Raw genomic sequence first — 144,179 nt, 5'->3', positions numbered from 1 at the left:
TGCCACTGAACAAGGCAGTTAACCCAGTGTTCCTAGGCCGTCATTGAAAATAAGATTTCGTTCTTAACTGACTTGCCTAGTTAATTAAAGGTAGAATATAAATATATATAGCCTTATTATTTATTGTGTTACCTTTTATTTTTTGCTTTAGTTTATTTAGTAAATATTTTCTTTACTTTATTTCTTGAACTGCATTGCTGGTTAAGTAGCATTTCATGGTAAGGTCCACACCTTTTGTATTCGGTGCATGTGACAAATAAAATTTGATTTGATAATAGGCATGCAGAGGTAATTGCACGTTAGCATTCTTTGCATTCTGAGTATATGGAAGTTTCTACTTTCTTCTCTGGGACGTCGAAATCAATTCAGAATGATTTGATATTTTCCATTGCAGCATCCATTAAAAGTTAGATTAAAAGAGAGGTTGACGCAGCAAAAAATGTTGTGCCTGCTCAAGTAGGCTACGCTTTCCACTTTCTTACGGTATTTATTTAGCAAACATGATAACACATCATCAGTCCAGACAGACACAAACAAAATGTTGCAGCAGCCTAGGCTACACCTAAACATTAGAGATCTGACGATTTTCCGGTCTGATCAACAGTAAGCTACTTATAATAGCAGCCAAATACAGTTTATGCGCCCTGTCCATCTGGTCATGGTAAACAAATTGGTAACGTTGTGTATTTATAGTTAATTTGTTTGTGTCAGGAGAAAATGTGAATGTGATTAAATTTGGTTAATATTCAAACTTGGGCTGGCTAGGCTGCCTAGACCTTTTCAATCAAAAATTATTAACCCCCAGAAATCAATAGGCTAATCATAGGCTAATGTGATTAGCATGAGGTTGTAAGTAACAAAAAAAATCCCAGGACAGAAAGCATAAATTATTGTTAATCTAACTGCACTGTCCAATTTACAGTAGCTATTACATTGAAAGAATACCATGCTATTGTTTGAGGAGAGCGCACAATTATGAACTTGAAAATGTATTAATAAACCAATTAGGCACTTTTGGGCAGTCTTGATACAACATTTTGAACAGATATGCAATTGTTCATTGGATCAGTCTAAAACGTTGCACATACACTGCTGGTCAAAACGTAAACTGTGCCTGGGCTAGAATAATACATTATAGCCTTTCTCTTGCATTTCACAGATGATGGTACAAAAAAATATATTTTAACCAGATCCAATATGTTATATTGGAGTATGTTAGTTAATGTAGAGACAAACGTTTGTGCATAATTTTTTTGTCATGACGTTAATTTACGAAAATCACTACTTGCTAAAGCAAGTTATTTGACTAGCTAATATTAGCCAGCTAGCTAGTGTTAGAAGAATTAATTTGTAATTTGTGTTGTTTAATGTTTTAGGGACTCCTGAGAAAACCAGAAAACAAGGCTGTCGTCTTGTGAAACGGTGGATGTAATGAATCTAGCTAGCTAAATCATTTACTGCAAATTTAATGTACAATTGTGTAAGCTTGCCTTGCAATGCAGCTGAAGTAACATAGCTAGCTAACTATTTACTTGCTTATTGTGTAGTGGAGGATAAAAATAACAGTATGCCTATGGATGTGTTGCTAGCTACAGTATGTAGCCGATCTGTGTATGGACCCTAAAACATTAGTTTCTGAACTAATATTCATACCAATCTATGAACCTCAGCTATCATAGTTGTTGTATCAACTTCAAGTCTGAATGGCATTAATGAAGCCTATGGATAGAGTAGAATATAATAACTTTATTGTGCCAAGGATGCAAGTCCTATATACACATGTACTGTAGTTATTACCACGCATGAGATTCCCACTTTGTAGCCTGTACATTGAATATATTCACTGATCATGTACTCTTCCTTGGCAAATAAAGGTGCGGTTCAGGTATGAATCTCTGAGACATTCTTTTTCAGTCATATCAAACTCCATTATTTGAATGATGCTGTGTCTGCATGTATGTATTACAATTATACACTTCAACAGTGTTTACCACTTCTGCTCCTGGGACATCAATGATTACACATTACAACTATGCAATAGACTATAAACATGATTGATTTGTAATTGATCTTATGGATAGCCCCCTTTTTCAATTTTCGCCTAAAATGACATACCCAAATCTAACTGCCTGTAGCTCAGGCCCTGAAGCAAGGACATGCATATTCTTGGTACCATTTGAAAGGAAACACTTTGAAGTTTGTAGAATAGTAGGAGACAGTAGGAGAATATAACACAATAGATCTAGTAGAAGAAAATACTAAGAAAAAAAACAACTGTTTCTTTCTCATTTTCTTTCTACATCTTTGAAATGCAACAGAAAGGTCCCAAAATCTAGCCATCACTCTGGTTGTAATTCCAATGGTGTCCACAATAGGGCAGCAGTGTATCTGCAAAGTATCAGACTGATAAATTGAAGTATGAGCAAGCTACATGACATTTAGTGTGAAGTCACCCAGGTACATTTGGGCAAATTGTGAAGGACACATTTACATTTACATAAAAAAGTTTTGCAAGAATATCATCAAATCTGTATACTTGGACTATGATTTAGCTTTTCCAGTATTTGTAGCCATATTGTAAGTTCAACATTTACAAAACACCCAGTTTTCATAACCTCATAACTCTCTATATTCTTGCAATTTTTGTCCAAAAGGAAAAGGCTTGCTGTCGCATAAGGTTAGCAGCCAAATTCTGTGACAGATATGGGGGGTTCTCACATAAAGCCCAGCTCATTGGCTATCTAGCTAGCTTTATTTGACCCCGATTGGTGCTTATTTGACAAAGTTACAGTCAATCAAGTGAATGACCGGCAGTGTCATCGGCATGACATGGAGGCGTCGCTCTCTGAACAAATTTGGTGTCCTATAATATATTCTACACTCCTAATGATATAGTGAAGTCTGGTTACGTTCTAGGATCTCTGAGGAATAAATATGAACATAATTTGACTGGTTGAAACAACGTTTAGGGTTAGATTTTCACAGACTCCTTTCTTTGCAAATTGAACGAGTGGAAATACAAAATCGATCGTGGATGCTATATGGACCTTTTTAGGATATGAAAAATGATTTTATCTATCAAAACAACACTTCATGTTATCTCTGAGACCCTTGGGATGATAAATCAGAGAAAGATTTCAGAATGTACATACACATTTCACCATTTCATCCAACCTATCGCGGTGAAAAAAGTGTTTTGTTGTTAGGAGCGCTCCTCAAACAATAGCATGGCATTTTTTTTGCAGTAATAGCTAGTGTAAATTGGACAGTGCAGTTATATTAACAATAATTTAAGCTTTCAGCCGATATAAGACACTTATATGTACCAACATTTGTTGTTTCTCTAAAATCTGCAATTGTGATATGATTTACAACTGCCCCGTTGACGGGACGCCTATCCCTAATCATATATACAGAAAAAAAACTATGCATATCTAACTCCCTACATCTGCATTAATCTGAGGACACAGGATAGTATTTCAATGAGATACTTAATTTCAACCAGTGGAGAATATGAAACGCTTTATTGAAAGAAGTTCATTATCCAGGTGTTATAAATACATAAATGCAATATAATTATGATAATTGTAATATTATAAATACAAGTTCAATCTGTACTTCAATGCACCCATGGTGTGCATTATAGAACGAGTCAAAATTCACCCAAGGCTGAAAAATGGTTTGGCTGAACTGGAACACTAGCGTGAGCCCATAGTAAATGAATGGATTCGATTGTTCGCAGAGCCTGTTTTGACTGGAGTGATGCTTAGAATTCCACAAAAATATGTATCCTTTTTATTTTACCACTACAATCTGTTTTTCGGATGAAACTGGAAGAAAAATACTTGTGTAGAAAGTAAACATTCGCACCTTGATGGTGTCAACTGTGCTTATGTCTCCATAATGAAAAAGTAGGGGGAAAAAAAACTGACTATTTCTGGTCCAGCGAGCTCGCTGCCCAGACTTACGTAATTACAAAGAGGAGATTCTCTGGTTCCTGTGTAGTTCCTGTGTATGGTTCCTGTGTAACAGTATGGCTTCCGTCCCTCTCCTCACCCGTACCTGGACTCAAACCAGAGACCCTCTGCACACATAGACAACAGCCACACTCAATGCATCATTGCCCATTGCTCCACAAAAGCCGCAGCCCTTGCAGAGCAAGGGGAAAAATTACTTCAAAGTCTCAGTGCGAGTGACATCACTGATTGAAATGCTATTAACGCACACCCCACTAACTAGCCATTTCACACCGTTACACCTGACTTGAAAAAAATCTAAATATACACATTGCAAGATATTTGGCGAAATAGACAGACATGCCTATATTTCCCCTACAGGAAACAATGGGAAGACCGCAGACTTCCAATATTTTTTTTGTTGTTTACATTTTTTTGTTTACATTTTAACTATAAAACAACGTGAGCAGATCTCATTGCCAACAATAGCGAAGCAGGTATTGTGACATTGAACAATAAGCTGGGAATAGAACGTTCGGAAGGCGAGTTGGTGCCACGGTGCTCAATAGATCTAATAGGAGCTAGCAGGGTGAAAAATGCACTAAAATAAGGCCTTTTTTATAATTACTTCAAAACGACGGCAAGCAGCTGGGAAATATGGTAATTTTCTGAAACTGGTCTCCACGGCAGATGCAATGAACTAGTTTTTATCAGAAAATAACATTTTAAAAATGTTTCAGAGCACTCTCGTCTGAGTGTACCAGAGCGCAGAATAATTACTTTACAAGCGGACAACACCTGTTGAATATGGCCGGTGTCAGTAAATGTTGGAAAGCACATTTACAGTCACCAACACTCTGGTTATCACGCAAACTGCCTTACCAGCTCTGCTAGGGCGAGTAAAATGGTCAGAGTTGTCTCATTTGTGTCTGGAAGTAGCTAACCAACGTTAGCTTGGTTGCTTGACTGCCGTTGTAAGGCCAGAACGCTCAAATCAACCCTACTCCTCGGCCTGAACATCCAGTGTGCACCTCGAGAGCGACACGGTCTGAATTTACAAACGGACAATTTTTCTCTGAATGAAATCACCATAATATTAATCAAATTAATTAAGCCAAATTTCTGAAAATCAATCCCATTTACTATGCTATTACAAAAAAGGTTTTAAATTCTCTGGTAATGCCAATACGAAATACTATCAAATGCTTCTCAAAGATGCCCTCTGGTGGTCAAACTAGCAATAACTTGCAGTAACAGAAGAAATGGCTGCGAATTAAATGACGCGCACCAAATGCTGCAGCAGCACGCAGGGTGTGCCGCAGTATGACAGAATTTTTAAAGGAGGAACCACTGTACCTAGGTGTCTGGTTAGACTGTAAACTCTCCTACCAGACTCACATTAATTAAAGCATCTCCAATCCAAAATGAAATCTAGAATCGGCTTCTTATTTCGCAACAAAGCCTCCTTGACTCATGCTCGTAAGGATAGTAAAACGGACTATCCTACCGATCCTTGACTTCGGCGATGTCATTTACAAAATTACATTTACAAATACTCTACTCAGCAAATTGGATGTAGTCTATCACAGTGCCATCTGTTTTGTCACCAAATCCCCATATACTACCCACCACCGTGACCTGTATGCTCTCGTTGGCTGGCCCTCGCTTCATATTCGTCGCCAAACCCACTGGCTCCAGGTCATTTATAAGTCTTTGCTAGGTAAAGCCCTGCATTATCTCAGCTCACTGGTCACCATAGCAGCACCCACCCCTAGCATGCGCTCCAGCAGGTATATTTCACTAGTCATCCCCAAAGCCAACACCTGCTTTGCCCGCCTTTCCTTCCAGTTTTCTGCTGCCAATGACTGGAACGAATTGCAAAAATCACTGAAGCTGGAGACTTATATCTCCCTCACTAACTTTAAACATCATCTGTCAGAGCAGCTTACAGATCACTGTACCTGTACACAGCCCATCTGTAAATAGCACACCCAACTAACTCATCCCCATATTGTTATTTGTTGTTTAGCTCTTTTGCACCCCAGTATCTCTACTTGCACATCATCATCTGCACATCTTTCACTCCGGTGTTAATGCTAAATTGTAATTATTTCGCCACTATGGCCTATTTATTGCCTTACCTCCCTAATCTTACCACATTTGCAAACACTGTAGATATATTTTTCTATTGTGTTATTGACTGTATGTTTGCTTATCCCATGCGTAACTCTGTGTTGTTGTTTTTGTTGCACTGCTTTGCTTTATCTTGTCCAGGTCGCATTTGTTGTTCTCAACTGGCCTACCTGGTTAAATAAAGGTGAAATAAATTAAAATATATATATATATATATATATATATATATATATATATATATATATATATTTATATAAAACAGATATGTACTCTGTGGTATGTTAGTGTATTTATTGTATCACTTGAATGGCGCTTACAGAAGCTTTGCAATTAGGGCCAGGTTGTCAGGATGGCTAATGTACTGTATAAGTACACATTAATTACAGGTAAGTACCCCTCAAAATACGTTTCATTTTAACTTGCTAAAGCCTTTGTAATACGTAATAATGTCATTGTACTTATGCAGATATTACAGTGCTTTCGGAAAGTATTTAGACACCTTTAGACACCAAAAATTCTAAAATGTATTACATTGTTTTTTCCCTCATCAGTTTACACACAATACCCCATAGTGACAAAGAGAAAATAGCTTTCTTTTACTAATTTATCAAAAATAAAAAACTGAAAAATTAAATTGACATATTATTAAGACCCTTTACTCAGTACTTTGTTGAAGCACGTTTGGCAGCGATTACATCCTTATTTCTTCTTGGGTATGACGCTACAAGCTTGGCACACCTGTATTGGATGGGCTCCCGAGTGGGGCAGCATTCTAATGTACTGCATTTCAGGGCTTGAGGCATCACTACAGACACCCTGGTTTGATGCCAGGCTGTATCATAAACGGCTGTGATTGGGAGTTCCGCTGGGCAGTGCACAATTAGCACAGCGTCGTCCAGGTTTGGCCGGTGTAGGCCGTCATTGTAATTAAGAATTTGTTTTTAACTGATTTGTTGAGTTAAATAAAGGTTCAATTAAAAAATGTATAATAATAATGTAAAAAATACAATAAAATTGGGGAGTTTCTCTCCTTCTCTACTGATCCTCTCAAGCTCTGTCAAGTTTCCTCCTGACGTGACGCTTGGCATTCAGGCAAAAAAGTTCAAGCTTGGTTTTATTAGACCAGAGAATCTTGTTTCTCATGGTCTGAGTCCTTTAGGTGCCTTTCGGCAAACTCCAAGCAGGCTGTTATGTGCCTTTTACTGAGGAGTGGCTTCCGTCTGGCCACTCTACCATAAAGACCTGATTGGTGGAGTGCTGCAGAGATGGTTGTCCTTCTGGAAGTTTCTCCCATGTCCACAGAGGAACTCTGGAGCTCTGGCAGAGTGATCACCCGCGTTCTTGGTAACCTCCCTGACCAAGGCCCTTCTCCACTGATTGCTCAGTTTGGCCAGGTGGCCAGCTCTAGGAAGAGACTTGGTGGCTCCAAACTTCTTCCATTTAAGAATGATGGAGGCCACTGTGTTCTTGGGGACCTTCAATGCTGCAGACATTTTTTGTCACCCTTCCCCAGATCTATGCCTCGAAACACTATCCTGTCTCGGAGTTCTACAGACAATTCCTTTGACATCATGGCTTGGTTTTTGCTCTGACATGCACTGTCAACTGTGGGACCTTATATAGACAGGTGTGTGGCTTTCCATATGATGTTCATTCAATTGAATTTACCATAGGTGGACTCCAATCAAGTATTAGAAACATCAAGAATGATCAATGGAAACAGGATGGACCTGATCTCAATTTCGAGTCTCATAGCAAAGTGCCTGAATACTTATGAAAACAAGACCATTTTTTTATTTTTATAAATTTGAAAACATTTGTAAAACCTGTTTTCACTTTGTCATTATAGGGTATTGTGTGTAGATTGATGCATTTAAAAAATATATATATATTTTAGAATAAGGCTGTAACGTAACAAAATGTGGAAAAAGAGAAGCTTTCTGAATGTACTCTGTCATTTACTAGTGTGATTATGCTCACACTTGGATGGTTCTTTAGGAAGCCTTAAAACAAGGGCCAGGGTTGTCATGATAGGTAATATCCTATATAAGTACACATTCATTACAAGTAAGTATCACTCAAGATACACTTCATTTTAACTAGATAAATGTAATTACACTGTAATAAGGACCCCTTAAAATGAAGCATTACCCACTTTTCATTTTTTTTAAACTTCAAAAGTTTGGGGCCACAAATTTTTCGGCCATTAAAATAACATAAAATTGATCAGAAATACAGTGTAGACATAGTTAATGTTGTAAATGACTATTGTAGCTGGAAACGGCAGATTTTTAATGACATATCTACCATTAAAAAACCCTTTTGCAATTATGTTAGCACAGCTGAAAACTGTTGTCCTAATTAAATAAGAAATAAAACTGGCCTTTTTTAAACTAGTTGAGTGTCTGGAGCATCAGGATTTGTGGGTTGGATTACAGGCTCAAAATGGCCAGAAACAAAGCACTTTCTTCTGAAACTTGTCTATTCTTGTTCTGAGAAATTAAGGCTATTCCATGCGAGAAAATGGAAAGAAACTGAAGATCTGGTACTACGCTGTGTACTACTCCCTTCACAGAACAGCGCAAACTGGCTCTAACCAGAATAGAAAGAGGAGTGGGAGGCCCTGGAGCACAAATGAGATAGAGGGCAAGTACATTAGTGTCCAGTTTGAGAAACAGATGCCTCACAAGTCCTCAACTGGCAGCTTAATTAAATAGTACCCGCAAAACACCAATCTCAACATCAACAGTGAAGAGGTGACTCTGGGATGCTGGCCTTCTAGGCAGAGTTGAAAGAAAAAGCCATATCTCAGACTGGCCAATAAAAATAAAAGATTAAGATGAGCAAAAGAACACAGACACTGGACAGAGGAACTCTGCCTATAAGGCCAGCATCCCGGAGTCGCCTCTTCACCGCTGATGTTGAGACTGGTGTTTTGCGGGCCTAATGTGTCTTTACCTAACAATGAATGGGCGATATAAACCAAATAGAAACTGATAATTGTGCACAACTTCAAAATTTAATTTCAATTAAAAGAATGATGATGATGAAGCAGGTGATTGAATTTAGAACAATAGTGTAAGAATTGCTATTCCTCTGTCCTGCACGCATACTCGAAAAAATAAACATATTTTTTGTTTCTATTTGGTCAGAAGAATATGTAACTACACTGTAGCATATTACCTACTAAAACTGTTCTTACACTAAGGTTTTTATTCTAAGAGAAATGAAAACGTTCAAATATATTCCATGATATTCTTAAGATATATGTGTTGACTGAATATAAGCAAGTGATGCAAAATAATCAAGTTGATGGCACAGTCATATAGCCTCGGCACCTACATAGAGCTGAGTGACTCACTCATACATGGCTTTGGATCAAAATAAATAAGTACCAACATTCTTTCTGATAGTCTTTAATAAAGAAATGTTTTGGTTATCCTGACCTGGATGCCATGTATTATTGTCTCTAAAAGAGAGAGAGAGAGAGAGAAAGGATCGAAACACACACAGTAACGCATGGAATATAGCAATAAGAATGTCCGTTTAAGTGTAGACCACTTCCTATTACTGAGTTTGAAGAATTGTGTGTGCTCAATTGTTTGTGACATTGTGGCATTTAAAGCATATTGAAAATTGAAGCAATAGGGCTTGAAGCAATAGTCTACCTGCATGTGGTCAACTACTTCAGCACCGTTTCGCGCTGCTCTGAGACAAGAATGTGGACTGGTTTTGATAAATCAATGACATTTTTATTTTGACTGAATCTCCATTTAAGTATTGGTTAGCGTACAATTAGGCTGTGTAAATAATACTATTTAGGTTTTGCTATACTGAGGTAGAGTATCTCATGATAATCTGTAGACCACAATATTTACCAAGGGAGTTTTCATCTATACTTTTCGCAGCTGTCTATTTACCACCACAAACCGACGCTGGCACCAAGACTGCACACAACGAGCTGTTTAAGGCCATAAGCAAACAAGAAAGAGACGGCGCTCCTAGTGGCAGGGAAACAAATCCGTTTTACCTCATTTCTACCAGCATCTTAAAATCTGCAAACAGATGGAAAAAAACTCTAGACCACCTTACCTCCACACACAGACACACATACAAAGCTCTCCGTCTCCCTCCTTTTGGCAAATCTGACCATAACTCTATCCTCCTGATTCCTGCTTACAAGCAAAAACTAAAGCAGGAAGTACCAGCGACTCACTCAATAAGGAAGTGGTGAGATGACGCAGATAGTAAGCTAGAGGACTGTTTTGCTAGCACAGACCGGAATATATTCTGCGATTCTTCAATGGCATTGAGGAGTAAACCACATCAGTCAGTGGCTTCATCAATAAGTGCATCGATGACGTTGTCCCCCACAGTGAACGTACGTATAAACGCCAACAGGAAGCCATGGATTACAGGAAACATCCGCACTGAGCTAAAGGGTAGATCTGCAGCACTCCAGACTGCCCTTTCCCACTTGGACAAAAGGGACACCTACATGAGAATGCTATTCATTGACTAGAGCTCAGTGTTCCACACCATAGTGCCCTCAAAGCTCATCACTTAGCTAAAGACCTGGGACTAAACACCTCCCACTGCAACTGGATCCTGGACTTCCTGACGGGCCACCCACAGGTAGTAAGGGTAGGTAACAACACATTGCCACACAGATCCTCAACACGGGAGCCCTCAAGGGTGCATGCTCAGTCCCCTCCTGTACTTCCTGTTCACCCATGACTGCATGGCCAAGCATGACTTCAACACCATCACTAAGTTTTCCGACGACACAACAGTGGTAGGCCTGATAACCAAATACGATGAGACAGCCCATAGGGAGGAGGTTAGAGACCTAGCAGTGTGGGTTCAGGACAACAACCTCTCCCTCAACATGTTCAGGACAAAGGAGATGATTGTGGACTACAGGAAAAGGAGGACTGACCACGCCCCCATTCTCATCGACGGGACTGTAGTGGAGCAGGTTGAGAGCTTCAAGTTCCTTGGTATCCACATCAAATTATCATGGTCCAAACACACCAAGACATTGGTGAAAAGGGCACTGGGAGCCGCTACCTGACCAAAACCCCGGATAAACCTCCGGTAGTAGTTGGCAAACCCTAAGAACCGCTGCACCTCTTTTAACGTGGTGGGAGTCGGCCAATTACGCACGGCTGAAATGCGGTCTCTCTCCATCTCCACCCCTGAGGTGGAAATGCTATACCCTAGGAAGGAGACAGACTGCTGGAAGAACAGGCATTTCTCAGCCTTGACGTACAGGTCATGCTCCAATAGGCGACCAAGCACCCTGCGCACCAGGGACACATGCTCGGCACGTGTAGCGGAGTATATCAGAATGTTATCAATATACACCACTACACCCTGCCCATGCAGGTCCCTGAACATCTTGCCTACAAAGGCTTGGAAGACTGATGGCGCATTCATCAACGCGTACGGCATGACGAGGTACTCATAGTGCCCTGAGGTGGTACTGAAAGCCGTCTTCCACTCATCTCCCTCCCGGATACGCACCAGATTGTATGCACCCCTGAGATCCAGTTTAGTGAAGAAGCGCGCCCCATGCATTGACTCAGTCGCTGTGGCTATGAGCGGTGGCGGGGAACTATACCTCACAGTGATCTGGTACAGACCCCGATAGTCAATACACGGGCGCAGACCTCCCTCCTTCTTCTTCAGAAAAAAGAAACTCGAGGAGGCGGGAGAAGTGGAGGACCGAATGTACCCCTGATGCAGGGATTCGGAAACATATGTTTCCATAGCCTCCGTCTCCGCCTGTGAGAGGGGATACAAGTGACTCCTGGGAAGTGCAGTGTCTACCAGGAGATGTATCGCACAATCGTCCCGTCGATGGGGTGATAATTGATTCACCTTCTTTTTTGGAGAAGGCGAGAGCCAAATCGGCATATTCAGGGGGAATGCGCACGGTGGAGACCTGGTCTGGACTTTCGACCGTAGTAGCACTGACAGAAACCGCCAAACACCTCCCCGAGCCCTCTGTGGCCAAGAAACAGTGGGGTCATGACAAGCTAACCAGGGTAGCCTAGCACCACGGGAAACGCAGGAGAGTCAATAAGGAAGAGACTAATTCTCTTCCTTATTGCCCAGAGGAGCAGTGGCCTCCCTAATCAATCCTGACCCTAATGGTCGACTATCTGAGGCGTATACGGGGAAGGGCACAGCCACGGGAACAATGGGGATCCCTAAACTATGGGCGAATAATCTATCTATAAAATTCCCAGCCGAGCCTGAATCGACGAGCGCCTTATGCTGGGAATGCGGGGAAAACTCAGGAAAATTGACATACAAAAACATATGTGCAACAGAGGGCTCTGAGTGAGAATGGTGCCGGCTCACCTGGGGTGGCGCCAGAGCGCCCTGCCTGCTGCCTCGATACCCAGAGGAACCAACCCGGCACCGACTGACAGTGTGACCTCTGCGGCCATTGATGATGCATGAGCTGGAACCCCCTCCGGTCTCCCTGCGCACCACCCCTCCAAGCTCCATGGGTATTGGAGAGGGGTTTTGGGGGGATGGAACCAACAGACCCCGATCTGAACGTCCGCGGGTAGCCAGCAGGTTATCCAGCCGGATGGACAGGTCCACCAGCTGGTAGAATGTGAGGGTGGTATCTCTGCAGGCCAACTCCCGATGGGAGTTCACCCGCCACTCTACCCTCGGGCGGGTGGTCGAAGACTGCCCGGAAGCGGCGGGTGAACTCCTCAAACTGGTCCAACGCCGCATCTCCCTCTCTCCACACGGCGTTGGCCCACTCCAGGGCTTTCCCGGTGAGGCACGAGACGAGAGCGGACACCCTCTCACGGCCCGAAGGAGCTGGGTGGACGGTTGCCAGGTATAAGTCCAGCTGCAACAGGAACCCCTGGCAGTTTGCAGCCGTCCCATCGTATTCCTGGGGAAGGGAGAGACGAATCCTACTGGGACCAGGAGAAGGAGGGGCGCGTAGTGGAGACCCTGGTTGTGCTGGTGGAGGCGCTGGGAGAACTACCTGTCTCTCCCAGCGGTTAATTCTGTAGGGGGTGCGTACTGGCGGCAGAGAAGTCAGGCGCAGGAGAGCAAAAACTGATTTACAACGGCGCAGTTTAATAAATAAAACCACTGTTAACAGAACAATACATCAATGGGTAACAAAACCCGTCACACACCAGCATAACGTGCACATGCACTACAATAAACAATTCCGGACAAGGTCATGGGGGGGAACAGAGGGTTAAATACACAACATGCAATGATGGAATTGAAACTAGGTGTGTTTGAAGACAAGACAAAAGAAATGGAAAATGAAAAGTGGATCGATGATGGCTAGAAGACCGACTGGCCGAACACCACCCAAACAAGGAGAGGAACCAACTTCGGCAGAAGTCATTACACCGTAAACTACTTTCTGTAATTAGCTTGCCATTAACTTGTAAATAATGATCGTGTCGTGAGTTTATTTACCTGTAATAATTGATAAAAATTTGCTAAAGTTAAATCGTTGTCAGCTATGATATGGTCATTAATTTTACTGGCTAGCCAGTTAAAACTTCTTACAGCTCTTTAAGGATAGGGGGCAGTATTGACAATTTCGGAAAAAATATGTGCCCATATTAAACTGCCTCCTACTCAAACTCAGAAGCTAGGATGTGCATATTATTAGTAGATTTGGATAGAAAACACTCTGACGTTTCTAAAACTGTTTGAATGATGTCTGTGAGTATAACAGAACTCATATGGCAAGCAAAAACCTGAGAGACCAGGAAGTGGAAATCTGGATGCATGGACGCTCTTCAAGTCATTTCCTATTGAACACACAGTGACGTAGTAATAATTGTGCACTTCCTATGGCTTCCACTAGATGTCAAAGGTCTTTAAAAAGTTGTTTGAGGCGTCTATGATGAACAGAGACCGAATGAGAAGGCTGGGAAGTTGTAGACCCAGGGAAGGACATCACTTCATTGGAGCGCATTCTCAAGGGAGGAACCTCTGTTCCAAAACGTTTTTTAAGACACAGGAACCGTCCGGTTGAAATATTACTGAATCTTCACGTTCTAAAGGCCCTAAAGATTGATGTTTTACAACGTTTGACATGTTTGAACGAACATAAATACAACTTTTTTTTACTTTTTGTCGTGACATTGTCCGTGCGCTTCCTACATTTGGAGTAGCTGAACGGAACGCGCGAACAACAAGGAGTTATTTGGACATAATCGAACAAAACAACATTTATTGTGCACCTGGGATACCTGGAAGTGCCTTCTGATGAAGATCAAAGGTAAGGGAATATTTCTAATGCAATTTATGATTTTAGATGACTCCAAAATGGCGGCTATCTGTATTGCCTTGTGTATTTTTCTGAGCTCAGTACTCAGATTATTGCAAAGAGTGCTTTCCTCGTGAAGCTTTTTTGAAATCTTTCACAGCGTTAGCATAAAGGAGATGTTCGTCTATAATTCTTTGAATGACAGTTTAATATTTTATCAAAGTTTATGACAAGTATTTTTGTAAATTGTGGTGCTGATCCACCAGCAGTATTTGAGGGAAAATATTTTCTGAACGTCACGCGCCAATGTAAAATGCTGTTTTTATATATAGATATGAACTTTATCGAACACAAAAATGCATGTATTGTGTAACATGATGTCCTAGGAGTGTCATCTGATGAAGATCATCAAAGGTTAGTGCTGCATTTAGCTGTGTTTTGGGTATTTGTGATGCATGTAGTTGCTTTGAAAATGGCTGTGTGGTTATTTGTGTCGATGTACTCTCCTAACATAATCTAATGTTGTCACAGGTATCTTCGTCTTCTGACGATAATGCGAAATCGTCATCGGAAAAGGTAGACCAATACGCAGCAGGTGTGCTGTTGTTCATTTTGAACATTTAATTAAACCAACACGAATACAAAAACAACAAACAAGAAAACGAACGATAAACTGACAGTCTGCAAAGCATAGGCTCAACACAGAACATCCAAAGACAATCTCCCACAATTAGACAAACAAACACACCCAACTAATATAGGACTTCCAATCAAAGGCAACACCACACAGCTGCCTTCAATTGGAAGTCCACCCCAATTAACCAAACATAGACATACAACTAACTAGATAACACATAGAAATACATACACAGACCATAAACCAAAAACCCGGAAACACTAAATCAAACACCCTATTTTCCAAAACACCACCCCGAACCACATAAAACAAATACCCTCTGCCACGTCCTGGCCAAACTACAATACCAATTAACCTTATACTGGCCAGGACGTGACAAATGTTTTGCTTTCGCTGTAAAGCCTTTGTGAAATCGGACAACGTGGTATCTATAAATGGTGTAAAATAGTCCTATGTTTGAGAAATAGAAATTATTAGATTTGTGATTTTGAATATGGCACTCTGATTTTTCACTGGCTATTGTCAAACTCGGTGTCGTAAGAGGTTGTTGTGTTGTTGTTTGTGTCGCACTGCTATGCTTTATCTTGGCCAGGTCGCAGTTGTAAATTAGAACTTGTTCTCAACTGGCTTACCTGGTTAAATAAAGGTGAAATAAATAAAAAAATAAGGTAATGAACCAAAACATTGTTTAGAACGTTGCTTTTAGTTTCTTCGTTTGCTACATTGACATATACTAAATACATTTTGAAACTGATGGGTTTATTGTTGTTAAAATACACCAGTCAAGCTATTATGGAGCACCAGGCTGCGGATGTCATGCAGCCTGTTATTTTTGTGTTAATACTTTTTTATAACGACAACAACAAGTTTGATGTCGGATGACAATAGAATGTTCATGATGTCAATGCCTCAACTGTCTACAGACATGTCGATAAAGGTAATACAAACCAGCCTTTAGTCTTGAAATCTTTGGTTGTTTAGCACAGCACTTACTCAAATGACTGATGATTGGCTGAGAATACATTTATGATAAATTGATTGTGGGGGCCATCTTGTTAGACTTCAGTGCAGCTTTTGACATCATCGATCATAGTCTGCTGCTGGAAAAACATATGTGTTATGGCTTTACACCCCCTGCTATAATGTGGATAAAGAGTTACTTGTCTAACAGAACACAGAGGGTGTTCTTTAATGGAAGCCTCTCAAACATAATCCAGATAGAATCAGGAATTCCCCTGGGTAGCTTTTTAGGCCCCTTGTTTTTTTCAATTTTTACTAACAACATGCCAGTGTGACTGAGTAAAGCCAGTGTGTCTAAGTATGCGGTTGATTCAACGCTATACACGTCAGCTACTACAGAGACTGAAATGACTGCAACACCTAACAGAGAGTTGCAGTAACTTTCAGAGTGGGTGGCAAGGAATAAGTTAGCCCTAAATATTTCAAAAACTAAAGGCATAGTATTTGGGACAAAACATTCACTAAAACCTAAACCTCAACTAAATCTTGTAATAAATAATGTGGTCTTTGAACGGAATCAGGGTTTCCCGGTCAGAATATTATCGCTTTTTTACGAGAAAAATCGCATAAAAATTGATTTTAACCTGTTGGGGGTAGGGGGCAGTATTTACACGGCCGGATAAAAAACGTACCCGATTTAATCTGGTTATTACTACTGCCCAGAAACTAGAATATGCATATAATTATTGGCTTTGGATAGAAAACACCCCAAAGTTTCTAAAACTGTTTGAATGGTGTCTGTGAGTATAACAGAACTCATATGGCAGGCAAAAACCTGAGAAGATTCTGTACAGGAAGTGCCCTCTCTGACCATTCCTTGAGCTTCTTGACTCTGTTTATTGAAGACTGGGGATCTTTTCTGTAACGTGACACTTCCTACGGCTCCCATAGGCTCTCAGAAGGCGGGAAAAAGCTGAATGATGTAATTCCAGCCACTGGCTGAAAAACATTAGCGCTTTTGGTAAGTGCTCTATTAGAGGACAATGGGCTGAGGCGCGTGCACGAGTCGACCCCATGTTTTATTTTCTTTCGTCTTTGAACCTAAACACGCTTTCCCGGTCGGAATATTATCGCTTTTTTACGAGAAAAATGGCATAAAAATAGATTTTAAACAGCAGTTGACATGCTTTGAAGTACGGCAATGGAATATTTAGAATTTTTTTGTCACGAAATGCGTCGTGCGCGTCACCCTTCTTTACCATTCGGATAGTGTCTTGAACGCACGAACAAAACAGAGGATATTTGGATATAACTATGGATTATTTTGAACCAAACCAACATTTGTTATTGAAGTCCTGGGAGTGCATTCTGACGAAGACAGCAAAGGTAATACAATTTTTCTTATAGTAAATCTGATTTTGGTGAGTGCTAAACTTGGTGGGTGTCTAAATAGCTAGCCCTGTGATGCCGGGCTATCTACTGAGAATATTGCAAAATGTGCTTTCACCGAAAAGCTATTTTAAAATCGGACATAGCGAGTGCATAGAGGAGTTCTGTATCAATAATTCTTAAAATAATTGTTATATTTTTTGTGAACGTTTATCGTGAGTAATTTAGTAAATTCACCGGAAATGTTCGGTGGGAATGCTAGTTCTGAACGTCACATGCTAATGTAAAAAGCTGGTTTTTGATATAAATATGAACTTGATTGAACAAAACATGCATGTATTGTATAACATAATGTCCTAGGGGTGTCATCCGATGAAGATCATCAAAGGTTAGTGCTGCATTTAGCTGTGGTTTGGGTTTATGTGACATTATATGCTAGCTTGAAAAAATGGGTGTCTGATTATTTCTGGCTGGGTACTCTGCTGACATAATCTAATGTTTTGCTTTCGTTGTAAAGCCTTTTTGAAATCGGACAGTGTGGTTAGATTAACGAGAGTCTTGTCTTTAAAATGCTGTAAAATAGTCATATGTTTGGAAAATTGAAGTAATAGCATTTCTAAGGTATTTGAATAACGCGCCACGGGATTCCACTGGCTGTTGAGTAGGTGGGACGATTTCGTCCCACATACCATTGAGAGGTTAAAGTTTATTCCCGGAATCATCTGTCTCCTGCACCTGAATCCACCTCTCCTGATTCCTCAAGCCACCCATTGTGACAGAATCCCGCACCCGTTATGGAGTCAGCAGGAGCTTCATCGCCAGCCCCGTCTATGGAAGAGTGGTTTGACCAACACTCCGCCCTCCTCCACCGTCAGGGTACTGCCATGGACCAGTTGCTGGCACGCCTAGAGAAATGGGACAGAAGCGCTTCCGGCCCCACTGACCAGCCGGTTCAACAGCAGGCACCCCAACCAGCATCTACAGCACCCAGTGACAGCGGGGTTAAACTCTCCCCTCCCAGGGAGTACGATGGGATGGCCGCTGGGTGTAAGGGGTTCCTACTCCAGCTGGAGTTATATCTGGTGACCGTCCGTCCTCCTCCCTCGGGAGAGGAGATTGTCAGCGTCCTCGTCTCGTGTCTCATGGGTAGAGGCCTGGTATGGGCCAACGCCGTTTGGGACAGTCCGGACTCAGCCAGGGACGACTACCCGGAGTTCACCCGTCGCTTCCGGGCAGTGTTCGACTATCCCCGGAGGGGAGAGCGGCGGGGGAGCGGCTGTTCCACCTGATACAGGAGACGAGGAGCGCGCAGGACTTTGCTCTTGAGTTCCGGACCCTGGCCGCTGGAGCGGGGTTGGAATGAGAGGGCCCTTATAGATCACTACAGGTGTATTTTCAGGGAGGACGTCCGCCGGGAGTAAGCATGTAGGGACACAACAGTTTCCCTGGACCAGCTGATTGACTTGTCGATCCGTTTGGACAATCTGCTGGCCGCTCGTGGGCATCCGAACCTGGCCCTGCTCATTCCACCTCCCAGCCCTCCTGCTCCAACGCCTATGGAGATAGGGGGGGCTGCAGCCAGGAAGACTGGAGGGGGTGCCCTCTCCTGTACCGCCTGTGGTCGCAGAGGACACACTGTGGACCGGTGCTGGAGGAGCTCACCCGGGAGTCTAGATGGCAGGCAGAGCACTTCTTTGACACCTCAGGTGAGTCAGCACCAGCCTCACCCAGACCCCCTTGTCAGTCACGTATATGCATTAGTGTCCTTTCCCACTTTTCCCCTCACTCCCGGATTACGGCGCTAGTCGATTCAGGTGCGGCCGGGAGTTTTATGGACCGTGGGGTCGCCACTAAGTTAGGGATTCCCTTGGTTCAGCTGAACCAACCCTTCCCCGTGCACGCCTTAGATAGTCGACCACTAGGGTCCGGTCTGATCAGGGAGGTTACCGTGCCACTGGTAATGTTAATGCGGGGGGGTCATGTGGAGAGTATAAGTCTCTTCCTCATTGATTCCCCGGCGTTTCCAGTGGTACTAGGGATCCCCTGGCTAGCCACTCACAACCCTAAGATTTCGTGGAGACAGAGGGCTCTTAAGGGGTGGTCAAGGGAATGCTTGGGCAGATGCGTAGGGGTTTCCGTCGGTGCGACTACAGTGGAGAGTCCAGACCAAGTCTCTACCGTGCACATTCCCTCAGAGTATGCTGATTTGGCTATTGCCTTCAGTAAAATGAAGGCGACCCAATTACCACCTCATCGACGAGGAGACTGTGCGATAGACCTTCAGGTAGGCGCTGCACTTCCCCGTAGTCACGTGTATCCCTTGTCTCAGGAGGAGACAGTGGCTATGGAGACATACGTCACTGAATCCTTGAGGCAGGGATACATTCGGTCATCTAACTCACCAGTCTCCTCGAGCTTCTTCTTTGTGAAGAAGAAGGAGGGGGGTCTGCGCCCATGCATTGACTATAGAGGTGTCAATGCTATTACGGTGGGTTTCAGTTACCCGCTACCTCTCATCGCCTCGGCGATAGAGTCATTTCATGGGGCGCGCTTCTTCACGAAGTTAGATCTCAGGAGTGCATACAATCTGGTGCGTGTCCGAGGGGAGGATGAGTGGAAAACTGCATTTAGTACCACATCTGGCCATTATGAGTACCTCGTCATGCCGTATGGGATAAAGAATGCTCCCGCCATCTTTCAATCCTTTGTGAACGAGGTTCTCCGGGACCTGCTCGGTCAGGGTGTGGTGGTGTACATCGATGATATTCTGATCTACTCCGCTACAAGCGCCGAGCATGTGGCTCTGGTGCATAAAGTGCTTGAACGACTGGTGGAGCATGACCTATACGTCAAGGCTGAGAAATGTTCTCCAAACCAGCCGTCTCTTTCCTGGGATATCGCATTTCCACATCCGTGGTGGAGATGGAATGTGACCGCATTTCAGCCGTGCGTAATTGGCCGACTCCCACCCCGGTGAATGAGGTGCAGCGATTCTTGGGGTTTGCCAACTACTATCGGAGGTTTATCCGGGGCTTTGGGCAGGTGGCGGCTCCCATCACCTCACTGATGAAGGGGGGCCCGGTGCGGCTTCTAAAGCCATGACATAATTTTCTGGAATTTTCCAAACTGTTTAAATGCACAGTCAACTTAGTGTATGTAAACTTCTGACCCACTGGAATTGTGATACAGTGAATTATATCTGTCTGTAAACAATTGTTGGAAACATTAGTTGTGTCATGCACAAAGTAGATGTCCTAACCGACTTACCAAAAATATAGTTTGTTAAATAGGAAATCTGTGGAGTGGTTGAAAAACAAATTTTAATGACTCCAACATAAGTGTATGTAAGCTTCCAACTTTAACTGTGGCTCACTTGGAGTATATCACTATAGGGGGCAGTATTTTCACGGCCGGATAAAAAACGTAACCGATTTAATCTGGTTACTACTCCTGCCCAGAAACTAGAATATGCATATAATTAGTAGATTTGGATAGGAAACACTCTAACGTTTCTAAAACTGTTTGAATGGTGTCTGTAAGTATAACAGAACTCATATGGCAGGCAAAAACCTGAGAAAAATACAAGCAGGAAATGAAAATCTTGTGGCTGTACTATTTTCAAGTCATTGCCAATGGAACACACAGTGACAAAGGATTAATTTTGCACTTCCTAAGGCTTCCACTAGATGTCAACAGTCTTTAGAAAGTTGTTTGAGGCGTCTATGATGAACAGAGACCGAATGAGAAGGCTGGGAATTTGGTCACCCAGGGAATGACATCACTTCATTGGCACACGTTCATGAGGGAGGAACCTCTGTTCCAAAACATTTTTCAAGACACAGGAATGGTCCGGTTGAAATGTTACTGAAGTTTCACGTTAAAATGGCCATAAAGATTGATGCTATACAATGTTTGAACGAACGTAAATAGATTTTTTTTTACTTTTCGTTGTGACACTTTCCTCGCGGGTCCTACATTTTGAGTAGCCTACTGAACGCGCTAACAACATGGAGTTATTTGGACATAAATTATGAACTTTATCGAACAAAACAACATTTGTTGTGGACTTGGGATACCTGGAAGTGCCTTCTGATGAAGATTATTAAAGGTAAGTGAATATTTCTAATGTTATTTATGCATTTAGATGACTCCAAAATGGCGGCTATCTGTATTGCTTAGTGTATTTTTCTGAGCGCAGTACTCAGATTATTGCAAAGTGTGCTTTCCCAGTAAAGTTATTTTGAAATCTGTCAATGCGGTTGCATTCAGGAGATTTTAATCTATAATTCTTTGAATTAACAGTTTAATATTTTATCAACGTCTATCATGAGTATTTTTGTAAATTCACCGGAAGTTTTGGGGGAGATACATTTTCTGAACGTCACACGCCGATGTAAAATGCTGTTTTTGGATATAAATATGAACTCAATAGAACAAAAAATGCATGTATTGTCTAACATAATGTCCTAGGAGTGTCATCTGATGAAGATTGTCAAAGGTTAGTGCATAATTTTAGCTGGTTTTCTGCTTTTGGTGACGCCTGTCCTTGCATTGAAAATGGCTGTGTAATTTTTTGTCTATGTACTCTCCTAACATAATCTAATTTCATGCTTTCGCCGTAAAGCCTCTTTGAAATCGGACAATGTGGTTGGATTAAAGACAAGACTCTCGTTAATCTAACCACACTGTCCGATTTCAAAAAGGCTTTACAACGAAAGCAAAACATTAGATTATGTCAGCAGAGTACCCAGCCAGAAATAATCAGACACCCATTTTTCAAGCTAGCATATAATGTCACATAAACCCAAACCACAGCTAAATGCAGCACTAACCCTTGATGATCTTCATCAGATGACAACCCTAGGACATTATGTTATACAATGCATGCATGTTTTGTTCAATCAAGTTCATATTTATATCAAAAACCAGCTTTTTACATTAGCATGTGACTAGCATGTGACTAGCATTCCCACCGAACACTGCCGGTGAATTTACTAAATTACTCACGATAAACGTTCACAAAAAACATAACAATTATTTTAAGAATTATAGATACCGAACTCCTCTATGCACTCGATATGTCCGATTTTAAAATAGCTTTTCGGTGAAAGCACATTTTGCAATATTCTCAGTAGATAGCCCGGCATCACAGGGCTAGCTATTTAGACACCCAGCAAGTTTAGCACTCACCAAAGTCAGATTTACTATAAGAAACATGTTATTACGTTTGCTGTTCTTCGTCAGAATGCACTCCCAGGACTTCTACTTCAATAACAAATGTTGGTTTGGTCCCAAATAATCCATTGTTATATCCAAATAGCGGCGTTTTGTTCGTGCGTTCAAGACACTATCCGAAAGGGTAAATAAGGGTGACGAGCATGGCGCATTTCGTGACAAAAAAAATCGAAATATTCCATTACCGTACTTCGAAGCATGTCAACCGCTGTTTAAAATAAATTTTTATGCCATTTTTCTCGTAAAAAAGCGATAATATTCCGACCGGGAATCTGCGTTTAGGTAAAAAGAGGAAAGAAAATAAAGCACGGGGTCGACTCGTACACGCGCCTAAGCCCATAGTACTCTGATCGGCCACTTGCCAAACCCGATAATGTGTTTCAGCCAGAGGCTGCCTCGATATCATTCAGCTTTTTCCCGGGCTCTGAGAGCCTTTGGGAGCCGTAGGAAGTGTCACGTTATAGCAAAGATCCTCAGTCTTCAATAAAAAGAGCCAAGATGAGCAACAACTTGTCAGACAGGCCACTTCCTGCATGGAATTTTCTCAGGTTTTGGCCTGCCATATGAGTTCTGTTATACTCACAGACACCATTCAAACAGTTTTAGAAACTTTAGGGTGTTTTCTATCGAAAGCCAGTAATTATATGCATATTCTAGTTACTGGGCAGGAGTAGTAACCAGATTAAATCGGGTACGTTTTTTATCCGGCTGTGTCAATACTGCCCCCTAGCCCTAACAGGTTAACAAAATGTTCTTTAAAATGACCTACATAAAGGTTATGTGGGTTATAGCTTGGAGCGAACGTGGAGCCCATCGATGTTCCATTCGTTTGGAGGTAGTATTCATCATCAAACCTGGAATAATTATATGTCAAAACATACTCAGCCAACTCTAGAATAAAGTTTGTTGGTGGTTTTTCGTTATTATCTCTGTCTCTCAAATAGTCAGCTAGGGCTGCCACATATCCTTATAACGAAGGCAAGCACCCCACACTAAATACACAAAATGTTCAGTTGTGTACCTGTACCAAAACCTTTCCTGCGTACCCCTTTACAAAAATATCTGCTAAGCCCTTCGCTATTATTCATAGATTTTGAGGGTACTAAGTTGGACTAAATTGTACATCAATTGTATTAAATAAAACCCCAATAAACTTGGGTTTTTATTGATACCATACAGATTTGCACACTGTGAGAAAAACAGGTGTGTTACAAGGCAATTTTTTTATACTAAAAAACTTCCTAAAAAAATATTACTGTCTTTATAAGTACGCCCTGGAGCACCTCCAGTAGTAAATCATGAGAACAGGGACATTTAAAATGTTTGATGCCAAATAGGACACTAAAATGAAGAAATTACAAATAAATACATAATAAATAATTGAAGTTATTGTTGAGTGTTGCCTAATCAAAACATGGAAACAAAAGTGATTATAGTAGCAATTACCAATGAGTGTACATGTCCACACACATGAATATCTCAGTTAAAAGTAGTCTTTATAATATAGCTGATGTCCAAACTGAGTCCAATTCTTTCTGTCATTGCCTTTTGATTGTTTTTATATGAGCAAGAATAGGGAGCCAGTGACACAGTGTAACGCCCTGGCCATAGAGAGTTTTTTTTTGTTATCTATTTTGGTTAGGCCAGGGTGTTACATGGGTGGGCGTTCTATGTTCATTTTTCTATGTTGGTTTGTTTCTTTGGTTGGCCATGTGTGGCTCCCAATCAGGAACAGCTGTAGTTCGTTGTTGCTGATTGGGAGTCATACATAGGCAGCTTGTTTTTCCTTTGGGGTTTGTGGGTGATTGTTTTCTGTTGAGAGTTTTTCCTGACAGGACTGTTTTGCTGTCGTCTTTGGTTTATTTTTGTATAGTGTTCTCCTTTTTTCATTAAATATCTAAGATGAACACACATCCTCCACTGCACCTTGGTCTCATTACAACGACACCCGTTACAGAATCACCCACCAAGAAACGGACCAAGCAGCAGAGGAAGGAGAAGCACCAGGAGAGGGGCAGTATGGACTCGTGGAGATGGGAGGAATTATTGGACGGTAAAGGACCATGGGCTCAAGCTGGGGAGTATCGCCGCCCGCAGTAGAAGATCGAGGCGGCGATAGCTGAGAGGCGCTGGTATGAGGCAATGGAGCGCAACAGGCACGAGAGGCAGCCCCAAAAAATGTTTTGGGGGGGCACACGGGGAGTGTGGCAGAGTCAGGTTGGAGACCTGAGCCAACTCCCCGTGCTTACAGGAGGCAGCGCAGTACTGGTCAGGCACCGTGTTATGCGGTAAAGTGCACGGTGTCCCCAGTATGCGTTGATAGCCCAGAGTGCTTTTTTTTCATTAAATATCTAAGATGAACACACATCCTCCGCTGCACCTTGGTCTCATTACGACGACACCCGTTACACACAGTGCAAGTTCTAGAATAAAGACCACTGTGTTCAGACTACTTTAATTTCAGTTCATTCTCATATTTGTTTCCAGGACAAGATTAAGACTGTTATCCAGAGGTTAAACTGAAACAGAACACTGTGTGGAAGGCTTCACCGGGATCACCTGAAGATATATTGTGTTGTTTCCACCCGCATAGTTAAAGTAGATTATCCGAGATTCTGAAAACTTTTAAGAGTCAGCATTAAAGGGACATTTCACTTTTAGATAACATTTGAATGTTTCTTGACCTCAAAAGTAGACAAGTAGACTAGTGTTGAGATACAGTATTTCCACATCCCATCAGTTGTGCAGATCTGATGATACAGTTCCTAGTGAAAGTCTACACACCCCTTGCACAGTCTTCATATTTTGTTACCTTAAAAATGTAATCTAAAAAGAATAACATGTAATTTTTACCTATCCATCTACACAACCTTGTCAACATTTTCAAAGTGAAAGAAAATTAGAAAATGTCTTGAATGAATATGCCTTGATTGCTTATGTTTTTATGCAGTAAAGACCTGGTGGATGCACCTTTGGCAGCCATTATAGCTGTGAATCATTTTGATTAAGGTTTGATTAAGCTGTATCCCATCCCATTGGATGTTGTGATAACAATATAGTAGCTATATCTAGAAGGGCCCAAGCTCCAAAATCTGGGTCTAAAAGAGATCATGCAAAAGATTTTCTGTGACTCTTAAATGAATGATGTTAAAAATATTTGATGGTCTGATGTCATTAATAAAGAGCAACCAGACCCTGCACTTGATGAATTTATGAAATTGCTTCTTCCAATTATTGATACACATGCATCTGTTAAGAAACTGACTGTTAGGGCTCTATGGATTGATGAGGAATTGAAAAAATGTATGATTGAAAGAGATGGGGCAAAAAGAGTGGCTAATAAGTCTGGCTTCACATCTGACTGACTGACTTACTGCAAATTGAGAAATGATGAGACGAAACAACAAAAAGACAAATAAACTGTATTATTAAGCCAAGATCAATGATATAAAGGATGATGTAAAAAATACTTTGGAGTTTTTTAAATTAAACTATGGGCAGAAAGACAATTCAACTCCATCTTTCATCAAATCAGATTGTTTATTAATCACAAAACCATTTAATCTTGTCAATTATTTGAATGGCAAAGTGGGCAAATTTAGACAGGAAATGTCAACAATGAGCAGTGAGCCATCGTATTCATGCAAAAAAATTATTATTATACTTCTCCAGCAATGTGAGCATGACAAAGGAGCTGATCGTGGACTACAGGAAAAGGCGGGCCGAACACGCACCCATTCACATCGACGGGGCTGTAGTGGAGCGTGTCGAGAGCTTCAAGTTCCATGGTGTCCACATCACCAACAAACTATCACGGTCCAAACACATCAAGACAAGTGCTGAAGAGGGCACAACAATGTCTATTCCCCCCCAGGAGACTGAGAAGATTTGGCATGGGTTCTCAGATCCTCAAAAAGTTCTACAGCTGCACCATTGAGAGCATCCTGACTGGTTCCATCACTGCCTGGTATGGGCCAAAAAATTGTGAAAGACTCCAGCCACCCAAGTTATAGACTGTTCTCTCTGCTACCGCACGGCAAGCGGTACCGGAGCACCAAGTCTAGGTCCAAAGGTTCCTTAACAGCTTCTACCCCAAAGCCATAACACTGCTGAACAATTAATAAAATGTCTACCCAGACTATTTGCGTTGAGCCCCCGCTGTTTATTATCTATGAAAAGTCACTTTACCCCTCCCTACATGTACACTAGCGTTCAAAAGTTTGAGGTCAGTTAGAAATGTCCATGTTTTTGGAACAAAATAACATTTTTTTTCCATTAAAATAACATTAAATTGATCAGAAATACAGTGTAGACATTGTTAATGTTGTAAATGACTACTGTAGCTGGAAATTGTGATTTTTATTGGAATATCTACATAGGCGTACAGAGGCCCATTATCAGCAACCATCACTCCTGTGTTCCGAAGTCCATTTTTGGTTCCAACCGCTGTGTCTTTGTGAGACGTAGTGTGGGTGAACGGATGATCTCCACATGTGTATTTCCTACCATAAAGCATGGAGGAGGAGGTGTTATGGTGTGGGGGTGCTTTGCCGGTGACACTGTCTAATTTATTTAGAATTCAAGGCACACAACTAGCATGGCAACAACAGCATTCTGCAGCAATACGCCATCCCATCTGGTGTGACTATCATTTGTTTTTCAACAGGACACTGACCCAACACACCTGTTTAACCTCTCTGGGGTAGGGGGCAGTATTTTGAAGTTTGGATGAAAAACTTGCCCAAAGTAAACTGCCTGTTATTCAGGCCCAGAAGGTAGGATATGCATATGCATGTTAGTATTGGATAGCAAACACTCTAAAGTTTCCAAAACTGTTAAAATAATGTCTGTGAGTATAACAGAACTGATATGGCAGGTGAAAACCTGAGGAAAATCCATCCAGGAAGTGGGATTCTTTTGATGTGGGTGGTTTTCAATTGAAAACCTATAGAGATTCTAATGTGTTAGGACCCAGATTGCAGTTCCTATGGCTTCCACTAGATGTCAACAGTCTTTAGACATTGTTTCAGGCTTGTTTTCTGAAAAATGAAGAAGAATGAGACCTTTCTGTATCTGGACTGTAGAATCAAACAGAGCTGGTTTGAGCGGGTGACCGAGTGCGCATCCTTTGTTGTTTTTCCTTTCTATTGAAGACGCTATTGTCCGTTTGAAAGATTATCGATTATTTAGACAATTGACAACCTGAGGATTAATTATAAACATCGTTTGACATGTTTCGACGAACTTTACCGGTACTATTAGGATGTAATCGTCTGCATGTTTTGACCGCCATTGAGCCAGTGGATTACTGATCAAAACCTGCCAACAAAACAGAGTTTTTGGGATATAAAGAGGGACTTTATTGAACAAAACGAACGTTTATTTTGTAGCTGGGACTCTTGTGACTGCAACCAGAAGATGATCTTCAAAGGTAAGTGATTCATTTTATCGCTATTTCTGACTTTCGTGACTCCTCTACTTGGTTGGAAAATGTTTGTATTCTTTTTCTGTCCTCAGATAATCACATGGTATGCTTTCGCCGCAAAGCCTTTTTAAAATCTGACAAAGCGGCTGGATTAACAAGAAGTTAATCTTTAAACCGATGTATAACACTTGTATTTTTATGAATGTTTACTATTACTATTTCTGTATTTTGAATTTGGCGCTCTGCAATTTCACCGGATGTTGGCCAGGTGGGACGCTAGCGTACCACCTACCCCAAAGGTTTAAGGGCTATTTTACCAAGAAGGAGAGTGATGGAGTGCTGCATCAGATGACCTGGCCTCCACAATCCCCCAACCGCAACCAAACTGAGATGGTTTGGGATGAGTTGGACCGCAGAGTGAAGGAAAAGCAGCCAACAACTGCTCAGCATATGTGGGAACTCATATGCTGGTTGAGAGAATGCCAAGAGTGTGCTAAGCTGTCATCAAGGCAAAGGGTGTCTATTTGAAGAACATCAAATATAAATATATTTTGATTTGTTTAAACACTTTTTTGGGTACTACATGATTCCATATTATTTAATAGTTTTGATGTCTTCACTATTATTCTACAATGTAAAAAATAGTACAAATAAAGAAAAACCCGTAGGTGTTCTAAAAGTTTTGACCGGTACTGTATGGGACCAATAAACATTTGATTTGACACACTGATCCAATAAAAATGTCATTCTGCAACATGTTTTGCTTTAAATGTGACTTGCCCAATCAGATAATACAGATCTTCTTCTGACAGCTAGCTTGATTGACAGCTAACTATGCAGATGTGTTCTGCAGGCAAGTCAGTAAAGAACAAATTCTTATTTACAATGACAGCCCACACCAGCCAAACCCGTACGACACTGGGCCTATTGTGCACCGCCCTATGGGACTCCCAATCACAGCCAATTGTGATACAGCCTGAATTCGAACCAAGGTGTCTGTAGTGACATATCTAGCACTGAGACGCAGTGCCTTAGACCACTGCGCCACTAGGGAGCCCATGTAGGCTAGCTGTCAGAGTAAAATCATGGACAAGTTTTTAAAAAGTGCAGGTCCCTCTTCATCTACTGCTGCTTCCAATGTCAACACCAAGGCAGACAACCCGGTCCCTTTCAAGAAGATAAAATATGACCCGAACTTCATCAAATATGGTTTCACATATATTATAGAAGACAGTCAGGGTGAGTGTAAACTGCAGTGGGTCCTATGCAACGAGCTGTTATCTAATGAGAGCATGAAACCCTCCAAAATGAAAAGGCTTCTGGGCTCCAAGCATCCAAGCCACAAAGATACGACAGCTGACTAAAAATAAAATATGGCAGGGGGGTGGAGCATCACAAGATTAATGCCATGTTTAGCCATTGTTCTCTCTCTTACGTCTGGTCTTCATAAGACATGGCCACGGTTGTTTTGTACGGGTATCCTTCATTTATTTGTCTTGGGCTATAGCCAAACAGTAGCCTGTGTGGAGTTGGGTTAATAAATCGTGAATTTGTAAACTCCCTCCTCTGTCTGGACAATTGTCCCTTTATGATCTAGTCAGGTCATTACATTGGTGTCAGAAGTAGCGGCCCCTGGATAGCCCTCCTGTTCCCTCGGAGCCGGAGTATGCCTGGAGACACCAGGACCACCTGGAGACAGTCCACAACTTCGCCAGAGAGCAGCTGGTGAATGCAGATGTGAGGCCGAAGAGGAACTATGACGTGCAACACCCGGGGAAGGCACTTGTGGCTGGTGAGCTGGACTGGGTCTACAGCCCCCTGAGAAAGAAAGTTCCTTTTTAGTGCTGATATGCCAACCACCACCACCACCACTGCAGAGGCTGTCTTTAACACAATGGATATGTACCTAGTGGAACTGGCATAAGATGGGTGCATCGGTGTGACCACTGATGGGTTAGCACTCTGGGGTAATAAAGCAGATCCTGGAGAGAGCACCGAGTGTGACGTGTGAACCATTGCTTTCTACATAGGGAGGCTTTGGCAGCATAGGACATCGTGCCTGAGCTCAACGCCCCTCTCCAGAATGTGATCAAGCATGTCAACTATATCAAAAAGAGTTCCACGAAAAGCAGGTGTTTTGCTCAGTTTGTCAATGCAAGGCGAGGGGACACAATCGATTTGACCCGAGGGACAAAGCGGATGCCTTCAAGATCAACCTTACCGTTTGGGCAAATCATGTTTCTAACAGGAGGATTTACATGTTTCCCAATACTGATTTTGAGATTCAGAATCTGATCAACATAGCGCAACTGTTACATCTGCCCCTGCCACGCCCTCTAGTTCTCATGTGTCTCCCTAACCTGCTGCCACTCCCCCAGGGCTCTTTCCCGCTCTCTGTGTGGGTGTATCTGATTGTGTGAGTGAAGACAGGTGTGCTGGAGTCAGAGCAGATCCCCACCAGCTGCAAACTGTTCCATAATCAAGACCTCTACAAATACTCAACCCTGCCTCTTCCACGCTGCCAGATCATAGCCTCTGCTCAGTCTGTCTGCATTTCAAGCCGTTTGTTCCTGCATAGACCTAGTTATCCTGTGGTGCCTGTTTTCCCTAGCCTGACGCTGCTTTCTCTCCACTACAGTTACGTCCTCTCCGACTCTGGTCCCTGTTTCCAGTCCATCGTCTCATCAGTCCTGCTTCCCAGCCCTGGACCCCCGCTCTACTGCTTCCTTGGATTCTGCTTACCATGCCCCTACTCCCCTTGCTCCGGCCACAGCCTCAGTTCCCTGCTACCCGTCCGAGCTACCCCTGGCCTGCACCACATCTCCCCCTGCTTTGGTTACCTTATCCCTGTCTCCTCGTCTGAGTCTGCACTTGGGTTCACCTGCTCTCCACCCCACGTAACAGCAACATAGCGCACACACTGAAAAAAAAAGTTCAACAGCATCTTGTCAAGCTGCAGGGAAAGTTTTGTGACTACTTCCCGGAGGAGAATAGGAGACTAGACAACTGGACATGGGACCCTTTTGAGTAGAGATGGGAAGCATCGTGTTGCCAAGCAACGAAAAGGATCTGCTGGTGGAGCTGTCATTTGATCGCGGACTGAGCATGCACTTCCCGGAAATGGCACCGCCACAGTTCTGGTGCAGTGTAATGGGATAGTATCATGCTCTCACCTGTCATGAATCATGCTACCTTTCAGCACTTCCTATCTGTGTGAAAGTGGCTTCTCTGCTATGGCATGCTGAAAACTAAAAGCAGAAACAAACTGGACAGCCAGCATGACCTCCGAGATGCCCTGTCAACCATCACCCCAGACTTCAGTGAACTTATCAAACTAAAGAAACCCCCCCCACCCAGCTTTCCTACTGATAGGCCACACACGCGCATGTGCACACACAATAAATAAACAGGTTAATGAGTTATTGTTTACTATGCTAATTGTTATTGTTATGAAGCTATTCACATGGTAATTCATGCTTAAGAATTCCTAATGATAGAAAAACAACTATTTTAAACACTGGTATGTGTTACTGTTCATTAACATTATTGGGCTGGTTTTGATGTCATGTTCTGAGTCTGATAATTTATTGCACCCCACTCCTGAACTGGTCACCTAACTTAATGGCTTATTCTCTTGAATTGATAAATGTTTTCGCAATTAATATGACTACGTAATGACTCTTTAATACCATAATTGATACCACAAGTGAAGCCTGCCCAAGAAGGCAGCTGCAATACGACATTGTAAAATGTAATCAACAGTCCATAATATTGGGTCGCGACGTAATTGTCATTGTCAAATTTGGGTGCCCAGGCAAAACCAGTTGAGAACCACTGTTGTAGACGATTCTGTGCTTCCAACAGTTTGGGGAAGTCCCATACCTGTTTCAGCATGATAATGCCCCTGTGCACAAAACGAGGTCAATACAGAAATGGTTTGTCGAGATCGGGGTGGAAGAACTTGACTGGACTGCACGAGCCCTAACCTCAACCCCATTGAAAACCTTTGGGATGAATTGGAACGCAGATTGCGAGCCAGGCCTAATCACCAAACATCAGTGCCTGACATCACAAATTCTCTTGTGGCTGAATGGAAGCAAGTCCCCGCAGCAATGTTCCAGCATCTAGTGGAAAGCCTTCCCAGAAGAGTGTAGGCTGTTATAGCAGCAAAGCGGGGACCAACTTCGACCAATGTTCGAAGATCAGTTGTCCACATCAAACAAGCACAGTCATTTTTTATTTGTTGTTTATAATCTTCTCCACAAGCTTTTTCCGCATGTCAGCGGACATGTGCTGAATTATTTCCCCACACACGGTCTTCTGTATAGCAGCCGCCCTATATCTTTGCTGCAGGAGGGACTGGTGCACTTCACAAAATAGATGCCATCATGAGAAAGGAAAATTATGTGGATATATTGAAGCAACATCTCAAGACATCAGTGAGGAAGTTGAAGCTTGGTTGCAAATGGGTCTTCCAAATGGACATTGACCCCAAGCATACTTCCAAAGTTGTGGCAAAATGGCTTAAGGACAACAAAGTCAAGGTATTGGAGTGGCCATCACAAAGCCCTGACCTCAATCCTATAGAAAATATGTGGGCAGAACTGAAAAAGCTTGTGCAAGCAAAGAGGCCTACAAACCTGACTCGGTTACACCAGCTCTGTCAGAAGAAATGGGCCAAGATTCACCCAACTTATTGTGAGAAGCTTGTGGGAAGCTACACGAAACGTTTGACCCAAGTTAAACAATTTAAAGGCAACAATGCTACCAATACTAATTGAGTGTATGTAAACTTCTGACCCACTGGGAATGTGATGAAAGAAATAAAAGCTGAAATAAATCATTCTCTCTACTATTATTCTGACATTTCACATTCATAAAAAAAGTGGTGATTCTTATTGATCTGAAACAGGGATTTTTTTACTAGGATTAAATGTCAGGATTTACATTTACATTTTAGTCATTTAGCAGACGCTCTTATCCAGAGCAACTTACAGTATTGAATGCATACATTTCATACATTATTATTATTTATTTTTTCTTCTGTGCTGGCCCTCCGTGGGAAACGAACCCACAACCCTGGCGTTGCAAACACCATGCTCTACCAACTGAGCTACAGGGAAGGCTTGTATGCACATTTACAGTAGTGAATGCATACATTTCATGTGTTGTTTTTTTTTGTACTGGCCCCCCGTGGGAATCGAACCCACAACCCTGGCGTTGCACACAGCATGCTCTACCAACTGAGCCACAGGGAAGACTGAGATTTGAGATTTGTGAGAGACTGAGTTTAAATATATTTGGCTAAGGTGTATGTAAACTTCCGACCACAACGGTGTGTGTGTGTGTGTGTGTGTGTATGGGAGGCAGGCATATACCTTTCACTGAGCTGGGTAATGACAAACTGACAGGGGAGAGACAATTGTAATTTAATTATCTTACTGTTCTTTTGGGGTTTGCAGGTGCACTATCCTTCTGACCCTATGCAGCCAGTTCCCATCAGTTTGAGAAGATCAGGGAGTTTTGCGACAGAGGCTATGGACATTTCACTGTAAGGTCTACACCTGTTGTATTTGGAGCATGTGACTAATAATTTAATTTGATCACATGCTCTGCACCAAAGTCAAGGGCAGGACAGAAACAGGCTCCCCGAATGTAGATTCCTTTGTTCATGCGTGGTTCTGACGGACCAGTCATCAGCACTATTTGCAGTGCATCTATTCAAATGACTCTCTCCTAACACTCACGCCATACGTTGCTGCTACTATTTATTTTTTTATCCTGCTGCTCAGCCACTTTACCCCGGATTGTATGCATAACTACCTCATCTATCACTGACATTGCTATTGTTCTTGTACATACTGTGTATTTTATTTACATTGACACTATTTCTGATATTGTAAGTAACCATTTGGCTGTACCATTTACACGACCCATCCACTTAGCAACATTTTGAAATGTAAAATGAATATTGATATGTGTGGTCGTAACATGATTTTGTGACATACCGCAACAATATCATGTGACCGTATCAAGTGACTACTATTATATATATATATATATATATATATATACACATACACTGCTCAAAAAATAAAGGGAACACTTAAACAACACAATGTAACTCCAAGTCAATCCCACTTCTGTGAAATCAAACTGTCTACTTAGGAAGCAACACTGATTGACAATAAATTTCACATGCTGTTGTGCAAATGGAATAGACAACAGGTGGAAATTATAGGCAATTAGCAAGACACCCCCAATAAAGGAGTGGTTCTGCAGGTGGGGACCACAGACCACTTCTCAGTTCCTATGCTTCCTGGCTGATGTTTTGGTCACTTTTACATTTACATTTAAGTCATTTAGCAGACGCTCTTATCCAGAGCGACTTACAAAATGGTGCATTCACCTTATCATATCCAGTGGAACAACCACTTTACAATAGTGCATCTAAATCTTTTAAGGGGGGGTTAGAAGGATTACTTTATCCTATCCTAGGTATTCCTTAAAGAGGTGGGGTTTCAGGTGTCTCCGGAAGGTGGTGATTGACTCCGCTGTCCTGGCGTCGTGAGGGAGCTTGTTCCACCATTGGGGTGCCAGAGCAGCGAACAGTTTTGACTGGGCTGAGCGGGAACTGTGCTTCCTCAGAGGTAGGGGGGCCAGCAGGCCAGTGGTGGATGAACGCAGTGCCCTTGTTTGGGTGTAGGGCCTGATCAGAGCCTGAAGGTATGGAGGTGCCGTTCCCTTCACAGCTCCGTAGGCAATCACCATGGTCTTGTAGCGGATGCGAGCTTCAACTGGAAGCCAGTGGAGAGAGCGGAGGAGCGAGGTGACGTGAGAGAACTTGGGAAGGTTGAACACCAGACGGGCTGCGGCGTTCTTTTGAATGCTGGCGGTGCTTTCACTCTAGTGGTAGCATGAGACGGAGTCTACAACCCACACAAGTGGCTCAGGTAGTGCAGCTCATCCAGGATGGCACATCAATGCGAGCTGTGGCAAGAAGGTTTGCTGTGTCTGTCAGCGTAGTGTCCAGAGCATGGAGGCGCTACCAGGAGACAGGGCAGTACATCAGGAGACGTGGAGGAGGCCGTAGGAGGGCAACAACCCAGCAGCAGGACCGCTACCTCCGCCTTTGTGCAAGGAGGAGCAGGAGAAGCACTGCCAGAGCCCTGCAAAATGACCTCCAGCAGGCCACAAATGTGCATGTGTCTGCTCAAATGGTCAGAAACAGACTCCATGAGGGTGGTATGAGGGCCCGACGTCCACAGGTGGGGGTTGTGCTTACAGCCCAACACCGTGCAGGACGTTTGACATTTGCCAGAGAACACCAAGATTGGCAAATTCGCCACTGGCGCCCTGTGCTCTTCACAGATGAAAGCAGGTTCACACTGAGCACGTGACAGACGTGACAGAGTCTAGAGACGCCGTGGAGAACGTTCTGCTGCCTGCAACATCCTCCAGCATGACCGGTTTGGCGGTGGGTCAGTCATGGTGTGGGGTGGCATTTCTTTGGGGTGCCGCACAGCCCTCCATGTCCTCGCAAGAGGTAGCCTGACTGCCATTAGGTACCGAGATGAGATCCTCAGACCCCTTGTGAGACCATATGCTGGTGCGGTTGGCCCTGGGTTCCTCCTAATGCAAGACAATGCTAGACATCATGTGGCTGGAGTGTGTCAGCAGTTCCTGCAAGAGGAAGGCATTGATGCTATGGACTGGCCCGCCCGTTCCCCAGACCTGAATCCAATTGAGCACATCTGGGACATCATGTCTTGCTCCATCCACCAACGCCACGTTGCACCACAGACTGTCCAGGAGTTGCCGGATGCTTTAGTCCAGGTCTGGGAGGAGATCCCTCAGGAGACCATCCGCCACCTCATCAGGAGCATGCCCAGGCATTGTAGGGAGGTCATACAGGCACGTGGAGGCCACACTCACTACTGAGCCTCACTTTGACTTGTTTTAAGGAGATTACATCAAAGTTGGATCAGCCTGTAGTGTGGTTTTGCACTTTAATTTTGAGTGTGACTCCAAATCCAGACCTCCATGGGTTGATAAATTGGATTTCCATTGATTATTTTTTTGTGATTTTGTTGTCAGCACATTCAACTATGTAAAGAAAAAAGTATTTAATAAGATTATTTCTTTCATTCAGATCTAGGATGTGTTGTTTAAGTGTTCCCTTTATTTTTTGAGCAGTATATATAATATATATATATTTGTGAGCGCATGCATCTGTTTATGTACTGTACATGTACACCTCACTCAGGTTGCATGGCAATAACTTATGTATGGAATACTATGTACTATCAGTGCATGTGTGTAATAGTATAAAGTATGGTGTGAAGGCATTTGGGCAGTGGTGTAAAGTACTGTAAAATACTAAGCAAAAAATACTTTGTATTTTAAAGTATCTGTACATTACTTTAATATTTATATTTTTGGCATCTTTTAATTCACTACACTCCAAAAGAAAATAATGTACTTTTTACTCCATTTTCCTGACACCAAAAGTACTTGTTACATTTTGACAGCAATTGTCTAATTCACACACTTATCAATGGAACATATCTGGTCATCCCTACTGCATTTGATCTGGCAGACTAAGTAAACACAAATGCTTTGTTTGTAAATTATGTTGGAGTGTGCCCCTGGCTATCCATCAATAAAAAAATTACAATTGTGCCGTCTGGTTTAATATAAGGAATTTTTAAATTATTTATACTTAAGTACATTTTAGCAAATTCCATTTACATTTGATACTTAAGTATTTTTAATACCAAATACTTTTACTCAATGTAACGGCCGTCGTTTAAATGAGACCAAGGTGCAGTGGAGGATGTGTTCATCTTACAAGATTTTAATAACCGAATGAACACTATACAAAAAGAACCAAAAAACGACCAGCAACAGTTCTGTCAGGAACAAACTAAACAGAAAACATTCACCCACAAACCCCAAAGGAAAAACAGGCTGCCTATGTATGACTCTCAATCTGCAACAACGATCTACAGCTGTTCCTGATTGAGAGCCATACACGGCCGAAAAAACTTAACACACCAACATAGAAAAAGAAACCTAGAACGCCCACCCATGTCACACCCTGGCCGAACCAAAAATAGAGAACAAAAAACCCTCTCTATGGCCAGGGCGTTACACTCAAGTAATATTTTACTGGGTGACTTTTACTTCAGTCATTTTCTATTAAGGTATCTTTACCTTTACTAAAGTATAACAATGTAGTACTTTTTCCACCACTGGAAGTGGCTGGGGGTTCTAGCATTTTGACCCATCAATTTAGACAAGTGTGTCTGGGTAAACGTCATCTAATATTTATTTAAAAAAAATATCTGGACACTTTCTGTTTACCTGGAATTGTTCCTTATTGTAGGCTACTACCACTTTTAGTCTTAATCTTTACTACACTACTCACTGTTTAGCAGATGACCTCACATGTGAATCCTTAAACCCTGAGACTATCGATCCCTACAGAATAAGAGCAAATTTTAGATACGAATTACTAGTCTGCAGCTAGAAATGATCTTAACCTGAGATGTGCAGACCGACATGGTATCCATTCTAACCACGAAAGACTGATCTTCAGGGAAGCGGAGACGCTGATGAACTGACTCTCCGCAGATGGACCGGATTCCAACAGAAATTATGACTACATACTGGGCGTAAATGTATATTAATTGCAATTATTCTCAAATGAGTGAGCATTCATATGCAAAGGATTAGCATTTAAATTAATATAATTATTGTAGTACTGTGTGTAGTGATCCCTCTGGTCTTTTCCACCTGTTCTGCAAAGGATTAGCATTTAAATTAATATAATTATTGTAGTACTGTGTGTAGTGATCCCTCTGGTCTTTTCCACCTGTTCTCAGTCCACACCCACTTGGAATTGGATAAGTATCGGCCCATCTGAATCCTTAAAGAGATGGGTGGGGCTAAGGCTTAAGAGGGTGTGAACAATGCTCAATGGGTGTAGACAAAGGAGAGCTCTCCAGTAGGTACCAAAACATTCAAATGCACTTTTCTCAAAAGTAAGTTTACCAACTTTCAAAGCAGAATTACTTTCCCATTGTTCCTCAAATGCAGTATATTATATTACATTTTGTAGCTCTGAGTCTCTACTTTTTATCAACGTAATTTTTTTTCTCTCAAATTTTGCGACATAAGACCAAATCCAGGTGACGAGCCACATTTGATTAATTGTTCAGAAGTCATATGGCTTGGGGGTAAAAGCTGTTAAGGAGCCTTTTGGTCCTGGACAAGACGCTCCGGTACCACTTGGACTTGGATGACTGGAGTCTTTGACCATTTTTTGGGGGGGTCTTTTGCTGATACCGCCTAGTATATAAGTCCTGGATGGCAGGAAGCTTGGCCAAAGTGATGTACTGGGCCATACCCATTACCCTCTGTAGGAACTTATGGTCGGATGCCGAGAAGTTACCATACCAGGCGGTGATGAAACCGATCAGGATGCTCTCTGGTGCAACTGTAAAACTTTTTAAGGATCTGGGGACCCATGCCAAATCTTTTCAGTCTCCTGAGGGGGAAAGGCATTGTCGTTTGCTGTTGATGTGTATGCCAAGGAACTTGAAACTCCCGACCCGCTCCACTACAGCCCTGTCGATTTGCATGGGGCATGTTCAGCCCTCCTTTTCCTGTAGTCAGTTATCATCTCCTTTGTCTTGCTCACCTTGAGGGAGAGGTTGTTGTCCTGGCACCATACTGTCCTGACCTCCTCTCTATAGACTGTCTCATCGTTGTTGGTGATCAGGCCTACCACCGTTGTGTCATCAGCAACCTTTATGATGGTGTTGGAGTCGTGCTTGGCCACGCAGTCATGGATGAGCAGGGAATACAGGAGGGGACTAAGCAAGCACCAAGGAGGGGCCCCCGTGTTGTAGATCAGCATGGCAGATGTGTTGTTGACTACCCTTACCACCTGGGGGTGGCCCATCAGGAAGTCCAGCATACAGTTGCAGAGGGAGATGTTTAGTCCCAGGGTTCTTAGCTTAGAGATGAGCTTTGAGGGCACTATGGTGTTGAACGCTGAGCTTTAGTCAATGAAATGCATTCTAAGATAGGTGTTCCTTTTTGTCCAGGTGGGTTTAAGATTTCCGGGATGATGGTGTTGATGTGAGCCATGACCAGCCTTTCAAAACACTTCATGGCTACCGACATGTGCTACTGGGCTGTAGTCATTTCGGCAGGTTACCTTCGCATTCTTGGGTACAGGGACTATGGTGGTCTGCTTGAAACATGTAGGTATTACAGACTCGTTCAGGGAGAGGTTGAAAATGTCACTGAAGACACGTACCAGTTGACCCACACATACTCTTGAGTCCACGTCTAGGTAATCCATCTGGCCCCGCAACCTTGTGAATGTTGCCCTGTTTAAAGGTCTTGCTCACATTGGCTACAGAGAGCGTCATCCGGAACAGCTGGTGCTCTCATTGCATGCTTCAGTGTTGCTTGCCTCGAAGCGAGTATAAAAGGAATTTAGCCCATCTGTAACGGGTGTCGCTGGGTAGAGAGGACCAAGGCGCAGCGGGTTGCATGTTCATCGTTATATTTTATTAACTAAATGTGAACACAGAAAAACAAGAAAACAAAGAACGACAGACCGACAGTTTCACAGGCTAATACTCACAGCAGTGCGAAATACAACTACCCACAAACTACAAACAAAACACATACCTATATATAGGACTCTCAATCAGAAGCAACTAAAAACACCTGCCTCCAATTGAGAGTCCAACACCCAATTACCTAGACATAGAAATACAAAGAACTAGAATGAACCTAGAAATACAAAACATAGAACATCAACCAAAACCCGGAAAACATAAATAAAACACCCCTCTACAATACACATAACCCCCGAACCACATGAAACAAATACCCTCTGCCACGTCCTGACCAACCTACAAATACAAATAACCCCTATACTGGTCAGGACGTGACACCATCTGCTGGGCTCGCGTCACTGGGCAGCTCGCAGCTAGGTTTCCTTTGTTGTCCATAATAGTTTGCAAGCCATGCCACATCCAACGAGCATCGGAGCAGGTGTAGTAGGATTCAATATTCGTGCTGTATTGACACTTTGCTTGTTTGATGGTTCGTCTGCGGGCATAGCGGGGTTCTTATGAGCGTCCTGATTAGTGTCCTGCTCCTTGAAAGCGGCAGCACGTTGGGGTATGTGCGTACGGTCACTGTAGTGACGTTGTCAATGCACTTATTGATGAAGTCGGTGACTGATGTGGAGTACTCCTCAGTGCCATTGGATGAATATTCCAGTCTGTGCTAGCAAACAGTCCTGTAGTATACGCTTCATCTGACCACACATTGAGCAAGTCACCGGTACTTCCTGCTTTAGTTTTTGCTTCTAAGAAAGAATCAGGAGGATAGAACTATGGTCAGATTTGACAAATGGAGAGCTTTGTGTAACTCTCTGTATGTGGAGAAAAGGTGGTCTAGAAATGTGGTAAAATGTATTGAAGTTTGCCTGCATTAAAGTCCCCGGCCACTAGGAGTGGCGCTTCTGGATGAGCATTTTTCTTGTTTGCTTAAGGCCTTATACAGCTCGTTGAGTGCGGTCTTAGTGCCAGCATCGGTTTATGTTAGTAAATATACGGCTATGAAAAATATAGATAAACTCTCTTGGTAGATATTGTGGTCTACAGCTTATTATGAGGTACTCTAAATCAGGCAAGCAATACCTCAAGACTTCTTTAATATTAGACGTTGTGCACCAGCTGTTATTGACAAATAGACACACCCCCACCCCTCGTCTTACCGAATTTAGCTGTTCTGTCCTGCCTATGCATGGAAAACCCAGCCAACTGTGTATCATCTGCCGTTGTTTAGCCACAACTCGATGAAACGTAAGATATTACAGTTTTTAATATCCTGTTGTTAGGATAGTATCGAACGGAGCTCATCCAGTTTATCCTCCAGTGATTGCACATTGGCCGAAAGAGCGGATAGTAGAGGTAGGTTACCCACTCGCAGACAAATTCTCACAAGGTACCCTTATCAGCGGCCCTTGTCTTTTCTTCATGTGAATGACAGGGATTTGGACATTGTCCGGGAGCAACATTATATCCTTCGAGTCAGACTCATAAAAATAAAATCTTTGTCCAGTTCGAGGTGAGTAATCGCTGTTCTGATATCCAGAAGCTATTTCGGTCATAAGAGACGGTAGTAGCAACATTATGTACAAAATAAGTTACGAACACATAAAATAGCACAGTTGGTTAGGAGCCTGCCATCCCCTCTGGCACAATTATAATCCCTGTCACTGAACACCACACATTGGCTGCTACTGTCGGCTGAATGATAGAACAGCTATTTCCATGTCAAAATGTTAAGGGATGCAATTTCTCCATTGTTTTTGATGATAGGCCACTGTGGTAGGCCTAGATTACGATCAAGTAGCCACAGTAGCCTACTTGGCCGCTGTTAAAATCTGTAACTTAAAGCAGGTACAGCCTCAGTGTTCACAGTAAATGCACGCTGGAAGTTGCACCGAATTTTCACAATGTTCAAGTTTGAGCTCAGCAGTCCTGACATTTGCTCAGTGCCGAAAAAGATTAGAAGGAACATTGAGCATGTCTCAATACCAACTACTGAGAAGTGCGTAGGAAAGCCGTAATATAGGAAAAGTGTGCATTTCCTAAATTGGAATTAGCACCCAAGACACTTAATAGTCATATTTTGTCACATTTAACAAGAACTTGTTCTTGTGCCTCTGTAATAACACTGTAATTACTTTTGGTGCAACATTTTATTAGCATGTTACATAGTACTTTGGTAATTGCTTTTTAGTTGTATAGAAATTAGTTTCGTAACTACTGTACACAAGGAATAGTGACTGTTCCTTATCCCACTTGTGTAATAACTCCATTATTATGCAATAATAAAGGCATTTCTATACTCCTGTGTTTGAACACTGCTTTTGTACTAATCAGTGACTACATATGTTTAAGAACTTGATGTCAAGTGTTACTGTATTATCTTACGTCTCACTCATTATGAAAATGTATTTCTATATAATTTTAAAACTGCATAAGTGTTCTATTCTAATGTTGAGATGAGTCCGTGTCCCTAACGAACTGTTGCCTAGATCTAGCTAAATGCCTGAAAGTGACAGTTCACTCAAATGATGTAACGCATAATGTAAAGAATTTTGAAAAATAAATGTACAACAGTAAAACAAAATCTATGGGCTCTATTCAATCCGTATCGCAGAAGTTCAGCGTTACTGTCACGTCCTGACCATAGAGAGCTCTTATTTTCTATGGTAGTGTAGGTCAGGGCGAAATTGGGGGGTTTATCTAGTTTATTTATTTCTATGTTGTGTTCTAGTTGCTTTTTTCTATGTTGGGGTTTTTGTATGATTCCCAAATTGTTGTTTCTAATTGGGGATCATATTTCAGTAGTTGTTTTTCCCACCTGTGTTTGTGGGATCTTATTTTGAGTTAGTGCATGTTGCACCTCTGTCGTCACGGTTTGTTGTTTTGTTTATAGTTTATTGTATGTCTTGCATAGTTTCACATATTAATAAAGATGTGGAACGATACTCACGCTGCGCCTTGGTCTCTTTCTACAAACGAACGTGACAGTTACAGAGTGATTGAAGTTTAAATGCAATATTTCCGCGTTAGCAGATACTGCATTCACGGTAAATTCAGCCGGCTCAATGTCGGCTCAAATGGAAATTACCTTTACATTTATATCGTGCAATCTGTAGCGCGTCAGCGATACAGATTGAATAGTTCCCTAAATTGATTTACATTTCCAGTTTTACTTTCCATTAATTTAATATAAAATATTTGGCCAAACTGGTGTGCGTGGCCAAAGAGCTCTATTTTCATGTCATCCTACAAATGTAAATGTCACGAGTTTGCTAAATAGCATTGGCACTTGGTTTGGAATTGGTGCTATGGACAGATTACATTAAAATGGAGCTCTTTGGCCAAGCACACCAGTGGTTGGTTTGGCGTAGAATGAAGGTTGCATACGCATAAAAGAAACCCCATACAGTACATACTGTACAATGTGGTGGGGGATCTTTGATGTTATTATGCTTCCACTGGTCCTGGGGCCCTTGTTAAGGTCAACATTATCGTGAACTTTACACAGTAGCAAGGCATTTTAGCCTAAAACCTGGTTTCCCCTGCCAGGAGGCTGAAACTTCAGGAAGATATGCCCAATCACTAATCAAAATCCACAAAGAATCGGTTAATTGACAAGAAAATCAACATTTTGCAATGGCCATCTGTCTTCAGACTCAAACCCCAATACAACCTGTGTTTTGATTTAAAGAGTGCAGTGCATGAGCACAGACGAAGGATATACAGGATCTGGAAAGATTTTGTATGGAGATGGTCGACAATTCCTCCCAATCTCATAAAACATTTTAGATAAAGGATCAGTGTCATTATCCTCACAAGAGGAGGGTGCTAGTGTATTGAAAACAGCGGTGCAAATGTTGACCCCTATATTTTGTATTTATTTTATTACTTGTGCAACAAAATCTCTCTCTGAGGAATTTTATCAAGGGTGCCAATAATTATGGACCAGTCTATATACACTGAGTTTACAAACCATTAGTAACACCTTCCTAATATTGAGTTGCACCCACTTTTGCCATCAGAACAGCCTCAATGAATCTGGGCATGGACTCCACAAGGTGTCGGAAGTGCACCACAGGGATGCTGGCCCATGTTGACTACAATGGTTCGCTCAGTTGTATCAAGTTGTCTGGATGTCCTTTGGGTGGTGGACCATTCTTGATACACACAGGAAACCCATCAGCGTTGCAGTTCTTGACACACTCAAACCGGTGCCTACTACCATACCCCGTTCTTGCCCATTCACTCTCTGAATGACACACATACAAAATCCATGTCTCAAGGCTTAAAAATCATTTTTTGACTTGTCTCTGCACCTTCATATACACTGACTGAAGTGGATTTAGCAAGTGACATCAATAGGGAATCATAGCTTTCACTGGACTGACCTGGTCAGTCTTTGTCATGGAAAGAGCATTTGTTTCTAAAGTTATGTGCAGTCACTGTATACAGTACCAGTCAAAAGTTTGGACACCTACTCATTCAAGGGTTTTTCTGTATTTTTACTATTTTCTATATTGTAGAATAATATTGAAGACATCAACTATGGAATCATGTAGTAACCAAAAAAAAGTGTTAACCTGTTATGGCTAGGGGGCAGTATTGTCACAGCCGGATAAAAAAACGTACCCGATTTAATCTGATTATTACTCCTGCCCAGAAACTAGAATATGCATATAATTATTAGCTTTGGATAGAAAACACTCCAAAGTTTCTAAAACTGTTTGAATGGTGTCTGTGAGTATAACAGAACTCATTTGGCAGGCCAAAACCTGAGAAGATTCTTTACAGGAAGTACCCTGTCTGACCATTTCTTGGCCTTGTTGATTATCTCTATCCATTACAGGGGATCTCTGCTGTTACGTGACTCTTCCTACGGCTCCCATGGGCTCTCATAAGGCGACAAAAAGCTGAATCATGGCTTAAAAGGCTCTGGCTGAAAAAAAGTCGCGCGTTTGGATAGTGGCTGGTCACAGTACTATGAAACTCAGTCTCGTGCACGAGGGGATCCCATGCTTTTATTTTCCCTATCTTTGTACGTATACACGCTTTCCCGGTCGGAATATTGTCGCTTTCTTACGAGAAAAATTGCATAAAAATTGATTTTAAACAGCGATTGACATGCTTCGAAGTACGGTAATGGAATATTTAGAATTGTTTTGTCACGAAATGCGTCGTGCGCGTGACCCTTATTTGCACTTCGGATAGTGTCTTGAACACACGAACAAAACGCAGTTATTTGGATATAACTATGGATTATTTTGAACCAAACCAACATTTGTTATTGAAGTAGCAGTCCTGGGAGTGCATTCTGACGAAGAACACCAAAGGTAATCAAACTTTTCTAATAGTAAATCGGAGTTTGGTCAGGGCTAAACTTGGTGGGTGTCTAAATAGCTAGCCGTGATGGCTGGGCTATCTACTCAGAATATTGCAAAATGTGCTTTCACCGAAAAGCTATTTTAAAATCGGACACCTCGATTGCACAAAGGAGTTCTGTATCTAAAATTCTTAAAATAATTGTTATGTTTTTTGTGAACGTTTATCGTGAGTAATTTAGTAAATTCACCGGAAGTGTTCGGTGGGAATGCTAGTTCTGAACGTCACATGCTAATGTAAAAAAGCTGGTTTTTGATATAAATATGAACTTGATTGAACAAAACATGCATGTATTGTATAACTTAACCTGTTATGGCTAGGGGGCAGTATTTTCACGGCTGGATAAAAAACGTACCCGATTTAATCTGATTATTACTCCTGCCCAGAAACTAGAATATGCATATAATTATTAGCTTTGGATAGAAAACACTCCAAAGTTTCTAAAACTGTTTGAATGGTGTCTGTGAGTATAACAGAACGCAAATGGCAGGTCAAAACCTGAGAAGATTCTGTACAGGAAGTACCCTGTCTGACCATTTCTTGGCCTTCTTTGCCATCTCTATCCATTACAAAGGATCTCTGCTGTTACGTGACACTTCCTACGGCTGCCATAGGCTCTCAAAAGGCGGCAAAAAGCTGAATCGTGGCTTTGCAGGCTCTGGCTGAAAAAAAGTAGCGCGTTTGGGTAGTGGCTGGTTACAGTACTGTGAGACTCAGGCTCGTGCCCGCGTCGACCGAAAGCTTTGTTTTCTTTCCTCTGTTTACCTAAACGGAGATTCCCGGTCGTAATATTATCGCTTTTTTACGAGAAAAATGGCATAAAAATGGATTTTAAACAGCGGTTGACATGCTTCGAAGTACGGTAATGGAATATTTAGAATTTTTTTGTCACGATTTGCGCCATGCTCGTAACCCTGATTGTACCATTTCGGATAGTGTCTGGAACGCACAAACAAAACGCCGCTATTTGGATATAACGATGGATTATTTTGGACCAAACCAACATTTGTTATTGAAGTAGCAGTCCTGGGAGTGCATTCTGACGAATACAACAAAGGTAATCAAACTTTTGTAATAGTAAATCTGACTTTGGTCAGGGCTAAACTTGGTCGGTGTCTAAATGGCTAGCCGTGATGGCTGGGCTATCTACTGAGAATATTGCAAAATGTGCTTTCACCGAAAAGCTATTTTAAAATCGGAAACCTCGATTGCATAATTCTTAAAATAATTGTTAGATTTTTTGTGAACGTTTATCGTGAGTAATTTAGTAAATTGTTAGTAAATTCCCCGGAAGTTTGCGGGGGGTATGCTAGTTCTGAACGTCACATGCTAATGTAAAAAGCAGTTTTTTGATATAAATATGAACTTGATTGAACAAAACATGCATGTATTGTATAACATAATGTCCTAGGTGTGTCATCTGATGAAGATCATCAAAGGTTAGTGCTGCATTTAGCTGTCTTCTGGGTTTATGTGACATTATATGCTAGCTTGAAAAATGGGTGTCTGATTATTTCTGGCTGGGTAGTCTGCTGACATAATCTAATGTTTTGCTTTCGTTGTAAAGCCTTTTTGAAATCGGACAGTGTGGTTAGATTAACCTGTTAGGGCTAGGCGGCAGCATTGACACGGCTGGATAAAAAACATACCCGATTTAATCTGGTTACCACTCCTACTCAGTAACTAGAATATGCATATACTTATTACATATGGATAGAAAACACCCTACATTTTCTAAAACTGTTTGAATGGTGTCTGTGAGTATAACAGAACTCAAATGGCAGGTCAAAACCTGAGAGATTCCTTTACAGGAAGTGGCCTGTCTGACCATTTGTTGAACTTCTTTTCCATCTCTATCATTTACTAAGGATCTCTGCTCTAACGTGACACTTCCCACGTCTTCCATAGGCTCTCAGAGCCCGGGAAAAAACAGAATGTCGTCATTCCAGCCCCAGGCTGAAACACATTATCGCCTTTCTCAAGTGGCCCATCAAGAGACACTAGCTTATGCGCATGACCCCGACCGCCCCGCCTTTGGGATTTTTTTCCTCTGTTTGCCGAAAAGGAGATTCCCTGTCGGAATATTATCGCTTTTCTACGAGAAAAATGTCGTAAAAATTGATTTTAAACAGCGGTTGACATGCTTCGACGTACGGTAATGGAATACTTAGAATTTTATTGTCACGAATTGCGCCAAGCGCGTGACACTTCTTTACTATTTCGGATAGTGTCTGGAACGCATCGAACAAAACGCCGCTATTCGGATATAACGATGGATTATTTTGGACCAAACCAACATTTGTTATTGAAGTAGCTGTCCTGGGTGTGTATTCTGACGAAGACAACAAAAGGTAATGACATTTTTATAATAGTAAATATGATTATGGTGAGTGCTAAACTTGCCGGGTGTCTAAATAGCGAGCCCGTGATGCCTGGGCTATGTACTTAGAATATTGCAAAATGTGCTTTCACCAAAAAGCTATTTTAAAATCGGACATATCGAGTGCATAGAGGAGGTCTGTATCTATAATTCTTAAAATAATTGTTATGCTTTTTGTGAACGTTTATCGTGAGTAATTTAGTCAAATGTTAGCGAATTCCCCGTAAGTTTGCGGGGGTATGCTAGTTCTGAACGTCACATGCTAATGTAAAAAGCTGGTTTTTGATATAAATATGAACTTGATTGAACAAAACATGCATGTATTGTATAACATAATGTCCTAGGGTTGTCATCTGATGAAGATCATCAAAGGTGAGTGCTGCATTTAGCTGTCTTCTGGGTTTTGGTGACATTATATGCTGGCTTGAAAAATGGGTGTCTGATTATTTCTGGCTTGGTACTCTGCTGACATAATCTAATGTTTTGCTTTCGTTGTAAAGCCTTTTTGAAATCGGACAGTGTGGTTAGATTAACGAGAGTCTTATCTTTAAATGGCTGTAAAATAGTCATATGTTTGAGAAATTGAAGTAATAGGATTTTTAAGGTTTTGAAAATCGCGCCACAAGATAGCCGTGGCTGTTACGTAGGTGGGACGAATTCGTCCCGCCTAGCCTAGAGAGGTTAACGAGAGACTTGTCTTTAAAATGCTGTAAAATAGTCATATGTTTGAGGAATTGAAGTAATAGCATTTCTAAGGTATTTGAAAAACGCGCCACGGGATTCAACTGGCTGTTGCGTAGGTGGGACGAATTCGTCCCGCCTAGCCCAGAGAGGTTAAAATTTTACATGAAAAACAATTATCTCATTTGGAAGGCTAAAATCACATTTCATCTTCTCACAAATTTGTTCATCTTAAATCATATAAGTTTACAACATTTAACCTGTTAGGGCTAGGGGGCAGTATTGACACGGCTGGATAAAAAACATACCCGATTTAATCTGGTTACCACTCCTACCCAGTAACTAGAATATGCATATACTTATTACATATGGATAGAAAACACCCTAAAGTTTCTAAAACTGTTTGAATGGTGTCTGTGAGTATAACAGAACTCAAATGGCAGGACAAAACCTGAGAGATTCCTTTACAGGAAGTGGCCTGTCTGACCATTTCTTGAACTTCTTTTCCATCTCTATCTTTTACTAAGGATCTCTGCTCTAACGTGACACTTCCCACGTCGTCCATAGGCGCTCAGAGCCCGGGAAAAAACAGAATGTCGTCATTCCAGCCCCAGGCTGAAACACATTATCGCCTTTCTCAAGTGGCCGATCAAGGGACTCTGGGCTTATGCGCGTGACCCGACCGCCCCCGCCTTTGTGATTTTTTTCCTCTGTTTGCCGAAAAGGAGATTCCCTGTCGGAATATTATCGCTTTTCTACGAGAAAAATGGCGTAAAAATTGATTTTAAACAGCGGTTGACATGCTTCGAAGTACGGTAATGGAATATTTAGAATTTTATTGTCACGAATTGCGCCATGCGCGCGACACTTCTTTACCATTTCGGATAGTGTCTGGAACGCACAAACAAAACGCCGCTATTCGGATATAACGATGGATTATTTTGGACCAAACCAACATTTGTTATTGAAGTAGCAGTCCTGGGTGTGCATTCTGACGAAGACAACAAAAGGTAATCAAACTTTTATAATAGTAAATATGATTATGGTGAGTGCTAAACTTGCCGGGTGTCTAAATAGCGAGCCCGTGATGCCTGGGCTCTGTACTTAGAATATAGCAAAATGTGCTTTCACCAAAAAGCTATTTTAAAATCGGACATATCGAGTGCATAGAGGAGGTCTGTATCTATAATTCTTAACCTGTTAGGGCTAGGGGGCAGCATTGACACGGCTGGATAAAAAACATACCCGATTTAATCTGGTTACCACTCCTACTCAGTAACTAGAATATGCATATACTTATTACATATGGATAGAAAACACCCTAAATTTTCTAAAACTGTTTGAATGGTGTCTGTGAGTATAACAGAACTCAAATGGCAGGTCAAAACCTGAGAGATTCCTTTACAGGAAGTGGCCTGTCTGACCATTTCTGGAACTTCTTTGCCATCTCTATCATTTACTAAGGATCTCTGCTCTAACGTGACACTTCCCACGTCGTCCATAGGCTCTCATAGCCCGGGAAAAAGAGAATGTCGTCATTCCAGCCCCAGGCTGAAACACATTATCGCCTTTCTCAAGTGGCCCATCAAGAGACACTAGCTTATGGGCGTGACCCCGACCGCCCCGCCTTTGGGATTTTTTTCCTCTGTTTGCCGAAAAGGAGATTCCCTGTCGGAATTTTACCGCTTTTCTACGAGAAAAATGACGTAAAAATTGATTTTAAACAGCGGTTGACATGCTTCGACGTACGGCAATTGAATACTTTGAATTTTATTGTCAGGAATTGCGCCAAGCGCGACACTTCTTTACTATTTCGGATAGTGTCTGGAACGCACGAACAAAACGCCGCTATTCGGATATAACGATGGATTATTTTGGACCAAACCAACATTTGTTATTGAAGTAGACGTCCTGGGTGTGCATTCTGACGAAGACAACAAAAGGTAATGACATTTTTATAATAGTAAATATGATTATGGTGAGTGCTAAACTTGCCGGATGTCTAAATAGCGAGCCCGTGATGCCTGGGCTATATACTTAGAATATTGCAAAATGTGCTTTCACCAAAAAGCTATTTTAAAATCGGACATATCGAGTGCATAGAGGAGGTCTGTATCTATAATTCTTAAAATAATTGTTATGCTTTTTGTGAACGTTTATCGTGAGTAATTTAGTAAAATGTTAGCGAATTCCCCGTAAGTTTGCGGGGGGTATGCTAGTTCTGAACGTCACATGCTAATGTAAAAAGCTGGTTTTTGATATAAATATGAACTTGATTGAACAAAACATGCATGTATTGTATAACATAATGTCCTAGGGTTGTCATCTGATGAAGATCATCAAAGGTGAGTGCTGCATTTAGCTGTCTTCTGGGTTTTGGTGACATTATATGCTGGCTTGAAAAATGGGTGTCTGATTATTTCTGGCTTGGTACTCTGCTGACATAATCTAATGTTTTGCTTTCGTTGTAAAGCCTTTTTGAAATCGGACAGTGTGGTTAGATTAACGAGAGTCTTATCTTTAAATGGCTGTAAAATAGTCATATGTTTGAGAAATTGAAGTAATAGGATTTTTAAGGTTTTGAAAATCGCGCCACAAGCTAGCCGTGGCTGTTACGTAGGTGGGACGAATTCGTCCCGCCTGCCTAGAGAGGTTAACGAGAGACTTGTCTTTAAAATGCTGTAAAATAGTCATATGTTTGAGGAATTGAAGTAATAGCATTTCTAAGGTATTTGAAAAACGCGCCACGGGATTCAACTGGCTGTTGCGTAGGTGGGACGAATTCGTCCCGCCTAGCCCAGAGAGGTTAAAATTTTACATGAAAAACAATTATCTCATTTGGAAGGCTAAAATCACATTTCATCTTCTCACAAATTTGTTCATCTTAAATCATATAAGTTTACAACATTTAACCTGTTAGGGCTAGGGGGCAGTATTGACACGGCTGGATAAAAAACATACCCGATTTAATCTGGTTACCACTCCTACCCAGTAACTAGAATATGCATATACTTATTACATATGGATAGAAAACACCCTAAAGTTTCTAAAACTGTTTGAATGGTGTCTGTGAGTATAACAGAACTCAAATGGCAGGACAAAACCTGAGAGATTCCTTTACAGGAAGTGGCCTGTCTGACCATTTCTTGAACTTCTTTTCCATCTCTATCTTTTACTAAGGATCTCTGCTCTAACGTGACACTTCCCACGTCGTCCATAGGCGCTCAGAGCCCGGGAAAAAACAGAATGTCGTCATTCCAGCCCCAGGCTGAAACACATTATCGCCTTTCTCAAGTGGCCGATCAAGGGACTCTGGGCTTATGCGCGTGACCCGACCGCCCCCGCCTTTGTGATTTTTTTCCTCTGTTTGCCGAAAAGGAGATTCCCTGTCGGAATATTATCGCTTTTCTACGAGAAAAATGGCGTAAAAATTGATTTTAAACAGCGGTTGACATGCTTCGAAGTACGGTAATGGAATATTTAGAATTTTATTGTCACGAATTGCGCCATGCGCGCGACACTTCTTTACCATTTCGGATAGTGTCTGGAACGCACAAACAAAACGCCGCTATTCGGATATAACGATGGATTATTTTGGACCAAACCAACATTTGTTATTGAAGTAGCAGTCCTGGGTGTGCATTCTGACGAAGACAACAAAAGGTAATCAAACTTTTATAATAGTAAATATGATTATGGTGAGTGCTAAACTTGCCGGGTGTCTAAATAGCGAGCCCGTGATGCCTGGGCTCTGTACTTAGAATATAGCAAAATGTGCTTTCACCAAAAAGCTATTTTAAAATCGGACATATCGAGTGCATAGAGGAGGTCTGTATCTATAATTCTTAACCTGTTAGGGCTAGGGGGCAGCATTGACACGGCTGGATAAAAAACATACCCGATTTAATCTGGTTACCACTCCTACTCAGTAACTAGAATATGCATATACTTATTACATATGGATAGAAAACACCCTAAATTTTCTAAAACTGTTTGAATGGTGTCTGTGAGTATAACAGAACTCAAATGGCAGGTCAAAACCTGAGAGATTCCTTTACAGGAAGTGGCCTGTCTGACCATTTCTGGAACTTCTTTGCCATCTCTATCATTTACTAAGGATCTCTGCTCTAACGTGACACTTCCCACGTCGTCCATAGGCTCTCATAGCCCGGGAAAAAGAGAATGTCGTCATTCCAGCCCCAGGCTGAAACACATTATCGCCTTTCTCAAGTGGCCCATCAAGAGACACTAGCTTATGCGCGTGACCCCGACCGCCCCCGCCTTTGGGATTTTTTTCCTCTGTTTGCCGAAAAGGAGATTCCCTGTCGGAATTTTACCGCTTTTCTACGAGAAAAATGACGTAAAAATTGATTTTAAACAGCGGTTGACATGCTTCGACGTACGGCAATTGAATACTTTGAATTTTATTGTCAGGAATTGCGCCAAGCGCGCGACACTTCTTTACTATTTCGGATAGTGTCTGGAACGCATCGAACAAAACGCCGCTATTCGGATATAACGATGGATTATTTTGGACCAAACCAACATTTGTTATTGAAGTAGACGTCCTGGGTGTGCATTCTGACGAAGACAACAAAAGGTAATGACATTTTTATAATAGTAAATATGATTATGGTGAGTGCTAAACTTGCCGGATGTCTAAATAGCGAGCCCGTGATGCCTGGGCTATATACTTAGAATATTGCAAAATGTGCTTTCACCAAAAAGCTATTTTAAGAATCGGACATATCGAGTGCATAGAGAGGTCTGTATCTATAATTCTTAAAATAATTGTTATGCTTTTTGTGAACGTTTATCGTGGTAATTTAGTAAAATGTTAGCGAATTCCCCGTAAGTTTGCGGGGGTATTCTAGTTCTGAACGTCACATGCTAATGTAAAAGCTGGTTTTTGATATAAATATGAACTTGATTGAACAAAACATGCATGTATTGTATAACATAATGTCCTAGGGTTGTCATCTGATGAAGATCATCAAAGGTGAGCGCTGCATTTAGCTGTCTTCTGGGTTTTGGTGACATTATATGCTGGCTTGAAAAATGGGTGTCTGATTATTTCTGGCTTGGTACTCTGCTGACATAATCTAATGTTTTGCTTTCGTTGTAAAGCCTTTTTGAAATCGGACAGTGTGGTTAGATTAACGAGAGTCTTGTCTTTAAATAGCTGTAAAATAGTCATATGTTTGAGAAATTGAAGTAATAGGATTTTTAAGGTTTTGAAAATCGCGCCACAGGCTGCAAGTGGCTGTTACGTAGGTGGGACGCAAGCGTCCCACCTAGCCCATAGAGGTTAAATGTAAATCTGATAACTGGGACGCACACATTTGTAGAGTTACCGTTATTTGGTTATACAGTCCTTAATTATATCACAAAACACCAACTGATTTGACATGATTATTGTTTAGTGCCCCACCAACCATTTCCCACATTATTTGTGTTAGGAATACTGTGTCATTATCCATTTTGGGATGTTGTAGTTTTGGCAGGAAGAATCTCCTTTTAACGAAAGGGTTCTTTACCCTCAAGCCTGCATGCCAAATGAGAGACAGTTCCTGCAAGGTATTTATGACCATCATAAAACTGGCCAACTTCTTCCCTCTCCCCCTCTGTGGGAGAGAGAGGGTGCTGTAGAGCTGACCCACTGTAACCTGATCCTTCGGATCCTCACAGGAGAGTCATGACATTTCAGTATGAACAAATCACCTTTACGTACAGTTATTCATCAAAAAAATTCTGCGCTTTTTCAATCTCACTCACACACTGCTGGGGAGATGTTTTAACCTATTATCATCACATTTACATTTCTGTTTATATTGTAATTATTTTAGAAATGCATAACAATGTAGACATCCAACAGATTACCTAACACTTTTTTTGTATTTTTTGCCTTTTCTAAAGACAAGCTCAGTGTCATCGGGAACATCATGCGCATCGTCTTGTTCGTGTCTCTCACTTTGGTTGTCATGGGGTTGTGTGGGCGTTGGGTTATGAAAGATAAAGGTATGGTACCAATCTTCCTACTCCAGCCAAAATAATCTAAACAAACAGAGGACAATATCCATGTTTTACATTTCCTTTTATGTTTTGTTATGAAATCGTTGTTGGGAGACTTTGGACCAATCCCAAATGGATAGCTAAACCTTTTGGGATTATTTGATCGCTATAAGCAAAATGAAAAAACGTCCACCTAGCCTTTCCGAGGGCAAGGTGGAGTTGTTATCATATTGATTGCACCTGTCAAATCCTCTCAGATCTCCACAAGTGTATAGCGTGTAGGGTCTAGTGGTCCACTTGGGCCCCTTATGTTACTGAATGTCACCGAATGTCACCCCTGTGACCTGCAGGAAAATGCTGTCCTGTGTGGATCCCAGCACCAGAGGGCAGTATAATGCAGTGTTCCAATGAAGAATCCCCACAGGCTGGCTCGTCTAATGTGGAGATGACCACTATGGCTGCAGCAGCAGGGGCTGACTCCCCAGAAGACTCCTGTGAAGAAGATTATGATGACTGTGTGTGATGCTGATCTGAGAAATACTATACAATAATACTATAAGGCTAATATTGTGTCGCTTCCACCAGTATAGTTTAACTGTAGATTAAGCACTCCTTGGGCATTTCACTTTTAGATGAAAGTTTCATTTTTCCAGACCACAAAAGGAGACTGGTAGACTATTTTTGAGATATGTCAACAAACCCATCAATTGTGTAGATCCAGCTATAGGCCTCAATCACCAATGAATTGGAAAGATAAGCAACATCTAAATACCTAGGTTAATTTGGTGCTTATCTTTTCCATTTTTTGGGGGGGGGTTGAGGAATATAGCTGGATCTACACAACCAACGGTCTGGGAATAGGATACACTGTCCCTTAACACTAGTTACCCTCTTGCAATCTATTGACTTTGATAAATATCTTCATTCTACATGGAGCTGTATTTCCATATTAATACTGTCAACAGGACATCAGTTCGCTCATTCAGGTCTAAGGTCAAGTGTATGAAACTGACCAGGGGGTCCCTGCTTATATGTGCCTGCTTTACTCATGTGCTTTTATTAATTTTAAAGAAGTTTATCTAGATACATTGCCAGTTAAAATCATATTGTTAAAGTGATGCAGCAGAGTTTTTGTATAATTTCAGCTAGTAGTTTTGAAAGTAGTGCTCACGAGCCAAAACGGGTTGACGGAAATTATACACAATTGTGTACAACGTCAACCATTTCGTATGATGTGTTACATCCCAGATTTTTTGTTGTTGTTGTAAATCCTGCAATTTGTATATATTATGTATTTGTAAGTGCTTAACCTCTTGACGTTACCCTAGGATAGGGGGCGCCACAGCGCATTTTGGAAAAAATTCGTGCCCATTTCAACGGCCTACTAATCAGACTCAGAAGCTAGGATATGCATATAATTAATACCTGTGGATAGAAAACACCCTAAAGTTTCTAAAACTGTTTGAATGGTGTCTGTGAGTATAACAGAACTCATATGGCAGTCAAAACCCCGAGACCGATTGAAACAGGAAGTGGAATTCTGAATTGTGGACTCAACTTCACGTCGTTGCCTATTATTCACACCGTGAACTATCGTTATTTGAGCACTTCCTATTGCTTCCACAAGATGTCGCCAGTCTTTACAAAGTGTTTTGAGCCTTCTACTGTCGAAACTCAGTCAATGAGACGCGTTGGAAATTGGTCACAGCGGGAGGGCCATCACCATTATGACGCCGGCGGCCCTGTCTACCCCCACCTTTGGAAACGTTTTGAAACACATTGAAATCGTCCCCCTCGAATCTTATTGGCTCTCTTGTTGAAACAGGCCCTGAAGATTTATGTTATACAACGTTTGACATGTTTGAACGAACCTAAATGGGAAAAAATAGCTTTTTTCCGACACGGCTGTCCCGCAGCCGGCAGAGCTTTTGGATACTGCCTTGAGACGCGCTAACAACAGCATGCTAATGGAACATAAAGGATGGACTTTTTCGACCGAAAATACATCTGTTGTGGACCTGGGATTCCTGGAAGTGCTTTCTGATGAAGACAACTAAAGGTAAGGGATTATTGACAATATTATACAACATTAGATGTGATCTGCGATTGTTCCAAGATGGCGCCGAGCTGTATTTACTAGGTCATTTTCTGAGTATCGCATCCCCTTTTATCGCTAAGTGTGATTACCCAGTAAAGTTATTTTTAAATCTGGTATGACAGGTGCTTTCAAGAGATATTCATCTATAAATCTTAGAATGACAATATTACATTTTAAACATGTTTTTGAATATTAATTCAGTAAAATGTAGCACTGTTTCATCGGATGCTTTTGACGGGAAAATAGTTAGTCAACGTCAGACGCCGATGTAAAATGCTGTTTTCATATATAAATATGAACTTTATTGAACAAAAGAATGCATGCATTGTGTAACATGATGTCCTAGGTGTGTCATCTGATGAAGTTTGTAAAAGGTTAGTGCTGCATTTAGCTGTTTTTTGGTTATTTGTGATGCAAGTGGTTGGTCGGAAAATGGCCATGTTGCTGCTTTTTACGATGGACTCCTCTAACATAATCTAATGATTTGCTTTTCCTGTAAAACTTTTTTGAAATCGGACGACGTGGGTCGATTCAGGAGAGGTGTATCTATAAAACGAAAATATTTTTATTTATTTTTATTTATTTTTATTTTTCAAATTATTAAATTTTGTTATGCTAATGGCGATATGATTTTTCGCTGGATTTTGATCCCGCTGACGGGATGAGACGCTGAAGAGGTTGATCCCGTTCAATCACTTTAATGAATAACAAGGCAACAGTAAAGATGTCATCCCCAACGAATGATGCAGCGCCTCCCCTTTCGTCAATTAGTGACAACAATTCAAGCTCAAATGGGACAGGAGATATGCTTGTTCAAAGTTTGGAATTACTAACGTACGAACGGACTAAGACAGAGCCATGGTCTCCCCTCCGATTTCTTTGTGGGGGAGAATAAAGTGCCAATTACACGCAAGCGAAGAGCAAGACCGATGTGTGAGTTAAATCTACTCCCTTTTAACTTTTAGTATTTGTCCAAATTTGAACCTACTAGGTAAGACAGAACCTACTAGAGAAGATACCAACTAGGGAAGAAAGAGAATAAGCAAATAGCCTAATACACAAACTCTGAACCTCTATCTATTGAAGGGGAAATCTGGGATTGGTACATCAATTTGGGAATTTGACCAGGGTGAACGCTTTGTTGTTGTTTGAATCGCAGACTGCCCCTTTAATTCTGTGCTAATTTTCAAACATTAATAGGTAGCTCTTTATTCATAAAATTATGATTATTCAATTACATCAGAGGGATTCAATCACTTTTGCTCAGACATCAGGCTGCTTTTGCCTCCAGCAGAGAATACGTACTCAGATAGAAAGGATCAAAGAAGATGACATATCCCTTCATCCAAATAATAGATGGATGAAAGACCTAATGATGAAGGTAAATTCTTAGCATAAGGGTGCACTCTCCTGTGCTCATGCATCACACACATGCAGGCGCACACACACACAGATGCATGTCTGTGCACACACACTGCTGTGATTTTACAAGGCTTCTCCGTCAGACTCCCACTCAGATTGGTCCTAAAAATGATCCAATTAAATGGCTTTCTCCTTTCATCACTGTCACTCACCATCATTACCCATGATGCTTAGCTCCCTCTCTGATTGGTCACTGACTCAACACAAAGTAGTACACAATAGGACAGGCAGCGGAGTCTGTACATTCCAAATGGCACCCTATTCCCTAGTCTAGTGCACTACTTTTGACCAGAGCCGTATAGGCCCTGGTCACAAGTAGTGCAATAAATATCCATAAATCAATCAAATGTATTTATAAAGCCTTTTTTACATCAGCAAATGTCAAAGTGCTTATACAGAAACACAGTCTAAAACACCAAACAGCAAGCAATGCAGATGTAGAAGCATAGTGGCTAGGAAAAACTCCCTAGAAATGCAGGAACATAGAGAGGAACAAGGCTTTAATGGCTGGCCAGTCCTCTTCTGTCTGTGCTGGGTGGAGATTACAAGAGTACATGGCCATTAAGGTCTGATTGTTCTTCAAGATGTTCAAACATTCATAGATGACCAGCAGGTCAAACAATAATCACAGTGGTTGTAGAGGGTGCAGTAGGTCAGCACCTCAGGAGTAAATGTCAGTTGGCTTTTCATAGCCGAGCATTCAGAGGTCGAGACAGCAGGTGCGGTAGAGAGAGAGAGAGGGAGAGAGAGAGATGGTCGAAAACAGCAGGGCCAGGGCAAGGTAGTATGTCCTGTGAACTGGTCAGGGTTCTTAGCCCCCCGGCACATAGACTATTGCAGCACAGATACTGGAGGCTGAGACAGGGGGGGTCAGGGATAGTGTGGCCCTGTCCGAGACAGCAAGGGTGCTTCGTCAGTCAAGTGCCTTGCTGTTCACCTTCACACCCCTGGGCCAGACTACACTCAATCATAGGACCCACTGAAGAGATGAGTCTTCAGGAAAGACTTAAAAGTCGAGACTGAGTCTACGTCTCTCACATGGATAGGCAGACCATTCCATAAAAATAGAGATAAATAGGAGAAAGCCATGCCTCCAGCTGTTTGCCTACAAAGTCTAGGGAGAATAGCGAGGCCTACGTCTTCTGACCATAGCGTATGTGTAGGTACAGTATGTACGGCAGGACCAAATCAGAGAACAAAGTTGGAGCAAGTCCATGTGTGTCACAATTGTCGTAGTGATGAGACCAAAATGCAGCAGGGAAGTGTATACTCATCTTCTTTATTGACAGGAAAATAAGGAAAAACCAAACAAACACGTATACAAAAATAACAACACGATGAACGACGAACAACAGTCTTGAAGGCAACACAGCAATCCAAGAACAATCTCCCACAAACACTAAACCAAACACATACCCATATATAGGACTCTCAATCAGAGGCAACTAGAAAACACCTGCCTCCAATTGAGAGTCCAACCCCAATAAACTAGACATAGAAATACAAAAGACTAGAGCCCACATAGAAATACAAACATAGAACATAACCCCAAAAACCCAGAACTAACTAAACAAACACCCTACTAAATAAATCACCACCCCGAACCACATAAACAAAATACCCTCTGCCACATCCTGACCAAAATACAATAACAAATAACCCTTATACTGGTCAGGACGTGACAATGTGATGCTTTATAGGTTAGCAAAAAAACATTGAAATCAGCCCTTGCCTCAACTGGAAGCCAGTGTAGAGAGGCTAGCACTGGAGTAATATGCTAGATTTTTGAGGTTCTAGTCAATATTCTAGCAGCCAAATTTAGTGTATTTATTGCTTTATCCGGGTAGCCGGAGAGTAGAGCATTGCGGTAGACTAATCTTAAAGTGAAAAGGCATGGATTAGTTTTTCTACATCATTTTTGGACAAAACATTTTAGATTTTTTGCATTGTTATGAAAATGGAAAAAAGCTGCCCTAGAAATATTCTTGATACTGTATGTTCATCTAAAGAGAGATCAGGGTCCAGAAAAATGCCGAGGTCCTTCCCTGTGTAATTTGCGATGACTGTACAACCATCAAGATTAATTGTCAGATTGTTTCTTGTGACCTAGAACTAGCATCTCTGTTTTGTTGAAATTTAAAAGTGAAAAATGTGCCTCCATCCACATCATTATGTCTGAAACACAGGCTTCCAGGGTAGGTAATTTTGGGGCATCACCATGTTTCATCTAAATGTACATCTGTTTGTTGTCCACATAGCAGTGAAAGTTGACATTGTGTTTCCTCTTTACCAAGAGGTAAAATATATAGTGAAAACAATAGTGGTCCTAAAACGGAACATTGAGGAACACGAACTTACCATTAATTTGTCAGAGAACAAACCATCCCCAAATGGGGTCAAAATCGGAATTGATGGTGTCAGAAATGGTGCTAAAGTCTAAGAGCACAAGGACAGACGCAGAGCCTTGGTCTGACACCATTAACCTGTTTGGGATAGGGGGCAGTATTTTCACAGCCGGATAAAAAACGTATCCGATATAATCTGGTTACTACTCCTGCCCAGAAACTAGAATATGCATAAAATTAGTAGATTTGGATAGAAAACACACAGTTTCTATAACTGTTTGAATGGTGTCTGTGAGTATAACAGAACTCATATGGCAGGCCAAAATCTGAGAAGATTCCATACAGGAAGCGCCCTGTCTGACAATATGTTGTCCTTCTATTGCATCTCTATCAAAAATACAGCATCTGTCCTGTAACGTGACATTTTCTAAGGCTTCCATTGGCTCTCAGAAGGCGCCAGAAAGTGTCATGGGGTGTCTGCAGTCTCTGGGCGAAGAACAGCAGGAGAATTTGTGAGTGGTCAGGCTGGGAACAGTGACACTGGAGATGCGCATCCACGAGACTACTCCATTTTTTTCTTTCAGCCTTTGAATGAATACAACGTCGCCCAGTTGGAATATTATTGCTATTTTACACGAAAAATAGCATAACATTTGATTTTAAACAGCGTTTGACATGCTTTGAAGTACGGTAATGGAATATTTAGAATTTTTTTGTCACGAAATGCGCTCGCGCATCACCCTTCGGATAGTGACCAAACGGAGCAATTTCAATATAACTATGGATTATTTGGAACCAAAACAACATTTGTTGTTGAAGTAGAAGTCCTGGGAGTGCATTCTGACGAAGAACAGCAAAGGTAATCCCATTTTTTATAGTAATTCTGAGTTTGGTGAGGGCCAAACTTGGTGGGTGTCAAATTAGCTAGCCATGATGGCCGGGCTATGTACTCAGAATATTGCAAAATGTGCTTTTGCCGAAAATCTATTTTAAAATCTGACACCACGATTGCATAAAGGAGATCTGTATCTATAATTCTTCAAATAATTGTTATGTTTTTTGTGAACGTTTATCATGAGTAATTTAGTAAATTCACCAGAAGTTTGCAGTGGTTATGCTAGTTCTGAACATCACATGCTAATGTAAAAAGCTGGTTTTTGATATAAATATGAACTTGATTGAACAAAATGCATGTATTGTATAACATAATGTCCTAGGAGTGTCATCTGATGAAGATCATCAAAGGTTAGTGCTGCATTTAGCTGTGGTTTTGGTTTTTGTGACATATATGCTTGCTTTGAAAATGGCTGTGTGATTATTTTTGGCAGAGTACTCTCCTGACATAATCTAATGTTTTGCTTTCGCTGTAAAGCCTTTTTGAAATCGGACAATGTGGTTAGATTAACGAGAGTCTTGTCTTTAAAATGGTGTAAAATAGTCATATGTTTGAGAAATTGAAGTTATAGCATTTCTGAGGTATTTGTATTTCGCGCCACGCTCTACCATTGGATATTGGTGAGGCGTTCCGCTAGCGGAACATCTAGAACGTCTGTCCCTAAAAAGTTAAAAGGTAATTTAGCACCTTCACGGATGTAGTCTCAGTATTTTGATGGTGTCTAACACCAGACTGGAGTGTTTGTATAGATTATTTGTCTTCAGGAAGACAGTGAGTTGCTACACAACAGCTTTTTTTTTAATTGAGAGGAATGGGAGATTCGATATAGGCCGGTAGTTTTTTTACATTTCAGGAGAGGCTTTATTACTGCCAATTTTAGTGAGCACAGGAAATAGCTCTTTCAGTAGTTTTGTTGGAATATGGTTGTCACGTCCTGACCAGTAAAGGGGTCATTTGTCATTGTAGTATGGTCAGGGCGTGGCAGGGGATGTTGTTTCTGTGTGTTTTGGGGTTTGTTTGTTTCCAGGGGATATATTCTAGTTTTCTTTTTCTATGTTCATTTTCTATGTGTGGCCGAGTATGGTTTCCAATCAGAGGCAGGTGTCTTTCGTTGCCTCTGATTGGAAGCCTTACTTAGGCAGCCTGTTTTTTCCTTTGGGTTTGTGAGTGGTTGCTTTCTGTATAGTCTGTGAACCTTACAGAACTGTTGATTGTCGGTTTGTTATTTTTGTTTAAGTGTTCACTCTCTTTAATAAATATACGAGGATGAGCACTATGCCCGCTGCGTTTTGGTCCCCTTTCATCGACGCTTGTGACAATGGTCTAGTATGCAGTTGGGCAGTTTAGAGGTACAGGGTTAAAAAACTTGAGTGTCTCTATTGATCCTAGGTCCTGGTAGTTCTGTGCAGACTCAGGACAACTGAGTTTTGGAGAAATACAAATATTCAAAGAGTCCATCATTTTATTTCTAATGATCATTATCTTTTTGTCAAAGTAGTTCATGAATTCATCACTGCTGAAGCGAAAGCCATCCTCACTTGGAGAATGTCGTTTTTTTTTATTTCTTTTTTTTGCTTTGCAACAGTATAAAATCAACATTTTTGATTGTTTTTAATTCTCCTCAATCAGGTTGGAAAAGTAGGCTGATTCAGCAGCAGTAAGGGCTCTTCGATATTGTACGGTACTGTCTTTCCAAACTAGTCAGAAGACTTCCAGTATGCTGGAACACCATTTTTGTTCCAATTTTCTGGAAGCTTGCTTCAGGGTTCTGGTATTTTCTGTATACCAGGGAGCTAAAGTTTTTGTTTTGTTTTTTGCAGTTCGACTGCATCAAGGTTATTATGCAAGGTTAAGTTTAGATCCTCGGTTAGGTAGTACATATTTTTGTACTCCAATGTCCTTGGATAGGTGGAGTGAGTCTGGAAGGGCATCTAGGAAACTTTGGGTTGTCTGAGATCCAGGGTATGATTGTGGCAATAAGTAGGTCCGGAGACAGGTTGGACAAAACCCAGTCGATAATGGCTCCAAAAGCCTTTTGGAGTGGGTCTATGGACTTTTCCATGTGAATATTGAAGTCACCAAAAAGTTGGATATTATCTGCCATGACTACGAGGTCCAATAGGAATTCAAGGAACTCAGTAAGGAACGCTGTATATGGCCTAGGAGGCCTGTAAACAGAAGCAATAAAAAGTGATTGAGCAGGCTGTATAGACGTTATGACTAGATGCTCAAAAGACAAAAACGCAGTCATTTGCTGTCATAAATGTTAGCAACACCTCCATCTTTGCGGGATGCGAGGGAGATATGGTCACTAGTAAACCAGGAAAAGAGGCTTCATTTAACCTTTCTAGGGTCGGCGGGACGAAATCGTCCCACCTACGTAACAGCCAGTGGAATCCTGTGGCGCGTTATTCAAATACCTTAGAAATGCTATTACTTCAATTTCTCAAACATATGACTATTTTACACCATTTTAAAGACAAGACTCTCGTTAATCTAACCACACTGTCCGATTTCAAAAAGGCTTTACAACGAAAGCAAAACATTAGATTATGTCAGCAGAGTACCCAGACAGAAATAATCAGACACCCATTTTTCAAGCTAGCATATAATGTCACATAAACCCAGAAGACAGCTAAATGCAGCACTAACCTTTGATGATCTTCATCAGATGACAACCCTAGGACATTATGTTATACAATACATGCATGTTTTGTTCAATCAAGTTCATATTTATATCAAAAACCAGCTTTTTACATTAGCATGTGACGTTCAGAACTAGCAAACTTCAGGTGAATTTACAAAAAAATTTACTAAATTACTCACGATAAACGTTCACAAAAAGCATAACAATTATTTTAAGAATTATAGATACAGAACTCCTCTATGCACTCGATATGTCCGATTTTAAAATAGCTTTTCGGTGAAAGCACATTTTGCAATATTCTCAGTAGATAGCCCGGCACACAGGGTAGCTATTTAGACACCCAGCAAGTTTAGCACTCACCAAAGTCAGATTTACTATAAGAAAAATATTATTACCTTTGGTTTTCTTCGTCAGAATGCACTCCCAGGACTTCTACTTCAATAAGAAATGTTGGTTTGGTTCAAAATAATCCATAGTTATATCCAAATAGCGGCGTTTTGTTCGTGCGTTCAAGACACTATCCGAATGGTAAAGAAGGGTCACGAGCACGACGCATTTCGTGACAAAAAAATTCTAAATATTCCATTATCGTACTTCGAAGCATGTCAACCGCTGTTTAAAATAAATTTTTATGCCATTTTTCTTGTAAAAAAGCGATAATATTCTGACCGGGAATCTGCGTTTAGGTAAAAAGACGAAAGAAAATAAAGCATGGGGTCGACTCGTGCACGCGCCTAAGCCCATTGTCCACTGATCGGCCACTTGCCAAAAGCGCAAATGTGTTTCAGCCTGGGGCTGCCTCGATATCATTCAGCTTTTTCCCGGGCTCTGAGAGCCTATGGGAGCCGTAGGAAGTGTCACGTTACAGCAAAGATCCTCAGTCTTCAATAAACAGAGACAAGAAGCTCAAGGAATGGTCAGAGATGGCACTTCCTGTAAGGAATCTTCTCAGGTTTTTGCCTGCCATATGAGTTCTGTTATACTCACAGACACCATTCAAACAGTTTTAGAAACTTTAGGGTGTTTTCTATCCAAAGCCAATAATTATATGCATATTCTAGTTTCTGGGCAGATTAAATCGGGTACGTTTTTTATCCGGCCGTGTAAATACTGCCCCCTACCCCCAACAGGTTAACACAGTAAATTGATCAGGCTATGATCAGTGATTAGTTCATTGACTCTGACTGTCTTGGAAGTGAGGGATCTAACATTAAGTGGTCCTCTTTTGAGATGTGAGATATTATCAAAATCTCTTTCAATAATGACAGGAATGGAGGTCTTTATTCCAGTGACGGGTAGAGAAGAGAACCGAGAAGATCAGGTTCTGACTCCAACTCATTGCTTAGAGGGGACAACTGGTTGAACGTTTTTATTGGCTGAATGAACGTCACCAGTTAAGCATGCCTACAGCATTTCTTTCCAGAAGCCATGAGAAAATTGTTCATCTGTGGGGACTGTGGAGGGGTTTTAACACCAATACCTGTATTTACTTGTGACACAGAAACTTTACCATCCTTTCCTAGACTTAAATTGCACTTGCCTAATGATTTCGTCTTAAACCAAGCTTGCAACTCGGCTCTCCTCGCCATAAGGCAATAGTTCTCCTGTATATTAAGAGTACAGCGACTGCAATGAGAAGGCATAATGTTACTTAGCTTTTTTTTTCGGCCAGGGAGATCCCACAGATCTATGTCCAAAAGCGTCCGGGGTGAAAAAGTTTCATGAAAAATGCTGTGTGAGGACAAAACTAAGAACTTGGTAGACTTGTTAAATACAGAGTTTTATCAAATAGTTATTAAGAGTAAAAAGTGAAAAAGTTTGGCAGGTTGCGAAGTAGCAATAAACAGTGTAGCGGTACGGAGACAACGCAGAAGTGTGTTGCATCACCAGCCACCAGTCAATAGGGAATAAGGTGGCATTTGGGATACATCCACTGACACATTAGGCTTTCTTCTTTGGATACATGCAGAAGGAAATTAGGAATCCTCTTGATGTCAAGGAGAAGATAATAGGATGAAAGTATGTTTGAGTCATTGCCTTTCTTCTAGGGGATTGTGGATTGTATGCTTTCACACTGTAGTCTGTCAGTGATCTCCAAGGCATTTGTAGTCAATCACCAAACACTTCTGTAAAACCAACAATGATAAAGCCTTGCTTTTCTTTTTTTCTTTGTTTAGCACTTTTGGCGGTAGGTGCACTTGATTCAGCAGCCCATCGCCAGGAAAGCAATGTGTTCCCATTTTGAATCATTTCATGTGTCTGAAGGTAGAACTCTGCATACCCAGCAGGCCCAGAGAGCAAATGAAGTGCACCGATAGGCCTACCGCTGGCCAATCACCGTGTCTGCACAGCTTAGAAAGAAGCCTCGATACTGTAAGATTTCAAAACGTTTAAAATCATGACTAGAGAGATAATCAATGAATACAGCAAATAGCTTCTGTTTATATAAGTAAGTTAATGTTTAGGTTGTTATTCAGCACTGTCAACACTTTTATAAGCCATAAAATGCGCGTTCTCCCTCACGCTAGAACCAGCACTGCAGCTGCAATGAATGAGTATAGAAAAGTGCTTTGATTATTTGTGGCTTGTGTCTTTTTAATATCAAGGAATATTTCCCTGTCTCTGTTTATAGGAGGAACAATATGAATTGGTGCATGAGGCAGAATTAACGCAGTGCAACTTCAATTTCACCTTTTCTCAGCGGAGGGAGGGAGAGCAGAGGGACGGGGAGGTGGATGAGAGGCAGCCTCACTGCTGTCCCTCCCTCCCTCCCTCCCTCTATTGCTCACTCAGTGTGATCATATACCGACAATTTTGAAAGATCATTTTGCAGGGCAATTTAATCATAGACAATATGCTTTAAAAAAAATCGTAATGGTAGAATCTCGACTTGCTTTTGGACTCAAAAAGTGATCTTGACTCAGAAAAGGTTGGTGACCACTGGGCTAAAGTGTTGTAACTTCCACTGGGAGGCAGTATCAAGCTACATTATATAAGTAACTGCATGGCCCCTCATCCCAAACACCCCTCTCCAACGCGTGTTTATATGGTGACACAGAGAGAGAGGGGAGAGAGAGCGAGAGAGAGATATCCCTCAGTATAAAAACACACACCCTCTCTCTATATGCCAGAAAATCTCTCAGGTCTCCACGCAACAGTAATGCCAGTGTGCTCTCGGTGACTCTACTCACGGATCTGCATCTTTCTGCAGACTGTCAGTGGATTGACATATATGACAGCTCGCCTACAGAACACAGGAGTAAATTGGAAATAATCCTGTGGACCAGATTTGCTACCATGGGCATTTTTGTGATGCACTTCGCAACTTTATAATTCTTTCATAGAGATAAAACTGATAAGGATGAAAAGTTATTTATTTGATTAATTTTAATAGTTTGAAGAACAGAGAAAAAAAACATGGCTTTACAAACTTCGAATGACACTTCTTTGTCAACATTCCTTGACTGTCTGCCACGCCTGCAGAGCAAATCATCCATGAATGCATCTGGAAATATGAGCAAGGAAGTTACCAATACCACCTGTACCAATGCGTCTGTCATCACAAAACCTCCATCCACACGACAAAAAGGTAATACTGGAAGATTCCTAAAGATTCTCTATAACTATCTCTGTTGTTTTGAGGTTCTTGAATAATTTCCTATCATTAAATTAATTACATGAGATTAATTCCTCCATTAAATGATATGATGGGTTGCGAAGAAAATTATTTTCTATATTTGGCATTGTTTGTCACAGCAGCAGGTTGTTCCCACCACATTGAACAATAGGGTAACTTGGGGGAAAATGTCCACCTTATTAAGGGAAATGTATATTTTCTGACAGAAAAAAAGTAAAGTTTGGTAAGATTTAGATATGCGCATGCTGGCTATCCTTAGGCAAACACATTTTGAAGGGAAATAAGTGGGCAGATTTTTTTTGTTGTAAAATGACCCCTGAAGCTTTGTGTGTTAAAATTCATTTTAGTTTGTCATTTTTGAGTAATTGTTTCTTAAAAACCAATAAATAAATCACATTTTGGAACAAAATGACATTGCACATGTAAAGGACATCACATGCTGCTTGCTTAGAGAATACTACTTCCTCCCGATTTGGCCCATACCTGGTGCAAACTCTGCCTTGCTGGCACAGGTGACACCTTCCTGAAGGGTCTTACCAGTCAATGCCACACAAAAGCTAGTTATTCGGTGATGCAAGTGGGGACACTTTAGATAAAACAGATTAAATCTTTAGTTGAACAAGACTAGTGGCATCCAGGGAAAGTGTTGAAAATAAAATTGGTGACCACTCATTCAGTGTGCACGTAAGGTAATGGTTCTTTATCAAGGCACAAAAAAAGTTAATATACAGTACCAGCTAAAAGGTTTGGACACACCTACACATTCAAGTGTTTTTCTTTATTTTTACTATTTTCTACATTGTAGAATGATAATGAATACATCAAAACTATTAAATAACACATATGGAATCATGTAGTAACCAAAAGTGTTATATAAAAATATATTTACATTTTGGAGATTATTCAAAGTAGCCACCCTTTGCCTTGATGACAGCTTTGCACACTCTTGGCATTCTCTCAACCAGCTTCCCCTGGAATGCTTTTCCAACAGTCTTGAAGTTCCCACATATTCTGAGCTCTTGGTGGCTGCTTTTCCTTCACTCTGCCGTCCAACTCATCCCAAACCATCCCAGTAGGGTTGAGGTTGGTTGATTGTGGAGGCCAGGTCATCTGATGTAGCACTCCATCACTCTTGGTCAAAGAGCCTTACACAGCCTGGAGGTGTGTTGGGTAATTGTCCTGTTGAAAATCAAATTATAGTCCCTCTAAGCGCAAACCAGATGGGATGACGTATCGCTACAGAATGCTGTGGTAGCCATGCTGGTTAAGTGTGCCTTGAATTCTAAATAAATCGTAGACAGTGTCACCAGCAAAGCACCACTACACTATCACACCTCCTCCTCCATGCTTCAAGGTGGGAATCACACATGCAGAGATCATTCGTTCACCTACTCTGCGTCTCACAAAAACACACGGTCGGAACCAAAAATCTCAAATTTGGACTTTCCGCTGGTCTAATGCCCATTGGTCGTGTTTCTTGGCCCAAGCAAGTCTCTTCATCTTATTGGTGTCCTATAGTAGTTGTTTCTTTGCAGTAATTCAACCATGAAGGTCTGATTCACGGACTCTCTGAACAATTGATGTTGAGATGTGTCCATTACTTGAAGTCTGTGAAGCGTTTGGGCTGCAATTTCTGAGGCTGGTAACTCTAATGAACTTATCCTCTTCAGCGGTGGTAACTCTGGGTCTTCCTTTCCTGTGGCGGTCCTCATGAGAGCCAGTTTCATCATAGCGCTTGATGGTTTTTGCAACCGCAATTGAAATTCTTGGAAATTTTCCGCATTGACTGACCTTCATGTCTTAAAGTAATGATGGACTGTCGTTTCTTTTTGCTTATTTGAGCTGTTCTTACCATAATATGGACTTGGTCTTTTACCAAATAGGACTATCTTCTGTATACAAATAGGGCTATCGTCTGCCTGTCACAACTGGCTTAAACGCATTAAGAAGGAAAGAAATTCCACAAATTAACTTTTAACAAGGCACACCTGTTTATTTGAAATGCATTTCAGATGACTACCTCATGAATTTGGTTGAGAGAATGCAAAGAGTGTGCAAAGCTGTCATCAAGGCAAAGGGTGGCTACTTTGGAGAATCTCAAACTGTTTTCGCGTCACCTGGCTGGAGTGATTTCTATTGATACCCCAACCGCATCGATCTCAACACATTCAAATTATATTATTCAATTAAATGTGATATCCTTCAATTTTATATTTGGTAATATTTCATTTAAATTAGGCATCTTTAATTCATATTCAAGCTTATTATGATCTACAAGAATAAAAAACAAGCAGTTGTTATATGCTCGACTCTCTTTGAGTGACAATAAGAACAAATCCGTTTTTGCCGCTGCTTGTCACGCACCACTGAACATTACAATAGTTGAGAAACACCTCACGGCTGGCTGTGTCTGGTGCATACCTAGTAGACTAGGGGTCTATTATCAGACTGAAACAGACCTTGTGGTTTCAGGCTATTCGCTGTTCTCTCATAATTTCTTACTATAGTAGAGGAGGAAATTAAATCAAAGTCCTCTAAATAATTCTATATATTTCACACTCCACTGGTGCATCACTTTTATGGCCCAAAATGCTGAAATTGCATTTTCCACAGAGCATCACTATTAAAGTTAATATATTTTGAACTTAACTATCACCAGACAAAGTTGTGTAATTAATTAAATATGGAAAAAATGTAAAACTTGTGGAGATACCTTTCCTCAAACTAGGAGAGGTATGGACCAAAATTATGGGGAAAAGGTATAGAACTGCACCCATAGATATGACATAAGCCCCCCTTACATACAAGCATATGCACACATGCACACACATGCACGCAGACAAGCACACACACACACACATACAGCCCTGACATACCTTTCTTATAATGTAGACTTCATCTGCAGACTCCATGGCTAAAAGGTTTTTAGCTGACTCGGCTGTCTCGTAGACAGAACAATTTATGGCCTGACAGTAGCTGTGTCACGGCTGTCTGAAGAATGGGACCAAGGCGCAGCGTGTGTATCGTTCCACATTTTATTATAACTGTGAAACTATGCAAGACATACAAATAAACTAATAAACAAAACAACAAACCGTGACGAAGAGGTGCAACATACACTTACTCAAAATAATCTCCCACAAAACCTCGTGGGAAAAACAACAACTTAAATATGATCTCCAATTAGAGACAATGATGACCAGCTGCCTCTAATTGGAGATCATCCCCCTCAAAAAACATAGAAATACATAAAGTAGACAAAACCCCCAACATAGAAAAAAGAAACTAGAACCAACATAGACATAAATAAACTAGACAAAACCCCCTGTCATGCCCTGACCTACTCTACCATAGTACCCCCCCCAAAGGTGCGGACTCCGAACGCACAACCTAAACAACAACAAAAAAACAGGGAGTGTTAGGGTGGGTGTCTAATGTCGGTGGGGACTCTGGTGCAGGACAAAGAACCTTCACATCCCGCGGATCCTCCTGCATCGGAGGCGGTTCTGGTGCAGGACGAAGAAGCTGGCACCACCCTTCCTGGCTGAACGCTCACTCTAGCCTGCCTCGTGATGCCATCTATTTTGTGAACTGCACCAGTCCCTCCTGCAGCAAAGCACCCCCACAACATGATGCTGCCACCCCCGTGCTTCACGGTTGGGATGGTGTTCTTCGGCTTGCAAGCTTCCCTCTTTTTCCTCCAAACATAACAATGGTCATTATGGCCAAATAGTTATATTTTTGTTTCATCAGAAGAGAGGACATTTCTCCAAAAAGTACAATCTTTGTCCCCATGTGCAGTTGCAAACTGTAGTCTGGCTTTTTTATGGTGGTTTTGGAGCAGTGGCTTCTTCCTTGATGAGCAGCCTTTCAGATTATGTCATTATGTCACGTTTGTCGTAAGAAGGAGCGGACCAAGTGCATTGTGATTATCGTTCCACATTTTTATTGAACTGTGAAACTATGAAGTACATACACAATAAACTGAATGAACAAAAACAACAAACCGTGATGCAGAGTTGAAATATACACTACTCAAAAACAATCTCCCACAAACCAAGATGGAAAAAACAACTACTTAAGTATGATCTCCAGTTAGAGACAACGAGGACCAGCTGCCTCTAATTGGAGATCATCCCAAACAAAACCCAACATAGAAATACAAAACTAGAACATAACAACATAGAAAAACTCAACTAGAAAACCCCACTGTCTTGCCCTGACCTCCTCTACCATAGAAAACAACAGATTTCTATGGTCAGGACGTGACAGTACCCCCCACCCCAAAGGTGCGTACTCCTAACGCACCAACACAAAAAAAACCAAAGGGAGGGTTAGGGAGGGTGACAAATGTCTATGGCGGCTCTGGTGCAGTACACAGAACCTTCTCATCGCACGGATCCTTCAGCAGAGGAGGCGGCTCCGGTTCAGGGCGTAACCCCCGCTCCGGCCGCTGATCCGCCGCTTTTGTGTCACCGGAACGTGGATGATCATCACCGGAGGTTCTGGACTGCCGACCGCCGCTGGAGGTTCTGGGCTGGAGGCTCTGGACTGCAGACCGCCGCTGGAGGTTCTGGACTGCCGACCGCCGCTGGAGGCTCTAGACTGCAGACCGCCGCTGGAGACTCTGGACTGCAAACCGCCGCTGGAGACTCTGGACTGCAAACCGCCGCTGGAGACTCTGGACTGCAAACCGCCGCTGGAGACTCTGGACTGCAAACCGCCGCTGGAGACTCTGGACTGCAGACCACCGCTGGAGGTTCTGGACTGCCGACCGCCGCTGGAGGCTCTAGACTGCAGACCGCCCCTGGAGGCTCTGGACTGCAGATCGCCGCTGGAGACTCTGGACTGCAAACCGCCGCTGGAGACTCTGGACTGCAAACCGCCGCTGGAGACTCTGGACTGCAAACCGCCGCTGGAGACTCTGGACTGCAAACCGCCGCTGGAGACTCTGGACTGCAAACCGCCGCTGGAGACTCTGGACTGCAAACCGCCACTGGAGGTTCTGGACTGCCGACCGCCGCTGGAGGCTCTAGACTGCAGACCGCCCCTGGAGGCTCTGGACTGCAGATCGCCGCTGGAGACTCTGGACTGCAAACCGCCGCTGGAGACTCTGGACTGCAAACCGCCGCTGGAGACTCTGGACTGCAAACCGCCGCTGGAGACTCTGGACTGCAAACCGCCGCTGGAGACTCTGGACTGCAGACCACCGCTGGAAGCTCTGGACTTGGAACTGTCGCCGGAAGCTCTGGACTGGGAACTGTTGCCGGAAGTTCTGGACTGGGAATGCGCACTGGAGGCACAGTGCGCAGAGCTGGCGCAGGATATCCTGGACCGAGAAGGCAAACTGGAGACCAGGAGCGCTGAGCTGGCACCACCCTTCCTGGCTGAATGCTCAACCTAGCTCGACAAATGTGCGGGCACAGATCGCACCGGGCTGTGAATGCGCACTGGCGACACAGCTTTCTATGGTCAGGACATAACACATTATAAGACTCGTTTTACTGTGGATATAGATACTTTTGTACCTGTTTTCTCCAGCATCTTGGTCCTTTGCTGTTGTTCTGGGATTAATATGCACTTTTCGCACCACAGTACGTTCATCTCTAGGAGACAGAACACGTCTCCTTCCAGAGCGGTATGATGGCTGCGTGGTCCCATGGTGTTTATACTTGCGTACTATTGTTTGTACAGATGAACGTGGTACCTTCAGGCGTTTGGAAATTGCTCCCAAGGATGAACCAGACTTGTGGAGGTCTACAATTTTTTTCTGAGGTCTTCACTGATTTCTTTTGATTTTCTCATTATGTCAAGCAAAGAGGCACTGAGTTTGAAGGTAGGTCTTGAAATACATCCACAGGTACACCTCCAATTGACTAAAATGATCAATTAGTCTATCAGAAGCTTCTCAAGCCATGACATAATTTTCTGGAATTTTCCAAGCTATCAACTTAGTGTATGTAAACTTTTGACCCACTGGAATTGTGATACAGTGACTTATAAGTGAAGTAATCTGTCTGTAAACAATTGTTGGAAAAATTACTTGTGTCATGCACAAAGTAGATGTCCTAACCGACTTTCCAAAACGGTAGTTTGTTAGCAATACATTTGTGGAGTGGTTGAAAAACAAGTTGTATTGACTCCAACATAAGTCTATGTAAACGTCCAACTTTAACTGTAAAACTGATGTTTTAATATGTGATCATTATCATCTGTCTCTCTCTCTCTCTCTCTCTCTCAGAGATGGACTCGGTGCGCATCCTGCTCTACTCTCTCATCTTCCTGCTCAGTGTCTTTGGCAACCTTCTGATCATTGTGGTCCTGACGGTCAACAAGCGCATGCGCACGGTCACCAACTCTTTCTTGCTGTCGCTGGCAGTCAGTGACCTGATGATGGCTGTCTTCTGCATGCCCTTCACGCTCATCCCCAACATGCTGGAGGACTTCATCTTCGGAGCCGCCATGTGTAAAACGGTCACCTACTTCATGGGTAAGATTGTGGCCACATTCCAGACCGTCTGCAAAGCAGTCGAACTGCACAAATTCACCAATTATCTAATACCATGTTGTCGTGTCTGGACTATCATTAAGTGTGAAGACGTGTTTATATCAAATCCGTACTATAGGTTTATTACGTGATTGAACTAATCATATAAACATTAATTAACTAGGAAGTCGGGGCACAACGGAAAATGTTGAGAATTACAGAGTTATAATTTCCCGAATAGAAATCTTCAGATATTTTAATATCTGATCAATTACAGTCTTCTACTAATGAAATATTATTACCTCATCAGTTCCCATTACTGAATGTCGCAAACCCTTGGATATCTGCACGAACCCTAGCCTAAATTATAAATCTGCTAAAAAAATGCTTAATTATTTATTTACTAATTAACTAATAATCACAAAAATACATCCGTAACAAACGAAGAGTAGATATTGGTTACTACACAATATATTGATACGTCCCTAGTGGGCTAAACCGGTATGGCGGCTTGGTAGACAATAGAAAGGGGTGGGGACAGATAAAAGAGCGGGAAAGACTAAATGGATTCACTACACACAGTTGTTAATTATATTCATTGAAATGCTAATCCTTTGCACATGAACGGCCGCTCATTCTGAAAGAAATTGCAATGTACATATTTACGCTTGTATGTCTTGTTGTCACTCTCTGATGAAATCGCTGGTCCGTCTGCTGAAGAGTCAATCGACAGAAAGTCTTGGGTTGTGTTCATAATGGATACGTCAGGCATACCATGTTCTTAGAATAGATGTTTCGGCAGATGTCAGTATTCTCGTCCTAGGTTTATATAATTTCTAGCTACAGACTAGTAATTCTACGTTTAGGATTTGCTCTTATTTTGTAGTGATTGATAGTCTCAGAGTTTAACCATTTCTAGCCGTGTAGCCAACACCGCACACGGTCTGGTTTTCTGGACTTGTAGTTTTAACCTGTTAGGGCTAGGGGGCAGCATTTGCACGTCTGGATAAAAAAAATGTACCCGATTTAATCTGGTTACTAATCCTACCCAGTAACTAGAATATGCATATACTTATTATATATGGATAGAAAACACTCTAAAGTTTCTAAAACTGTTTGAATGGTGTCTGTGAGTATAACAGAACTCATTTGGCAGGCAAAACCCTGAGACATTTTCTGACAGGAAGTGGATACCTGATGTGTTGTATTGACTTTAAACCTATCCCATTGAAAAACACAGGGGCTGAGGAATATTTTGGCACTTCCTATTGCTTCCACTAGATGTCACCAGCCTTTACAAAGTGTTTTGAGTCTTCTGGAGGGAGATCTGACCGAACAAGAGCCATGGAACGATGATGTCCCATTAGACACCTGGCGCGCGAGTTCATGTTGGGTACCCTCGTTCCATTACGTTATAAAAGAGTATGCATTCGTCCACCTTGAATATTATTCATGTTCTGGTTAAAAAAGGCCCTAATGATTTATGCTATACAACGTTTGACATGTTTGAACGAACGGAAATATATTTCTTCCCCTCGTTCATGACGAGAAGTCCGGCTGGCTTAGATCATGTGCTAACGAGACGGAGATTTTTGGACATAAATGATGAGCTTTTTTGAACAAAACTACATTCGTTATGGACCTGTGATACCTGGAAGTGACATCTGATGAAGAGAATCAAAGGTAATGGATTATTTACATAGTATTTTCGATTTTAGATCTCCCCAACATGACGTCTAGTCTGTATCGCAACGCCGTATTTTTCTGGGCGCAGTGCTCAGATTATTGCAAAGTGTGATTTCCCAGTAAGGTTATTTTTAAATCTGGCAAGTTGATTGCGTTCAAGAGATGTAAATCTATAATTCTTTAAATGACAATATAATATTTTACCAATGTTTTCTAATTTTAATTATTTAATTTGTGACGCTGACTTGACTGCCGGTTATTGGAGGGAAACGATTTCCTCAACATCAATGCCATAGTAAAACGCTGTTTTTGGATATAAATATGAACTTGATAGAACTAAAAATGCATGCATTGTCTAACATAATGTCCTAGGAGTGTCATCTGATGGAGATTGTAAAAGGTTAGTGCATCATTTTAGCTGGTTTTATGGTTTTGGTGACCCTGTCTTTGACTTGACAAAACATTACACACAACTCTTGTAAATGTACTGTCCTAACATACTCTAAATTTATGCTTTCGCCGTAAAACCTTTTTGAAATCGTAAAACGTGGTTAGATTAAGGAGATGTTTATCTTTCAAAGGGTGTAAAATAGTTGTATGTTTGAAAAATTTGAATTTTGACATTTATTTGGATTCAAATTTGCCGCTCTTGAAATGCACCTGCTGTTGATGGAGTGCACCACGGGTGGCACGCAAGCGTCCCACCTAGCCCATAGAGGTTAAACCATTTGTCAGCCATGTAGCCACCGCTGCACGCGGACTGGTCTAATGTAAGTTTCGTCAGGAGTGGGTTTTATACACTTCTGAGAAAAGGGCGGTCCATGACGCCGATGTAATGTCTGGGCTCACGGGGGTGTGGCCACTGACTAGTTAAAACTTTATAGCTAAACAAGTATCTCATTTTGAAGGCCAACATGACATTACATCTTCTCACAAAAGGTTTAATATTCAATGATATATTTTAAACATTCAAGGTAGGTAACTAAAAACTGAGAAATGTTCACTTCCAAATCTACCGTTATTCTGTGCTACTGTCCTTCCTGATGTCACAAAATAAACAACTTCAACAGGATTGTTCTTTAAATACCCACGGACCATTCCCACATTCTCAAAAAGATAAATATTGTTTAATCCTCCAATTGTGTGGATTAGGAGTTTATTTCCCATCTCTTTCTACATGACCAGGGGGAGAGAGTCTCTGCCAGAAATGTATGATCTGTCATAAAGTCATAAAACTTGTGGTGGGAGAGAGAGAGTGAGAGGGGAGGGGCACGATATGCTGAGGTCAGGGTGGACACAACCCATCATGCCAGAGCCAGTTGGACTGTCATACGTCTGCAGGAGTGTGATTTACTGATGAGCTGGCCATTCATCAGGCTGGGCCCAATGGACCTCAATACATCCCTGAGTCAGAGAGAGAGAGAGAAAAAGAGGAGAGAGGGGGTAAGAGAGAGAGTGAGAGGGAGAGAGAGTGAGAGAGAAGGGGAGAGGGGCAGACAGAGAATGAAGGAGCGAGAGAGAGAGAGAGAGAATGCGAGAGAGCGAGAGAGAGACTTTTGACTTTTTGTCTTTCTTTAATGAAACGTTCTCATTTCATTAAAACCTGACCACCCCCCTTAAAATAAAACACCAAAATATATCCTGTACTGAAGTACTGCATACATGTACCATACTCACCTTGCCCAATGATGAAGACAGCCCGTTTCCTGCTTGGTGGTTGGTGACGCAACAGTGACTGTAACTGTAACTCATTTCCATTTCTATTTTCTGCATTTTTGGGGGGTATTGTTTCCACTTATGGTCTCATAATTGGTCAATGAATAGACGTTTTTAGAGCTGGGATGCTTGGAGGAAAACATACACAGTGGCATGTTACATCAGCATAGCATCTAGCAGTCGCTAGGCCCCGCAGTTGTGGCTGAACAATTTGTTTGTGTGTTTACCTCTGCCTGTATACACGCTGGATGATTCAGAATCCATTGAAGAGCTTGAATTATTCATTGACGAGAGATACTTACGAACTCTTAGAAACATGTCGCTGGCTTCGGAGGATTCAAGCATTGTTAACCTCTTAGGGCTAGGGGGCAGTATTTACACCGCCGGATAAAAAACGTACCCGATTTAATCTGGTTACTACTCCTACCCAGTAACTAGAATATGCATATACTTATTAGATATGGATAGAAAACACCCTAAAGTTTTTAAAACTGTTTGAATGGTGTCTGTGAGTATAACATAACTCATATGGCAGGCAAAAACCTGAGAGATTCCTTTACAGGAAGTGGCCTGTCTGACCATTTATTGGCTTTCTTTGACATCTCTTTCCAAAACAAAGGATCTCTGCGGTAACGTGACACTTCCCACGGCTCCAATAGGCTCTCAGAGCCCGGGAAAAATCTGAATGTCGTCATTCCAGCCCCAGGCTGAAACACATTATCGCCTTTCTCAAGTGGCCGATCAGGGGACAGTGGGCTTAGGCGCGTGCACTGGTCACCCCCGTCTTTGTGTTTTTTCCTCTGTTTACCGAAACGCAGATTCCCGGTTGGAATATTATCGCTTTTTTACGAGATAAATTGCATAAAAATTGATTTTAAACAGCGGTTGACATGCTTCGAAGTACGGTAATGGAATATTTAGAATTTTTTTGTCACGAATTGCGCCATGCTCGTAACCCTGATTTACCATTTCGGATAGTGTCTAGAATGCACGAACAAAACGCCGCTATTTGGATATAACGATGGATTATTTGGGACCAAACCAACATTTGTTATTGAAGTAGAAGTCCTGGGAGTGCATTCTGACGAAGAACACCAAAGGTAATAACATTTTTGTTATAGTAAATCTGATTTTGGTGAAGGCTAAACTTGCTGGGTGTCTAAATAGCCATCCCTTGATGGCTGGGCTATGTACTTAGAATATTGCAAAATGTGCTTTCACCAAAAAGCTATTTTAAAATCGGACATATCGAGTGCATAGAGGAGTTCTGTATCTATAATTCTTAAAATAATTGTTATGCTTTTTGTGAACGTTTATCGTGAGTAATTTAGTAAATTGTTAGTAAATTCCCCGGAAGTTTGTTCTGCTAGTTCTGAACGTCACATGCTAATGTAAAAAGCTGTTTTTTGATATAAATATGAACTTGATTGAACAAAACATGCATGTATTGTATAACCTAATGTCCTAGGGTTGTCATCTGATGAAGATCATCAAAGGTTAGTGCTACATTTAGCTGTGGTTTGGGTTTATGTGACATTATATGCTAGCTTGAAAAATGGGTGTCTGATTATTTCTGGCTGGGTACTCTGCTGACATAATCTAATGTTTTGCTTTCGTTGTAAAGCCTTTTTGAAATCGGACAGTGTGGTTAGATTAACGAGAGTCTTATCTTTAAAATGGTGTAAAATAGTCATATTTTTTGAAAAATTGAAGTAATATTTCAACCAGACAATAGTGTCTTCAATAGAAAGGAAAAACAACAAATGGCGCACAATCGGTCACACACTAAAAACAGCACTGGTTCATGCTAGAGTCCACTGAAAGAATGGTCTCATTCTTCCTCATTTTTCAGAATACAAGCTTGAAACAATGTCTAAAGACTGTTGACATCTAGTGGAAGCCATAGGATCTGCAATTTGGGTCCTATCCAAATACATACTGTATAGGCATTCAATATAAAAGTACACACATCAAAAATATCCCACTTCCTGGATGGATTTTCCTCAGGTCTTTGGCCATATCAGTTCTGTTATACTCACAGACATTATTTTAACAGTTTTGGAAACTTTAGAGTGCTTTCTATCCAATACTACCATGCATATGCATATCCTAGCTTCTGGGCCTGAGTAACAGGCAGTTTACATTGGTCACCTCATTCATCCAAAATTCAAAATACTGCCCCCTACCCAAGAGAGGTTTACATCTGGCACATAATAACGACACAAATTATAATCAAAACTAACATAATAACTTCTCATCACAGGGAGGCCACTTTAATTACTATGTTATCTCCTGTTTCGCTGGTTGTACTTTGCCATATGATGCCTTGTGACCCTGCTCTACCCAACATGTTACTAACGTGGCGATGTTTGGCATATGAGTTTCTTCCATCTTTTTACGCCAATAACAAATTCACTACATATTGTATCAACACAGAACACTCACATTTACACCATTTAGTGATCGTTTCAAATGTGGCATGATACAAAGTGAGACTATTCGTAAACATCATTCTTGCTCTCGTTCATACATACTGCCAATTTGAATATGTTACCTAATCCACTGATGATTCCCATAAGGAATATTCAACCCCAAAATCTGCCAAGGAGCAGGGTTGATCCAAGCTCTCTGACCTCACAAAGGCAGTCAAGCACCCAAGCTAACTGGCTAAAGTTGGCTAGCTTGCTAGCTACTTCCAGACATAAACAAGAAAACACATCCTCACTCTGACCATTCTACTCACCCTAGCAGAGCTGGTTAGGCTTTTTCCATGTTATTCAAAGCGTTGGTGACTAACTGCGCTGCGCTGCTGGCAAGAATTGAATTGCGTTATTTTCCCTAACGTTTACTGTCACCGGCCATATGAGAAGTGGAAGGCTCTGGTAAAGGAAGCAAAACTGTCACTGACAGGCTGTTGCTCTGAAGACCTACTAGAAGACCTCTTAAACAAGATCAGCCATACCTCTACAGAGCTAAACCTTGTTTATGTAAATTTGCGTCAAATTGACATTCCCGACAACAATATACGCCGCAGAGTTGATACGTGTGAAGAAGTTACAATGTCTATTATCAAGACTGTAAGGTGTCATCTAAAGGCCAGGGAAGAAGGTCAAAGTAACCAGATAGAGCTGCACTGGAAGGAAAGCAATTCCTTGTGCATGTCTGAACTCTCACATAAGTCAAGTCTCAACTATCAGCCATCAAGCATTTCCTCCCAGTCTCAAAGCAACTCGAAGGTCAACTCCAGACACTCAAGCGTGTCATCTGTCAAGAGACAAGAGGCTGCGGCGGAAGTTGCTGCTAACCAAGCAGCTTTAGAAGTAATGGTTGAGCAAGAACGCCAACTAGAAGAGCTTCAGAGACTCGAAGATGAAGATAAGAAGAGGACAGCGGAGCAAGAAGCTGAGGCTGTGAAACGCAGCTTAGAAGAAGCTAGGCTGCGAGTCAAGTTAGAGGTAGAAAATGCTGCCAGACGAAGGACGCTAGAAGACAAGTGTAGAGAGTTAGAGCGCCTAGAAGTGCTCAAGAAACTAAATACTGCCAAGGCGAGGATGCAAGTGTATGAGCAAGATGAAAACTCAGAGAGTAGTTCTCTCTTCTCATCCTCTAACTGCAAATCTGTGAAAGAAGTCATGCACAGAAGTGGCTCATCTCACAGTCTCTCACCACAACATGTTGTGACAAGCACACAACATGAAGATAGCACCAAGACCATGTTCAGGTTACTAGCGGAATCAATCAGTGAAAGCCGCCTCCCCATACCAGAACCAGTAACATTCAATGGAGAACCACTCTCGTTCACTGACTGGAAGGTCTCTTTTCAGACTCTGATAGACAGGAAGAACATACCAGCAACTGAGAAGATATATTACTTAAGAAAATATGTCGGTGGGCCTGCCAAGAAAGCCATCGAAAGTTACTTTATGTTAGGAACAGAGTCAGCCTACCATGCTGCGTGGACCATTCTTGAAGAAAGGTACGGAAACAAATTCCTTATCGCCAAGTCCTTCAGAGATAAGCTCAATGCATGGCCTAAGATAGGATCCAAGGACAGTCTTGAACTTAGAGACCTTGTAGATTTTCTTCGCAGCTGTGAGGCTGCTATGTCTCAGAATAAGGGCCTGGAGGTGCTTAATGACTGTAATGAAAAAGATCCTCGCTAAACTTCCAGATTGGCTAACTTCAAAATGGAATAGAAAGGTCATAGACATCTTAGAAGAAACTGAGACCTTTCCCAGCTTCAGTCAGTTTGTGAAGTTTCTCACTAGAGAAGCCAAGATCGCTTGCAATCCTGTAACATCCCTTCACGCTTTGAAACCAAGCGAAGATGGAAAACCTAAGACGCCAAGGATTCAAAGCCCTGGAGCAAGGGTATTGGCAACTAACTCTGATGAGAAAGATACTGTCACTAGTTGTGTCTTCTGTGAGAAGTCAGGTCATAGTCTCCACAAATGTTGGAAGTTCATGGATAAGCCCACCGCAGAGCGACAGAAGTTTGTTCAAGAGAATAAATTGTGCTTCGGCTGTTTAAGGCCTGGGCATCGTTCAAAAGATTGTGATAACAGGAACACCTGTGACACGTGTCAGAGGAGGCATCCATCCTGCCTGCACGAAGATCGTACTAAAGAAAGGTCAAGGGATAGGAAGACAGAGCCCCCACAAGATAAGGGGACAAGTGCGTCAAGTGAGGCCATATCTAACAGAGTCGTAAGGGACATTAACAACACTCACACCTCCACAATCATTCCAGTATGGGTGTCAACCACAAGCGAGCCCGATCGTGAAGTTCTCGTGTATGCACTTCTTGACACCCAGAGCGACACCACCTTTATCCTTGAAGAGACAACAAAAGCTCTCAATACAAGGAAGGAGCCAGTACACCTGAAACTCTCTACAATGGCTTCAAGGAATACCATCGTGCCCAGCCAGAAGCTGTCTGGTTTGCAGGTTAGAGGGTTTTACTTAGAGAAGAAAATCCCTCTGCCAACGACCTACTCGAGAGAGTTTATTCCTGCAAACAGAGATCATATTCCTACTCCAGAGACGGCAAGAGCATGGTCTCATCTTGAACACATTGCAGAGGAGATTGCTCCTCAACCGAGCTGTGATGTCGGTCTCTAAATTGGCTACAACTGCTCCCAGGCTCTCCTTCCAAGAGAAATTGTGTCTGGTAAGGGAAATCAGCCTTTTGCTCAGAGAACAGACCTTGGCTGGAGCATAGTCGGCTATGGAAACCCATGTATTGACTATGGCGACGCTATTGGAGTGAGTCATCAGGTGATCGTTAGACAGGTGATGCCAAGTCTTCAATCTTCTTCCAACCTCACAAATCAAGTACACTATGTTTGTAGAACACGCGTAAGAGAGGTAATCACAGCACTGGACGTTATCAAGACGCTTGAATCCGACTTCAATGAGAGAGCTACAGAAGAGGACCTCATATCTCAAGAGGATATCCGGTTCCTGACAAAAATGAAAGCGGGCATCAAACGCAAGGACAATGGACATTACGAGATGCCGCTGCCATTTAAGGAAGAAAGACCCAACCTGCCGAACAATAAAACATGTGCAGTTCACCGCCTCAAGTGCCTGGAAAGGAGGCTAAGGAGAGACAAGCAGTACTACAAGGACTACACAGCATTTATGGAAGAGACCATAGCTTGTGGAGATGCTGAGAAGGTCTCCAAGGAAGAAATTAACAAACATCCAGCATGGTACATCCCACATCATGGGGTTTATCACCCACAAAAGCCTGGGAAGATACGAGTCGTCTTTGACTGCTCAGCTAAGTTTCGAGAGACGTCCTTGAATGACCATCTCCTCACCGGTCCAGAGTTGACAAACACATTGCTGGGTGTCCTTTGTCGTTTTCGTAAGGGTCCAGTTGCAATCATGTGTGATGTAGAGCGCATGTTCCACCAGTTTCATGTGAAAGCAGAAGACCAAGATTATCTGTGGTTCCTTTGGTGGGAGAACGGAAATCTAGAGTCTCAACCCTCAGTGTATCGTATGAAGGTCCACTTGTTCGGCGCAGCTTCATCTTCTGGTTGTGCCAACTATGGTCTCAAACATCTCGCTGCCGAAGGACGAGGAAGCTTCAGCGAGAAGTCTATCCAGTTCATAGAAAGGAACTTTTATGTTGATGATGGGTTGACGAGCGTATCGTCTGAAGCTGAAGCGGCCCAGCTGGTGAAAGAAGCAAGAGAGCTTTGCAGCATCGGCAAACTTCGGTTGCACAAGTTTATCTCTAACAGCAAGGAAGTTATAGCCACAATTCCCAAGGAAGAATGTGCTGAGGGTGCCAAAGACATGGATATGGCTCTGGGTGAACCACACATGGAGCGGGCGCTTGGTGTACTGTGGTGTGTCGCATCAGACGAGTTCCAGTTTAGGGTAGTTGTCAAGGAACGCCCACTCACAAGAAGAGGAGTGTTGTCTACAGTAGCCTCTGTATATGATCCGCTTGGGTTTGTGGCACCCTTTGTCCTGGCAGGGAAGCAGATCTTACAGCAGATGTGTCGTGACAAGATCGACTGGGATGACCCCATTCCAGATGACCTACGTTTCCAGTGGGAATTCTGGCTCCAAGGTCTACAAAACTTGTCGGAAGTAAGGATCCAACGAGGCTACTTGCCATCAAGTTTCAAGGAAGTGCAGAGTTATGAGCTCCATCACTTATCCGACGCTAGTACCTCAGGTTATGGAGAGTGCTCATATCTCAGAACAATCAGCACAGCAGGAGAAGTTCATTGCTCCCTAGTTATGGGAAAGTCAAGAGTCGCCCCTTCCAAGATTACGACCATACCACGACTGGAACTTTCAGCAGCGGTGGTAGCTGTTCGAACAAGTGACATGCTCAAAAGGAACCTAGAGATACAAGGTCTACAGGAATACTTCTGGACAGACTCGAAGGTAGTTCTTGGCTACATCAACAATGAAGCCAGAAGATTCCATGTCTTTGTAGCTAACCGTATCCAACGCATTAAGCAAAGCACAGATCCCGAACAATGGAGATATGTGACCTCTGAAGAGAATCCTGCGGATCATGCTTCCAGAGGTCTCACATCAGAACAGCTCATGGCTTCCAACTGGTTCACAGGTCCAGACTTTCTTTGGCAAGAAGAACGTCCCAAAGGACAAGTCAAGGGGGGAGAGTTCTCAGACAATGACCCAGAGCTGCAGAAATCCCTGGTCCATGATACCCAGGCAAAGGAAGAAAGACCGTTACTAGATCACCTTCACAAGTTCTCAGACTGGGCAAGAGTGGTAAAAGCTATGCCAGGCTCAAACGACATGTCAAGGAAGCCATAGGCTTAAAATTGAGGTCCAGTGAAGCTACAAGCATAGAACAAAGGAGAGAGACAGAGCTCACCATTATAAGGATGGTTCAAGAAGCAGCCTTCTCCCATGAGATACACAACCTTAGGCACCAGAAAGACATCAAGACCAAAGATAAAGCAAGCAAGTTGCATAAATTGAGTCCATTCCTGGATGAGAGAGGTAAACGCATCACCAAACCCACCTATCTGGAGAGGCCCATCCATAAGACAGTCACCCTCCTGGAAGCCGATCAAAAAACCCTGCAGACCCCTTTCACAGAAATCACAGGTGATTGGTGGGAGTGTAACTGACAGTTAATCTGTAAGTCTATGTCGTTGTTTTTTTGTTTGAATTGTTTACGTGTTCGCTATGCGGAGGAAATGATAAGACAGGTGGAACTACGTGGCTAATAACTGTTGTAACGGGGATCATTATCGTAGCAACACATCTTTGGGGGTGAAGGCTTTCCCGCGCGATGTTAGCTAAGTTTTCATGTTACCGGGTCTAGTTCGTAAAGGTTGATATGTGTATGTTAGGATGAAGTGTGAATTCATGCCAGGAATAATAAGTGTGAAGTTTGATTTCCTCCCTTCTGTAATAAGCAGCCAATGAGGTATTTTTTCCTTTATTTGTGTGTTCAATCTGATACTGTTATAGCTCCGGCTAAACTGTTTATGTATGTAATTACTTCAGAGTTATACCAAGCTAATAAGTCACTCATAAGACAAGAAGGTGTAAGAGTGTGCTTAAACTGTATTTTCATTTACTTTATAGTTGTCATGGAAGGTGATAATTCTGACTAAACTACAGAATAAAGCCGCCAGTTAAAATCAAGGAACGGTTGTGCTCGTGGTTACTGGAGGGAGTTACAGTCTTAACATTCTGTATACTCCCCTTGTCCTAAGGGTAAAAGATGACCCGCCTTCACTAAACCCCTAAAATAAAGCAGCTTAATTCCATTTTAAACCCCAAATCTATTTTGCATGAAGAAAGAACATGTCATTCATCACAAACTTTGTGAATATCTGGGTTTTCCCTCCTCACAATGCAGAAAGACAGCATTCAATCAGTGGACACCACTAGTTTTTATTACAACACACCTGTCATAATTGTTCATTATTATTATTATTATTGCTAAAGGTACTACATAGGTGTAAACGTTATTTTTTGCAAGAGATAGCACTTGTATAGCATAGGAAAGTAGCAGAAATGTGCAAAGTAGTTTTGAATGCATTTTATTGAAGGGAAACAATAAGTCTTGAACTTTTTTGGCAAGATAGTGATATATTCTTATACTGTACAATGAGGAATTCAACTACAAAATACTAGTCTTCTCCCACTTTTAACCATTGCCCCCACCTTCAAGGTGTACAAACAACAACAATAAATAAGAATAAAATAAGATAAATGTTACAAAACAAAAACGTGAAGAATTCAAATCAATCAACTCTAATTAGCACATGTAGGACAGTATTCAAGCGTGTGTGCATGGACTTTGCAGATGTATTTCTCACATGTGCAAAACATAGTATTTGTTTTACAGTCCTTCTTTGGGGAGCAGAATTGGCATCTCCTCCTCTTGCCCGCCCCAGCTGCAGCCTAGGGTGGATCAAGACAAGTTTAATTGAGCCCCTGAAAAGCTTTCACTAGCGCTGCAGAGGCTGCAGGCACTCCTTTCTTTGAATGTGTGGGGTTACAAGTGCCTTTCCCAGCTGCCCCAGGAACACCCTCCTCTTGTTCCGCTTATCAGGCATCCAGGTAGGGTTGATCTTGTTCCATATCACGAAGGCATTGTATGAGGACACATCAATGATGTTATGGAAGATGACCAGGGGTTAGCAGGCAGTCATCCTCCTGCAGCTGTAAGTTCCAATCACCTTGTCCAGGTTGTCCACGCCTCCTTTGTCGTGGTTGTAGTCCAGGATGATGGCTGGGTTCCTGTCCTCACGATCACTGATCTCAGCCGTTTTGTGCAATGTGCTCAGGAGGACCACATTCTTGTTCCTCTTTGGGAGGTAAGAAACTAAAGTGGTGGTGGAGGTGAATGCAAACTTTGATGAGAAGGCCTCTCTCCCCCTTGTTGCGAGGAGTGGAGGGGTAAGCACAGGCTTGTTCTTTCTAACTGTGACAAATATGGTGATCTTCCTCTTCAGGAGCTGCTGGCTGAGTTCAATCAGTAGCACACAATCTCAATTTCTCATTGTGTGTGTGTGTGTGTGTGTCTTTGTGGTTTTTGTGGTGTATAAATGATTTTATAACTGCAGGGTCAAAAATGACTCTAAGACAATCTTTGTACCCTGGTGATGTACAGCTTTCATGGTAATATGAAAAAAGGCGATGTTTCACTTTTTCTAATGTTGGGTCACTCTAGGAAAAGTCATCAAATTTCAAGTTGAAAATATATGATTTAGGGGGCTTTCTCTGCTGTTAAACATAGTGGCGTACAGTTGAAGTCGGAAGTTTACATACACTTAGGTTGGACTCATTAAACCTCATTTTTAAACCACTCCACAAATTTCTTGTTAACAAACTATTGTTTTGGCAAGTCGGTTAGGACATCTACTTTGTGAATGACATAAGTAATTTTTCCAACAATTGTTTACAGACAGATTATTTCACTTATAATTCACTGTATCACTATTCCAGTGGGTCAGACATTTACATACACTAAGATGACTGTGCCTTTAAACAGCTTGGAAAATTCCATAAAATGATGTCATGCTTTAGAAGCTTCTGATGGATGGATTTCAAAGCCTACCTTCAAACTCAGTGCCTCTTTGCTTGACATCATGGGAAAATCAAAAGAAATCCACCAAGACCTCAGAAAAACTAATTGTAGACCTCCACAAGTGTGGTTCATCCAGGTTCATCCAAATTGTAGACCTCCACAAGTGTGGTTCATGTCTGACGGTAGCACGCAAGTATAAACACCATGGGACCACGCAGCCGTCATACCGCTCAGGAAAGAGACGCATTCTGTCTCCTAGAGATGAACATACTTTGGTGCGAAAAGTTCAAATCAGTCCCAGAACAACAGCAAAGGACCTTGTGAAGATGCTGGAGGAAACAGGTACAAAGTATCTATATCCACAGTAAAACGAGTCCTATATCGACATAATCTGAAAGGCCGCTCAGCAATGAAGAAGCACCTGCTCCAAAACCGCCATAAAAAAGCCAGACTACGGTTTGCAACTGCACATGGGGACAAAGACCATACTTTTTGGAGAAATGTTATCTGGTCTGATGAAAACAAATTGAACTGTTTGGCCATAATGACCATCATTATGTTTGGAGGAAAAACGGGGACGCTTGCAAGCTGAAGAACACCATCCCAACCGTGAAGCACGGGGGTGGCAGCATCGTGTTGTGGGGTGCTTTGCTGCAGGAGGGACTGGTGCACTTCACAAAATAGATGGCATCATGAGAAAGGAAAATTATGTGGATATTTGAAGCAACATCTCAAGACATCAGTCAGGAAGTTAAAGCTTGGTCGTAAATGGGTCTTCCAAATGAACAATGACCCCAAGCACACTTCCAAAGTTGTGGCAAAATGGCTTAAGGACAACAAAGTCAGGATATTGGAGTGGCCATCACAAAGCCCTGACCTCAATCCTATAAGAAAATTTGTGGGCAGAACTTAAAAAGTGTGTGTGCGAGCAGTTACAACATCTTTGTCAGTTACAACAGCTCTGTCAGGAGGAATGGGCCAAATTCACCCAACCTATTGTGGGAAGCTTGTTGAAGGCTACGTGAAACGTTTGACCCAAGTTAAACAATTTAAAGGTAATGCTACCAAATACTAATTGAGTGTATGTAAACTTCTGACCCACTGGGAATGTGATGAAAGAAATAAAAGCTGAAATAAAACATTCTCTCTACTATAATTCTGACATTTCACATTCTTAACCTGTTGGGTCTAGGGGGCAGCATTTGCACGTCTGGATAAAAAAAATTTACCCGATTTAATCTGGTTACTAATCCTACCCAGTAACTAGAATATGCATATACTTATTATATATGGATAGAAAACACTCTAAAGTTTCCAAAACTGTTTGAATGGTGTCTGTGAGTATAACAGAACTCATTTGGCAGGCAAAACCCTGAGACATTTTCTGACAGGAAGTGGATACCTGATGTGTTGTATTGACTTTAAACCTATCCCATTGAAAAACACAGGGGTTTAGGAATATTTTGGCACTTCCTATTGCTTCCACTAGATGTCACCAGCCTTTACAAAGTGTTTTGAGTCTTCTGGAGGGAGATCTGACCGAACAAGAGCCATGGAACGATAATGTCCCATTAGACACCTGGCGCGCGAGTTCATGTTGGGTACCCTCGTTCCAATACGTTATAAAAGAGTATGCATTCGTCCACCTTGAATATTATTCATGTTCTGGTTAAAAAAGGCCCTAATGATTTATGCTATACAACGTTTGACATGTTTGAACGAACGTAAATATATTTTTTCCCCTCGTTCATGACGAGAAGTCCGGCTGGCTTACATCATGTGCTAACGAGACGGAGATTTTTGGACATAAATGATGAGCTTTTTTGAACAAAACTACATTCGTTATGGACCTGTGATACCTGGAAGTGACATCTGATGAAGAGAATCAAAGGTAATGGATTATTTACATAGTATTTTCGATTTTAGATCTCCCCAACATGACGTCTAGTCTGTATCGCAACGCGTATTTTTCTGGGCGCAGTGCTCAGATTATTGCAAAGTGTGATTTCCCAGTAAGGTTATTTTTAAATCTGGCAAGTTGATTGCGTTCAAGAGATGTAAATCTATAATTATTTAAATGACAATATAATATTTTACCAATGTTTTCTAATTTTAATTATTTAATTTGTTACGCTGACTTGACTGCCGGTTATTGGAGGGAAACGATTTCCTCAACATCAATGCCATAGTAAAACGCTGTTTTTGGATATAAATATGAACTTGATAGAACTAAAAATGCATGCATTGTCTAACATAATGTCCTAGGAGTGTCATCTGATGGAGATTGTAAAAGGTTAGTGCATCATTTTAGCTGGTTTTATGGTTTTGGTGACCCTGTCTTTGACTTGACAAAACATTACACACAACTCTTGTAAATGTACTGTCCTAACATACTCTAAATTTATGCTTTCGCCGTAAAACCTTTTTGAAATCGTAAAACGTGGTTAGATTAAGGAGATGTTTATCTTTCAAATGGTGTAAAATAGTTGTATTTTTGAAAAATTTGAATTTTGACATTTATTTGGATTCAAATTTGCCGCTCTTGAAATGCACCTGCTGTTGATGGAGTGCACCACGGGTGGCACGCTAGCGTCCCACCTAGCCCCAAGAGGTTAAAATAGGTGGTGATCCTAACTTACCCAAGATAAGGAATTTTTACTTGGATAAAATGTCAGGAACTGTGACAAACTGAGTTTAAATGTATTTAGCTAAGGTGTATGTAAACATCCACCTTCAACTGTATGTTAATTTCTCTACCGTAAGCCGCCTCCAATGTCATTTTAGAGAATTTGTGACTAGTTTCATGAAACTAGCCGTATGTCGCACGTCACTACTTCACAGGAGAGCCATTTGAACGTAAACCTTTTTGAGCAAGATGCATTTTCTTGCAGAAATATCTTCTGGAACATGTGAACTTTTATGTGCCGTAATAACAAACTTGAATGCCATCTGTAATACGAATACAATTGTTAAATTACGTGCCTAGTTGGTTAAGCCACAGAAAGAGACAGCAACTTTCCCACTAGCCATGATTGGCTGAGATAATGAGTGGGCTGGACATGTCAAGAGATGAGTTCAGATTGGTCTGCCACACTTCTGTCTATTTGAGCTGGTCAGTATGTGTAGCCAATCCTGTCTAACTCGGCTTTTAAAAAATATATATCACATAGTAGAACTGCATAAGTGTTGCTCTACACTTTCTGGAGGACCGAGTTTTGAAATCAGTGGAATTAGAGTACTGTATGATAGCTAAGGAGTTGGATAAAACACCTGTCCCCGGATTACATCTTCAAACTAAGGGCAACCATGGTATCCGTGACAGACAGGGTAAGCATCCAGCCATGTATATGGGTAAGATAGTCTAGCTAGCTAAATGTTCATATATTACACGTTTCTAATTTTGTCAGAAAGTTGTTTTCATTTCAAGTTAATGTATACGTTAGCTCGCTAGCTAAAGTTATGTGTATGAGGTGTGTAGTAATATTATTCGTATCTCAGAGCATTTGCTTGGCTAGGTATAGCCTAATGTTAGCAAGCAAACGTTGAACCTGGTTGGTTAGCTACCTGCAGATTCATGCAGGGTTGTAAAGTCAGAGTTGGGATTATGGTTCATTTTTTAGCTAGCTAGCTACATGTCGTAACAAAAGACTACACTATGCATGATGTCACTGTGACAGCTGTCGATAGACGTAGCTGGTAAATTCGCTCTGGCCATGTATTCCTATTTCCGAGCACTCTCATCTGAGTGTGCCAGAGCACAGAATAACAGACACATTTATGAACACTCAACACCCGTTGAATATGGCGTCGGTAAACATTGGCAAAAAAGTGTAAATTGTTGCCAGCAGCACAGTGTCAGTAAACGTTCACAAAAAAGCATCCACTGTTGCCAGCAGGACAATTGCAGTCACCAACGCTCTGGATAACATAAAAACTGCCTAACCAGCTCTGCTAGGGTGAGTAAAATAGTCAGAGTGAGCTGTTCTCTCATTTGTGTCTGGAAGTAGCTAGCCAACGTTAGCCAGTTAGATTTGGTGCTTGACTGTTGTTGTTAGGACAGAACGCTCGGATCAACCCTTAAAGAGATGGGTGTGGCTAAAGCTTAAGAGGGTGTGGACAATGCGGAATGGGTGTAGACAAAGAAGTGCTTTCCAGTAGGTACCAAAACATTCAAAGGCTATTTTCTCAAAAGTGAGGTTACAAGTTTATCAACTTCCAAAGCAGAATACCTTTCCCATTGTTCCTCAACTGTAGAGTATTATATACAATTTTGTATATATTTTGTGTGGGCAAGCGGTTTGCTGATTGTGAACAGAGTGCCCAATGGTGGTGGTGGGGTTATGTCATGGGCAGGCATAAACTACGGACAGCGAACATGATTGCATTTTATCAATTGGCAATTTGAATGCACAAAAATACCGCAACGATATTCTGAGGCCCATTGTGAGGCATTGTTTTTTAACCTCTATGGGCTAGGTGGGACGCTAGCGTGCCACCCGTGGTGCACTCCATCAACAGCAGGTGCATTTCAAGAGCGGCAAATTTGAATCCAAATAAATGTCAAAATTCAAATTTTTCAAACATACAACTATTTTACACCCTTTGAAAGATAAACATCTCCTTAATCTAACCACGTTTTACGATTTCAAAAAGGTTTTACGGCGAAAGCATAAATTTAGAGTATGTTAGGACAGTACATTTACAAGAGTTGTGTGTAATGTTTTGTCAAGTCAAAGACAGGGTCACCAAAACCATAAAACCAGCTAAAATGATGCACTAACCTTTTACAATCTCCATCAGATGACACTCCTAGGACATTATGTTAGACAATGCATGCATTTTTAGTTCTATCAAGTTCATATTTATATCCAAAAACAGCGTTTTACTATGGCATTGATGTTGAGGAAATCGTTTCCCTCCAATAACCGGCAGTCAAGTCAGCGTCACAAATTAAATAATTAAAATTAGAAAACATTGGTAAAATATTATATTGTCATTTAAAGAATTATAGATTTACATCTCTTGAACGCAATCAACTTGCCAGATTTAAAAATAACCTTACTGGGAAATCACACTTTGCAATAATCTGAGCACTGCGCCCAGAAAAATACGCGTTGCGATACAGACTAGACGTCATGTTGGGGAGATCTAAAATCGAAAATACTATGTAAATAATCCATTACCTTTGATTCTCTTCATCAGATGTCACTTCCAGGTATCACAGGTCCATAACGAATGTAGTTTTGTTCAAAAAAGCTCATCATTTATGTCCAAAAATCTCCGTCTTGTTAGCACATGATCTAAGCCAGCCGTACTTCTCGTCATGAACGAGGGGAAAAAATATATTTACGTTCGTTCAAACATGTCAAACGTTGTATAGCATAAATAATTAGGGCTTTTTTTAACCAGAACATGAATAATATTCAAGGTGGACGAATGCATACTCTTTTATAACGTATTGGAACGAGGGTACCCAACATGAACTCGCGCGCCAGGTGTCTAATGGGACATCATCGTTCCATGGCTCTTGTTCGGTCAGATCTCCCTCCAGAAGACTCAAAACACTTTGTAAAGGCTGGTGACATCTAGTGGAAGCAATAGGAAGTGCCAAAATATTCCTCAGCCCCTGTGTTTTTCAATGGGATAGGTTTAAAGGTAATACAACACATCAGGTATCCACTTCCTGTCAGAAAATGTCTCAGGGTTTTGCCTGCCAAATGAGTTCTGTTATACTCACAGACACCATTCAAACAGTTTTAGAAACTTTAGAGTGTTTTCTATCCATATATAATAAGTATATGCATATTCTAGTTACTGGGTAGGATTAGTAACCAGATTAAATCGGGTACATTTTTTTATCCAGACGTGCAAATGCTGCCCCCTAGCCCTATTAAGGTATCTGTAACCAACAGATGCCTATCTGTATTCCCAGTCATGTGAAATCTATAGATTTGGGCCTAATGAATTTATTTAAACTGACTGATTTCCACATATGAACTGTAATTGAGTAAAATTGTTGAAATTGTTGCATGTTCCATTTATATTTTTATTCAGTATATATTTATCCTATATATCCCTGCCTTGTTTCGGTCTGAAATGATCAAGAATAACTGTTTGTTTGATTGTAGACCGTCTAATCCCCATTCCCTCTGACTCTGATTCTGTAGCCTATCATATTAGTTCAGAATTTAGCAAAAATCTCCATTAATCTTTCATCCTGTAAACTCATTGCTTTACCCTGGTTATTTCTAAATAAATCTTCTTTGTTTTATAAAATATCTACAGTCCCGAAGAATGCATTGCCTTGTCATTTTAAGAACTTAATTGCTTTCAGAATAATCCATTAACCGTAGTTATAATTGTAACTATTTTATAGTTTCTTGCTGACTTAGAGCAAGTGGTGCCCCGTTAATGATTTCATAGTAATAAGTGTACACCCTTGCTTAGATTCTGGTGGCTCGCCTCCTAAATTGCTGCTGTGATCTCCTGCCGTCTAAAAAGCTGCTGTGTGCATGAAAGTACTCTCATTTACATTCACATTTATGTCATTTAGCAGACGCTCTTATCCAGAGCGACTTACAAATTGGTGCATTCACCTTATGATATCCAGTGGAACAACCACTTTACAATAGTACATCTATATCTTTTTTGGGGGGGAGGGTAGGGGGGAGGGTTAGAAGGATTACTTAATCCTATCCCAGGTATTCCTTAAAGAGGTGGGGTTTCAGGTGTCTCCGGAAGGTGGTGATTGACTCCGCTATCCTGGCGTCGTGAGGGAGCTTGTTCCACCATTGGGGTGCAAGAGCAGCGAATAGTTTTGACTGGGCTGAGCGGGAACTGTGCTTCCACAGAGGTAGGGAGGCGAGCAGGCCAGAGGTGGATGAACGCAGTGCCCTTCTTTGGGTGTAGGGACTGATCAGAGCCTGAAGGTAAGGAGGTGTTGTTCCCCTCATAGCTCCGTAGGCAAGCACCGTGGTCTTGTAGCAGATGCGAGCTTCAACTGGAAGCCAGTGGAGTGTGCGGAGGAGCGGGGTGACGTGAGAGAACTTGGGAAGGTTGAACACCAGACGGGCTGCGGCGTTCTGCATGAGTTGAAGGGGTTTAATGGCACAGGCAGGGAGCCCCGCCAACAGCGAGTTGCAGTAATCCAGACAGGAGATGACAAGTGCCTGGATTAGGACCTGTGCCGCTTCCTGTGTGAGGCAGCGTCGTACTCTGCGAATGTTGTAGAGCATGAACCTACAGGATCGGGTCACCGCCTTGATGTTAGCGGAGAACGACAGGGTGTTGTCCAGGGTCACGCCAAGGCTCTTAGCACTCTGGGAGGAGGACACAATGGAGTTGTCAACCGTGATGGCGAGATCATGGAACGGGCAGTCCATCCCCGGGAGGAAGAGCAGCTCCATCTTGCCGAGGTTCAGCTTGAGGTGGTGATCCGTCATCCACACTGATATGTCTGCCAGACATGCAGAGATGCGATTCGCCACCTGGTTATCAGAAGGGTGAAAGGAGAAGATTAATTGTGTGTCGTCTGCATAGCAGTGATAGGAGAGCCCATGTGAGGATATGACAGAGCCAAGTGAGTTGGTGTATAGCGAGAATAGGAGAGGGCCTAGAACTGAGCCCTGGGGGACACCAGTGGTGAGAGCACGTGGTGCGGAGACGGATTCTCGAAACGCCACCAGGTAGGAGTGACCTGTCAGGTAAGACGCGATCCAAGAGTGAGCCGCGCCGGAGATGCCCAACTCGGCGAGGGTGGAGAGGAGGATCTGATGGTTCACAGTATAAAAGGCAGGAGATAGGTCTAGAAGAATGAGAGCAGAGGAGAGAGAGTTAGCTTTTGCAGTGCGGAGAGCCTCCGTGACACAGAGAAGAGCAGTCTCAGTTGAATGACCAGTCTTGAAACCTGACTGATTTGGATCAAGAATGTCATTCTGAGAGAGATAGCAAGAGAGCTGGCCAAGGGCGGCACGCTCAAGAGTTTTGGAGAGAAAAGAAAGAAGGGATACTGGTCTGTAGTTGTTGACATCGGAGGGATCGAGTGTAGGTTTTTTGAGAAGGGGTGCAACTCACGCTCCCTTGAAGACCCGAAGGGATGTAGCCAGCGGTCAAGGATGAGTTGATGAGCGAGGTGAGGTAAGGGAGAAGATCTTCGGAAATGGTCTGGAGAAGAGAGGAGGGGATAGGGTCAAGCGGGCAGGTTGTTGGGCGGCCGGCCGTCACAAGTCGCAAGATTTCATCTGGAGAGAGGGGAGAAAGAGGTCAAAGCATAGGGTAGGGCAATGTGAGCAGGACCAGCGGTGTCGTTTGACTTAACAAACGAGGATCGGATGTCGTCAACCTTCTTTTCAAAATGGTTGACAAAGTAATCTGCAGAGAGGGAGGAGGGGGGTGAGGGGGAGGAGGATTCAGGAGGGAGGAGAAGGTGGCAAAGAGCTTCCTAGGGTTAGAGGCAGATGCTTGGAATTTAGAGTGGTAGAAAGTGGCTTTAGCAGCAGAAACAGAGGAAGAAAATGTGGAGGGGGGAAGTGAAAAGATTCCAGGTCCGCAGGGAGGCTAGTTTTCCTCCATTTCCGCTCGGCTGCCCGGAGCCCTGTTCTGTGAGCTCACAATGAGTCGTCAAGCCACGGAGCAGGAGGGGAGGACCGAGCCGGCCGGCCCGGGAGGATAGGGGACATAGAGAGTCAAAGGATGCAGAAAGGGAGGAGAGGAGGGTTGAGGAGGCAGAATCAGGAGATTGGTTGGAGAAGGATTGAGCAGAGGGAAGAGATGATGAGATGGAAGAGGAGAGAGTAGCAGGAGAGAGAGAGTGAAGATTGTGATGGCGCAATACCATCTGAGTACGGAGAAAAAAATTAAAAAAAATAATGAAATGTATGCATTCACTACTCTAAGTCGCTCTGGATAAGAGTGTCTGCTAAATGACTTAACCTCTCTGGGCTAGGCGGGACGAATTCGTCCCACCTACGTAACAGCCAGTTGAATCCTGTGGCGCGATTTTCAAAACCTTTGAAATGCTTTTACTTCAATTTCTCAAACATATGACTATTTTACAGCTATTTAAAGACAAGACTCTCGTTAATCTAACCACACTGTCCGATTTCAAAAAGGCTTTACAACGAAAGCAAAACATTAGATTATGTCAGCAGAGTACCAAGCCAGAAATAATCAGACACCCATTTTTCAAGTTGGCATATAATGTCACAAAAACCCAGAAGACAGCTAAATGCAGCACTAACCTTTGATGATCTTCATCAGATGACAACCCTAGGACATTATGTTATACAATACATGCATGTTTTGTTCAATCAAGTTCATATTTATATCAAAAACCAGCTTTTTACATTAGCATGTGACGTTCAGAACTAGCATACCCCCCCGCAAACTTCCGGGGAATTCGCTAACAATTTACTAAATTACTCACGATAAACATTCACAAAAAGCATAACAATTATTTTAAGAATTATAGATACAGAACTCCTCTATGCACTCGATATGTCCGATTTTAAAATAACTTTTCGGATGAAGCACATTTTGCAATATTCTAAGTACATAGCCCGGCATCACAGGGCTAGCTATTTAGACACCCAGCAAGTTTAGCATTCACCATAATCAGATTTACTATAAGAAAAATGGTCTTACCTTTCCTGTTCTTCGTCAGAATGCACTCTACTTCAATAACAAATGTTGGTTTGGTCCCAAATAATCCATCGTTATATCCGAATAGCGGCGTTTTGTTCGTGCGTTCTAGAAACTATCCGAAATGGTAAATAACGGTCGCTCGCATGGCGCATTTCGTGACAAAAAAATTCTAAATATTCCTTTACCGTACTTCGAAGCATGTCAACCGCTGTTTAAAATCAATTTTTATGCCATTTTTCTCGTAGAAAAGTGATAATATTCCGACCGGGAATCTCCTTTTCGGCAAACAGAGGAAAAAATCACAAAGACGGGGGCGGCTAGGTCACGCGCCTAAGCCCACAGTCCCTTGATCGGCCACTTGAGAAAGGCGATAATGTGTTTCAGCCTGGGGCTGGGATGACGACATTCTGTTTTTTCCCGGGCTCTGAGCGCCCATGGACGACGTAGGAAGTGTCACGTTAGAGCAGAAATCCTTTGTAAAAGATAGAGTTGGCAAAGAAGTTCCAGAAATGGTCAGACAGGCCACTTCCTGTAAAGGAATCTCTCAGGTTTTGACCTGCCATTTGAGTTCTGTTATACTCACAGACACCATTCAAAACAGTTTTAGAAACTTTAGGGTGTTTTCTATCCATATATAATAAGTATATGCATATTCTAGTTAGTGGGTAGGATTAGTAACCAGATTAAATCGGGTACGTTTTTTATCCAGCCGTGAAAATACTGCCCCCTAGCCCCAACAGGTTAACCTCTTGACGGTCGCCTAGGATAGGGGGTGCCACAGCGCATTTTGAAAAAAATGTGTGCACATTTTAAACGGCCTACTACTCAAACTCGGAAGCTAGGATATGCATATAATTAATACTTGTGGATAGAAAACACCCTAACGTTTCTAAAACTGTTTGAATGGTGTCTGTGAGTATAACAGAACTCATATGGCAGTCAAAACTATTGCACTATTGTAAAGTGGTTGTTCCACTGGATATCATAAGGTGAATGCAGCATTTTGTAAGTCGCTCTGGATAAGAGCGTCTGCTAAATGACTTAAATGTAAATGTAAATGTAAAACCCAGAGACAGATCGAAACAGGAAGTGGAATTTTGAATTGCGGACTCAACTTCATCACGTTGCCTATTAATCACGGTGAGAGGGTGAGATCAAAAGAGGAGAGGAGTGGTGTTGATGATTAGTTATTTGAGAAGGAGACCAAGTCAAGACGTTGGACCGGGTGGATTCAGTTTATAGTAAGGCAGTTTATTATGAGACAAAGATATTTGGCAAAGCGTGCACGGACTCCTTCGTTTAGCTCATAGGGAACTAGCAGAAGAGAGCCCCGAAACATACTGTACATCCAATTTATACAATGAAATAACAGTGTGTTGACGTTGAGTCTAGTAGGTCCGCTCTCCTGACTGGTCGATGAGTGGAGGGACGGTCCACTCTCCAGGTGGTGTCGACTTCCCATTGGCCCTTGGCAGTGTCCTTTGTCCTCGGAGTCCAACACACCTAAGTGTGTGTGTGTGTGTGTGTGTGTGTGTGTGTATTTCTGGTAATTCGTGTCTGGGTGCTTGCGATATTCATGGAATGTTGTTCTTTACACCAGTGGTCAGTTCGTGTGGCTAGGGTGCTTTCATGTCTTGACATTTTTGTGTGAGTGCTTAGTCCGCCATCAGTCTCTGGGTGTGGTCGTGATTGGTATCAGTTGGTTGCTCAATATGTCTCTGGAGTTTTGTTGTGTGCTGTTGTGAAACATGTTGTGCAAATGCCCTCCTTATATATCATTAGATAAAACGTTAGATTATCTTTATTACAGTGGAAAGAAGGAGGCAGAGAGAAATGAGTCAAAGGTAGACGTAGGGAGGTTAAAGTCACCCAGAACTGTGAGGGGTGAGCCATCCTCAGGAAAGGAACTTATCAAGGTGTCAAGCTCATTGATGAACTCTCCAAGGGAACCTGGAGGGCAATAAATGATAAGGATGTTAAGTTGAATGGGCTAGTGACTGTGACAGCATGGAATTCAAAGGAGGAGATAGACAGATGGGTCAGGGGAGAAAGAGAGAATGTCCACTTGGGAGAGATGAGGATTCCAGTGCCACCACCCTGCTGACCAGATGCTCTCGGGGTATGCGAGAACACGTGGTCAGACGAGGAGAGAGCAGTAGGAGTAGCAGTGTTTTCTGTGGTAATCCATGTTTCCGTCAGCGCCAAGAAGTCGCGGGACTGGAGGGTAGCATTGGCTGAGATGAACTCTGCCTTGTTGGCCGCAGACCGGCAGTTCCAGAGGCTGCCGGAGACCTGGAACTCCACGTGGGTCGTGTGCGCTGGGACCACCAGGTTAGAGTGGCAGCGGCTATGCGGTGTGAAGCGTTTGTGTGGCCTGTGCAGAGAGGAGAGAACAGGGATAGACAGACACATAGTTGTCAGGCTACAGGAGAGGCTACGGTAATGCAAAGGAGATTGGAATGAAAATTAACTAAACAACTGGGGAAGCGAGAGAGCAGGGCATCCCTCACTAACCATTCACTGAAACACTCAGATATAACTTTTCCAACTTCCACTTAGAAATTATAATTGATGTAAACAACAGTGGTTCAATGTTTCCAGGAAAAGGCTCAAACTTAGTTTATTCAGCTAGATAACTTGGTACAGTATTCTTCCGTGAAACCCACCCAGTACACCGTGTCCTATGACGCCGTAGCTAACTAGCATGCTAGCTTCCAATAACACACAGTTAGCACCAATACTTGGTTACAACAAACTACCAATGGATCATTCGTGTCCGTGTCTAGTTCCTTTCATAACGCAGAAGTAATTAAACGTTGGCTAGCTAACACAAAGTCAGTCCTACTAGCTACACAAGTGGACTACACAACTCGAAAGTTCAGAAAGTTAAGCAAAAATCTTATTGACTAAAGATGATACAGTACTGCTAGCTGGTAGAGTTGGCTAGCTAGCAGTGGCTGCATTTACCTTTATCTTTTATCTTTGATACAAAGACAACTATGTAGCTAGCTAACATTACACTAATCAAATCGTTCCGTTGTAATGTATTTAGTTTCTACAGTACTGCTAGTTGGTAAAGTTGGCTAGCTAGCAGTGGCTGTGGTGTTGTGGTGTTGACGCTGTTTGGAAAACGGCGCAAACGAACGAATACAGCTGGCTTGCTAACCTTGTTAGTTTCTCAAAGCTACACCTACACCTTTAGCTACACCTTTATCCTTGATGCAAAGACAACTATGTAGCTAGCTAGCTAACATTACACTAATCAAATCGTTCCGTTGTAATGTAATGTAATGAAATGTAATATTACCCGTGGAGCGAAGTACAGCACGACTACTCACTCCAGGATCTGGTCCAGGATACTCTCCTCCCTATCCCCTGTAATTCATAGGCCATTGCAATTCTATTGTATTGGAATGGCAACCTCTGTATTTGGGCATAATATACACTGCTCAAAAAAATAAAGGGAACACTTAAACAACACAATGTAACTCCAAGTCAATCACACTTCTGTGAAATCAAACTGTCCACTTAGGAAGCAACACTGATTGACAATACATTTCACATGCTGTTGTGCAAATGGAATAGACAACAGGTGGAAATTATAGGCAATTAGCAAGACACCCCCAATAAAGGAGTGGTTCTGCAGGTGGTGACCACAGACCACTTCTCAGTTCCTATGCTTCCTGGCTGATGTTTTGGTCACTTTTGAATGCTGGCGGTGCTTTTACTCTAGTGGTAGCATGAGACGGAGTCTACAACCCACACAAGTGGTTCAGGTAGTGCAGCTCATCCAGGATGGCACATCAATGCGAGCTGTGGCAAGAAGGTTTGCTGTGTCTGTCAGCGTAGTGTCCAGAGCATGGAGGCGCTACCAGCAGACAGGCCAGTACATCAGGAGACGTGTAGGAGGAGGCCGTAGGCTGGCAACAACTCAGCAGCAGGACCGCTACCTCTGCCTTTGTGCAAGGAGGAGCAGGAGGAGCACTGCCAGAGCCCTGCAAAATGACCTCCAGCAGGCCACAAATGTGCATGTGTCTGCTCAAATGGTCAGAAACAGACTTCATGAGGGTGGTATGAGGGCCCAACGTCCACAGGTGGGGGTTGTGCTTACAGCCCAACACCGTGCAGGACGTTTGGCATTTGCCAGAGAACACCAAGATTGGCAAATTCGCCACTGGCGCCCTGTGCTCTTCACAGATGAAAGCAGGTTCACACTGAGCACATGTGACAGACGTGACAGAGTCTGGAGACGCCGTGGAGAACGTTCTGCTGCCTGCAACATCCTCCAGCATGACCGGTTTGGCAGTGGGTCAGTCATGGTGTGGGGTGGCATTTCTTTGGGGGGGCCGCACAGCCCTCCATGTGCTTGCCAGAGGTAGCCTGACTGCCATTAGGTACCGAGATGAGATCCTCAGACCCCTTGTGAGACCATATGCTGGTGCGGTTGGCCCTGGGTTCCTCCTAATGCAAGACAATGCTAGACTTCATGTGGCTGGAGTGGGTCAGCAGTTCCTGCAAGAGGAAGGCATTGATGCTATGGACTGGCCCACCCGTTCCCCAGACCTGAATCCAATTGAGCACATCTGGGACATCATGTCTCGCTCCATCCACCAACGCCACGTTGCACCACAGACTGTCCAGGAGTTGGCGGATGCTTTAGTCCAGGTCTGGGAGGAGATCCCTCAGGAGACCATCCGACACCTCATCAGGAGCATGCCCAGGCATTGTAGGGAGGTCATACAGGCACGTGGAGACCACACACACTACTGAGCCTCATTTTTACTTGTTTTAAGGACATTACATCAAAGTTGGATCAGCCTGTAGTGTGGTTTTCCACTTTAATTTTGAGTGTGACTCCAAATCCAGACCTCCATGGGTTGATAAATTGGATTTCCATTGATTATTTTTGTGTCATTTTGTTGTCAGCACATTCAACTATGTAAAGAAAAAAGTATTTAATAAGATTATTTCTTTCATTCAGATCTAGGATGTGTTGTTTAAGTGTTCCCTTTATTTTTTTGAGCAGTATATAATTGTCACATTACGAGCCTTGTTGGTAAACCACCGAAAAAACTAGCAACCTTCCCACCAGCCATGATTGGCTGAGATAATGAGTGGGCTGGACATGCCGAGAAAGGAGTTTGGATCGGTCTGCAAATAGAAGGCTTCTGTCTATTTGAGGTCAGTCTGTGTTGGTAATCCTGTCGATTACCAACACAGTTGGTTAATGTAGCTGCATAGGTGTTGCATAAGTGTTGCTCTCCACTTTCTGGAAGATCGAGTTTTGAAATCAGTGGAATTAGAGTATGATGGCTAAAGAGATGGCAAACCACCTATTTCCGGATTATGTCTTCAAACTAAGGCCATTTCTGACATGGATCCGTGACAGGGAGATGTGTCCAGCATGCATGATGATGTATACAGGTAAAACAGTCTAGCGTCAGCTAGCTACATGCTACATTTTCAGACATTACATGTTTCTAATTTTGACAGAAAGTAGTTTCATTTCAAGCTAAAGTGTACTGTTAGCTAGCTAACATTAGCTGGTTGGCTCATTAGCTAACACTACGTGTATTATGTTATTATGAATTTTTGTTTAACTAGCTAACGTTAGCTGGCTGGCTCGTGATGTGTAAATATTGCACGTTGTTTACCTAGCTAGGTTCATTGTTTACCTAGCTAGCTCGCTACATGTCTTAAGCTAATGTGTACTGTTAGCTAGCGTCAGCTGGCGTGCTCCCTAGCTAATGTTAGGTGGCTAGCTCGTTAGCTAACGTGACGTGATGTGTGTGATCTTACATGTTATGTATCTAGCTAGGTTCATTGTTTACCTAGGTACCTAGCTACATGTTTTAAGCTAAAGTGTACAACACTCGTTGAATATGGCCGGCGTCAGTAAACGTTGGCAAAAAAACATAATGAAATTGTTGACAGCAGGGCTGGTTAGGCTGTTTTCATGTTATCCAGAGATAAGCAAATCATCGGCCAGATTGTCACGTGTGCGCTCTGAACGCTCCGAGAATGAAACGAGATGGGTGGGGCTAAAGCTTAAGAGGGTGTGAACAATGCTGAATGGGTTTAGACAAAGAAGAGCTCTCTCACTGAAATACTAAAATGCCATTTTCTCAAAAGTGAGTTTACAGGTTTTAAACTTTCAAAGCAGAATTACTTTTCCATTGTTCCTCAAATCCATGTATGATATACCGTTTTGTAGCTCTTTACCTTTATCAAATGTAAAAAGAAATTCAAATTTTGCTACATAAGACTGAATCCAGGTGGTGAGTCACATTTACATAAGTATTCAGACCCTTCACTCAGTACTTTATTGAAGCACCTTTGGCAGCGATTACATCCTTGAGTCTTCTTGGGTTTGAAGCTACAAGCTTGGCACACCTGTATTTGGAGAGTTTTCCCCATTCTTCTCTGCAGATCCTCTCACACTCTGTCAGGTTGGATGGGGAATGTCGCTAAACATTTTCAGGTCTCTCCAGAGATGTTAGATCGGGTTCATGTCCGGGCTCTGGTTGGGCCACTCAAGGACATTCAGAGATTTGTCCCGAAGCCACTCCTCCATTGTCCTGTTGGAAGGTGAACCTTCGTCCCAGTCTGAGGTCCTAAGTACTTTGGAGCAGGTTTTTATCAAGGATCTCTCTGTACTTTTCTCCGTTCATCTTTCCCTCAATCCTGACTAGAGTCTCCCAGAGTGACCATCGGTTCTTGGTCACCTGCCTGACCAAGGCCCTTCTCCCCCTATTGCTCAGTAGTTTTTTTTTACCCCGTTTTCTCCCCAATTTCATAGTATCTAATTGGTAGTTACAGCCTTGTCTCATCACTGCAACACCCGTATGGACTAGGGTGAGGCGAAGGTCGAGAGCTGTGCGTCCTCTGAAACACAACCCAACCAAGCCACACTGCTTCTCGACACAATGCCCACTTAACCCGGAAGCCAGCCACACCAATGTGTCGAAGGAAACACTGTACACCTGGTGACCGTGTCAGCGTGCACTGCGCCCGGTCAGCCACAGGAGTCGCTAGTGCGCGATGGGACAAAGACATCCCTGCCGCCCAAACCTTCCCGTAACCAGGACAACTCTGGGCCAATTGTGCACCGCCCCATGGGTCTCCCGGTCATGGCCAACTGCGACAGAGCCTGCACTCGAACCCAGAATCTCTAGTGGCACAAATAGCACTGTGATGCAGCCCACTGCGCCACTCAGGAGGCCCACCAATTGCTCAGTCTTGGTGGTATAGTGGTGTCCTCATTCATCTGTGTAGCCAATATCAGGTTGACAGTCACAGTAAGCACACACGTACAACACATAAAAGCAACAGTTCACCCATCATCAATACTTGAATTGAAAATAAACAATCGGCAATGTTATTAACTAAAAATGTACAATTATTTTGTTTAAAACTAACAGTGAAATACAACTTAGTGTCAAGGATATCCTTGGTAGCAGGAAAGGGGCAGAGTCAAGTGCAGGAGACTTGAGGTCCACAGATGTTTATTAAACACCGTATAAATAAGGTAGCCACAAGGCAGGGTGCGCAAAACATACGACAGGAGAACAGCTCCAAAATTCAAATTGCACGGGGCGCAGCCCGGCAATCTCAGTGTCTGATCCAAAAGTATGCTGCGTAGTAAAAGCAGCGCAAAATACCAACTGCCACTCATACATGACATGAAATAATCCCGCACGAATTCCCAAACAAAAAAGACAAACTAAATACCCCCCCACTAATGACTAACAAGGAACAGGTGCTGACCTAGACAGACAAAACCAAAAGACACAGAAACATAGATCGGTGGCAGCTAGTAGGCCGGCGACGACGACCACCGAGCACCGCCCGACCGGGGAGGGGTGCCACCTTCTGTGGACTCTGTGACACTTAGACTCATCATCTGGCTTCAAAACGTCCAACACTCGTGGTAGTTCAATTGTAAATGTTGTCTGGAGCTGTATTCCATCTAGTCACAAAGGCGATTTCTGTCTATTAAAACTTCTTATGGATCAAATCCCGTTAGCGGGATGGATTTGACAACATCTTGTGAAATGGCAGAGCGCCAAATTCAAATTAAATTATTACAAATATTTAACTTTCATACAATCACAAGTGCAATACACCAAAATAAAGCTTAACTTCTTGTTAATCCAGCCACTGTGTCAGATTTCAAAAAGGCTTTACGGCGAAAGCAAACCATGCTATTGTCTGAGGACAGCACCCCATCAAACAAACACATGACAATCATATTTCAACCCACCAGGCGCGACACAAAACTCAGAAATAACGATATAATTCATGCCTTACCTTTGAAGATCTTCTTCTGTTGGCACTCCAATATGTCCCATAAACATCACAATGGTCCTTTTGTTCGATTAATTCCGTCATTATATCCCCAAAATGTCTATTTATTTGACACGTTTGATTCAGAAAAACACTGGTTCCAACTCGCCCAACATGACTACAAATGATCTAATAAGTTACCTGTAATCTTGGTCCAAACATTTCAAACAACTTTCCTAATCCAACTTTAGGTATTTTAAAACGTAAATAATCGATAAAATTTAAGACGGGATAAACTGTGTTCAATAGCAGATAAAATCAAATTGGAGCGAGCTTCAGGTCGTGCGCCCCAAACAAAAAAGTACACTTGGCTCTACTCTCAGAAAGGAAAGGGCTACTTTTTCATTACTCAAAGGAAAAACATCAACCAATATCTAAAGACTGTTGACATCTAGTGGAAGCCATAGGAACTGCAAGCATATTTCTATTAAAACGGGCTTGCCATAGAAACCTAATGGAAAACAGATTGACCTCAAAAAATAATTTCCCTGGATGGATTGTGCTCGGGGTTTCACCTGCCAAAACAGTTCTGTTATACTCACCGACATTATTCAAACAGTTTTAGAAACTTCAGAGTGTTTTCTACCCACATCTACTAATAATGTGCATATCCTAGCTTCTGGACCTGAGTAGCAGGCAGTTTACTTTGGGCACGCTTTTCATCCAGACGTGAAAATACTGCCGCCTATCCCAGAGAGGTTAATCTTTCGTGTTTATAAAGTTTGTAATGTGCAAAAGTGCAATGAAATTCTACTACTATTGTTAACTAAATGTTTCATATATTTGATGAAGATTTTGTAATGTTTATTGACCGAGTTGGAAAACGTGCTGAGATTGTGCCAGTGCTTTGCTACCTAGCTACATTAGTGAATGATGGGGAAATGCTAGCTTGCTTTACCACCACCCTGTGTTAGTACATTTTAACATACTTATTGCTTTGAGTCTGAAATGGGGAATTGAATTTGAATGGTTTGAATATGAATCTTTGTCAAATCCATTAAATAAAAGTTAAACTGAAAAATGTTCTCCTGTCTCCTTATTTCTGTTGGTCAGCCTATTGTCTGCAAAGGTTGTTACATTGTAAATGCAAAGTAATTTAAATTTCACTTAAATTGCTTGCTCCTGTGTAAGTACATTTTAAATACATGTATATCATTGTAACAACATTGTAATTACAGAATTGGTGGTTAAAGATTATTACATTGTAAGAACATTTTACTAGAAGGGTTAAGCCTAATGTTCTTCTGTCTCCTAATTTCTGCTAGTTAGCCTATTGTCTCTAAAGGTTGTTACTTTGTAACTACATTTTACATATAAAGGTTATACCCTACCCTGATTGAGAACCAAAACATAGAAAATAAAGAACATAGAAAAAGGAACATAGAATGCCCACCCTAGTCACACCCTGGCCTACCCAAAATAGAGAATAAAAAACCTCTCTATGGCCAGGGCGTGACAGTACCCCCCCCCCAAAGGTGCGGACTCCGGCCTCAAAATCTGAACCTATAGGGGAGGTTCTGGGTGGGCTTTTCTCTGTGGTGGTGGCTCCGGTGAGGGACGCAGACCCCGCTCCACCTCTGGCACGGCCCACTTAGGTGGCGCCTCTGGAGCGGGGACCCTCGCCGCCGACCCAGGACTGGGCACCGACTCTGGCAGCTCCGGACTGGAGGGCGACTCTGGCGGCTCCGGACTGGAGGGTGACTCTGGCGGCTCCGGACTGGAGGGCGACTCTGGCGGCTCCGGACTGGAGGGCGACTCTGGCAGCTCCGGACTGTAGGCCGTCTCTGTCGGCTCCGGACTGTAGGCCGTCTCTGTCGGCTCCGGACTGTAAACTGTCGCCGGAAGCTCTGGACGGGGAACTGTCGCCAGAAGCTCTGGACGGGGGACTGTTGCCGGAAGCTCTGGATGGGGGACTGTCGCCGGAACCTCTGGACGGGGGACTGTCGCCAGAACCTCTGGACGGGGGACTGTCGCCGGAAGCTCTGGATGGGGGACTGTCGCCGGAAGCTCTGGACGGGGAATGCGCACTGGAGGCCTGATGCGTGGGGCTGGCTTTGGAGGCGCCAGACTAGTGACACGCACCACAGGGCTAGTGCGAGGAGCAGGAACAGGACGTACTGGACTGGGCAGGCGCACTGGAGGCCTGATGCGTGGGACTGGCTTTGGAGGCGCCAGACTAGTAACACGCACCACAGCCTTCCCTGTAGCTCAGTTGGTAGAGCATGGTGTTTGCAACGCCAGGGTTGTGGGTTCGATTCCCACGGGGGGCCAGCACAGAAAAAAATGTATGAAATTGTATGAAATGTATGCATTCACTACTGTAAGTCACTCTGGATAAGAGCGTCTGCTAAATGACTAAAATGTAAAAATGTAAATGTAGTGCGAGGAGCAGGAACAGGACTCACCAGGCTGGGGAGACATGCAGGAGGCCTGGCTCTGGGAGCAGGCACAGGACTCCCCAGGCTGGGGAGACCTACTGGAGGCCTGGTCTGTGGAGGAGCCACAGGATAGACCGGGCTGTGGGGGAGCACTGGTGATCTGGTGCGTAGGCTTGACACTACTCTTCCAGGCTCAATGCCCACTTTCGCCCGGCACGGGCGCAGCGCAGCCATAGGACGAACTGAGCCTTCCCAGCACCCCGGAGACACAGTACGCAGAGCCGGCGCAGGATACCCTGGGCCGAAACGTCACACTGGAGACCAGACGCGCTGCGCTGGCACAATCCGCCCTGGCTGGATGCCCACTCTCGCCTGGCACTTGCGGGGGAATGGCATATAGCGCTCCGGGCTATGAGCATGTACTGGAGACACCTTGCCCTTCCCCGCATAACACGGTGCCTGACCAGTACCACGCTGCTTCCGGTAAGCACGGGGAGTTGGCTCAGGTCTATCGTCTGACTCCGCCAATCTCCCCGTGTGCCCCCCCCAATTGGGGGCTGCCTCCTCACCTCCTGAAATGGAGGATATAATGCCTCATACCTTCGTCGTTCCCTCTTAGCTTCCTCCAGCTCCTCCTTCGGGAGCTGGTACTCCCCAGCCTGGCTCCATGGACCCTTACAATCAAGGATCTCCTCCCATGTCCATGACTCCAAATAGCTCTCCTTCTGCTCCTTCCTCTGCTGCTTGGTCCTTCTTTGGTGGGAGATTCTGTCACGTCGGTTGAAAGGAGAGGACCAAGGTGCAGTGTGGTGAGCGTACATATTATTTTTATTAGAAAAGACGCCCCCGAACAAAACAATAAACACTACCCAACAAACCGTGAAGCTAAAGGCTAATTGCCATAAACAAAGTCAACCTCCCACAACACAAGGAGGGAAAAGGGCTACCTAAGTATGGTTCCCAATCAGAGACAACGATAGACAGCTGTCCCTGATTGAGAACCATACCCGGCCAAAACATAGAAAATAAACAACATAGAAAAAGGAACATAGAATGCCCACACTAGTCACACCCTGGCCTACCCAAAATAGAGAATAAAAAAACATCTCTATGGCCAGGGTGTGACATCCTGTCCCCGCAGGAGGCCTTTTGCCTTTTAGTAGGCCATCATTGTAAATAAAAATGTGTTCCTCTATGGGCTAGGTGGGACGTCCCACCTACTCAACAGCCAGTTGAATCCTGTGGCGCATTATTCAAATCCTTAGATATTACTATTACTTCAATTTTTCAAAAATATGACTATTTTACACCATTTTAAAGATAAGACTCACTTTAATCTAACCACACTGTCCAATTTCAAAAAGGCTTTACAACGAAAGCAAAACATTAGATTATGTCAGCAGAGTACCGAGCCAGAAATAATCAGACACCCATTTTTCAAGCTAGCATATAATGTCACATAAACCCAAACCACAGCTAAATGTAGCACTAACCTTTGATGATCTTCATCAGATGACAACCCTAGGACATTATGTTATACAATACATGCATGTTTTGTTCAATCAAGTTCATATTTATAACAAAAACCAGCTTTTACATTAGCATGTGACTAGCATTCCCACCGAACACTGCCGGTGAATTTATTAAATTACTCACGATAAACGTTCACAAAAAGCATAGCAATTATTTTAAGAATTATAGATACAGAACTCCTCTATGCACTCGATATGTCCGATTTTAAAATAGCTTTTCGGTGAAAGCACATTTTGCAATATTCTGAGTAGATAGCCCGGCATCACAGGGCTAGCTATTTAGACACCCAGCAGGTTTAGCACTCATCAAAGTCAGATTTACTATAAGAAAAATGTTATTACCTTTGTCGTCTTCGTCAGAATGCACTCCCAGGACTTCTACTTCAATAACAAATGTTGGTTTGGTCCAAAATAATCCATCGTTATATCCAAACAGCGGCGTTTTGTTCGTGCGTTCTAGACACTATCCTAAAGGCTAAATAAGGGTGACGAGCATGGCGCAATTCGTGACAAAAGAATTCTAAATATTCCATTACCGTACTTCGAAGCATGTCAACCGCTGTTTAAAATCAATTTTTATGCCATTTTTCTCATAAAAAAGCGATAATATTCCGACCGGGAATCTGCGTTTAGATAAACAGACAAAGGAAAACAAAGCATTCAGTCGAAGCGGGCACGCGCCTAAGCCCATAGTACTCTGAGTGGCCACTTGCCAAAAGCGATAAAGTGTTTCAGCCAGAGCCTGCCTCGATATCGTTCAACGTTTTCCCGGGCTCTGAGACCCTATGGAAGACGTAGGAAGTGTCACGTTATTGCACAGATCCTGAGTCTTCAATAAAAAGAGCCAAGATGAAACACTACTTCTCAGACAGGCCACTTCCCTTAAACTTTAGGGTGTTTTCTATCCAAAGCCAATAATTATATGCATATTCTAGTTACTGGGCAGGAGTAGTAACCAGATTAAATCGGGTACGTTTTTTATCCAGCCGTGTCAATACTGCCCCCTAGCCCTAACAGGTTAATAACTGACTTACCTAGTTTAATAAAGGTTAATAAATAAAAAATAAAAACATTCAGACGTGTAAATGAATTCCCTGTAAGAGATTAAAGCGATACTATTGTACTGTATGCTGACTTAAAATGTAATTTGAGCACAGAGCACATAGCTTTACAATCTTCACTTCAGAGGGATAGAGTAGAATTCTATAATCTTAGCATGGAGCCCACGTTGCATATAGTGCTTAGGAAAATATACTGCCGAGTGCTCACTATAAAGCTGGGGTTTCCAAATCTCAAGAGGGTCAAATTGTCTTTCTGTGTGTGTTATTGTCTGTCTGTCTGTCTGTCTGTCTGTCTGTCTGTCTGTCTGTCTGTCTGTCTGTCTGTCTGTCTGTCTGTCTGTCTGTCTGTCTGTCTGTCTGTCTGTCTGTCTGTCCATGCCAAAAAAAACAATAAACAGGTAGTCTATGAAACGAATGCCTCTGTGGATGCAGCCTTCTGCTGATCAGAGAAATGTAGTGCGAAAACAAAGCATTTCTGTGATTGTGAAATAGAGTATGAGTTGTCATTACTCTCGCTCCTGGGTGAGAATCAAAGATAGCCCCCCCCTCTCCCACCAGAGAGGAAGAGGGGTAGTGAAGCCGGTTGTATGACTTTAACGACCGGTTGTAAACTTTCTCTCTCTGGACCTGCAGTATGGAGAAGTCAAAAATTGAGAAAGACTCTTGTTAAAAACTTTAGCATCAAAAGATTGGACATTGGAACATTAGTTTTGAAATCCAAACTTTTGGGAAGGTTGGTGGAGATCCAAACAATAATCATGTCAGATAATGTATTATTTAGTGATATCATTAAAGACGTTATAATGGAAACATTGTAACTTTATGTCACGACTTCCGCCGAAGTCGTCTCCTCTCCTTGTTCGGGCGGCATTCGGCGGTCGACGTCACCGGCTTTCTAGCCATCGCTGCTCCATTTTTCCATTGTTCCATTTGTTTTGTCTTGTTCCCTGCACACCTGGTTTTCATTCCCTAATCACACTGCATGTATTTATTCCTCTGTTCCCCTCCATGTCTTTGTGTGAAATTATACTTGTTACGTGTTTCGTGTGTACGCGCCAGGCTGGGTTTTTCCCGTTATTTCCGTGGTAGTTTCACGAAGTTTGTTTATTGTAACATTTACTAATTTTTTGAGACTGTTTCGCGCCTTGCACTTTTCCTTTGGCTGGAGGTTTTGACGCAGTGGTGTCCGTCTGTTTTATTGCCTCTGCCCAAGTAAAGTGTGCACTTGTTCACAACTCTCTGCTCTCCTGCACCTGACTTCTGCACCAGTAGCGCTCACCGTGACACTTTAAGAGCTTTCACAATGTATATGTCAGAGTTACATCTAAATGTTGTAAAACATATATGATTCAATAAAAAACTATTTGTGAGAAGATTACGTTTGATTTTAGCCTTCTAAATTAGATCATTGTTTTTCATGTAAAGTTTTACCCAGTCAGTAATCACGCTGACGTGAGCACAGACATTATGCCAAAAAGATCGCATGCCCCTTTTGCCAGAGTACTTTCTAAGGACTTCTAACAAAATTTACATCAGACCAGTACATTGCCGGGTTGCCTGTGGCGTGTAAAATGGTCGGGAGCTGAACCCTGAATAATCAACCATTGAAACAAAGCAAGCGGACGGTGTTCAGTTGAACGTCACGAATGGCTAGACTCTACCAGACCAGTATACGTGCAGTGCGAGCTGAATACGTGGAAATGGTTTAAAACTACAAAACTAGAAAATGGTTAGAAACCCTTAAACTTTCAACAGAGAAGAAAAGGACATGCACCGCTTGCAGCTCTAATTTAAAGTAGTCTAGAACTCTGACCAAAAACATGAGGAAGATCTCAGCAAACGACCATTGGAATGTCTGATGTATCCATTCTAACGAACACTCAGAGACAAAGAAGCCTACAACTAAGGACATTGTGACCTCTGGTGGACAACCAGAGACTTACACAACCAGAGACTTCAGTCGAACTACTCCCCATATAGACAGACCGGGTGATATCAACAGAGAGACGACCAAGACATACAATCGTAAATATATACATTGCAATTGTTTTGAATGAGCGGCCGTTCATGTGCAAAGTATTCATTCTCATGAGCATAGCGTCCACATGTATGCACCAGCCCACTCACTTAGTCTCTCCCGCTCTCTTTATCTTGCCCTTCCCTTTCATTATGTAACAAGCCCTCATACCGGGTTAGTCCACTAGGGCCTTTTCATTGCATTATGTTACTAATCAACCTATAATCTATCCTGTGTGTGTGTGTTTATGTAATTCTGTATGATTATTTAGTTAGTAAGTAAATAAATAATTAAGCCAATTTGTGTATCGCTGAATGATCATTTAGACTAGAGTTCACGCAGATTTGAAGTCAACAACGTTTAGAATGAGACTGATATAAGGTAATAATTCATGGATGACTGGTATGACAATGGTATATTCTGATATATTCTTGAGTTAATTCGGGAAACGATAACTCATTAACCCCTGTGCGGCCTCGGGACGGACATCCAGCGAAAAATCATATCGCCATTAGCATAAGAAAATTTAATAATTCAAAAAATATATATATATCAAATTGTATCGTTTTATAGATACACCTCTCCCGAATCGAACCACGTTGTCCGATTTCAAAAAGGCTTTACAGCAAAAGCAAAATATTAGATTATGTTAGAGGAGTATATCGTAAAAGTAGCCACATAGCCATTTTCCGACCAACCACATGCATCACAAATAACTAAAAAACAGCTAAATGCAGCACTAACCTTTGACAATCTTCATCAGATGACACACCTAGGACATCATGTTACACAATACATGCATTCTTTTGTTCGATAAAGTTCATATTTATATATAAAAACAGCATTTTACATCGGTGCGTAACGTTGACTAACTATTTTCCCTCAAATGCATCCGATGAAACAGAGCTACAATTTACTAAATTACTATTTGAAAACATTTTTAAAATGTAATATTGTCATTCTAAGATTTATAGATGAATATCTCTTGAAAGCACCTGTAATGCCAGATTTAAAATTAACTTTACTGGGTAATCATACTTTGCGATGAAAGGGGATGCGATACTCTGAAAAATAGGCTAACGTTACAGGTCAGCGCCATCTTGGAACAATCGCATATCACATCTAGTCTTGTATACTATTGTCAATAATCCCTTACCTTTGGTTGTCTTCATCAGAAAGCACTTCCAGGAATCCCAGGTCCACAACAAATGTATTTTTGTTCGAAAAAAATACTCCTTTATGTTCCAAGAGCTTGTTCTTGTTAGCGCGTCTGAAGGCTGCTCCAAAACTTCCGTCGGCCACGGGACAGCCATTTCGAGAAAATGCATTTTTTCCCCATTTAGGTTCGTTCAAACATGTCAAACGTTGTATAACATAAATCTTCAGGGCGTTTTTCAACAAGAGAACCAATAAGATCCGAGGGGGACGATTGCATTGTGTTTCAAAACGTTTTGAAAGGGGAGGGTAACCAGGGGCGTCGGCGTCATAATGGTGATGGCCCTCTCCGTGTGACCACGTTCCACTGCGTCTCATTCATTCAGTTTTCACAGTAGGAGTCTCAAATCACTTTGTAAAGACTGGGGACATCTAGTGGAAGCAATAGGAAGTGCTCAATGAACCATAGCTCACGGTGTGATTAATAGGCAACGTGATGAAGTTGAGTTCGCAATTCAGAATTCCACTTCCTGTTTCGATCTGTCTCGGGGTTTTGACTGCCATGTGAGTTCTGTTATACTCACAGACACCATTCAAACAGTTTTAGAAACTTTAGGGTGTTTTCTATCCACAAGTATTAATTATATGCATATCCTAGCTTCTGAGTTTGAGTAGGAGGCCGTTTAAAATGGGCACGAATTTTTTTCAAAAATCACTTTAGCGCCCCCTATCCTAGGGGAACGCCAAGAGGTTAAACAAACTTTTTCCGTAGTGCCCCAAGTTACAATTGAGTTAATTGTTACATCATTCATTTAATCACGTAATTATTAAACATAGTTCATTGATTTGATAAAATAGATGTCATCACATTAATGATAGTCACGTCACGACAGAGTGCTAATGGTGGGTCTGGTGTTGAAGTTGTGGATCTTTCTAAGGAGGGAGGATTAGTGGGTGGAATATATTAGAGGGAGTCTCAGGTGGTGGGTAATGGCTGCCGGTTTAGTGCAGGTACAGTATGCCTTTATTAATGCTATTTATCTTCACTGCTGACTCCTTGTCTGACTGCAGACCGATTGAGCGCACTCCCTCAGTGCAGCTTCATACATATTCATGTAGGCAAACACAGTTTGGGTTGAAGATTTTCACTAAAGGTTTTTCACTCAAGTTTGAAACCAATTACAAGGGTGTCCTTGGGTATTATAATGCACTTTACAGATCTAACATTGAGCAGGACAAAACGAAAATGGTGTGATTCCATAAGTTCTTCATGTCTTTACTTAATGATAAGCTAAAGAGGCTTCACCATTTGTCTTCACTTTTTTGGTGGCATACTGGCATCTCTCTGATGTCAAGCCTGCTCAAATATATAGGTGTGTATCACTATCAGACCTGGTAATATAGTATTTGTTTTCATTCAAATATGTTTTCTGCTTAATTGAACTTGCCTTGCTCAATAGAGACAATGGAATTGTCCCAAAAGTTTAAACCCCGTACATCTGGCACTCCAGACAGAAAGAAAATAAAACAAGTACTATTTGAACCCAGGTCTGATCACTGTTGATACTGTCATTTTAATCTCTCTCTTATTGACCTCTCCGCCTTCCATGCGTTCCCATAGGGCTCTCCGTCAGCATCTCCACCTTCAGCCTGGTTGCCATAGCGACTGAGAGGTACAGCGCCATCTGCAACCCACTGAAGTCGCGGGCGTGGCAGACTCGTTCCCACGCCTACCGTGTCATTGCTGCCATCTGGGTGTTGTCGTTGGTCATGATGTTGCCCTATCCAGTGTTCAGCCACCTCAAGTCCTTCCCCAAACCCGACCGAACTACGGGGCACATGTGCCGCCTGGAATGGCCAAGCGGTGGGGTGGAACAGACGTGGTGAGTGAGTTTCTGACTGGAGACCTCTAGTGCAGTGGTCAGAACGGGCTTCTGACCGGTCCCTTAGATAATTTCCTGACACTAATTGTCAGTTCTTGTGTGGTAGTTTCAAAGTAAGCAGGCATCAAAGGAACATAGATTGCCAGTCCCTTGTACAAAAAAGTATCTTGGGTTTGTTTGGTTTGTTTTTATGTTTGATTGCTTTTATTGAATAGATTTGTTTCAAAATAAATGTTTTCTCATCAGGGAAGCAATCAAGCATTTTATGCTATTTTCAATATATTTCCACTGACATTACATTTGCCCAAAAGTAAAGTCTTCCCTTTTCCACCTGCAAGACTAAACTGAATTGTCATAGCCAGACATTTAGGAGCACCACAGCAACATCTAAGGCAAAGCAATTATATTTTAGGACAGATGAGTTCGCATTGACTCAGGGCTAGGGAAGCAGTTTTAGAAGGTAATTCCACTCTAAAGATCAGCAGTTTATTAAACAATGGTCTAAGATTAGTAATATAGCTAGAATAAAGTTCCACTGCCCGAGTTTCTGCATCTGCAGTTCAAGCCCAGGCTTTTTCTGTAGAAACTGTTGCTGTTAAGTTTGGGCACAGAGGACTATTAATCAATTTGCCCATAAACAAACAGAGAGGCTGTGGAGCAGAGCAATTAAAGGAAAATTGACATTCTCCAGGGGTTCTCCCCGGCCTAATACAGCTCTCTCGTCTCCAGACCATACTTATATTTTACACAAAATAAGCTCTCTCTCTGCAGACCTTACTACTTTGATTGTAAACTCAGCAAAAAAAAGAAACGTCCCTTTTTCAGGACCCTGTCTTTCAAAGATAATTAGTAAAAATCCAAATAACTTCCCAGATCTTCATTGTAAAGGGTTTAAACACTGTTTCCCATGCTTGTTTAATGAACCATAAATAATTAATGAACATGCACCTGTGGAACGGTCGTTAAGACACTAACAGCTTACAAACGATAGGCAATTAAGGTCACAGTTATGAAATCTTAGGACACTAAAGAGGCCTTTCTACTGACTCTGAAAAACACAAAAAAAGATGCCCAGGGTCCCTGCTCATCTGTGTGAATGTGCCTTAGGCATGCTGAAAGGAGGCAGATGTGGCCAGGGCAATAAATTGCAATGTCCGTACTGTGAGACGCCTAAGACAGCGCTACAGGGAGACAAGACGGACAACTGATCGTCCTCGCAGTGGCAGACCACATGTAACAACAGCTGCACAGGATCGGTACATCCGATGTGGGACAGGTACAGGATGGCAACAACTGCCCGAGTTACACCAGGAACGCACAATCCCTCCATCAGTGCTCAGACTGTCCGCAATAGGCTGAGAGAGGCTGGAGGGCTTGTAGGCCTGTTGTAAGGCAGGTCCTCACCAGACATCACCGGCAACATTGTCGCCTGTGGGCACAAACCCACTGTCGCTGGACCAGACAGGACTGGCAAAAAGTGCTCTTCACTGACGAATCGCAGTTTTGTCTCACCATTGGTGATGGTCGGATTCGCGTTTATCATCGAAGGAATGAGCGTTACACTGAGGCCTGTACTCTGGAGCGGGATCGATTTGGAGGTGGAGGGTCTGTCAGGGTCTGGGGCTGTGTGTCATAGCATCATCGGACTGAGCTTGTTGTCATTGCAGGCAATCTCAACACTGTGCGTTACAGGGAAGACATCCTCCTCCCTCATGTTGTTCCCGTCCTGCAGGCTCATCCTGACATGACCCTCCAGCATGACAATGCCACCAGCCATACTGCTCATTTTGGGCGTGATTTCCTGCAAGACAGGAATGTCAGTGTTCTTCCATGGCCAGCGAAGAGCCCGGATCGCAATCCCATTGAGCACGTCTGGGACCTGTTGGATCGGAGAGTGAGGGCTAGGTCAATTACAGCCAGAAATGTCTGGGAACTTGAAGGTGCCTTGGTGGAAGAGTGGGGTAACATTTCACAGCAAGAACTGGCAAATCTGGTGCAGTCCACGAGGAGGAGATGCACTCCAGTCCCTAATGCAGCTGGTGGCCACACCAGATACTGACTTACTTTTGATTTTGACTCCCCCTTTGTTCAGGGACACATTATTCAATTTCTGTTAGTCACATGTCTGTGGAACTTGTTTAGTTTATGTCTCAGTTGTTGAATGCTGTTACGTTCATACAACTATTTACACATGTTAAGTTTGCTGAAAATAAACGCAGTTGACAGTGAGAGGACGTTTCTTTTTTTTCTGAGTTTAGTTGTTCACTGATTGCGGCCTGTCAAAACCTCCCACCCCATCCCCATGCTATACTTATTTTTCTTTTACACTACAACCGCAAGAGTCCTTTGGGGATATACAGTGTATTTGGAAAGTATTCAGACCTCTTGACCTTTTCCACATTTTGATACATTACAACCTTATTCTAAAATGTATTAAATAGTTTTTCTTCCCCTCATCAAGCTACACAATACCCCATAATAACAAAGCACTGTATGAAAGCAAAACCCACATTTTTTCAAATGTATAAATAAATAAAAAACATAACTAATTTACATAAGTTTTCAGACCCTTTACTCAGTACTTTGTTGAAGCCTTTGGCAGCGATTTCAGCCTCGTCTTTTGGGTATGATGCTACAAATTTTGCACACCTGTATGAGGAGTTTCTCCCATTCTTCTCTGGAGATCCTGTTGGATGGGGAGAGTCGCTACGCAGCTATTTTCAGTTCTCTCCAGAGAATGTTCGATCGGGTTCAAGTCCGGGCTCTGGTTGGGCCACTCAAGGACATGCCAAGACTTGTCCCGAAGCCACTTCTTCTGTCTTGGCTGTATGCTTAGGGTCCTTGTCCTGTTGGAAGGCAAACCGTCACCCCAGTCTGAGGTCCTAAGCACTCTGGAGCCGATTTTATCAAGGATCTCTCTGTACTTTGCTCTTTTCATCTTTCCCTCGATCCTGACTAGTCTCCCAATCCCTGCCAATGAAAAACATCCCCACAGCATGATGCTGCCACCACCATGCTTCACCATAGGGATGGTGCCAGGTTTCCTTCAGATGTGGCATTCAGGCAAAAGAGTTGGTTTCATCAGCCCAGAGAATCTTGTTTCTCATGGTCTGAGAGTCCTTTAGGTGCCTTTTGGCAAACTCCAAGCGGGCTGTCATGTGCCTTTTACTGAGGAGTGGCTTCCATCTAGCCACTCTACCATAAAGCCTCATTGGTGGAGTGCTGCGAAGATAGTTATCCTTCTGGATGGTTCTCCCATCTCCACAGAGGAACTCTGGAGATGTGTCAGAGTGACCATCGGGTTCTTGGTCACCTCCCTGACCAAGGCCCTACTCCCCGTTTCTTCAATTTGGCCAGGTGGCCAAACTTTTTAAATTTCTTGGTGGTTCCAAACTTCTTCCATTTCAGAATGATGGAGGCCACTGAGTTCTTGGGGATCTTCAATGCTGCAGAAATGTTTTGGTATCATTCTCCAGATCTGTGCCTCGACACAATCCTGTCTCGGGGCTCTACGGGCAATTCCTTTGACCTCATAGCTTGGTTTTTGCTCTAACATAAACTGTCAACTGTGGGACCTTATATAGACAGGTGTGTGCCTTTCCAAATCATGTCCAGTCAATTTAATTTACCACAGGTGGACTCTACTCAAGTTGTAGAAACATCTTAAGGATGATGAATGGAAACAGGATGCATCTGAGCTCAATTTTGAGTCTCTGAATACTTTTTTTATATACATTTGCAAAATCTTCAAAACCTTTTTTCTCTTTGTCATTGTGGATTATTGTGTGTAGATTGATGAGTTTTTTGTTGTTGTTATTTAATCCATTTTAAAATAAGGCTGTAACCTAACAAAATGTAGAAAAAGGGAAGGGGTCTGAATACTTTCCGAATGCACCGTATCTCTTAACAGTGGCAGGTACACTCATTTTTATCAGATTTATATTATAATGTGTATTGATATTCAAAAATGTATAAAAGCAGCGGTGACAGTAGATGTTATCAACAAGCACACAAAATATAATACCTATCATTTTTGAGTTACTACAATATACTTCAGAAAAGATGCTATTGAAACACAACTTGTGACCTTAGTACTTTTGGTGACCTCTTTGAGGCTGAGCATCTTGGTGTAATGGCTAAGGTGTTGGACTGACAGTCACAGGGACTGTTTGAGTCCATTACGGGCTACTCCCCAAATTGGCTATTAAATCAGTGTGTAATTATGATTATGCTTACTAATGATGCCAGCCATGAAGAATCCTCAAATAATGTGAAACAGAAATATTAGTGTAGCACCTGTTCCTCGCTCCCTTCCATGTTCCTCTCTGATGATAGAGAATCAGGATCAAAGACTAAACAAAAGACAAACCGAAACCTCTAACCTCCATTTACTTCCTCTCTGTATGTACCTCCTTCCTGTCACCTTTTGTCCCCCCCACCCCTGATATGTGACCCACTATCAAACAGAGTACTGATGAAAAGCTTTGAGTATCAGAGGCTGCATTAATGAATGAATGAGAGCCTAACCTGCTGCAAAGGCTGATGGGAGATGAAAAAGGAACCATCCATGGAGGATGTTCAGAGGAAAACACCCACGCACCCATTCGAATTTCACACAACACAAAATAAGGGCTTCCTCTCTACTAATTCTCAAAGTGTGTGGAAGGAACAATAGTGGATTTGTACTTTTTTTGTATACGGCCAAGTTGATAGCATCCGGATGATGTAAAGATAATTGGTAAAATGTTAATGACCACCATAGAAATATTATACAATTGTAGGACCACAATGATCAAAGTCACTTTTTTCTGTTCCTGTCTGGCTTCCTGTCCTTCTTTCCCTCCGTCTTTCTCTCCCTCTTTTTTCCCTCCCTCTTTCTCTATGTTTCCCTCTCTCTTTCTCTCCTTTTTTCTCAGGTACATGCTGTTGCTTTTAATCTTGTTCTTCATCCCTGGGGTGGTGATGATCGTTGCCTATGGACTCATCTCCAGAGAGCTATGCCGGGGGATGAAGTTTGAGCTGGACCAAAACAGAGAGCGCAGTGGTGAGACTCCTACACCACATGTATCTCCTGCCGTGGATTTGATTGAACATGTCATTTGTTTCATACAAATGGAAAGTTACATAAGTGAAGTTGAGGTTTTGGGTTAGGGATTGGGGTTTTGAAATAGGGTTGTGCTGGGTAGAAGCAATGAGGGCAAGGACTAGGATTAGTGTTTTTAAAACAGGAAATTATAAGGCTGGGGCCAGGGTAAGGGTTTTGCATTCATACAGTAACAATTTTTTCATAAGGCCTATTTGTTTGTGAATGCATGTTCCCCACAATGCAGGCTTATGTCATCAACTCTTTGCTCATGCTATTATTAGTCATGTACTCTGTATTCAACCTACACACATACACTCACCTACACACTTACACCCAATTTAGACCCACTTACACACTTCCATGTACATTCCACAGCACTGAAGAACGGCGTAAACACCACCGTGACCACCAGCAACAACAACACAGACGATGATGGCTGCTACATCCAGATCCCGAAAAAGCCACCGTCCATGGAGCTGTCCACCCTCACCACCTCTACTCCGGCCCCTCCCAAACCCAGAGTGTCCGCTGAGCACCCTCGAAGCAATACCTCGGAGGCTAAACTCTTGGCCAAGAAGCGCGTGATCCGCATGCTCATCGTCACTGCCGTCCTCTTCTTCCTCTGCTGGATGCCCCTGTACACGGCCAACACGTGGAAGGCTTTCCACATCAGCTCAGCCCACCGGCTCCTCTCGGGGGCACCCATCTCGTTCATCCACCTGTTGAGCTACACATCGGCGTGCGTTAACCCCGTTATCTATTGTTTTATGAATACACGCTTCCGCAAGGCATTGCTCACCACCTTTGCCCACTGCCGTCCGCCCTGCTATCGGCGCCGCCGGGGGAGGCGGGACGGCAGGGATGATGAGATGACAGTGACAGGGACTATTGGTCGTTCGTCCATGTCCAAGATCAGCTATACCACAGTGAGCACCGCGGGGACCTACTGATTATTTGTGAAGGGGGCTAGGGGTACAGTGTCCACATTAGGACAGCCTCAGTCTCAGCAGGACTTCTTCCTAATATGGACCCTGTATAGGGTGAACACAGGGGGCTGTAGCATTGGGTACACAGGTAGTTGTGACCAAGGATGGCAACCGACAGAATGCTTGTGCATTTCTTTGCTTGTTTGCTACTATCTGATTAGCTGCAGGTGTTTATGCTCTTTGTGGAATACTATATTGACTGTCAAGTGTCTGTGGTCTACAGTGGGCATCATAAATATTCAACCCCCTTGGATTTCTTCATATTTTATTGTGATACATACTGGGATTAAAATTGATTTAATTGACATTTTTGCCTACGATCTACACAAAACACTCTGTAATGTCAAAGTGGAAGAACATGTCTAACATTTTTTACAGATTAATGAAAATAAAAAAAGGATTCACCCCCCTGAGTCAATAGATGTTATAAACACCTTTGGCAGTGATTACAGCTATGAGTAATCTTGGGTAAGTCTCTAAGAGCTTTGTACACCGGGATTGTACAATATTTTCCCATTATTCTTTTCAGAATTCTTCAAGCTCTGTTAAGGTTTTGGGGACCATGACTAGACAGCAATTTAAAGTTTTCCCATATATTTTCAAGCAGATTTAAATCAAAATTGTAACTTTGCCACTCAGGGACATTCACTGTCTTCATGGTAAGCAACTCCAGTGTAGATTTGGCCTTGTGTTGTAGGTTATTGTCCTGCTGAAAGGTGAATTCCTCTCCCAGTGTCTGGTGTAAAGCAGACTTAAGAAGGTTTTCCTCTAGGATTTTGCCTGTGCTCAGCTCCATCCCATTTATTTTTGTCTTTGCCAATATCAAGCATACGTATACCATGATGCAGCCAACACCATCATTGAAAAAAAGGCAGCAGTTAGTCAATGATGTGTTGTGTTAGATGTACCCCAAACATAAGGCTTTGCATTTAGGCCAAAAAGGTTATTCCTTTGCCGTGTTTTTTTGCAGTATTACTTTAGTGCCTTGTTGCAAACATATGCATGTTTTATTCTGTATATTTGTATTATTCTTTTCCCGCTGTCATTTAGGTCATTATTGTGGAGTCACTACGATGTTGTTGATCCATCCTCAGTTTTCTCCCATCACAGCTATTTAACTCTGTAGCTGTTTTAAAATCACCTATGTCCCCATGGTGACATCCTTGAGCAGTTTTCTTCCTGTTATGCAGCTCAGTTCAGAAGGACGACTGTATCTTTGATATTTCTGGGTGGTTTAATACATCATCAACAGCATAATTATACACTTTTTTTTATTTAATTGTATTTATTTAATCTTTATTTAACTAGGCAAGTCAGCTAAGAACAAATTCTTATTTACAATGACGGCCTACCAAAAGGCAAAAGGCCTCCTGCGGGGATGGGGAATTAAAATAAAAAAATTCAATATAATATAGGACAAAATACACGTCACGACAAGAGAGACAACACAACACTACATACAGAGAGACCTAAGACAACAACATAGTATGGCAGCAACACATGACAACACAGCATTGTAGCAACACAACATGGTAGCAACACAACATGGCAGCAGCACAACATGGTGGCAGCACAAAACATGATACAAACATTATTGGGCACAGACAACACAGGGCAAGAAGGTAGAGACAACAAAACATCACGTAAAGGAGCCACAACTCTCAGTAAGTGTCCATGATTGAGTCTTTGAATGAAGAGATTGAGATGAAACTGTTTGTTGCAGCTCGTCCCAGTCGCAAGCTGCAGCGAACTGAAAAGACGAGCGACCCAGGGATGTGTGTGCTTTGGGGACCTTTAACCTGTTGGGTCTAGGGGGCAGCATTTGCACGTCTGGATAAAAAAAATGTACCCGATTTAATCTGGTTACTAATCCTACCCAGTAACTAGAATATGCATATACTTATTATATATGGATAGAAAACACTCTAAAGTTTCCAAAACTGTTTGAATGGTGTCTGTGAGTATAACAGAACTCATTTGGCAGGCAAAACCCTGAGACATTTTCTGACAGGAAGTGGATACCTGATGTGTTGTATTGACTTTAAACCTCTCCCATTGAAAAACACAGGGGTTTAGGAATATTTTGGCACTTCCTATTGCTTCCACTAGATGTCACCAGCCTTTACAAAGTGTTTTGAGTCTTCTGGAGGGAGATCTGACCGAACAAGAGCCATGGAATGGTGATGTCCCATTAGACACCTGGCGCGCTACTTCATGTTGGGTACCCTCGTTCCAATACGTTATAAAAGGCTATGCATTCGTCCACCTTGAATATTATTCATGTTCTGGTTAAAAAGGCCCTAATGATTTATGCTATACAACGTTTGACATGTTTGAACGAACGGAAATATATTTTTTCCCCTCGTTCATGACGAGAAGTCCGGCTGGCTTACATCATGTGCTAACGAGACGGAGATTTTTGGACATAAATGATGAGCTTTTTTGAACAAAACTACATTCGTTATGGACCTGTGATACCTGGAAGTGACATCTGATGAAGAGAATCAAAGGTAATGGATTATTTACATAGTATTTTCGATTTTAGATCTCCCCAACATGACGTCTAGTCTGTATCGCAACGCCGTATTTTTCTGGGCACAGTGCTCAGATTATTGCAAAGTGTGATTTCCCAGTAAGGTTATTTTTAAATCTGGCAAGTTGATTGCGTTCAAAAGATGTAAATCTATAATTCTTTAAATGACAATATAATATTTTACCAATGTTTTCTAATTTTAATTATTTAATTTGTGACGCTGACTTGACTGCCGGTTATTGGAGGGAAACGATTTCCTCAACATCAATGCCATAGTAAAACGCTGTTTTTGTATATAAATATGAACTTGATAGAACTAAAAATGCATGCATTGTCTAACATAATGTCCTAGGAGTGTCATCTGATGGAGATTGTAAAAGGTTAGTGTATCATTTTAGCTGGTTTTATGGTTTTGGTGACCCTGTCTTTGACTTGACAAAACATTACACACAACTCTTGTAAATGTACTGTCCTAACATACTCTAAATTTATGCTTTCGCCGTAAAACCTTTTTGAAATCGTAAAACGTGGTTAGATTAAGGAGATGTTTATCTTTCAAATGGTGTAACATAGTTGTATTTTTGAAAAATTTGAATTTTGACATTTATTTGGATTCAAATTTGCCGCTCTTGAAATGCACCTGCTGTTGATGGAGTGCACCACAGGTGGCACGCTAGCGTCCCACCTAGCCCCAAGAGGTTAACAGAATGTGACTGGCAGAACGGTGTTGTATGTGGAGGATGAGGGCTGCAGTAGATATCTTAGATAGGGGGGAGTGAGGCCTAAGAGTGTTATATAAATAAGCATCAACCAGTGGGTCTTGCGACAGGTATACAGAGACGACCAATTTACAGAGGAGTATAGAGTGCAGTGATGTGTCCTATAAGGAGCATTGGTGGCAAATCTGATGGCCGAATGGTAAAGAACATCTAGCCACTCTAGAGCACCCTTACCTGCAGATCAATAAATTACGTTTCCGTAATCTAGCATGGGTAGGATGGTCATCTGAAACAGGGTTAGTTTGGCAGCTGGGGTGAAAGAGGAAAGATTACGATAGAGGAAACCATGTCTTGATTTAACTTTAGCCTGTAGCTTTGAGAGAAGGACAATGTACCATCTAGCCGTACTCCCAAGTACTTGTATGAGGTGACTACCTCAAGCTCTAAACCCTCAGAGGTAGTAATCACACCTGTGGGGAGAGGGGCATTCTTCTTACCAAACCACATGACCTTTGTTTTAGTGGTGTTCAGAACAAGGTTAAGGGCAGAGAAAGCTTGTTGGACACTAAGAAAGCTTTGTTGTCGAGCGTTTAACACAAAATCCGAAGAGGGGCCAGCTGAGACTAAGACTGTATCATCTGCATATAAAAGGATGAGAGAGCTTCCTACTGCCTGAGCTATGTTGTTGATGTAAATTGAGAAGAGTGTGGGGCCTAGAATCAAGCCTTGGGGTACTCCCTTGGTGACAGGCAGTGGCTGAGACAACAGATATTCTGACTTTATACACTACACTCTTTGAGAGAACTTGATTAAGTTTAACACATATGTCAGATTTGTTTTTGTTACCCATCTATCAATCACTGCCCTTCTTTATCCTCTTGACGGGCTCGTCCCGTATGCGGGACGGACATCCAGCGAAAAAATCCTATCCTATATTTTTTCAAATATAGGACATTGTTATATCATTTAATAGATACACCTCTCCTGAATCGAACCACGTTGTCTGATTTCAAAAAGGCTTTACAGCAAAAGCAAAACATTAGATTATGTTAGAGGAGTATATCGTAAAATTTGTCACATACCCATTTTCCGACCAACCACATGCATCACAAATAACCAAAAAACAGCTAAATGCAGCACTAACCTTTTACAAACTTCATCAGATGACACCCCTAGGACATCATGTTACACAATACATGCATTCTTTTGTTCGATAAAGTTCATATTTATATATAAAAACAGCATTTTACATCGGCGCATAACGTTGACGAACTATTTTCCCTCAAATGCATCCGGTGAAACAGCGCTACAATTTACTAAATTACTATTCGAAAACATTTTTAAAATGTAATATTGTAATTCTAAGATTTATAGATGAATATCTCTTGAAAGCACCTGTAATGCCAGATTTAAAAATAACTTTACTGAGTAATCACACTTTGCGATAAAAGGGGATGCGATACTCAGAAAATAGGCTAGCAATACAGGTCAGCGCCATCTTGGAACAATCGCATATCAAATCTAGTCTTGTATACTATTGTCAATAATCCCTTACCTTTGATTGTCTTCATCAGAAAGCACTTCTAGGAATCCCAGGTCCACAACAAATGTATTTTCGTTCGAAAAAGTTAATCCTTTATGTTCCAATAGCTTGTTCTTGTTAGCGCGTTCTGAAGGCTGCACCAAAAGTTCCGTCGTGCACGGGACACCTCTTTCGAAAAAATGCATTTTTTTTTTAAATTTAGGTTCGTTCAAACATGTCAAACGTTGTATAACATAAATCTTTAGGGCCTTTTTCAACCAGAGCTCCAATAAGATTCAAGGGGCACAATTGCATTGTCTTTCAAAACGTTTCGAAAGGGGAGGGTAGCCAGGGGCGCCGGCGTCATAATGGTGATGGCCCTCCTCATGTGACCACTTTCCACAGCGTCTCATTCAGTCAGTTTTCACAGTAGAAGGCTCAAATCACTTTGTAAAGACTGGGGACATCTAGTGGAAGCAATGAACCATTGCTCACTGTGTGATTTACAGGCAAAGTGGTGAAGTTGAGTCAGCAATTCAGAATTCCACATCCTGTTACGATCTGTCTCGGGGTTTTGACTGCCATATGAGTTCTGTTATACTCACAGACACCATTCAAACAGTTTTAGAAACTGTAGGGTGTTTTCTATCCACAAGTATTAATTATATGCATATCCTAGCTTCTGAGTTTGAGTAGGAGGCCGTTTAAAATGGGCACAAATTTTTTTCAAAAATCGCTGTAGCGTCCCCTATCCTAGGCGAACGACAAGAGGCTATGTGACTTTCAAAAAGCTCCCTGGTCTTTGTAGTTGAATCTGTGCTAAATTCAATACTTGAATGAGTGACCTTACATATGTTGTATGTATGGGAGCCAGAGGAAAGGGTAGTCATAAAAAAATGTCAACCTCCATTATTTCATACAGAGTTAGTCCATATATTTTACTGCTTAACTAATTTAGGTTTGCCGAAACAAAGGGGGTGAAAACGTATGCAACAATTATATCTTAGTTATTTAGTTGTATTACTTTGTACACATCTGAAGATGTATCTTTTCACTTTGACATTATGGAGTATTTTGTGTAGATGGAAAACAAACAAATTACAATTAATGCCACAAAATGTGAAAAAATCCAAGGGGAGAGAATACTTATGATACACACTGTATGTGTGGTTTATTTATAGGACTGATTACCTGAACATATATTACCTGAACAAGAACAGTGAGGGAAAAAAGTATTTGATCCCCTACTGATTTTGTACGTTTGCCCACTGACAAAGAAATGATCAGTCTATCATTTTAATGGTAGGTTTATTTGAACAGTGAGAGACAGAATAACAACAAAAATATCCAGAAAAACGCATGTCAAAAATGTTATAAAATGATTTGCATTTTAATGAGGGAAATAAGTATTTGACCCCCTCTCAATCAGAAAGATTTCTGGCTCCCAGGTGTCTTTTATAAAGGTAACGAGCTGAGATTAGCAGCATACTCTTAAAGGGAGTGCTCCTAATCTCAGTTTGTTACCTGTATAAAAGACACCTGTCCATAGAAGCAATCAATCAATCAGATTCCAAACTCCCCACCATGGCCAAGACCAAAGAGCTCTCCAAGGATGTCAGGGACAAGATTGTAGACCTACACAAGGCTGGAATGGTCTACAAGACCATCGCCAAGCAGCTTGGTGAGAAGGTGACAACATTTGGTGCGATTATTCGCAAATGGAAGAAACACAAAAGAACTGTCAATCTCCCTCGGCCTGGGGCTCCATGCAAGATCTCACCTCGTATAGTTGCAATGATCATGAGAACGGGGAGGAATCAGCCCAGAACTACATGGGGGGATCTTGTCAATGATCTCAAGGCAGCTGGGACCATAGTCACCAAGAAAACAATTGGTAACACACTACGCCATGATGGACTGAAATCCTGCAGCGCTCGCAAGGTCCTCCTGCTCAAGAAAGCACATATACATGCCCGTCTGAAGTTTGCCAATGAACATCTGAATGATTCAGAGGACAATTGGGTGAAAGTGTTGTGGTCAGATGAGACCAAAATGGAGCTCTTTGGCATCAACTCAACTCGCTGTGTTTGGAGGAGGAGAAAGTCAAATATGGAGGTGGAAACATTATGCTTTGGGGGTGTTTCTCTGCTAAGGGGACAGGACAACTTCACCGCATCAAAGGGACGATGGATGGGGCCATGTACCGTCAAATCTTGGGTGAGAACCTCCTTCCCTCAGCGAAGGCGTTGAAAATGGGTCTTGGATGGGTATTCCAGCATGATAGTGACCCAAAACACACGGCCAAGGCAACAAAGGAGTAGCTCAAGAAGAAGCACATTAACCTGTTAAGGCTAGGGGGCAGTATTTTCACGGCTGGATAAAAAACGTACCCGATTTAATCTGGTTACTACTCCTGCCCAGTAAATAGAATATGCATATAATTATTGGCTTTGGATAGAAAACACTCAAAAGTTTCTAAAACTGTTTGAATGGTGTCTGTGAGTATAACAGAAGTGGCCTGTCTGACCATTTCTTGAACTTCTTTGCCATCTCTATCTTTTACAAAGGATCTCTGCTCTAACGTGACACTTCCTACGTCTTCCATGGGCGCTCAGAGCCCGGGAAAAACCTGAATGTCGTCATCCCAGCCCCAGGCTGAAACACATTATCGCCTTTCTCAAGTGGCCGATCAAGGGACTGTGGGCTTAGGCACGTGCCCTGGCCGCCCCCGTCTTTGTGATTTTTCCTCTGTTTGCCGAAAAGAAGATTCCCGGTCGGAATATTATCGCTTTTTTATGAGATAAATTGCATAAAAATTGATTTTAAACAGCGGTTGGCATGCTTCGAAGTACGGTAATGGAATATTTAGATTTTTTGTCACGAATTGCGCCATGCGCACGACCCTGATTTACCATTTCGGATAGTGTCTGGGACGCACGAACAAAACGCCGCTATTCGGATATAACGATGGATTATTTTGGACCAAACCAACATTTGTTATTGAAGTAGCAGTCCTGGGAGTGCATTCTGACGAAGACAACAAAAGGTAATCAAACTTTTATAATAGTAAATCTGATTTTGGTGAAGGCTAAACTTGCCGGGTGTCTAAATAGCTAGCCCGTGATGGCTGGGCTATGTACTTAGAATATTGCAAAATGTGCTTTCACCAAAAAGCTATTTTAAAATCGGACATATCGAGTGCATAGAGGAGTTCTGAATCTATAATTCTTAAAATAATTGTTGTGCTTTTTGTGAACGTTTATCGTGAGTAATTTAGTAAATTGTTAGCAAATTCCCCGGAAGTTTGCGGGGGGTATGCTAGTTCTGAACGTCACATGCTAATGTAAAAAGCTGTTTTTTGATATAAATATGAACTTGATTGAACAAAACATGCATGTATTGTATAACATAATGTCCTAGGTGTGTCATCTGATGAAGATCATCAAAGGTTAGTGCTGCATTTAGCTGTCTTCTGGGTTTTTGTGACATTATATGCTAGCTTGAAAAATGGGTGTCTGATTATTTCTGGCTTGGTACTCTGCTGACATAATCTAATGTTTTGCTTTCGCTGTAAAGCCTTTTTGAAATCGGACAGTGTGGTTAGATAAAGGAGAGTCTTGTTTTTAAAATGCTGTGAAATAGTCATATGTTTGAAAAATTGAAGTTTTTGAATTTTTGAGGAATTTGTAATTCGCGCCACCCCTATCATTGGATATTGGAGCAGGTGTTCCGCTAGCGGAACGTCTAGATGTCCTGGAGTGGCCTAGCCAGTCTCCAGACCTTAATCCCATAGAAAATCTGTGGAGGGAGCTGAAGGTTTGAGTTGCCAAATGTCAGCCTCGAAACCTTAATGACTTGGAGATCGGCAAAGAGGAGTGGGACAAAATCCCTCCTGAGATGTGTGCAAACCTGGTGGCCAACTACAAGAAACGTCTGACCTCTGTGATTGCCAACAAGGGTTTTGCCACCAAGTACTAAGTCATGTTTTGCAGAGGGGTCAAATACTTATTTCCCTCATTAAAATGCAAATCATTTTATAACATTTTCGACATGTGTTTTCTGGATTTTTTTGTTGTTATTCTGTCTCTCACTGTTCAAATAAACCTACCATTAAAATTATAAACTGATAATTTCTTTGTCAGTGGGCAAACGTACAAAATCAGCAGGGGATCAAATACTTTTTTCCCCTCAGTGTATTTTAAATACAAAATGTAATGTTGATATCTTATGTAGTGCTGTATATGTAATGTAAATGTTTTTGTGTTACTGTATCACACAATGAGGAAAAGATAGCATAAGGCCGCATACACTGAGTATACAAAACATTGTGTATGTGTGCCATTCAGAATGTGAATGGGCGAGACAAAAGATTTAAGTGCCTTTCAATTGAGTGCGTCAAGAACTGCAACGCTGCTGGGTTTTTCACGCTCAACAGTTTCACATGGGTATCAAGAATGGTCCACCACCCAAAGGACATCTAGCCAACTTGACACAACTGTGGGAAACATTGGAGTCAACATGGACCAGCATCCCTGTGGAATGCTTTCAACACTTTGTAGAGTCCATGCCCCGAAGAGTTGAGGGTGTTCTGAGGGCAAAAGGAGTTGCGACTAAATATTAGGAAGTTATCCTCAATATTATATACTTTCAGTGTTGAAGTTGCCTGATGACTCATCCTGAATTTAATTTAGCTGCTCGATCGCTGAACCTACTACCCAAGAAGTTGTTTGTGCTGAAGATATGTGTAGGCCCAACCCATCGGTTTTTGGGGCCAACCAGAATGGATTGAATGTGTTCGCATTCAAGAAGGCAAAATCCAGACTCATCGTTGAGAAGAAACTTTAGTGGGTGTGGCATTTGGCCAGAGATGTGGATGGGTAGCCAGGCAAAGCCTACCGGAAATGTACAGCCTTCCTGAAATGTACAGTACATGTTAAAAACTAGTTGGAAATACAATAATTACACAATAGCACATTTTATTTTAACACAAATTGAATTGTAAAAAAACATTGTTTGTATTTTACCCCCTTTTTCTCCCAATTACGATCTTGTCTCATCGCTGCAACTCCCCAACGGGCTTGGGAGAGGCGAAGGTCGAGTCATACATGCTCCAAAACATGACCCGCCAAAGCACGCTCCTTACCACCCACCTGCTTAACCTGGAAGGTAGCTGCATCAATGTGTCGGAGGAAACACTGTTCAACTGACGACTGAAGTCAGCCTGCAGGCGCTCAGCCCACCACAAGGAGTCATGAGAGCGTGATGAGCCAAGTAAAGGCACCTTGGCCAAACCCTCCCCTAACCTGGACAACCCCGGTTGCGCCACTCGGGGGGCCCCGAATTGTAAAACGCTTGTTTGGAGTGCAGTTTTTTTCTCCCTAAATAATCTTAAAATGTATTGGAAAGACGTTATCAGGTCCTTTCAAATACATGGAACATGTTACAATTGCAAACGTGTAAATCTTGTGTAGAATTTCCTGTATGGCTGTTTCCCACAGACAGTTATTACCTCCTCTGAAATGCTGTTGAAGCTTTTTATTGAGGGAAGGTACCACAGCCACATATGAACATATGAAAAACTATGTTGTACCTGCTGTAGCAAGTATTTGCCTTGTTATTTTTTGTTCAGGAGGTAAACTACTGCTAAAAATATGTAGCAATGTACCTGTTCGCGCATTACAATATTTCCGATCCATCCATGCATTATGTGATTGACCTGTAGCAAGTAGAAGGTGAACTTGCTCTTTGCTCAACGGTGTTCTGGCTACAAATGGTACTATAAGGGCACAAGACGAGACCCAGATGCAGACACAGGAGGCAGATGGTTAGAGTCCAAGATGTTTATTAACAATCCAAAAGAGGTAGGCAAGAGAATGGTTGTGGATAGGCAAAAGGTCAAAACCAGTTCAGAGTTCCCGAGGTACAGAATGGCAGGCAGGCTCGAGGTCAGGGCAGGCAGAATGGTCATCAGGTGGGAATGGAGTCCAGAAAAACAGGCAAAGGTCATAACTGGGAGGACTAGAAAAGAGAATAGAAAAGCAGGGAGCATGGGAAAAACACGCTAGTTGACTTGAACAACACAGGGATAAATACACTGGGGAAAATAAGCGACACCTGGAGGGGGTGGAGACAATTACAAGGACAGCTGAAAGAGATCAGGGCGTGACAGGTATAGAATAGTTGTTTAAGTCCAAGTCACCCTTCATGCTTGAGTTTCTCTGCCGTGTACTCTGCATGCCTTTTGCGCCATGTCCGCACCCACCAGCCGTAGCAGAGCCAAATTGTTCGCGCTCAGCTTTAAACATGCACTAAACTTCCATTTTATGGTTATAGATGACTAGCTGTATTTTGGAGAGCTCCTACAATGCGTATCTCATTGCTTCCTCATCTTAAAATGGTTTACAAATAGCTGTATACTGATCTATCTCTGTATTATTGACTGTGCCATGGTAAAGACTAAATCCTCCTTTTAATGTATGGTAATACACTGAACTATCCAACAATCCACAATGTAGCAAAGAACTGACACCATTTGAATTATGCTGTTTTACGGTGTCCATATTAGGACAGCCTCAGTCTCATCAGAACTGCTTAGAATAATCATAACACAGTCAAATGAAGTAATGAACTGATGAAACCCAAAATGTGCAGAAATCCCATGAAATCAGAAATGCACAGAAACTGTCTACAGAAGGCCACACACATTGCATGCTTATTTATTTCCACACACACACACACAGACACGCATGCACACGCGCACACACACACAAAGGATCAGAGCTAAATCCTATGCAGGATTATACAATTATACAATTTCAATGCTCTCGCTGTTTCACCTTTACTTTTTCTCCGTTTAAAGGAAATTAAAATAGGCCTCTCTCTGCGTCCTAACCTTACCCCCCACCACCGGACCTTTTCTCTCTCAGCAGAGAGGCGTTGAATATATGAAAAGCAATAGAGACACTGCTGTGATATGCTTATGGTCCGTGTTCGTTAACGGGATGTCACAGAGACCTTAGGGATTATTTGACACCAATGGGCACATGCATAAACTCGCACATAGCTTGTAAAAGACGTTGTTCATTCGTAGGTGTCTCTTAATCTTGGTATGACAAATGCCTGGAAGGGAATTCAGTAAGGCTCCACCTAAAGCCAGTAGGTGTAATGCTTTATAAGTATTATGAGCCCTACAATGCATTATAATGTATTATAACTGCAGGCTTTAAGTAAAGTGTTACTGGGAATTCATCACTTGGCTGTCTCTCTCTCTCATTTTCTGCTCTCCCTGGCCTCAATTTTACCTTGTTTATCCACAATCTGTTCATTTTGTTATGATCCTCTGTTCCGGTTACACAAAGCCAATATCCATTTTAATAGTTCTGTTTAGTTTGTGTTAATCTAAACTTCGTCCCTACGCACAATATGAATAGCAAATATAGCATTGTGCGGCGTGCCTCTCACTTGTCGTGTCAGCTTCACGAATGCTGTACATATGAGGACCATAAAGAAGAGGAACAACCATTCACAACAACGTTATGTCTACAAATCTGTCTTTCTTTTGAAAACATTTATATTTCTTTATTTTGTTTATTTTTTCCCCCCGAATTACAAACTTTCCTCTGCCTTTGTAAGAACAATTTTTTATTAGTAGATATGGTTGGAGCTAAGATGGCAAAGTCAACAATAACTACAAACAGCATTTTGATGATAATATGTTCTTATCCTCCAAGATATAAAAACACGAACACAATTCTCCAATGTAATTGAGGGAAATGACACCTGGTAATCGAAAATAGGACCAAGAATAAGACCCTGGTGTTAAAATGTCTGCGGCTGATTCCAAAAATTCTAAAGTAAACATGGCACCCTTAATGAAAATGTACAATTTAAATGGACCTAGCCAAGGTGAACATGTCACTTGTTCCTGTGAGAACATTTATTCAGGATAAACTCCATGTCTCTTTTCTTATATGTGTTAAAATAAGAAAAATGCAGGCACCATGGACAAACAACCTTGGTCTCGCCTAGTTTTTCAATAATTGTCTTGTGCGTTTCGAGGCACCACATGTGGCACTAACTAAATTACATTGGGGACTTCATTAATTTACAATACATGATTAAACTGCCTTGATGTCTTTGTCTATCATTTGTTCTTAGTCTGGTGATGCATGCTTCTTATTTAGTTAAGGATCTATTGCTGTTTTTCTTTGTTCTGTTCCTTCTTGTTATTCGCATTGACAGAGTAATGCATGTAATGTAGTCTAAATAAGAACTTGATTTAAGGCGGTATTGAATGATAGTGGCTTTCCTGATAGTTCATTCAGAGGTGGCTTAGTTTTGCACAGAAATGCCAGTGTCTCGGACAGAGGGAGAAGATATAGAAACTGTCTGTCATGTGGTGTGACCCGTTCAATTCTGATGGAAAACCTGACTGAAAATTAATCCTGCATACAAAACCAGACTGACAATTTATACATCAAGTGACAACTCCATTCTTCATCCAGGACATGCTGCTGTACAAACCAAAGGGACAAGACAGACCAACACAAATGTCAGACGTGCGCAGTTGATCACCTCCTGGGTGATATATGTAGAATCGTCTGGAAATGAACGGAAAAAGATGGCTGATGTTCTGTGGTCAGAGGCGATAGGATGGCCACTCACTGTGCACGACGGCCACCCACCTAAACACACTTCTGAAAGTGTTATCTGAAATCGAATTAACTGCAATTGATTGAATACTTGATAAATGGGAATCTAAATGTGATTTGATGTATAATTTCTGCCAAATAATAGTAAGCCAATAGCATATTTTCAAAGGATGCTGCCATTATATGGTTCATTCTATGGTTCTGTTTACTGTATAAAAATATCTGTGCTTAATCTTTGAAGTCATTTTTACATTATATCAAATGGGTGTTATAGAGAGTCATTTTTCAAAGACAATATTCACACCATCTTCCCATATTTCTGAGGATTTTGAGTTATTGAGATAGGCGTTATTGAGATAGGTGTAAGGGCAGATGACTGTTTGTATTTGGGGTCTTTTGAATCATCCATCATCTTGCTCTCTGATGAGTAGAGAAAAGCATGATAAATGTTTCAGCCCAAGCTTTAGTGGATTACACACTGTCAACATGTTTTTGGAATGGTGAAGGTATGTTAAAGCAAGCCAAATTATACTAGGAAAAAAACAAACTCAGCATGTAAACTGTTGGTCCCATGTTTCATGAGATTAAATAAAAGATCCCATCATTTTCCCATATGCATTAAAAGCTTATTTCTCTAAAATATTGTGCACAAATAGGTTGACATCCCTGTTAGTGAACATTTCTCCTTTGCCAAGATAATCCATCCAACTGACAGATGTGGCATATTAAGAAGCTGATGAAACAGCATAATCATTACACAGGTGCAACTTGTGCTGGGGACAATAAAAGTCCACTCTAAAAATGTTTTGAGGGAGCGTGCAATTGGCATGCTGACTGCAGGAAAAACCCCAGAGCTGTTGCCAGATAATTGAATGTTCATTTATCTACCATAAGCCACCCCCAAGGTCATTTTAATGAATTTGGCAGTACTTCCAACCTGCCTCACAACTGCAGACCATGTGTAACCATGCCAGCTCAGGACCTCGACATCCAGCTTCTTCACCTGTCGGATGGTCTGAGACCAGCTGCCTGGACTGCTGATGAAACTGAGGAGTATTTCTGTCTATAATAAAGCCATTTTTGGGGCAAAAACTAATTCTGATTGGCTGGGCCTGGCTCCCCAGTGGGTGTGCCAGGCCCACCCATGGCTGTGCCCCTGCCCAATCATGTGAAATCCATAGATTAGGGCCTAATGCATTTATTTCAATTGACTGATTTCCTTATATGAACTATAACTCAGTAAAATTGTTGAAATTGTTGGATATTGTGTTTATATTTTTGTTCAGTATATTTTCATGGCATTTTCCAACCATCGACTAGGGGCAACGCGAGTGCCTGTTCATTTGGTCGGATCGCAACGATGTAGATGAGGATAAGCTAAAACTTTGCACTATGGCGCCAAGCATCACGGGTTCAATCCTAGTGTTAGGCATTTATTTTGTGTTTTAACCCTTTCCCAAACCTTAACCTTAATAACTCAGAAGTAATGCCTAAGCTTAACCCTAATGCCTAAACTTAACCCAAACCTTAACACTTACTCGGTTAATGCCAAAACATAGGTTTCTCATTTGCGCAGTTTGACTGACAGCTAACAGATGTGGAAAAATAAGATACTTTTGTACATGGTTCAGTTCTTACTTGGTTGAGTTTTGAAGTCCTTTTCAGACAGAATTACTGTCTGTGTCTGTGTAGTAAACTGCAACCGTCAAATCTGGACAACTGACTCCGCCATTCATTTTTGACAACCTTATACTGTATTTGTTTTCTGTGTCAATCTTATTTGTCCATGCCAGGCCAGCTTTTGGTGTAAATTATTATCTGTAAAATATTAGTGTTCCCACTTTGTAATGTTTTCAGATTTCTGGTTAGTGTCCCCACTTTGTAATGTTTTCAGGTTTCTGTGTTTATTTGTGTTTCATGTAAAATTATATTTAAAAGAAAAAGCAATAAATGCTTGGGCAACTCAGACACGCGGTCTGTCATTAAATGTACACTGTGTGTTTTGTGTGTGTTTGTCTGTGTGTGGCTCTGTCTGTGTCTGTGTGTACGGGTGTGTACTAGTTCATGGGAATTTGAATTCCACCAGCACTGAACAGTATTTCCTCATTTGATGTAACTTCTCTGGATGCTGCTGATACCATAAAACAGGTTCTCTCTTGGGTCCGTTTATACGACTGTGTGAAGTCAGGCCAGGCCTGTGAAAGCTTTTGCGTGTGGTCAACACTAAATAAAGCTCTATAGAGGCCAGTCTTTCATGCTAACATCAGGGTCAGGTCTCAAAGCTCCCTTTGATGTGGCACCCCCTCAGGCAAAGGGCATTTAAAGTGAGGCAGTTGATCCGTACACACTCAGTTTTTACAACTGATGTACAACTCATTTGACAAAACAGACAACACACAATGATTGTGTAAAAAAAAATTGTGAAGACAAACTCTGTTGCATCACCAAAATATCAGTTGTATCACAACCATTGTATCAAATGTGTTTTACGGGGCCAGTGTGGCTGGATACGTTTTTGTCAGTTTGTGTGGGTGTGCGGGAGAGCGCTTTTGGAAATGTTTGTGTGTGTGTGTTTTTGCATAAATGCATGAGATTCCACTTGCTCATCCACACATTACTCTGACAATGGGAGTCTTCAAAAAACTGTTTCTCGGTCCTCAATGGACCCCATTTTGGTCAATGTTGGAAATATGTGTCGATTTTCTCTTTCTACTACTTTCTCTTACTCTTTCTCAACCCTGACTGGGGAAAAGCTCATTGTTGAATGGAACAGGACTTTCAGATAGGTACAGTATAGGAGACGATGGTATAACAAAACAGAAAAATGAGAAAAAAACCTAACCTTTTTAGAATGTATTGCCATAGTAACATAGTTTTTTCCTCAGACTTCTTTACTCATAAAACTGGAGCAATACATTTCTAACAGTTATCTATCAAAGACACTGGTCCTGTCACAGTGAAAGCAATTTCTAAGAGAGTGCCAGAGATGACATTGGGATGCAACTAGTCAAAACTTCTCTTTCAGCAGGTGTCTGAAATTGTGTTTTGTTATTTGAGCAGAGTATGTTAACACTTCTTCAGGATTGGTGGGTTCTGCGGGATGGTTGAGCTAACATAGGCTAATGTGATTAGCATGAGGTTGTAAGTAACAAGAACATTTTCCAGGACATAGACATATCTGATATTTTCAGAAAGCTTAAATTCTTGTTAATATAACTGCACTGTCCAATTTACAGTAGCTATTACAGTGAAAGAATACCATGCTATTGTTTGAGGAGAGTGCACAGTTTTGAACATGAAAAGTTATTAATAAACACATTAGGCACATTTGGGCAGTCTTGATACAACATTTTGAACCGAAATGCAATGGTTCATTAGATCAGATTAAATTGTTGCACATACACTGCTGCCATCTAGTGGCCAATATCTAAATTGCACCTGGGCTGGAATAATACATTATGGCCTTTCTATTGCGTTTCAAAGATGATTGTACAAAAAAAATCATTTGTTTTTTCTTTGTATTATCTTTTACCTTATCTAATGTGTTATATTCTCCTACATTCCTTTCACATTTCCACAAACTTCAATGCGTTTCCTTTCAAATGGTACCAAGACAATGCATATCCTTGTTTCAAGGCCTAAGCTGCAGGCAGTTATATTTGGATATGTCATTTTATGCGAAAATGAAAAAGGTTTAAGGTGTTGACTTGTTTCTTCAACATAAAGTTTAACCTCTCTAGGGTTGGGGGCAGTATTTGCACGGCCGGATAAAAAACGTACCCGATTTAATGTGGTTATTACTACTGCCCAGAAACGAGAATATGCATATAATTATTAGCTTTGGATAGAAAACACCCTAAAGTTTCTAAAACTGTTTGAATGGTGTCTGTGAGTATAACAGAACTCATATGGCAGGCGAAAACCTGAGAAGATTCCTTACAGGAAGTGCCCTCTCTGACCAATTCTTGGCCTTCTACACTCTCTTTATTGAAAACTGAGGATCTCTGCTGTAACGTGACACTTCCTACGGCTCCCATAGGCTCTCAGAAGGCGGAAAAATGCTGAATGATGCCTTTGGAGCCCCTGGCTGAAAAACAGTAGCGCATTTGGATAGTGGTCGATCAGAGGACAATGAGACTGAGGCGCGTGCACGAGGCGACACCATGTTTTTATTTTCTCGTCTTTGAACGAAAACAGGGTTTCCCGGTCGGAATATTATCGCTTTTTTACGAGAAAAATCGCATAAAAATTGATTTTAAACAGCGGTTGACATGCTTCGAAGTACGGTAATGGAATATTTAGAATTTTTTTGTCACGAAACGCATCGGGCGCGTCACCCTTCGTCACCCTTCGGATAGTGTCTTGAACGCACGAACAAAACAGAGGATATTTGAACATAACTATGGATTATTTTGAACCAAACCAACATTTGTTATTGAAGTAGAAGTCCTGGGAGTGCATTCTGACGAAGAACAGCAAAGGTAATTACATTTTTCTAATAGTAAATCGGAGTTTGGTGAGGGCCAAACTTGGTGGGGTTCAAAATAGCTAGCCATGATGGCTGGGCTATCTACTCAGAATATTGCAAAATGTGCTTTTGCCGAAAAGCTATTTTAAGATCGGACATAGCGATTGCATGAAGGCGTTCTGTATCTATAATTCTTAAAATAATTGTTATGTTTTTTGTGAACGTTTATCGTGAGTAATTTAGTAAATTCACCGGAAGTTTGCGGGGGGTATGCTAGTTCTGAACGTCACATGCTAATGTATAAAGCTGGTTTTTGATATAAATATGAACTTGATTGAACAAAACATGCATGTATTGTATAACATAATGTCCTAGGGTTGTCATCTGATGAAGATCATCAAAGGTGAGTGCTGCATTTAGCTGTCTTCTGGGTTTTGGTGACATTATATGCTGGCTTGAAAAATGGGTGTCTGATTATTTCTGGCTTGGTACTCTGCTGACATAATCTAATGTTTTGCTTTCGTTGTAAAGCCTTTTTGAAATCGGACAGTGTGGTTAGATTAACGAGAGTCTTATCTTTAAATGGCTGTAAAATAGTCATATGTTTGAGAAATTGAAGTAATAGGATTTTTAAGGTTTTGAAAATCGCGCCACAGGATAGCCGTGGCTGTTACGTAGTTGGGACGAATTCGTCCCGCCTAGCCTAGAGAGGTTAACGAGAGTCTTGTCTTTAAAATGGTGTAAAATAGTCATATGTTTGAGAAATTGAAGTAATAGCATTTCTAAGGTATTTGAATAACGCGCCACGGGATTCCACTGGCTGTTGAGTAGGTGGGACGATTTCGTCCCACATACCCTAGAGAGGTTAAGGAATAAATACGTTCTGTCAGAGCACATGGCATCTTATCATTAGGCTTATATTTGCCATACTCTTAAACCTGTCAAATCTTCCAGAGTAGATGCAGGTGTAATCCACATAAGGATTTCAATATCTACAGTATATGACATGATGTCAAAAATGAAAGTCTTAATTAAGTATGAACCTTTTTTCCCCATTATCTTTACAAACAGTAAATAGTATGTATTTTTCTATAATGATACACAAACAAAACACGTTTGGAATAGATGCATAGTGTCCATTAGTCCCCTGCCTCCATCCCCCTGCCTCCATCCCCATGTGTTATGTCTGTGGGCCGCTCCAGGGTGCATTACTAACGTCAGATCCAGCACTCCAAGCAAATGGACTCTCACTCTCCCAATCAGCCTAATGAGACAGACATTCATCTCTCTCCTGGCCCTGATGCACTCTCAGGTGTACCCCACTCTCCTTTTCTATATAAATTGTTCTCTCCTCCCTTCTTCTCTCTCTCCCTCTCTTCTGTATATATTCCTACATTTCTCTCTCTCTCTCTCTTCTGTATATATTCCTACCTTTATCTCTCTCTCTCTCTCTCTCTCGCTATCTCTCTTCTGTATATATTCCTACCTCTCTCTCTTCTTTATATATTCCTACCTCTCTCTTCTTTATATATTCCTACCTCTCTCTCTTCTGTATATATTCCTACCTCTCTCTCTTCTGTATATATTCCTACCTCTCTCTCTTCTGTATATATTCCTCTCTCTCTCTCTTCTGTATATATTCCTACCTCTCTCTCTCTCTCTCTTCTGTATATATTCCTCTCTCTCTCTCTTCTGTATATATCCCCCTCTCGCTCTCTTCTGTATATATTCCTATCTCTCTCTCTCTCTTCTGTATATATTCCTCTCTCTCTCTTCTGTATATATTCCTCTCTCTCTCTCTTCTGTATATATTCCTCTCTCTCTCTCTCAATTTTTAAAAGCTGGATTTTATGGCAGTAATGTCGTGTAATAGTTGTAAAAGGCTGACGATGTCATAATCTTCTCCTTCATCTGAAGATATCTCGAAGTCAGAGTCAGACCAAAATGCAAGCGGGATGTGGATACTCATCTTTTAATGTAAAGAATACACGAAAAAACAATAAACACGAATGACTTCAGACAGGCCAACAGGCTATACATACAAAAAGACTAGCAGTGTTAGCACAACCACCCACAAACCCAAGTGACAAACATACTCCTAATTATATGACTCCCAATCAGGAACAATGATCACCAGCTGTCCCTGATCGGGAGCCACACAGACCCACATAGAAATACAACACCCAGAACACACATACACAGACATACTCTGCCACGTCCTGACCAAAACTACACAACAACACCCTCTGCTGGTCAGGACGTGACAGTACCCCCCCCTAAAGGTGCATACCCCGAATGCACCTAAAAAAAGAAACCACAAAATCCCCCAAAACCACAACAAAAACAAATACAAATACCCCCTAAACAATAAGGGAGGGAAGGGAGGGTGGTTGCCGTCAATGATGGCACTGTGCTACACTCTCCCTCCCCAACCCACCTATCCTGGAGGTGGCTCTGGTTCCGGCCTCCTGCCCTCCGGGTTGTAGGCAGACTCATTGGGGTCCGGGTGATAGACAGACTCAATCCGTTGTGGATCGTGGGCAGGTTCCCTCATTTCCACGCTGTAGGCAGACTCATTCAATATACAGTTAGTCACATTCAGTTCTGAGTCGTAGGTAGACTCCTTCGGTTCCAGGTCGCAGACAGACTCACCCGGTTCTGGGTCATAGGCAGACTCCCTCGGTTCCGGGTCGCAGGCAGGCCCCTTCGGTTCCGGGTCGCAGGCAGGCCCCTTCGGTTCCGGGTCGCAGGCAGACCCCTTCGGTTCCGGGTCGCAGGCAGACTCCCCCGGTTCCGGGTCGCAGGCAGACTCCCTCGGTTCCGGGTCGCAGGCAGACCCCTTCGGTTCCGGGTCGCAGGCAGACCCCTTCGGTTCCGGGTCGCAGGCAGACTCCCTCGGTTCCGGGTCGCAGGCAGACCCCTTCGGTTCCGGGTCGCAGGCAGACTCCTTCGGTTCCGGGTCACAAGCAGACTCCTTCGGTTCCGAGTCGCAGGCAGACTCCCTCGGTTCCAGGTCGCAGGCAGACTCCTTTGGTTCCGGGTCACAAGCAGACCCCCTCGGTTCCGGGTTACAGGCAGGCTCCCTCGGTTCCGGGTCACAGGCAGACCCCTTTGGTTCCGGGTCGCAGGCAGTCTCCCTCGGTTCCGGACTAGACACTGTTGCCGGATACTCTAGACTGCACACTGTTGCCGGATACTCTGGACTGCACACTGTTGCCGGATACTATGGACTGCACACTGTTGCCGGATACTATGGACTGCACACTGTTGCCGGATACTCTGGACTGCACACTGTTGCCGGATACTCTGGACTGCACACTGTTGCCGGATACTCTGGACTGCACACTGTTGCCGGATACTCTGGACTGCACACTGTTGCCGAATACTCTGGACTGCACACTGGTGCCGGGCTCTTGAGGCTGGGCCGACGCACTGGAAGCCTGGTGCGTGGGTCTGGTAGAGGTGGTACCAGGCTGAAGACACGCACCCTAGGGCTAGTGCGAGGAGCGGGAACAGGCTGAATAGGACTAGGCCGACTCATGGGAAGCTTGGTTCGGGTTGCTGGTACTGGTCGTGCCATACTGGAGGTACTCACTTCCGGGATAGCACGAGAGGCGGGAACCGGAAAGACTGGGCCACGGAGGCACACAGGTGGCCTTGACCGCACCGCCTGCACAACCTGTCCTGGCTGGATGGAACTAGCAGCCCTGCACGAGCGGGGTGCTGGTACAGGGCGAACTGGGCTGTGCAGGGGCCTGATGGTTGCCGTGCATAGAGCGGGAGTAGGGTAGCCTGGTCCTAGGAGGCGTACCGGCGACCAGATGCGCTGCGCAGGCATCCTCCTACCAGGCTGGATGCCCACTCTAGTACGGCATCTGCGAGGGGCTGGAATGGCGCGCACCGGACTGTGCGTGCGTATGGGTGAGAGAGTGCGCACCTCAGCAAAACACAGCACCCTCCACTCCATACGCTCCTCCACATAATCACAGGTAGCTGGCTTATGGCTCTTCCTTGGCCTAGCCAAACTACCCGTGTGCCCCCCCCCAAAAAAAAATTATTGGGGGTGCCTCTCCGGCTTCCTCGCCAGTCGTGTACCCCGGTAGCGTTCCCGGTCCTCACCAGCCTTTCGCCGTACCTCCCTCTCTCTTTCCACCTGTCCCCATGGAAGGCGATCCTTTCCAGCCTGGATCTCATCCCAAGTGTAGGAGCCTTTTCCCTCCAAGATCTCCTCCCAGGTCCATTTCTCACCATAGTCCATGTACTCAGCGTTCCTCTCCTTTTTATGCTGCTTGGTCTTGTTTAGGTGGGTGGTTCTGTCATAATCTTCTCCTTCATCTGAAGATATCTCAAAGTCAGAGTCAGACCAAAATGCAAGCGGATGTGGATACTCATCTTTTAATGTAAAGAATAAAGAATACACAAAAAAACAATAAACACGAACGACTTCAGACAGGCCAACAGGCTATACATACAAAAAGACTAGCAGTGTTAGCACAACCACCCACAAACCCGTGACAAACATACTCCTAATTATATGACTCCCAATCAGGAACAACAATCACCAGCTGTCCCTGATCGGGAGCCACACAGACCCACATAGAAATACAACACCCAGAGCACACATACACAGACATACTGCCACGTCCTGACCAAAACTACACAACAACACCCTCTGCTGGTCAGGACGTTACAGACGAGGACACACACACTTTAACAATGTTCCAATTTGGAGAGACTGAAACAGTTGGCTATTTTCATGCTTCAGGGAAATAAAAGTATGTTACACTGAGCTAATGGCTAGAACACACCTCTAGAGTAATGTACAGTATATCTCAATATACATACCTGTCAGCTCGGTGAAGTTGCATGGTTTGGAGAAAAGAAAGCAGGAGAACAAGAGGTACTGTACATTAGATGCTAAGAAGGTTTGTTATAGTGTTTGTGGAGTTGAATTCAAACAGATTTGATTTATTATTTAGGCTGAGTATATGTAAAGCATTTTGTGATAACTGCTGATTTAAGGGCTACATCAGTGATGTGCGCTTCCCCCGTGAAAATATATGAAAAAAGAACTGTACATAAATAAATATACATTTTATCAATAATAATTTT

The 144,179-nt window shown here is 42.2% G+C and overlaps 1 protein-coding gene across 1 annotated transcript; it reads left to right on the top strand.

Annotated features, from left to right (window-relative positions):
* The first annotated feature begins 66,665 nt into the window (after positions 1-66,665).
* cckbra (cholecystokinin B receptor a) lies at positions 66,666-122,142 on the top strand. Its single transcript, XM_014151341.2, has 5 exons — positions 66,666-67,103; positions 73,393-73,641; positions 114,841-115,102; positions 120,019-120,146; positions 120,564-122,142. The coding sequence occupies exons 1-5, from the start codon at positions 66,932-66,934 to the stop codon at positions 121,136-121,138; spliced, it is 1,386 nt and encodes a 461-aa protein (XP_014006816.1). The 5' UTR covers positions 66,666-66,931; the 3' UTR covers positions 121,139-122,142.
* The last annotated feature ends 22,037 nt before the right edge of the window (positions 122,143-144,179 follow it).

This window comes from Salmo salar, chromosome ssa17, assembly GCF_905237065.1.
Source record: "Salmo salar chromosome ssa17, Ssal_v3.1, whole genome shotgun sequence".
In the NCBI taxonomy this organism is placed as follows: Eukaryota; Metazoa; Chordata; class Actinopteri; order Salmoniformes; family Salmonidae; genus Salmo; species Salmo salar.
Note: the sequence above shows the minus strand (reverse complement) of the source record. Positions and strands in the feature narration are given on the sequence as shown.

Coding starts and splice junctions, on each gene's coding strand:
- cckbra (XM_014151341.2), top strand. CDS start 66,932: ATGGCTTTACAAACTTCGAATGACACTTCTTTGTCAACATTCCTTGAC. Junction 67,104..73,392: donor TCCATCCACACGACAAAAAG/GTAATACTGGAA, acceptor TCTCTCTCTCAG/AGATGGACTCGGTGCGCATC. Junction 115,103..120,018: donor GGTGGGGTGGAACAGACGTG/GTGAGTGAGTTT, acceptor CTTTTTTCTCAG/GTACATGCTGTTGCTTTTAA.